This window comes from Oncorhynchus nerka, linkage group LG5, assembly GCF_034236695.1.
Source record: "Oncorhynchus nerka isolate Pitt River linkage group LG5, Oner_Uvic_2.0, whole genome shotgun sequence".
In the NCBI taxonomy this organism is placed as follows: Eukaryota; Metazoa; Chordata; class Actinopteri; order Salmoniformes; family Salmonidae; genus Oncorhynchus; species Oncorhynchus nerka.
The window spans coordinates 39,401,655-39,512,327 of record NC_088400.1 but is presented as its reverse complement, the minus strand read 5'-3'; the positions used below and the strand labels follow the sequence as shown (position 1 = coordinate 39,512,327).

The 110,673-nt window shown below is 43.7% G+C and overlaps 5 protein-coding genes and 1 pseudogene across 13 annotated transcripts; 5 read left to right on the top strand and 1 right to left on the bottom strand.

The window, feature by feature from the left end:
• Positions 1 to 3,054: 3,054 nt before the first annotated feature.
• Positions 3,055 to 24,722, top strand: LOC115129469 (syntaxin-3-like). Of its 5 annotated transcripts, XM_065018633.1 has the most exons (11): positions 4,320 to 4,352; positions 19,632 to 19,706; positions 19,785 to 19,884; positions 19,990 to 20,064; positions 20,157 to 20,227; positions 20,353 to 20,461; positions 20,548 to 20,621; positions 20,689 to 20,823; positions 21,431 to 21,541; positions 22,707 to 22,831; positions 23,515 to 23,603. In XM_065018633.1, exons 1-10 carry the CDS (start codon positions 4,335 to 4,337, stop codon positions 22,797 to 22,799), a joined length of 861 nt encoding a protein of 286 aa, XP_064874705.1. In that variant the 5' UTR covers positions 4,320 to 4,334; the 3' UTR covers positions 22,800 to 22,831; positions 23,515 to 23,603. The 5 variants fall into 5 exon arrangements, with proteins under 5 accessions (XP_029515701.1, XP_064874705.1, XP_064874706.1 ...); XM_065018634.1 differs by lacking the exon at positions 22,707 to 22,831 and having other exon boundaries at positions 23,515 to 24,722; XM_065018635.1 differs by lacking the exons at positions 21,431 to 21,541; positions 22,707 to 22,831 and having other exon boundaries at positions 23,515 to 24,722.
• A 3,875-nt stretch (positions 24,723 to 28,597) lies between these two features.
• LOC115129464 (lysine-specific demethylase 2A-like) lies at positions 28,598 to 43,878 on the top strand. Of its 2 annotated transcripts, XM_029659829.1 has the most exons (23): positions 28,598 to 28,893; positions 29,627 to 29,665; positions 32,113 to 32,251; positions 32,448 to 32,526; positions 32,682 to 32,728; positions 32,853 to 33,031; positions 34,772 to 34,878; positions 35,554 to 35,647; positions 35,830 to 35,983; positions 36,056 to 36,171; positions 36,320 to 36,446; positions 36,533 to 36,846; positions 38,826 to 38,903; positions 39,063 to 39,317; positions 39,392 to 39,532; positions 39,754 to 39,843; positions 40,139 to 40,384; positions 40,490 to 40,522; positions 40,633 to 41,645; positions 41,806 to 41,969; positions 42,062 to 42,208; positions 42,419 to 42,634; positions 42,721 to 43,878. In XM_029659829.1, the coding sequence occupies exons 2-23, from the start codon at positions 29,630 to 29,632 to the stop codon at positions 42,900 to 42,902; spliced, it is 3,957 nt and encodes a 1,318-aa protein (XP_029515689.1). In that variant the 5' UTR covers positions 28,598 to 28,893; positions 29,627 to 29,629; the 3' UTR covers positions 42,903 to 43,878. The 2 variants fall into 2 exon arrangements, with proteins under 2 accessions (XP_029515689.1, XP_029515690.1); XM_029659830.2 differs by lacking the exons at positions 28,598 to 28,893; positions 29,627 to 29,665; positions 32,113 to 32,251; ... (1 more) ...; positions 32,682 to 32,728; positions 32,853 to 33,031 and having other exon boundaries at positions 34,812 to 34,878; positions 35,538 to 35,647.
• A 90-nt stretch (positions 43,879 to 43,968) lies between these two features.
• LOC115129465 (ankyrin repeat domain-containing protein 13D-like) lies at positions 43,969 to 55,097 on the top strand. Its single transcript, XM_029659832.2, has 16 exons — positions 43,969 to 45,044; positions 45,180 to 45,315; positions 47,004 to 47,128; positions 47,551 to 47,596; positions 47,761 to 47,904; positions 48,070 to 48,259; positions 48,397 to 48,463; positions 48,560 to 48,641; positions 48,723 to 48,784; positions 48,900 to 49,030; positions 49,144 to 49,301; positions 51,788 to 51,901; positions 53,556 to 53,728; positions 53,886 to 53,974; positions 54,095 to 54,319; positions 54,509 to 55,097. Exons 1-16 carry the CDS (start codon positions 44,961 to 44,963, stop codon positions 54,570 to 54,572), a joined length of 1,890 nt encoding a protein of 629 aa, XP_029515692.1. The 5' UTR covers positions 43,969 to 44,960; the 3' UTR covers positions 54,573 to 55,097.
• A 63-nt stretch (positions 55,098 to 55,160) lies between these two features.
• On the bottom strand, positions 55,161 to 59,607 carry LOC115129468 (signal-transducing adaptor protein 1-like). Of its 2 annotated transcripts, XM_029659838.2 has the most exons (10): positions 59,270 to 59,605; positions 58,978 to 59,049; positions 58,755 to 58,871; positions 58,553 to 58,609; positions 58,148 to 58,326; positions 57,924 to 58,055; positions 57,627 to 57,696; positions 57,332 to 57,434; positions 55,830 to 56,006; positions 55,161 to 55,725 (listed from the first exon to the last, which is right to left on the bottom strand). In XM_029659838.2, exons 1-10 carry the CDS (start codon positions 59,369 to 59,371, stop codon positions 55,622 to 55,624), a joined length of 1,113 nt encoding a protein of 370 aa, XP_029515698.2. In that variant the 5' UTR covers positions 59,372 to 59,605; the 3' UTR covers positions 55,161 to 55,621. The 2 variants fall into 2 exon arrangements, with proteins under 2 accessions (XP_029515698.2, XP_064874703.1); XM_065018631.1 differs by lacking the exon at positions 55,830 to 56,006 and having other exon boundaries at positions 59,270 to 59,607.
• Positions 57,519 to 71,652, top strand: LOC115129467 (zinc finger, CCHC domain containing 7). Of its 3 annotated transcripts, XM_029659836.2 has the most exons (10): positions 57,519 to 57,717; positions 65,975 to 66,128; positions 68,004 to 68,438; positions 69,649 to 69,710; positions 69,849 to 69,944; positions 70,024 to 70,194; positions 70,334 to 70,369; positions 70,461 to 70,565; positions 70,716 to 70,833; positions 70,919 to 71,652. In XM_029659836.2, the coding sequence occupies exons 3-10, from the start codon at positions 68,036 to 68,038 to the stop codon at positions 71,419 to 71,421; spliced, it is 1,494 nt and encodes a 497-aa protein (XP_029515696.1). In that variant the 5' UTR covers positions 57,519 to 57,717; positions 65,975 to 66,128; positions 68,004 to 68,035; the 3' UTR covers positions 71,422 to 71,652. The 3 variants fall into 3 exon arrangements, with proteins under 3 accessions (XP_029515696.1, XP_029515697.1, XP_029515695.1); XM_029659837.2 differs by lacking the exon at positions 65,975 to 66,128; XM_029659835.2 differs by lacking the exons at positions 57,519 to 57,717; positions 65,975 to 66,128 and adding an exon at positions 66,135 to 66,266.
• A 296-nt stretch (positions 71,653 to 71,948) lies between these two features.
• Positions 71,949 to 94,093, top strand: LOC115129466 (E3 ubiquitin-protein ligase RNF38-like; annotated as a pseudogene).
• Positions 94,094 to 110,673: the final 16,580 nt, after the last annotated feature.

The window sequence follows — 110,673 nt, the reverse complement described above, 5'->3', positions numbered from 1 at the left end:
ACTACTTATTAAATATGGTCACAGATGAGGCTAATGTTATGTACTGAACAAAAATATAAACGCAACATGTACATGTATTTGTTTCATGCGCTGAAATGAAAGGTCGCATTTTCCATGTGCTCAAGAAGCCTATTTCTCTAATTTTGTGAACAAATTTGTTTATGTACCTGTTACTGAGCGTTTCCCATTTGCCAAGATAATCCAGCCACCTGACCGGTGTGGCATGTAAAGAAGCTAATTAAACAGTGTTATTACACAGTTGGACCTTGTGCTGTGGACAAAAGGCCACTAAAATGTGCAGTTATGCTACAACACAATGCCACAGATGTCTCAAGTTTTGAGAGCGTACAATTGAAGTGTTAACTGCAGCAATGTCCACCAGAGCTGTTACCAGATTATTGAATGTTAATTTCTCTACCATGAGCTGCCTCCCAACGTCATTTTAGAGAACTTTGCAAAAGTCCAACCGCGTTTAACCAAGCCCAGCCCAGGACCTCCACATCCGGCTTCTTCACCTGGGGGATCGTCTGAGACCAGCCAGTCGTACTGCTGACGAGACTGAGGAGTATTTATCTGTAATAAAGCCTTTTGTGGGGATGAACTTGCCAAGTGGGTGGGCCTATGCTCTCCCAGGCCCACCTATGGCTGCGTCGCCTCTAAATCATGTGAAATCCATAGATTAGTACCTAAAATATATTAACCCTGGATTTCAGTACTCTACCCTGCACTTGAGAGACTACTGCCCGATGTACATAGTCATTGAACACTGGTCACTTTAATGTTTACCTGCTGTCCTATATAACTAATGCTCCACACTTTTTTTGTTCATATACTGTCTATACACCATTATATTTATATTCTGGACTCAAACATTGCTTTTGTATTTTTATTGTTAGGTATAACTGCAATGTTGGAGCAAAAAAACAAGCATTTTGCTGCACCTGCGATAACATCTGCAAAATATGTGATGACCAATAACATTTTATTTTAATTGCTGATGCTATGGGCTTTGAATCCACCGGTAGGACATATTGGCGCTCACGTATCATATAAAAGTATGTATTACATGCATTTCAAAAGCTTCAAAAATATTTTTTACAACGGTGTAGGAGTACCAAGATGGTGGCTTCAACACAGCGCCCCCAATCAAATCTCTAATGTCTACATAAATAATTTGTTGTGGCCTATTCCCCGCACTACGCTCTATTAGGTTGCAGTTTGTCGGAAAGACCACCGGGTGTCAGCCTTGTTGCGTCTTAGAGAAATCAACATTCCCCGTACTGCAAGGCTCTGATTGTAGCCTCACTGTGGACTCGTAACAGCCAGTGGTCCAATCAGAATGACGCGATACAGGATTTCAACAATTCTCAGCATTCACGAACGTTCCAGTCCTCAAATTCACTTTAACAGGATTTGTGTTGATTATTGATTGGTTATGTCTGTGAATTGTTTAGTGTGTGTATTTTGAGAGAGAGAGAAGGGAGAGAGTATGGTATTGTGCGCGAGGCTAGACTGCTACTTGCCCACTCTCATTCGTGGTGGTGCCATAATAAAACAATACAAAAGCTATCAAACTATCACTCACGGGCCACCCATAATAAACCCTTTCCTTATCCGCGCCACCCGCTCAAAAGCAATCTACCTAACGTAATCACCCGGGGCAAACTACCTGCCCCCTAGGACACCTACAGCACCTGATGTCACAGGAAGACCAAAAATATCATCAAGGACATCAACCAGCTGAGCCACGGCCTGTTCACCCCGCTATCATCCAGCGGCGATGTCAGTACAGGTGAATCAAAGCTGAGACCGAGAGACTGAAAAATAGCTTCTATCTCAAGGCCATTAGGCTGTTAAACAGCCGTCACTAGCCGGCTTCCACCCGCTAACGCACCTTCGTGGTTGCTGCCCTATATACATAGACTTGGAATCACTGGCCACTTTAATAATGTTTACATACTGCTTTACTGATCTCATATGTATATACAGTATAAAATTCTACAATATTTTAGTCAATATCACTCCGACATTGCTCAATCTAGTATTTATATTTTTCTTAATTCCATTATTTTACTTTTCGATTAGTGTGTATTGTTGTGAACTGTTAGATACAACTGCGATTTTAACAGAGATAGATTACATATCTGTGTGACTGTAAATGAGTGAATGTAAGGTCCCACTAGAGGTGGGGCAGAATAGGCTATAAACATCGACCCTGTGTAGGCCTATTTACCAAACAAATGCATGCACATACCCGTGAGTAAATACGCAGAGACGTGGTGCACATTCCGATGCGTGCAGGCTTTTTCTACGAGAATATCCTAATGAACATCATATTGTCAATGTGGGTGTTTTCACTCTTGGTCCCTTTCAGACAATGTTTGTGAACTCAGTGAGGCTCCTTATATTTGTTGGGGTCCAGTGTGAACACAAGCATTTCTAACTCCTCAAAAGAGTCCCCGAAGCAAACCGAACTGAAACCATCTCAAAAGGTGTTAGTTTCGCTTGCATTCCGTGATCTGGATCATTTTTAAGGTCAATGTGTACACAATGCTCCCCGGGTTCACTTGTCATTATTCCCGCACCACACACTAGACTATTGGAACACTATTTTTTTGTTTTGTTTTTACCCCAGAATTCACTATTTTATTTTTTATTTAACTAGGCAAGTCAGTTAAGAACAAATTCTTATTTAAAGTGACGACCTACCAAAAGGCCTCCTGCGGAGACTGGGGCCTGGGATTAAAATAAATAAACACAACATAAATATAGGACAAAACACACATCACAACAAGAGGGTCAACACTAAATAAAGAGAGACCCAAGACAACATAGCAAGGCAGCGACACAACATGGTACAAATATTAGTATTATTACTTTTTAAAGATGACTATATGTGAAAACACACTAAAGTTACATGAATTCCACTGAGAAGATGCTTCCCCTTTATAGGACATTGGTTGGCCAACACGCACAGGTAGGTATCACGCTGGTCTGGGCGTGGCCCCATACACGACAACTGGACAAGCAAGGAGCCTTTCGCGCATGCGTGAGCTCGAATGTGCGTTGTATAACAATTACTTGTGGCGAGCGAGAAATTATGCAGGGTGTACACAATTTGTTTTAATCCCCAGACCGAAGAGGAAGAGATTTAGTTTCTCCCCTAGCGGCCATATTGTATGGACTATTGGTGGAAAAAGCAGTATTTCAGCAGCAAAAGTCATTTTAAGAAGAACCTTGCCAAGACTTTGGTTGGCGGTGGGATTCAGTTCAACAGCTAGCTGTCCAGCTGGTTGAGGGATTTCACAGATTGGGGATTGTGTTTTTAAGATATAGATTACTATATTTATTTTTTAGCTTGTTTATTAACAGTCGTCAAGATGAAGGACCGATTGGAACAACTTAAAGCAGTAAGTGAGGTCTGGGAAGTGTGACAGGGACACCTTTTCACAGAGTGAGACAAATGTTAGAACGTCCTGTGTGGGCCAGCATGCAAATTACAAGTGGTCTATGCAAGGAAGTGAATCATTCGACAAAATGATTTAATTTATTATTAGTGTTATTAGGCAGTTTACAAGCTATTCATCAGCCTATTCGAAACCCTGTTTGGACTGCCGCTATTTGATTACATGGCTACCTAATGAATTACTTTAATTACGATTGAAAAGATGCATGAGAGATGGAAAAGTAAATCGTTTCTGGTATGGTTTTATTTTTCATCAACTTGGATATTTATACTGAACTAAAATATAAACGCAACGTGCAACAATTTCAAAGATTTTTACTGAGTTACAATTAATATAAGGAAATCAGTTGATTTAAAATAAATAAATTAGTCCCTAATCTATGGATTTCACATGACTGGGCAGGGGTGCAGCCATGGGTGGGCCTGGAAGGGCATAGGTCCACCTACTTGGCAGCCAGGACCAGCCAATCAGAATATGTTTTCCCCCACAAAATTGCTTTATTAGACAGAAATACTCTGCAGTTGTGAGGTCGGTTGGACATACTGCCAAATTCTGTTGGAGGCTTATGGTAGAGAAGTGAACATTCAATTATCTGGCAACAGCTCTGGTGGACATTCCTGCTGTCAGCATGCCAATTGCACGTTTCCTCAACTTGAGACATCTGTGGCATTGTGTTGTGTGACACAACTGCACCTTTTAGAGTGACCTTTTATTGTCCCCAGCACAAGGTACGCCTTTGTGATCATGCTGCTTAATCAGCTTCTTGATATGCCACACCTGTCAGTTGAATGGATTATCTTGTCTAAGGGGAAATGGTCACTAACAAGGAAGCGTATGGAACATTTCTGGGACTTTTTATTTCAGCTCATGAAACAAACACAACATGTAAAGTATTGATGTTCTTGTTCAGTGTCATTGCCTGTGTCTCTCTTGGGGAGATGTTGGTGTCTTGTGTGGCAGTCAGCGAGTGGGGGGTTGAGGACAAGCTAACGGGATCACGGGTGTGTCAAGTGTGCACTGTGTCCTGGGGTGCTTCGGGTATTGGAGAATGTGGCATCACGTGGTCAATTGATTTCTAATTTGGGCTGACAGTTGTAGGCTTTCATTCCCACCATTTGTTTATAATCTCCTGTAATTAAACTGCAGTTGTAATTGACACCTATACTAATTAACAATCAGTAGTGTAATACAAGGCCTATAGTGGTGAGATTGGTGATTGTTCAACATCTCAGATCCCTTTCCACACTCTATTAGCCTAGAACTTGTATTGATTATTTAGACATTAACCCACTCAATGTGAAAGTCCGTAGCCTAGTTTCTAACACAAAACAACCAGGATGTAAATTTCCAGTTGAAGAATGTCCGGTTAGCCTTTGGGTGAGGCGCTGCTGATCCACTCCAGCCGTGTCAGATTCTGTTACCATGGCCTTATTGGTGGACAAATATGTGCCATGTTTAGTTTGTCAAATGGTGCCCTGAGTCTTAATCTCCCAGGTACAATGGATTTCTACTGGGAGGGTAAGTAAAGTCAAAATGGTGTGGCAGTTTTAGGGACGGCCATTTACATAAAAACAAGACTGACGGGAGGCCTTGAACATCTGTAGGGTTCTCTCATCTGTTTTCCTTTTAATGTTTAACTTGGTGTGGCTGTATTGTTGTGCTCGAAGCATGAAAACGTCAGCTGACAGGTGCAGTAGACAGAACCGACTACAACAGGAAATGAGGGTGATAATTTCCCTGGACACATATTATATTCAGTCTGGTCTTTGTAGTAACTCTACAGTTAGATCTCCATATAGATTGCCTTCTCTGTACAGCAGTCTGACTGTACTCTAAAGACATGTTCAGACATGCATCCCTCAGGTACACAGTGACACTCAAAGTGGTTGTCTTGTCTCCCGTAGTATGGCCTTTATGCACTAGTCTCACTCCAGTGCAGTGTCGCCCTCGAGATCAGTCACAATATCCAGAGACTTATCTCTCGGGCTTCAGTCACAGTAGCCTTTGACAGCAAGGTTACCTCTCTTACTTCAATCTCTTTCCAGTCTATCCCTCTCTCTCTCCACAACCTGTCATTCTCTCTCTGTGGTGTAGTAAAATTCACATTGGGAATGGTTCAACTCTCGGAGAGGAAATGCTGATCCCAAAACAGTTATTAGGGATAGTGTAATCTAATTGGAGCCCCTGTACAACATAAGCATAATCTGTTTGTCTGTAAAGTCTTTCACGGCATTAATGTACTAGACTAGATCCAGGAAGAACATATGGTTGAGTTTAAGCATCGTAGCGGAAATACAATGTGAGGACCAATGAAACGGCTCCATTATGATGACCCTATAGATCAAGGACCAATCGAACGTATGTCTATAGACGAATGATCAGTGATGCAGTGCCGTTGTAAAGACTGTCTAGTTATTTACCCTGTTACAGGGGAAATATGCAACTAGGCATACCTCGAGCTACATATGCAGAATCTGAAGCCTCTAATCACAAAGGCAGGTGGAGTTGTAAATCACAAGACCGGTTTGCTGTTTATGAGTCTGGTTGTGGAAGTTTCTTATAACCGATGACTAAGGGGAGAAAGAGAGACACTCCCTCTTAACCTTGTGGTCTCAGTGTTAAACTGATGCACACGATACTCATCACAACCCTCTCTCTCTTTCACACATTTTATTCCCTCTCTTCCTTGTTTATGCTGAATGAGAGCGACTAAGTGAGAAGACAGGAAGGAAACGAGTGCTTAGTCTTATCTCACTGCCGCAGCACTACCACTGTGTGAAAGAGCGAGAGAGACTGTTTGTGTGTGTTTTGACAAGGCATGCGGGTGTGCCATGTCTTTACGTGTATAGTGCCAGTGTAAATCACAAGTGTGTCGATATACAGCTCTCTCTTGTTGTAAAAAAATATATAAAAAAAGAAAATAATAAAAAATATCCTGATGAGCACTGTCCTTTCCAGTTTTACGATTTTAAAAATGGACTGTATTTGTTTTGTGTCCAACTTGTATGGGATGTGATTGACAGGGAAATTAACTGACTCGGAGACTTGTGAGAACTTAAGTGGCCCTGTCTTGTCTTGACTTAGACCAGGTCCCGGCTTCCCGATAGCGATTGAACTTACAGGCTGACTACACTGCTCGCGTTTGCGAGCATTGCAAAATACATTTAGAAATCTATGTTATTCAATTATTGCACCCACACTGCTCGCGTGCGCCAATGAGCGTCTGCGTTGCCAAGGGCTAAAATGGAAGTCGGATCTATTTCTGACACAGATCGCACTGCAAGTCCTGCCTTTCCTATCTCCTCATTGGTTTATAGAAGCAGCTACCCACGTGCCATCTCCTCATTGGTTATACCCATGTGGGTGACTGAAAGACGAACGAGGTCAGTGGCAGTAATGCACCTAATTTATGAAAGTTGCCAAATCGCCATATAATGTGAAGAGGAGAAAAAGTCTGGAAGGAGGAGAGATGACTAGAAAAGATTCGGTTGACCGTTTTATGTGTGGATTAATTGGAGGATTAGAGGACCTAGCTAGCTAGCTAAATTGCTGTAAATATTTAATGCTTTTCGACCTGTCCCCAAATTAATTTAATTTGGTTCAGAGTTTGTTTTGGTATTTTAACCTGCGTGTCGTGATCGCGTTTGGTGTGGGGGGACAAAATACATTTATGCACAATGGCGCACGCACGCAGCTGGTTTGGGTTCCGTGTTAGGCTTACGAGTGTTTTTAAGGATGTATCTTTTCTACAACGGCCGGAGACGTAACGTGTGTTTTTTCTCTCAAAACACAGCGCAGAGAGAATGGTTGCTAAGTGCGTTGTTGGAGAATGTGTCTATTGATGGGATTGAAAGGGCGCTGTTCTCGGCTCAGCTTTCTCCAGCTCAGATGGTTATAAACTGATTGCGTCTTAAGTTTCTGGATTTTTCAAGTTCTCTATTGCACCTCGCCTGAACAGGTGTGCGTTTTTCTTTTGCCTCCATCCATATCTTAACATCAGAATTATGTTACAAGACTGACGATGGATCAGTTCCAAGAGCGATATTACCACCTACAGTAGCAAATATTGAGGTGGCTTATTCAAACGCTTAACCAATAAAACTGAACTAAATCACGTATTTGGCGCATTTTATGCTACACATGAAGTATATTGAGACTAATTGCAGACAGTAGCCTACAAGTAGCAAAACTGAACTCAACTACTTTTTATATTTTAATGGAGTTCTCGGTTTTAATTTGAAGCGTTCTAGAGTTTGTATCAATTGCAAAGACATTGCCAACTTTGTATTTGTAGTGAACTTTGTATTTGTGGGCAACTTTGTTCTGAAGATCAATCAAATGTGTAAATATACATCCCTTTCTAGATCAACAGATGTCACAGTACTTATACAGAAACCCAGCCTAAAAACCCAAACAGCAAGCAATGCAGATGTAGAAGCACAGTGGTTAGGAAAAACTCCCTAGAAAGGCAGGAACCTAGGAAGAAACCTAGAGGAACCAGGCTATGAGGGGTCGCCAGTCCTCTTCTGGCTGTGCCGGGTGGAGATTATAACAGTACATGGCCAAGATGTTCAAACGTTCATAGATGACCAGCAGGGTCAAATAATAATAATCACAGTGGTTGTAGAGGGTGCAACAGGTCACCTCAGTAGTAAATAGGCTTTTCATAGCTGAGCATTCAGAGGTCAGACACCGGGTGTGGTAGAGAGAAAGTGGGGGAGAGTCTAAAAAAGAGAAGGTCCGGGTCAAGGTAGCACGTCCGGTGAACTGGTCAGGGCTCCATAGCTGCAGGAAGAACAGTTGGAACTGGAGTAGCACCACAACCAGGTGGACTGGGGACAGCCAGGAGTCATCAGGCCAGGGAGTCCTGAGTCATAGTCCTAGGGAGGGAGCATACTTAAATTCATACAGGACACCAGATAAGGCAGGAGAATTAGACCAGATATAATACTGACCCTAGCTCCCCCGGCATATAGACCAGGGGTTCTTAAACTTTTTAAGCCTGGGACCCAAATTAGAAAGTTTGTTTTCCTGGGACCCACGTTTATGAAAACATGCAACTATATGTAAATATCGGAACATTTCATTGCTCTTATGCAAGCATAAAACAAATGCAATATAGACAAATAACAAATATAATAATATAAATAGCTATTCATGTTTATTTTTGATCACACAAATGTAGAGCAGAAAACACATGCGTGCACACACAAACCTAATGAGAGGTGTGTGTGTGTGTGTGGTTGATGCTTCAACCAGCATGTCTATTCTGGGCCCAGTTTTTGATTGTGCAACCCTGAGATCTTGCTCAGCATGGAGTCTGTGTCTGTATGCCAGAGTTGAGAACCATGACTCGCATAGGTATGTGGTGCCAAACTGTTTGCCTCAAAAAGCATCTCGCTTCAATTCGTTTATTCTAGTTCAGAATAAAAATAGTTACTTGAATTTTAACAGCAAATGTTCCAACTCACACTTTTTTTCACCAATCATTTCTACAGTAAGATGTACAGTAGGCCTAATATTTTTCATCTTCATATGTACTGTTACTTAGGGTTGCACACAACCAAAGCAAGCTAGCAAGCTACTGATAAATGTTAGCTATCTAGCTACAGTGGGGCAAAAAAGTATTTTGTCAGCCACCAATTGTGCAAGTTCTCCCACTTAAAGAGATGAGAGGCCTGTAATTTTCATCATAGGTACACTTCAACTATGACAGACAAAATGAGAAAAAAAATCCAGAAAATCACATTAGGATTTTTAATGAATTTATTTGCAAATTATATGATGGAAAATAAGTAGTTGGTCAATAACAAAAGTTTATCTCAATACTTTGTTATAGACCCTTTGTTGGCAATGAGAAGTCAAACGTTTTCTGTAAGTCTTCACAAGGTTTTCACACACTGTTGCTGGTATTTTGGCCCATTCATCCATGTAGATCTCCTCTAGAGCAGTGATGTTTTGGGGCTGTTGCTGGGCAACACGGACTTTCAACTCCCTCCAAAGATTTTCTATGGGGTTGAGATCTGGAGACTGGCTAGGCCACTCCAGGACCTTGAAATGCTTCTTACGAAGCCACTCCTTCGTTGCCCGGGCGGTGTGTTTGGGATCATTGTCATGCTGAAAGACCCAGCCACGTTTCATCTTCAATGCCCTTGCTTATGGAAGGAGGTTTTCACTCAAAATCTCACAATACATGGCCCCATTCATTCTTACCTTTACACTGATCAGTCGTCCTGGTCCCTTTGCAGAAAAACAGCCCCAAAGCATGATGTTTCCACCCCCATGCTTCACAGTAGGTATGGTGTTCTTTGGATGCAACTCAGCATTCTTTGTCCTCCAAACACGACGAGTTGAGTTTTTACCAAAAAATTATATTTTGGTTTCATCTGACATTCTCCCAATCTTCTTCTGGATCATCCAAATGCTCTCTAGCAAACTTCAGACGGGCCTGGACATGTACTGGCTTAAGCAGGGGGACACGTCTGGCACTGTAGGATTTGAGTCCCTGGCGGCGTAGTGTGTTACTGATGGTAGGCTTTGTTACTTTGGTCCCAGCTCTCTGCAGGTCATTCACTAGGTCCCCCCGTGTGTTTCTGGGATTTTTGCTCACCGTTCTTGTGATCATTTTGACCCCACGGGGTGAGATCTTGCGTGGAGCACCAGATCGAGGGAGATTATCAGTGGTCTTGTATGTCTTCCATTTCCTAATAATTACTCCCACAGTTGATTTCTTCAAACCAAGCTGCTTACATATTGCAGATTCAGTCTTCCCAGCCTGGTGCAGGTCTACAATTTTGTTTCTGGTGTCCTTTGACAGCTCTTTGGTCTTGGCCATAGTGGCATTTGGAGTGTGACTGTTTGAGGTTGTGGACAGGTGTCTTTTATACTGATAACAAGTTCAAACAGGTGCCATTAATACAGGTAACGAGTGGAGGACAGAGGAGCCTCTTAAAGAAGAAGTTACAGGTCTGTGAGAGCCAGAAATCTTGCTTGTTTGTAGGTGACCAAATACTTATTTTCCACCACAATTTGCAAATAAATTCATAAAAAATCCTACAATGTGATTTTCTGGAATTTTTTTTCTTCTAATTTTGTCTGTCATCGTTTAAGTGTACCTATGATGAAAATTACAGGCCTCTCATCTTTTTAAGTGGGAGAACTTGCACAGTTGGTGGCTGACTAAATAAATTTTTGCCCCACTGTATATTAGCTGTGTACAAGGGAATTGTTTGAAAGAGAAGCTCACATCTACTACTATGAGAGAGAGTACTCCCTTATTTCTGCATATCATCTGTTATAAAACGACAACGATGTTAGCTAGCTGACTTTTCCAGTGTTGAAGCACTGTTTCCTGAAGCATTCTTCCCTGTTCTGAAAGAACTCCCTGGGTTTACCGTCATGCTGTGAATGTTTGGTCAGGACGTGTCTTTTTTAAATTTGTTAGTTTTGAGACTCGTTACTTAGCACTTCCCCGCACAAAAGACATTGTGGGCACTCCTTGTTATTTCTCAAAGTTTGTATGAAACCAAGAGACGAGAAGAAACGCAATCGCGTTTCACCGTATTCGCGTTTCATGACAATTGCGCTCAGCCAGAACTTGTGGCTGGCTTGACTTATTTGATGGCGAGTGGGAATGACAAGTCATTGGCAGACAGCGCATCATCTGCCGCTGAACGACAGCGTTGCAGCGTGTGGGGCGCGGAGTGATCTTCAAGAAAACTGATCTGGTGAACCGGCGAAGCACACGGGCGCAATGAGAGCACAGTTGCACTTGGCCAAATCAATTCCAGTAATGAATGAAAGAATGGTCTGCGACCCATACTTTAAGAATGGCTGACATCGACTATTGCAGCATAGATACCGGAAGCTGAGACGGGGGGTTGGGGGACACTGTTCCCGTCTGACGATACCCCCAGGACAGGGCCAATCAGGCAGGATATAAGCACAGTCCCCACACCACTAGAGGGATATCAACAGGCCACCAACTTACTTCCCTGAGACAAGGCTGAGTATAGCCCTCCCACCGCATGAGTCTGAGGGGGTGCAAAACCGGACATGAAAATCACGTCAGTGACTCAACCTACTTAAGTGACGCACCCCGGTGTGGAAGAGCACTAGTAAGCCTGTGACTCCGAGGCAGAGAAATCCCAGTGGAGAGATGGGAGCCAGCCAGGCAGACCGCAAGGACGGTTCGTCGCTCCAGTGCCTTGTCATTCACCTTCGCACCCCTGGGCCAGACTACACTCAATCATAGGACCAACTGAAGAGATGAGTCTTAAAGGTCGAGACCGAGTCTGCATCTCTCACATGGATAAATAAAAATAAAAATTGAGCTCGATAGGAGGAAGCCCTGCCTCCAGCTGTTTGCTTAGAAATTCTAGGGACAATAAGGAGGCCTGCGTCTTGTGACCGTAGCGTACGTGTAGGTATGTACGGCAGGACCAAATTGAAAAGATGGATAGGAGCAGGCCCATGTATTGTTTGTAGGTTAGCAGTAAACCCTTGAAATCAGCCCTAGCCTAAACAGGAAGCCTGTGTAGAGAGGCTAGCACTGGAGTAATATGATCAAATGTTTTTGGTTCTAGTAAAAGATTCTAACATCCGTGTTTAGCGCTAACTGAAGATAACTTTGTTTCTTTGGGACCTAGAACTAGCATCTCTGTTTTGCCTGTGTTTAAAAGTCAAACTTTTTCCACCATCCACTTCCTTATGTCTGGCTTCCAGGAATGTTTGGCTTTTTCAGGAGAGGCTTTATTGCTGCCACTTTTTTTTTTGTGAGTTTGGTACACAGCCAGAGGATAGGGAGCCGTTTTATTATGTTCAGCATAGGAAGGCCAGGAAGTAGCTCTTCCAGTAGTTTAGTTGGAGTTCAGCTGGAATGCTTAAGAGGCCATGACTATTTTCATGAATGTATCAAGAGATATAGGATTTAAAAACTTGTGTCTCCATTGTTCCTGGCAGTTCTGTGCACACTCGAAAATTGAGCTTTGGAGAAATGCGCAGATTCAAAGAGGAGTCTGTAATTTTGCTTTCTAATGATCATAATCTTTTCATCTAAGGATTTCATGAATTCATCACTGAGGAAGTAAAAGCCTTCCTGTCTTGGGGAATGCTGTTTTTTAGTTAGCTTTGCGACGGTATCAAAAATGCATTTGATATTGTTCTTATTCTCATCAATTAGGTTGGAAAAATAGATTGAATGAGCAGCAGTGAGGGCTCTTTCGATATTGCACGCTACTGTCTCCAAGCTAGTCAGAAGACTTCCAGTTTGGTGGAGTGTAATTTCCATTTCAATTCCCTTTAAGCTTGCTTCAGGGCTCAGTTTTTTTTCTGTATACTGGAAGCTAATTTTTTGTGCCAAATGTTTTTTTGTTTGTTTTTAAGTGGTGCGACTGCATCTAGGATGTTACGCAAGGTTAAATGTAGACGCTCAGTCATATCGGCGGTCACAGAGAGACTGCTAAACCGTGTGATTCTATGTTTAGCGGAGATCTTCTGTGTATATAAATTGATGGCAAGAAAGCATAATGACACACTTAGCTATTCTACGAGTGGCCTGAGGCAGGTGTTAGGTTACAAGTGTTTTTCAAGTGCAACATTAATCATGATGGTTTTGGGAAACAGCTCAAAGATTTAACAATGCCCCAAAGATGGTTCTAACGATTAACTTAGACTTAATTTATTTTCTTGTTGTTTAGCAGATGCTCCTATCCAGAGCGACTTCCAGGAGAAATTAGGGTTAAGTCCCTTGCTCAACTCGCGGTCATAAAGTACTACTGTGCGACATAACTGACGTTCACTCTACTAGTACAACAGTTAGTTGTAAAAGCAATAGGAAAGTTGACTCTAAAGGTAAAACTTAAGTCAAAGGATCTGGTCGAAGTAAAAGTTTTAATGAAGTGCTTCCGAGATACAGGGTAGTCATGTCAAAGAGGCTTAAATGGATGTTAGCCTATAATAGAGGCTTAAAAGGATGTTGGCCTATAATAGCCTTAGTGGCTAAAGAGCAAATGGCAACCAAAAAGCCTTGCAGCTAAAAGGCAAAGGCCTGTAGAGCCAATGGCAAGTGATGCTTCCTGAATCACAAGATTATATAGTCAAATTACGTTCTTTATTAGACGTTAGTTGATATGAAACTGATGCAACTTTAAATTGAACACTAAAAACAGACTTCTTGAGTTCTGCTACTTTTATAATGGGGTAAATGCATTTGAATGGAATCACTTTTTGACAGCACCCCTTTTTGAATTGAACGAAACCTTCCATACACATTTGCCCATTGTTGAAGTGCTCAGAAAGTTACGTTTTGACCTGAATGCCAAAATATTCAAGAGATAAAGGTGCTCGAAGTTGACCCATTTTGCAAACCCCAACTGACCATGACTGAGACATCCATGTTTTAATCACTGGAAAAGACAAACGGTTGATGTACACTACCATTCAAAAGTTCAGGGTCACTAAGAAATGTATTTTTTTTTTAAAGAAAATCATTTTTTTTTGTCCATTTAAAATAACATTGAATTGATCAGAATAGTGTCGACGTTGTTAATGTTGTAAATGACTGTTGTAGCTGGAAACGGCACATTTTTAATGGAATATCTACATAGGCATACAGAGGCCCATTATCAGCGACCATCACTCCTGTGTTCCAATGGCACGTTGTTAGCTAATCCAAGTTTATCATTTTAAAAGGCTAATTGATCATTAGAAAACCCTTTTGCAATTGTTAGCACAGCTGAAAACTGTTGTGCTGATTTAAAGAAGCAATGAAACTGGCCACCTTTCAGACTAGTTGAGTATCTGGAAATCAGCATTTGTGGGTTCGATTACAGGCTCAAAATGGCCAGAAACAAAGAACTTTCTTCTGAAACTTGTCAGTATATTCTTGTTCTGAGAAATGAAGGCTATTCCATGCAAGAAATTGCCAAGAAACTGAAGATCACATACAACGCTGTGTACTACTCCCTTCACAGAACAGCACAAACTGGCTCTAATCAGAATAGAAAGAGTGGGAGTCCCCGGTGCACAACTAAGCAAGAGAACAAGTACATTAGAGTGTCTAGTTTGAGAAACAGACGCCTCACAAGTCCTCAACTGGTAGCTTCATTAAATAGTACCCGCAAAACACCAGTCTCAATGTCAACAGTGAGGAGGTGACTCCGGGATTCTGGCCTTCTAGGCAGAGTTCCTCTGTCCACTGTCTGTGTTCTTTTGCCAATCTTAATCTTTTCTTTTTATTGGTCAGTCTGAGATATGGCTTTTTCTTTGCAACTCTACCTAGAAGGCCAGCATCCCAGAGTATAATAATAATAAAATAGTTTTATTGTTTTAAATTATATCTACCTCAATATTTTATATTTTCCAGTGATTTAAGAAATGGATGTCTAATGGTATGGTGGGAGTATGCAAAATGGGTCAACTTTGAGCACTGTTGTGTCCTGAATGTTTTGGCATTTGGGTCAAAAAAAGTAACTTCTTGACCACTTCCATTGGCAAACATGTATGGAATGTTTTTTGTTTAAATCAAAAAGGATGATGTCAAAAAGTGGAGGCTCCTCAGAGGAGGAAGGGGAAGACCATCCTACTCAGTGAATTTCAGGCTTTTTTTTCATTCAGTATTGTTGTAATTGTCATTATTACAAATACATTTTAAAACTCGGCCGATTAATCGGTATCGGATTTTTTTGGGTGTCGGTATCGGTGTTGAAAAATCATAATCAGTCGACCTCTAAACTCTATACTCAATATATTCACATGACACCAAATAACTGATTAAAACACATTGTTTTGCAATGGTCTACAGTAACCTCAACAGCACCCTCTGGTGTATCACTTTGGTATAGCCGGAGGACAGTTACTTTCTGTCCTCTGGGTACATTGACTTAAATACAAAGCTTGGAGGCTCATGGTTCTTACCGCCCTTCCATAGATTTACACAGTAATTATGACGACTTCCGGAGGACATCCTCCAGTCTAATATCTTGTCCATCCAATCAAAGGATTAGAGAAGTAATCTAGTACTGAAAGCATACGTTACAGCCAGTTAGCACAGCAGTGCATAAAGTGTGGTAAGTAGTTGACTCAAAGAGAGACAGAGAAAATAGTTAAGTTTTGAACTAATTTGTTAATTTTTAAAAAATGAAGGAGAAGCAGCAGAGGGGTAGGAAGGGGGGGCTTTTTTAGTTTACCTTTTCGCTTACTTAACTAATGCAGCTAATTTTGTATACTTAAACAACCAGAGAGGAATGCTGGCTATGGCTATCCAACACCGCAAGCACAGATCAATTTTCTTTTTGGCCACATACACATATTTAGCAGATATTATTGCGGGTGTAGTGAAATGCTTGTGTTCCAAGCTCCAACAGTGCAGTAGTATCTAAAAATCCACAACAATACACACATCTAAAAGAATGGAATTATGAAATATCTAAATATTAGGGAAAATAATTCTGGGCAAATGTAAGAAATGACACACAAAAAAACAAAATACTGCAAAGTTGTTTAGGAGCTAGAAGCAGAGCTGCCATGTCTGTCAGCGCCATCTTTACTGATAGAACAATGAGACAGATATTTCACTGCCCATTGGCCGGCAGTGGGAGAAGATGAAAGGAGACTTATTTTAGCTGACATTCTGCTAATTTTCTCATCGATTAAACATTTGATCTCAATACTGTTTTCTGTTCCAAAAGCTACGATCTCTTGCGAACAGAGTGGACCAAGTTTTGTGGACTTTACCCTTTGCCAAAGTTTTTTTAAATATAGTTGTTTAGAAGGAATGCAAAGGCGAATTGAGTTATTGCACACATGCACTTCAGAGTAGGCGTTCCCTAACGGAAATATGCAAATATTTACTAGAATGCGCCAATAGGATCTCGCTAGCTCGTGCGTGGCTTTGCCCGCCACCTTGCCTGTTCTACCCACTAGGACTCATTATTTCCCATTTGAAATGATGTGCTGTGGTCTATCTTTGTTTAGTTATGGAAATCTTTGCGGCAGCTCTTCCAAGTCTAGGGAAGCTTTCAGTTTTATTAATTTATTGCCACCATGGCCTGCCGGTATAACTGCTAAACTGCATACTGTACTACGTGATTGTACAAATGGATTGGTTTGTGGGTTTACTAACGCGTTAGTTCTAATTTGGTGACAACTATGTCGGCTGTGAAGGTTATGGTGTGAAGGTTTGGCTTGGAGAGGTGTTTGCACCTGGTCACAGACAGGTGTTGTGTTGTGCATTCAAGTCCACAAGCAAATACAAAAGGTGAGAGGAGGAGAGCCTGTAGATGCAAGATGGAATTATACAACCAGCAAAGTGATGAGCCTAAACCTATCGACGTTACATTGAACTGGGTGAATGGAATGTGAATGACAGTCATCCAATATGCTGTAATAGAAATAAATCCATGCTCATAAAAAAATATCTTGACCAACACTGCCACTGAATTCAAATGTTTTTTATAGTACAGAGATTGACATTCAGCAGTTAAGAAAGTTCAAGGTTGGATTGTCACGAGTTCCTGAGGCCTATAACTCTGTGTTCGGTCTATACTTCCGAACTTAAGTTGTTGGAGCGCTTACGCATGTTATAATTGTAAGCAGAGAAATGACATCTGGGTTGTCGTCTTTGGCCTTCGGATCGGCCCCCACGGAGAGGAAGGAAGAGGGGGCGAATCTCTGCTCGCGCTCTCCTTTCCTGTAAAAGGATGGGGAAGCATTTGTTCTTATTTTATTCTCCCAAAATCCAGTTATATAATGCCCCAACTATTTTAGAGTGCTTGCTCTCACTTTTTTCCTCCCCATCTCCCACTCGCCATCTATCTATCTCTATTCGTCTATCCACTTACCTACCCACCCACCCTGGGGTCCATAATTATTGGCACCCTTGATAAATATGAGCAAGAAAGACTATAAAATAAATAATAGAAAAACTGAGCTATTATTGTATGCTTCATTTTTTGGGGAAATTATATTATACTAACACAGTTGCTCAGAGAACGACATTGTATACATACAGTTGAAGTCGCAAGTTTACATACAGTTAGGTTGGAGTCATTAAAACTAGTTTTTCAACCACTCCACAAATTATAGTTTTTCAAGTCGGTTAGTACATCTACTTTGTGCGTGACACAAGTAATGTTTCCAACAATTGTTTACATATTATTTCACTTTATAATTCACTGTATCACAATTCCATTGGGTCAGAAGTTTACAGGCACTAAGTTGACTTTAAACAGCTTGAAAAATTCCAGAAAATGATGTCACTGCTTTAGAAGCTTCTGAGGCTAATTGATTTGAGTCAATTGGAGGTGTACCTGTGGATGTATTTCAAGGCCTACCTTCAAACTCAGTACCTCCTTAGGCTTGACATCATGGGAAAATTAAAAGAAATCAGCCAAGACCTCAAACCTCTAAGTCTGGTTCATCCTTGGGAACAATTTCCAACCGCCTGAAGGTACCACGTTCATCTGTACAAACAATAGTACGCAAGTATAAACACCATGGGTCCACGCAGCCGTCATACCACTCAGGAAGGAGACGCGTTCTGTCTCCTAGAGATGAACGTACTTTGGTGCGAGAAGTGCAAATCAATCCCAGAACAACAGCAAAGGACCTTGTGGAGATGCTGGAGGAAACAAGTACAAAAGCGTCTATTAAACAAGTCCTATATTGACAACCTGAAAGGCCACTCACTGTTCCAAAACCGCCATAAAAAAGCCAGACTATGGTTTGCAAATGCACATGGGGACAAAAATTTTACTTTTTGGAGAAATGCCTCTGGTCTGATGAAACAACAATAGAACTGTTTGGCCATAATGACCATCATATTGTTTGGAGGAAAAACAGGGAGGATTGCAAGCCGAAGAACACCATCCCAACCGTGAAGCACGAGGGTGGCAGCATCATATTGTGGGGGTGCTTTGCTGCAGGAGGGACTGGTGCACTCCACAAAATAGATGGCATCATGAGGAAAGAAAATTGTGGATATATTGAAGCAACATCTCAAGACATCAGTCAGGAAGTTAAAGCTTGGTCGCAAATGGGTCTTCCAAATGGACAATGACCCCAAGCATACTTCCAAAGTTGTGGCAAAATGGCTTGAGGACAACAAAGTCAAGGTATTGGAGTGGCCATTACAAAGCCCTGACCTCCATCCTATAGAAAATTTGTGGGCAGAAATGAAAAGGCGTGTGCGAGCAAGGAGGCCTTACAAACCTGACTCAGTTACACCAGCTCTGTCAGGGGAAATGGGCCAAAATTCACTCAATTTATTGTGGGAAGCTTGTGGAAGGCTACCTGAAGCGTTTGACCCAAGTTAAACAATTTAAAGGCAATGCTGCCAAATACTAATTGAGTGTATGTAAACTTCTGACCCACTGGGAATGTGATGAAAGAAATAAAAGCTGAAATTAATTATTCTCTCTACTATTATTCTGACATTTTACATTCTTAAAATAAAGTGGTGATCCTAACTGATCTAAGACAGTGAATTTTTACTTTAATTAAATGTCAGGAATTGTGAAACTGAGTTTAAATGTATTTTTCTAAGGTGTTTGTAAACTTCTGACTTCAACTGTTCCTAAGAGCCAGGTTTTTAATACTTGGCACACTCCCCTTGCGACACTGAGTCGAGGCAACCAGGTTTTTGGCTATAATGTCCTGGTACGTGGTAGTTCATGATGCCGTTGACCTTAAGGCCTCAGGACCAGTGTAAATCAAAATTGGCCATTCCTGGTCTAGACTATCCTATCCGCCAATCAGGGCTGTGTATGTAAATATGTCTACATTTGTATCAATGCACCCACACAATCAGAATGAGCAGTTCAATGGCAAAAGGAAGCTCAAGAAAGAAATGATCAAATATATGGATTTGGAGTTAAATTGATTGCATTTAAAAATAAAAGATGGGGGCTTTAACCCTGTTCTGGGCCCAGCTGATGATATAGCCTTGTAGTAAGTCTGTTTACGTGTTTATTTAAGCAGGAGAGGTCAGCTAAGAACTGGTTCTGTTCACTCCTCAGCCCTGTCCTCGCCCTTCACAGTGTCAATATCTCCAAGCCTTGTGGTCTCTGTACTCATGACGTCAGTGTGTAGTGTGCATATACTGTGGATCCACTGTTTGAATACAGTACATTCAGTACTGATATTGCCTTCTGCTTCTCCTCTTAGACATGTGACAATGACGATGAGGAAGTGGAAATTGCTATTGACAATGCAGCTTTTATGGATGACTTTTTCTCTCAGGTGAGTTCATTTTTCCCAAGTGTGTGACTGTGTGCGTGTGTGTGTGTGTGTGTGTGACTGTTTTTCTCTCCGTTTCAGATTGACGACATCAGGATCAGCATTGATAAGATTGATGAGAATGTGTCTGAAGTCAAGAAGCTCTACTCGGTCATCCTGTCTGCCCCCACGTCAGACCAGAGTAAAACATACTGCCTCGGCTCCCTCCCTTCCCTCTGTCTTTGTTGCCTGTTACTGTCAGTGTGTGTTTTAAAAAATGTGTATTATTTGCGGTTTTTTACTTCAGAAACACAGGATGACTTGGAGGCTGTCACCAACAACATCAAGAAGATGGCTAACAACGCCCGGAACAAACTCAAAAGTGAGTCCCTCACACATGATACGGCACAAACAGACTAAATGCTGATTGGTTAATACGGGTATGGGTGAGTACTGATGTTGATTGGTTCTCAGCCATCGAGAGGGATCTGGCGTCTGAGGAAGAGGAGAGGATTTCAGCCGACATGCGGATACGCAAATCACAGGTCAGCCTCCGAAAGTTCTCATCGAACCCTTTACCTGACCCTGTGCCGAACCATCAATGTGACCATAGAAATGAATATCGAACCATTAGATTGTTACGGCTTGTGACCCTGTCCTGTCCTCCCAGCATGCAGTGCTGTCCAGGAAGTTTGTGGAAGTGATGACCAAGTATAATGAGGCCCAGGTGGACTTCAGGGAGAGGAGTAAAGGACGCATCCGGAGACAGCTAGAGATCAGTGAGTTAGTCTTAGTTTTATATACACACAAATGGACCAAAACCCTATGTGTGTTATAATAGTGAAATGATCCTCGTGTTTCTCAGCTGGAAAAGCCACGACAGATGAGGAGCTGGAAGAGATGTTAGAGGGGGGAAACTCTGCTGTCTTCACTTCAGGGGTAAGAAAGTGTTTTAGTGTGTGAGTGTGAGTACGCACGCACGAACTTAACCACCTCCTCTCTTTAGATCATGGACTCTGGGATCTCGAAGCAAGCTCTCAGTGAGATCGAGGCGCGACACAAAGACATTGTGCGTCTGGAGAGCAGCATCAAAGAGCTGCATGACATGTTCGTAGACATCGCCATGCTGGTGGAGAGCCAGGTACACGTCTCGTCCTCCGATCCGTCTATTCAGTCATTAATTGATTCCTCCATCCACTATTTCACATCTGCATTTTTAAACCCTACTGTCCTACTGTCTTTGTTTCTGTCTCGTTTGCGTCCTCGTTCCCTGTCTGTCATCTGTTTTTCCTTTCTCTTTTCCAGTACCCTCTTCCCTTTCTCCTTCCGCAGTGCTTTTTTTCCTCTCTCCATGCTTTGGGACAGAAGTTCCCTGTGTGTGTGTGTCCATCCATCCATCTGTCTCCCTCCCATCACTCATTCATCTTCAGTAGGAGTCTACATTCTCAGTAAGAGTCACATTTGATTCAACATCTTAGTAGCCTACAGTGGTCTGTGAATCACTAAAGCCACGTTGGAATCCACCCAACCCCATACGGTAGTCACCACACAACTACATATAATCTCTGTAACACCTGTATCTCATTGGTTGTCCTATGCTTTCCGAGGGAAAGCCGTGTGCGAGGTAAGCGCCGTCTTTCTAATATAATCCTCTTTGTGACGTTTTTGTATCTGATGTATTCAGTTAGCGTGCAAGGTTTTTTATTTGTTCTATATCTGTATACTCACTGTGTGTGTGTGTGTTTCAGGGTGACATAGTGAACAATATAGAGGTGCAAGTGTCTAAAGCTGTGGACCACATAGTAGTGGCTAAGACTGAGACCAAGAAAGCCATCCAGTACCAGAGCAAAGCACGCAAGGTACTGCACCCTGTCCATCAGCTAGAACCGCTATCTGCCTGAACCTAACCAACTGTGCTACTGTGCCTGTTTCTAAGAAGCTTCTATGCGGTTAGCCTGAGCTGTGCTCTACCGTTATTCCTTATGGTCCAAGTACCTTACAGGTTATTTGCCGGGGTAGACTGGCTCTGGCAGCCAAAACAGCCAAAAACTCCATCTAAAGAGGTATCGTTTCTTAATTGCGCCACAGTTCTAGAAACATACACCCCTTTACTTTCATATCACACCAAAAATAATTTCACCAATGCAAAATATACACTACTGTTTTAACCTGCTTTAACACAGTTGCAGCCAACGGTATTTTTGCAGTCTTCCTCCGTTACAGGTTTTCAGAGCATGCCAGATAGCTAATTAGGATAGGTAGTCCCTCTGTCTTCTGTCCGTCTCTCTCTCCCTCTTCTCTTTCCATTCCTCTGCACGTCCCTTTCCTGCAATGTCCTGCCCTCTGCCAGGGTGGAATAATTGACAGAATTGAGAGCAACATGGACCAATCGTTGGGCTTCGTAGAGCGGGCGGTAGCTGACCCTAAGAAAGCCGCCAAGCAGGATGCCCGTCGTGTGAGTGGCTATAGAAACGCCCTTGTCCTGGCCCCTGCTCCGTTGACCAGCCTCTATTGGCCTGACATCCTGGTTCCCAACGATCCCTATCCTAAACCTTGAATCATCCTCCTCCAGATCTGGACCAATAGGAAAGAGGATATATATATATATATATATATATACATATATATACACTGTACACTTCTCTGGTCGTTCTCCATCTCGCTCTTTTGTATTTTCCACTTCCTTTCTAGCTGTATATAATCTCCTTCTTTCAACAGTAACTACAGTTTTATGTATTTCGTCCAGTTATTTATGATCACTTTATGCAACATTTAGCTCTGAGTCATACATGTGTTTTTAGGCTGTTTGAAAAGAGATGTTGTCGCTTTGTCCAGGAATACGTGGTGAAAAGTAGGCATGACCCTTTCTCTACATAAAGTGTTGATTGTAGTCAGGGCTTGATAATCATCTTTTCCACCCTAGAGGGGAAAAAATGTGTTAATACTGGTTACTGCTGTTCGATTTTTCTCAACAGAAAACATTTTGTAAAAGTGGTTAAACAGACACTTAATTGTTTCCCACAGAAAAGGGTGATCATATTGGTGATTCTGATTATCGTGCTCGCCATAGTGGCTCTGATTATTGGGTTGTCGGTGGGATTGAGTAAGAAGAATTGATGGAAGGTGTCTGAATAAGAGTTGTGTAAAGGGTGAGTAAAGCAGGGGGGGGACTCTGGGGTGTCACAATGGGGTGCGGTGCGGGTGGATCTGGAACTTTGGCTGTTTCCATTTTCCTTCGACTGTCTCTGGGTGCGTGGTGTGAAGGTATTTAAATGTTTAGGCGTTCATGCTCCTTGGCCTATTTATGAGGTGTGTTGGCGCTATCTCTGGGTGTACTGCATGTCTTATCTGAACTTCCTTCGAAGCATTTCACAAGTGCACTTGTTGCTTTTGGTAAGGGTTATGGTCCATAGAAATAGCATTATGTATCTCTATGGCTGTGTCACTGGTTGGCACTGTGTGTGTCAGTCTCCCAATGGTGTCTTTGGGCTCTGTGAATGTGTGGGGTAGTATATGTGGGTCTATGTTTCTCATTGGGGTCTTTGGGATTTGTAGTGTGGCTTGTTTGACTGTAAGTGATGACTCAATGTGTTATGATGGGCGGGAATGTCACTTGCTGTCAATCGCTGACTCGTATCAGCCAATGGAAGCTCTGCATCAAAGAGCCCCCGGTTGATCAGAATTGCCTGATGATTGACAGTGCATGATATTCCCTTCCATGTTCAGAGCTTCATTTCCCTTGGTAATTCTGTCTGTGTATCACCGCCGCATTTATTACCGTAAGTACTGATGTATTTGTTCTCCCATGTTTGTTTTTTCTCCCCCTCTGTAGAAGACAATCATTATAGCAGTGGTCTGTACTGTGCTTGCTGTCCTCATCCTCGCCATCATCTTATCACAGACAGTAGGGTAATAGAGGGACCACGGCCCCCACCCACCCAACCATCTTCATAATCACTCCATTTTGCCCACCTCCAGCTGTAACGGCAAAGAGGGGGATGTAGACTCAACCGATCACTTCCATTGCCCTGGGATCCTCCCCCTCTCTTACTGTATGTCTGACCAATAGAAAAAGGCCCAGCTGATGGGACTGGCTGGTGTCTTCCCTGAGGTGGCTGAGAGGATGAGCATCAGCTGGGAGAAAAACAAGAGGACCAAAACTGAGACTGTTTATGAGCCTCTGATAATGCCAATAAAAAGGGAATCTTAAGTAATGTATATCCTTACCCTCACACAACTAAATGGACACCATGCAACACTTCAATGACATTCTCTGAACTGCTTTCTATGTATCCAGTAATGTGATTGATCTTGATCCACACTGAAGGGAATCCATGACACGTCTCTCTCATTACAAAAAACCATTGACTTAATGTATCCCTGCCACCACCTGTGCCTTATTGTCTTGCCATGATGACCCTCCAAGCTGAAAGGTAGCCAGCCAGCCACAGCCTCCTCCAGCCCACAGAGGAACGTTGACCTCACCATATCACATGATATGTTCTGAGGATGGAAACCAGTGGATTTCACTTCAATCTATGTTGAGCAATGTGCATGTGTTTGATGCCGCTTGAATAGTGTTTTTAAAACTCCTAAAGCACACCTAACCTCTAAGCATTTGGGTGAGATATGAGTCTAACATCTGATTTGCGCCTAAGCCTCTTTTTTTTTGCTGTCTGTCCAATTTTAATTGGAAATTAAATTTTAATTTAATTTAATTAAATTAAATTTTAAATTAATTTCCATACCTCAGACACGGTGGCCAATGGCAAGGCTTTAAATGAGACAAGATCTCAGTTACGTACTCGTGTCCCCTCTCCTTCTCAAAACCAATTGGAGGAGAAGGTCCGTGGGAAGGGACTTCTGGCTTTCTCCTCCAATGGGTTTTGAGGAGGGAGGGAGGACACGTGGAGTATGTAATTGAGGTCATCCCTGAGGGTCTGGATATTTCAAGACCGTTTTAAATGTAATAGAACTTCACTGTAGTATTATGGTGGATGCCAGAGATTTTTAATGATGGAATAAAATGTTTAAAAAATACATTTTGGTTAAGACTGCTGGTGTTCTGGTTCATGCTGCGTTGTGCAATACTGAGTTGACAGACTTGGCACATCTGAATGATGGGTTACACAGTCAAACTATCCCACATTCAGTGTGAGTGAATCATTGACTGGAGGTGCACATTTTTCTCTGAAAACCTATCACCATGAATAAATGTACCTGCTGTATTGGAATACAGTAGTTAACGAGTGGCAATGACAGCAGCACCTAGTCTGGTTTAAGGTACTGAAGTAAGTCTCACACACCCTCATTCTTTAATTCACTCAAACAGGCCTGTACTGACACGCACACACTCCCCGCTGACCCTGCTCTCTCCTGTTCACTTGCTTCTTCATTCCCTTTAACTGTCTACTACAGGATGGTGGGGAAATAGGTTGTCTGTGCTTCCATTGGAGTTTGGATGAGACGCTTACAGTCCTCCGGTTTGAAGGGAAAATGTCTGATTGAATTTCACGTTTGCAAAATGATCTACGGATAGTAATTCAGACCCCTTGACATTTACGTTACAGCCATATTAAAATAAAATCCCCCATCAACACACAATACCCCAAAATGACAAAGCAAAAGTAGGTTTTTAAAAATTTTAGTAAATGTGACAAATTTAATACATGTGTTGAAGCCCCTTTGGCAGCGATTACAGCCTCGGGTCTTCTTGGGTATGACGCTACAAGCTTGGCACACCTGTATTTGGGGAGTTTCTCCCATTCTTCTATACAGATCTTCAAGCTCTGTCAGGTTGGTTGTGGAGTGTCGCTGCACAGCAATTTTCAGATGTCACCAGAGATGTTTGATCGGGCTCTGGCTGGGCCACTCAAGGACATTCAGAGACTTGTCCCGAAGCCATTCCTGCGTTCTCTTGGCTGTGTGCTTTGGGTTAGTTGTCCTGTTGGAAGGTGAACCTTCGCCCTAGTCTGAGGTCTTGAGTCCTCTGGAGCGGTTTTTCATCAAGGATGGCTGTACTTTGCTCTGTTAATCTTTGCCTCCATCCAAACTAGTCTGCCGCTGAAAAACATTCCTACAGCATGATACTGCCGCCATCATGCTCCACCATAAGGATGGTGCCAGGCTTCTTCCAGACGTGACACTTGGCATTCAGGCCATTGAGTTCAATCTTGGTTTCATCACACCAGAGAATCTTGTTTCTCATGATCTGAGAGTCTTTAGGTTCCTTTTGGCAAACTCCAAGCAGGCTGTTGTGCCTTTTACTGAGGAGTGGCTTCCGTCTGGCCACTCTACCATAAAGGCCTGATTGGTGGAGTGCTGCAGAGATGGTTGTCCTTCTGGAAGTGTTTCCCCATCTCCACAGAGTAGCTCTTGAGCTTTGTCAGAGTGACCATCGGGTTCTTAGTCACCTCCCCGACCAAGGCCCTTCTCCCCCGATTGCTCAGTTTGGCCAGGCAGCCAGCTCTAGGAAGAGCCTGGCTGGTTCCAAACATCTTCCATTTAAGAATGGAGGCCACTGGGTTCTTGGAGAGCTTCAATGCTGCAGAAATGTTTTGGTACCCTTCCCCAGATCTGTGCCTCGACACAATCCTGTCTTGGCACTCTACTCATGACTTGGTTGACTCATGACTCTACTCATGACTTGGTTTTTGCTCTGACATGCACTGTCAACTGTGGGACCTTTTTATATAGACGGGGGTGTGCCTTTCCAAATCATGTCCAATCAATTGAATTTACCACAGGTGGACTACAAGTTGTAGAGACATCTTAAGGATGATCAATGTAAACAGGATGCACCTGAGCTCAATTTCAAGTCTCATAGCAAAGGGTCTGAATACTTATGTAAATAAGGTATTTATGTCTAAACTGGTTTTGATCTGTCATTATGGGGTATTTTATTTGTATTTTATATCACCTTTATTTAACCAGGTAGGCTAGTTGAGAACAAGTTCTCATTTACAACTGTGACCGGGCCAAGAAAAAGCAAAGCAGTGCGACACAAACACAGTTACACATGGAATAACCTAACAGAGTCAATAACACAATAGAAAAGTCTATATACAATATACTACAAATGTAGTAAGATTAGGGAGGTAAGGCAGAAAATAGGCCACAGTGGAGAAATAATTACAATTGAGCAAATAAACACGAGTGAGATTTGCAGAAGAAGAATTTGCAAGTAGAGATACTGGAGTGCAAAGGAGTAAATAAAATGAATAACAGCATGGGGATGAGGTAGTTGGATGGGCTATGTGCAGTGATCTGTGAGCTGCTCTGACAGCTGATGCTTAAAGTTAGTGAGGGAGATATGAGTATCCAGCTTCAGTAATTTTTGCAGTTCGTTCCAGTCATTGGCAGCAGAGAACTGGAAGAAAAGGCGGCCAAAGGAGGAATTGGCTTTGGGGGTGACCAGTGAAATATACCTGCTGGAGCGTGTGGGTGCTGCTATGGTGACCAGTGAGCTGAGAAGGCGGGGTTTTACCTAGCAAAGACATAGATGGCCTGGAGCCAGTGGGTTTGGCGACAAATATGAAGCGAGGGCCAGCCAACGAGAGCATACAGGTTGCAGTGGTGGGTAGTTTATGGGGCTTTGGTGACAAAACGGATGGCACTGTGATAGACTGCATCCAATTTGCTGAGTAGAGTGTTGGAGGCTATTTTGTAAATGACATTGCCGAAGTCAAGGATCGGTAGGAGAGTCAGTTTTACGAGGGTATGTTTGGCAGCATGAGTGAAGGATGCTTTGTGTCCCAGAACTAAGGTATTGTATGTCGATTGCTGAGGATTTTATTTATTCCATTTTAGAATAAGGTTGTAACGTAACAAATGTGGAAAAAGTCTTAATTTTCCTCACTGCTTCTAATTTCTCATTCAGATGACAGTGTGGTAACCTAGAACTAAGGTTTTGAAGATCCCATGCACAATGAGATTGGTGCCCCCTGCCAATGACAGTAGGACATTGTGGTACCATATGTAGGTGAAAACATTGGGTGAATATTTGGATTAATGATTCAATGACTTATGTGCAGAAGAAAATATGTGTGAAATGATATATACTTGAGCACAACATTCAACAAATATAGTTACAGCTGTGACTCATGGTCAAAATCCCTAATTTACCCAGTCATGTATTTTATTGCACATGTATTTTTTTCTTCATGATGTGTGTGTGTGTGTGTGTGTGTGTGTCGTTCATACAATGTTGTTTCTCGGTATGCTGTGTCAGTATGTAATGTGCTGAAATGTTAGTGAAGGTCTTTTCAGTGATGAGTGGTTGTCAGTCATCCAGTGTGGTTGTTCTGTAATAGAATGTTTTATGTGTGCTATTAGTGCGCCTCTTGTTTTTAATTCTCTCTTTTTCCTCATCTGTTTAAGAAACGTTTTATTATTTCGTTGACAGGTGGCATTCAAATACTTTTTTAATTGGGATGGAACAGCTCTGGATAAGAGCGTCTGCTAAATGACTTAAATGTCCCTCTTACTATATGTTCCCTTGTCCTTATGACAATGGTCTTTACTGGGAATTTTCAGTCTCACTATGTTCCGATATGATTGGTTTATGTACATAAATTGTTCCCCATAGTAGTCTTATGATAGGCTCTCTTGTTGACCCCATTTTGACACCCCAGCGAATAATGTTTCGCTCACGTCGGTGGTCTCTACTGCCATAGGCTGTCACACCACGTGGGGCGCAGTTTAAACAGCTCTACAAACCATCTCTCGGAAAGACATAACTTTTACCCAATCACAACCTTCCTGTGTTGATTTATTCATGTACTATTGGATGGCAGTGTTAATCCTGGGGCGGGTCCTTGTGTGTGTGTGTGTGTGTGTGTGTGTGTGTGTGTGTGTGTGTGTGTGTGTGTGTGTGTGTGTGTGTGTGTGTGTGTGTGTGTGTGTGTGTGTGTGTGTGTTTTTGTTTTATGCTCAGCTGAAAATGGCGGATCGAAGCAGATCGCTTTAACTTTATCGCACAATAACCAGGATAACAAACTACAAAGCTAAAAATATATAAGATGGATACAAAGTTCAGCGATAACTTCTAGACGCCGCGCTACGGGATAACATACAGACCACAACAACCCAATGAGTTATTTCAGTGGGAAACTTATCTCAAAAATAATACGATAGCCATTTTCCGATTAGGAAGCTAACGTTAGCGCAATGATGGCTAACTAGCTAACGTTCCGTGAATGAAGACGCTAACGTAAGTTAGATCATTTTATCTACATAAAGATAACCCATAACTGTAACTAACATTATACGATCATACTGTGCTGGGTATGTTGACTAGGTAACGGTAGGTTATTAACTGAAATTGCGTCCGAACAGAGCAGGACCACTAGACACTCAAATGTATTCGGGGAAGTTAGCTAGCTAACAGTCTCTTGTAGCGTTAGTAGTTAGTATATGTAGATAGCATAGATAGCACTCGCTAACAGCCTCTGCTGCAACTTGGTCAGTTCTGTAACATTATCCAAGGATAACGATATGGTTAAATTTTCTTGCAAAAAAAGTCTAATTTGCATGTTCCCGTTTTTGTCAACAATAATAATTAGTTAACGGTGGCTAGTTGACGTTTAGACAACTAACGTTATTTGATTGTTATTTGTTAGCTACAGTAACGTTAGTTAGCTAAATACATTTGTTACCGTGTAGCCAGTTATTTAGTACTTAGCATTAACTTGCTATGTCATAATATTAAGTCAGTTTATATATTATAACGTTAGCCAAAACTTAGCTAACCTTTTATCCTTGTCCCGATACTGAAGCTGGCAAACTGTCAATCCAAGCGCCAGAAGTTGAGTGTTTTATACTCATATGTAAACAATTGGCCTATAGTTTGGCTCTCAAAAGCTGCTGTTAAATTAGTTAACTGCTCAATTAACTTAGGCTGTTCATGGCATTGTGGTTTCTCAACGGTCTCATTCCTGTCTTAGGTCATGGAAGACCAAAACCCCCGTTACAGCAAACGCTTGGTAAGTACAGTCTAATTAATAGCTACGTGTTGGTGTGTTAGCTAAAATTCTATTGCAAGTTGTATTTAGCTAGTTTCCCTAAAGAAAACGACTGTTGCATCGGTAACAAGCTAAATCAACGAGAGTGTTGTGGATCTGTTGGCCTGACGATAGACTGGATGCGTGTCAGTGGGTTCAATGTAGGGTCAGGTTCAAGTTCACTGTTGTCTGACCTGATAATGCTTGCTCATGTCGCTTTACATTAGGTGGGGCTTTTTGTTACCATGCGGTGACTTAGACCCATTTAAGCTTTTCTAAAGGGTGTATAAAATAATAATAATAATAATAAATAAAATTGGCCATTAATTAAAAATAATCCACAGAATTATAGATAATAGTGGAATGTTTGTGTGGATCTTAGAATGTATAGTTAGTCAAGATATAAGAATAGTTGCAGAACAATAGGAAACCGCATGCGGGGTGTTTTGAGTAAAGATAATACCAGGCATAGCCCGGGTTTGGTGGAACAGGATGGGGGTGGGGTGTTGTGCTGGACCCATCTGTCTAGCCAAGATATGAGAGCAGGGGGTGAATGGAAGTAAGTGGGGTGGGGATAAGGCCCTCCTTCTGTGATGCCCACGCAGACCATTGCGTGACTGAATGACTGATCTGCAAAATCTTCCTGTTATGAGTCTTTGTGCCTTTGAACAGGGTTTGGTAGTAGGTGCCAGGTGCACTGGTTTTTGCAGAGCTGCTGGGTTTTTCCACACTCAATAGTTACCTATGTGTATCTAGAATGGTCCAACACCCAAAGGACATCTAGCCAACTTGACACAACTGTGGAGTCAACATGGGCCAGCGTCCCTGTGGAACGCTTTCGACACCTTATAGAGTCCATGCCCAAATTAATTGAGGCTGTTCGTTCAACTCGATTAGGAAGGTGCTCCTAATATTTGGTATACTCAGTGTACATTGGTGTGTTTCCCGATGTGAAATGGCTAGCTTGTTAGCAATGCATGCTAGTAGCGGTCAATCGGCGACGTCCCTCGCTCAAAGACCTTAAAGGCTCTTGCTCTTCAAGGCCCACTGCTTTTGTTGAGCGATAGTTAACGATGCTTCTTGTGTGGCGGCACTTGATATATTCAGAGGGTCCCTGGTTCAAGCCAGTGTTGTGGCAAAGAGGGACAAAGGCAATACTGTTACATGTGCATGGTCTTAGCAGAAATCTCATTCAAAGTGATAAAAGTAGGGCTGTGACGGTCTTGGAATTTGAGGTTACGGTAATTGGCCAGGCGAATGTACACACTTGTTTACATGGAAATGCTAATTAATAAAACCTATTTGAAACAAGCCATTACACTTCATTATTATCATGGCATTTCATTATTATTATTCAGGTTATTACTTATTATCTTTAATCAACAAATCTGTAGCAGTTTTGTATTGACAACATTAAGAGTCAAAATAAAGATGCATACTTTCCTTGTCCTTGTCTGTTGGCTTTTCTACATATATATATATATTTATTTCGATGCAGAATACAATTCAATCGGAGTCCGATGGGTTTTTCCCGAAACATTCGCATAACGTTACAAACCCTATGGCAGTGGCATGTGTTCTTCAAAGAGAGGATGCCGTAATGACAGAAATAATGTAGCCGGAGCTACTGAAAACAGGCCTTTTACCAGATTCAATAAAGACAGGAGCATTTGATTCTTATGAAAGAGATGCAGTCCAGAGGGTAGTTTCCTAAAAGTTGCCCATCGGCCTATAGAGAGAACCGGCAAACTCAAGCACAACCCCATAAAAGCACCTGTCAATCAAAGCCACCAGCATATGTCAACACAAGCAAATATTTCTCCTTTCCTTAAAACGTATTAAAAAACCTAAGCCTGCCTTAGGCTTTCGGGAAGTACGCTATAAGATAATGTATTGACAAGGAAGGTATGAAGTGGACAGCAGAGCTATATTATGAAGATGAAATTGACAATCATTAAAATAGAAACAAATACACGCAAAATGTCCATAGCCTATTTATCACAACGATGATTATCAAGGCAGAAAACATTGGAAAGATTTTTCAAATACTGTGAAGTACTGTTTTGATTTGAATGACTTAATGTGTGAGGTGAAGAAAAGCTGTGCACTTTTCTACATTTGACATTTGCCAGGTACCCCCACGCATCTCGTGAATTTGCTGCCTGAGCATCAAAGGCGAGTTGGAAAGAGGACGAGATAGAGACCGTTTAATAGACAGACTAGGCTAGCAAAACAATTGCTTATAATCATTAGTAAACACTCACTTAGTAAACTATATATATATATATATTATTATGTAGGACTATTTAAACAGGTTTGACAGTTATTTTATTTTCATGGCGGTCTTTGTCCACAACTGTCAGTTACACGGTTATTCAATTACCATCACAGCCCTGGATACGAGTTGAGTTTCTGCTTTGTGTTACTAGCGTACGGGGACGCGGCGGCGCTACCTCGATGACGGGATTTCGGACGATGAGATTGAGGGGAAGAGGACCTTTGACCTGGATGAGAAGCTGCAGAGTGACCGGTTCAACTCCAACCTGGTTAAACACATGGAGGGAAAAGGTCAGGGGTCAAACCAAGCTATGATATCCCTTAAAGGCGCTAACCCAGTTTCTCCTATGTTATGATCTTGACCTGGAAAAGCTTGTTGGTTTTGTAATCTGGCAAAAGAACTTGGCCCTAATTATGGTTCTACTTCTTTGATTACTTTTGGTGTGCCTGCCCTGCATTGTTGAGGGTAACGTGTGTTTCTCTGCAGACTTCACATTCGAGTACATCCAGAGGGAGGGGCTGAGAGACCCTCTGATCTTTGAGAAAAAAGACGGCCTCGGCTTAGAGTAGGTCACTCTTCGTCTTCTAATTATCTAGCCCACCTCCTTCTCTGCAGATCTGTGGGAGATGGAAATATAACTGCTGGCTCACTCTGATTCTCCAGATTTATTTAACAACCCCCTTCTCGCTCTCTCTCCCTTCCTCTGTCTTATTCTGTCAGGATGCCAGACTCTGATTTCAGTGTGAGTGACGTCAAGCTGTTTGTAGGTAAGGCCCAAACTATGAACACTCTTATGAACTCATGGCTGCTGATTTCATCTGCATTTTGAAACAGTGCTGCAGGGCCTGTAAGTAATTCTCCCTGCCCTTTGCCTGACCCCTTCTGTCATAGGCAGTCGGAGGATGGTCGACGTTATGGATGTGACCACTCAGAAGGGCATCGAGATGTCCATGGCCCAATGGCGGCGGTACTACGAGACCCCGCCTTCGGAGCGAGATAAGCTGTATAACGTCATCAGCCTGGAGTTCAGTCACACCAAGCTGGAGAACCTGGTGAAACGACCCGCCTCGGTAAGACACGTGCAGGCGCGCGCACGCACACACATACCAGTAGTGCTGAGTGAGGAACCATCATTATATACACTACCGTTCAAAAGTTTTGGGTCACTTAGAAATGTCATTGTTTTCGAAAGAAAATTACTTTTTTTTTGTCCATTAAAAATAACATCAAATGTTGTAAATGACTATTGTAGCTGGAAATGGCAGATTTTTTATGAAATATCTTCATAGGAGTGCAGAGACCATTATCAGCAACCATCACTCCTGTGTTCCAATGTCACGTTGTGTTGGCTAATCCAAGTTTATAATTTTAAAAGGCTAATTGATCATTAGAAAACCCTTTTGCAATTATGTTAGCACAGCTGAAAACTGTTGTGCTGATTAAATAAGCAATAAAACTGGCCTTCTTTAGACTAGTTGAGTATCTTGGAGCATCAGTATTTGTGGGATCAAACCCATAAATGCTGATGCTCCGTATGTGTAAATTCCATAAAAGATCTGCTGTTTCCAGCTACAATAGTCATTTACAACATTAGCAATGTCTACACTGTGTTTCTGATCAATTTGATGTAATTTTAATGGACAGAAAATTAGCTTTTCTTTCAAAAACAAGGACATTTCTAAGTGACCCGAAATGTTTGAACGGTAGTGTATATTTTTTCAGTTATTAAATATTTAAATTACCAACATCTGTTCAATTACTTTAATTCCATTTTGTTTTTTTTGTAAGCCCAACTCGCTGTTTAATTAACGAAAGAAATCAAGTCCAGAACTATGTGGGATGCTGGACTGAAGGGAGTTGGGGTTTTCATTAAGCAAATATTCCATTTAATTCAGCACAGAACCCTAGAAAATGACTAGTGTCCATAATCCATTTCACCTGTTTTTTCCTGGCTCAAACAGAGAGTAAGAGGCGAACGGTTTCACTCTCGCCAAAACCTGTCCAAAATAATCCCAATGCGTTTTGGACCTAAGCTTGTCGCCTGCCTTGTCGCCTTCGGGACAACGACTCCCATTGTTAGGGCGGAGACATGAGCATTTCTTCATTATATTCAGATCTCTGGACAGATACACGTTTACGCCTGCTACGTTATGTTCGATATACACAGGCCATATGAGAGAGGAATGTACACAACACAATGAAGAGAGACAGAGACGGTTGAGGAAGTTATATCTTATCTACTTTGACGAACTAGTAGGATGACTAAAGACAGTACAGTATGGGGGAGAACATTGTTAGATGGCCTGGCTGACTGACTGCTCCTGGCTGAGCAGAGAAGAGAGGAGGACTTCAAGGAATGAGAAATAATAAAGTCATCAAATAAAAACGAAGTAATAAACACAACTGAAATATTGTATTTCATAGTAATTTCCTATTTTTCTATTGATGTCTATGCAATGTGGATCTGATCAGAGGCAAGGTGAAATTTTAGTTTTGGCAATTGAATGTTCACTATTTTTGGCTTTGGAATTTCCATTAAAAAGCTCAAATCACTGTAGTGTCATTATTTCATAATGCATTTAATGTTTAAAAAAATAATCAAAGTCGAAAAATTGTGATAATCTTTAAATAGTCGAACCGGCCTCGAAGCACTAATCACTCAGTACTACAAACCAGAACCTTGTCAAACACCAAACAATCACATAGCAAGTTCAGGTGTCTGACCATTGTAAACACTGGGCTATCACTTCCACAGAGCCCTGGACAGTCAGTGGTGCATGTCCCTGCTGACCTTCCCTCCCTCTCACCAGGTGGATTTGATCGACTGGGTGGACAACATGTGGCCAAGGCACCTGAAGGAGCGACAGAGAGACTCAACCAACTCCATCATAGACATGCAGTATCCCAAAGTGCAGAAGTGAGTCCCGAACCTGCACCTTTTTATGGCTTTCATTCCACATGTACTCAACCACTTCATTTTAAAATGTTTACCCTTCCATAACAATGCAGTGTTGGCCTCCCGGGTGGCGCAGTGGTTAAGGGCTCTGTACTGCAGCGCCAGCTGTGCCACCAGAGACTCTGGGTTCGCGCCCAGGCTCTGTCGTAACCGACCGGGAGGTCCGTGGGGTGACGCACAATTGGCCTAGCGTCGTCCGGGTTAGGGAGGGTTTGGCCGGTAGGGATATCCTTGTCTCATCGCGCACCAGCGACTCCTGTGGCGGGCCGGGCGCAGTGCACGCTAACCAAGGTTGCCAGGTGCACGGTGTTTCCTCCGACACATTGGTGCGGCTGGCTTCTGGGTTGGATGCGCTGTGTTAAGAAGCAGTGCGGCTTGGTTGGGTTGTGTATCGGAGGACGCATGACTTTCAACCTTCGTCTCTCCCGAGCCCGTACGTACGGGAGTTGTAGCGATGAGACAAGATAGTCTCTAGTAACAATTGGATACCACGAAATTGGGGAGAAAAAGGGGTACAATTCCAAAAAATAAAATAAAAACAATGCGGTGTTTGTGCTTGGAGTGTGAGTTCATTTAACACATGTCTTTGTTTTTAATGATGGTTGATGTACGGTGTAAAGATGTATATTCCTTCAGGTACTGTCTGATGAGTGTCCAGGGCTGCTTCACAGACTTCCACGTTGACTTTGGTGGTACATCGGTCTGGTACCACATCCTGCGGGGGGGCAAGGTGAGAACTTGAGCCTTGGACGTGTCACGTTTTGAATCGCCACAGACTTCAATAGAACACAATTTATCCCTGACCAAGATGGCTGCCATTTGATTCTAGAGTTACGAACGTTTAGGACTTAGGCCATACTAGTATTTTATTGCATCTCTATGGCTATCTCGACCTTTGACCTCCTCCTGTAGGTGTTCTGGCTGATCCCACCCACACCCCAGAACCTGGAGCTGTACGAGGACTGGGTGTTGTCAGGGAAACAAGGGGACATCTTCCTGGGAGACAAGGCTCGGGACTGTCAGAGGATTGAGCTGAAGCAGGGCTATACCTTCATGATCCCCTCTGGTACGTACACACACTGATACACACGGTACATTTTTGTTCCCCCATCTAACCTCCTCCACTGTTGATGTCTAGGTTGGATCCATGCTGTGTACACTCCTGAGGACACGCTGGTGTTTGGGGGAAACTTCCTCCACAGCTTCAACATCCCCATGCAGCTCAACATCTACAACATCGAGGACCGCACACGAGTGAGTACACTACCACATGCACACGTGTCACGCAGAACTCCACCGCACATGCACTAGTACTACTCAATGGGGGGGGCTGACTATTACATGTTGACTACAGGTGAGAGTAGTCACTTCCCTTCAATATCTCATGTGTTCTGCTGTCCAGGTTCCGGCTAAGTTCCGATACCCCTTCTACTATGAGATGTGCTGGTACGTGCTGGAGAGATACCTCTACTGTCTGACTAACACCTCTCACCTCACCCCTGAGTTCCAGAAGCACTCGCTTGGTGTTGGTGAGTGTACACACACAACGATTTATATTTTTCTGTCTCTCATTTGTCTTCTCGTTTTAATCTCTGTTTTTGTCCCTCCCTCTCAGGTCTGACTCGAGACTCCTCGGAGAACAAACTCAACGGCCACGTGAAAAACGGCACGTCGGAGGAGAATAAAGACAGAGACGATGATGAGGAAGGAAAGGAGGAGGAAAGGGAGAGCAAGGTCAAAATGGAAGAGAGCGACGAGGATGTCTCCCCCGCTCTGGGTGCCACTAAACTGGGGGTGAGGGTAAACCTGACCCCCCTGGAGCTGGAGGGGCTGTGGAACCTGCTGGGGAAGCTGGAGGAGCTGCCAGCCCACAAGAAGTGTGTCCCCGCAGGCATCCGCAACGCCCCCGCCCTGCTCCACGACATACGGGTGGGTACAGGGCACCAGTCTGGAATATAATAATGTCATGTATCCCTTTTAGCAGATGCTTTCACCTCAAGTCATTTACAGTAGTGTGCACACACAGGAAACTGCCAAAATAAAGGAAACGTCAACATGGTCTTAGGCCAATTCCCACAAGCGTAAAGGGTTATGTGGAAGGGGCTAAATTTGAAATGTTTCTTAGAGAAGAAATATGAAATGTGTAACCATAACCATTTATTTGACCAAAGTTGAGGACACAACAGTTTATCAGACAGAAGACTGAATCCAAACATTTTGTGCATTTTACATTTACTGTACTTTTTGAAGCAATTGGTTGATAACAAAATCTGAAAATATTCTGGATACATTCAGTAACATAAGAATATTCCTAGAAAATGTGGGGTAGGTGCAAACATAAGACAAAACAATGACAAGGGTCTGAGTGAGGGGACTAACTGGTGTCTCCAAGTGGCCACACCCTCTCCAGAGTGAGTAGTTCCTGAGTCATTTCAATGCCCTTTCATGACTCAAAGAAGAGTCTTCAACTGTAAGGTTATTTTTTTTAGCTTTCCTAGATGTTCTAGTTCCTCAACGGCACAAGTACACTTGTAGTTGTTTTGTTTGGAACACAACCCTGCATCCCCGCCAATTAATATTTACGCAATCCAAAAAGTTGCCTATTTTTATCAATCACAATCTGGATCAGGTGGGAATCATTTGAAAGCTTTTTCTATTGCCAACATGACTAGCCATATTATGAAGTACAACCTTAGTGTTAGGCTTTCACAAGACCGTTCTGAGAAACGGGTCATAGTGTTGGTGCGCATAGAAAGGAGGTATGGGTGCGTTCTGGTGCGTGTTCCGCTGCAAATTTTCTTCACAATAGACAGTCTTATTCTGTTCAGAATAACCCTGGATATGACACCATTTAATTGTCCATCAAACACACTGATCATAAACGTTTACACAAGCTTTCTGATATGGAAATGTGAAGTGCATGTTTGGACTCGCAGGTGTTTGGCTTGCTACTATTATTAATAAAATCCCCAACGTCTCATCTTTCAAATTACATAGAGCCCTTTTAATTTACAGCATTTCCCTCACTCTGACAATTTGCGATACCCAAGTTCAGAACGGCTGTCAGTGAAAACCCATATAGCGCTGTGAAGCACAGAGCCTGAGCTCTGATGTCATTTAGAGCACGTTACTGAAGAGCCTCTGCACTGCACAGCCTCTGCGTGCCAATTTAGGCGTTTATCAGTGCCAAAATCTGCCATTTTCAACCCTTATACGGGTACGAGTGTAAAGGGTTTTAATAGGGTGTTGGGCCACCACGATCCTACAAAGGTGGCTTGAAATATCTGATTACATGTGCTTTTTGGCTGTTCAGACAGCAGGTAAAAGTACAGATTGGAATCGGATATGCAGATAAAAAGGATTTGAGTCACTTCACACTGCCAGAGTGTGAACACTGCTTTAGAGACTGACCCAGAAAGTCTCACAGCTGTAATCGCTGCCAAAGGTGCTTCTACAAAGTATTGACTGGGTTTAATCTAATCCAAAATAAATGTACCTTTTTAAAAAATGTATGTTCAAATTTTTCTTCCACTTCGATATTGGTATTTTCTATAGATCGTTGACAATTTTATCAATTTTATTCCCACTTTGTAACGCAACGAAATGCGGAAAAATTCAAGCACTGGACTTGGTATGGGTGGTCCCAGCAGGAATCAAACCCAAGATCCTGACGCTGCAAAGGGCGCCGTGCTCTGCTAACTGATCTACACAGGACCCGTTTCTGTCTGCAGGTGTCTGAGGACAGCGGGATTCTACGGGTTACGTTTTAATATCCACGCAGCGTGCAACTTTCAGTGCCTGACCAGTACATTGCTTCATTCTCAGTGGATGTTGGAACAGTGTCTCAGTGTCTGTCTGTCTTTCAATCAATAGTCTTGACCTTTTTACATGTCTTGTGTCCTGTTTAGGCTCTTCTGGAAGACCACCGCAACGACGACCCCAAGCTGTCTTACACTGGGAAGCCCATCGTCAAGTGGCCCAAGAGGGTGAGCCAAGAGGGCACGTGCCTCTCGTACACACGAGTTCAAACACTCACCCGACATGCACGCGGCCGTACATGCGTTTAGTCACCACAGTCAAGCCCTCAACAACACGGGGCAGACGTCTCAACTTTCCTCCCTTCTGCTCCCATCTTCCCCGGCCAGCCGTCGTGGTACCGGCCCCCTTCCCCCTCGCCGGTGGACCGCCCGCGCCCCGCCATGCCCCACAAGCCCGCGGTCCCGCGCCCGGCTCGGGCCGCCACCTCACTCTCGGCCCTGAGGCGGCGGCGCGTGCGCTGCAAACGCTGTGCGGCCTGCCAGAGGGAGGAGTGCGGCGAATGCAACTTCTGCAGAGACATGAGGAGGTTCGGAGGACCCGGGCGCATGAAGAAGGGCTGCATGATGCGGCAGTGTCTGGCTGTGAGTATCCAGTGCACCGCCTTCACGCCCTGTGTGTGTATAGCATGTTGACCGTTGTCTCTCCCCGTCTCCAGCCTGGCCTGCCCAACTCGGCGGTGTGTGTTCTCTGTGGAGAGGGCCAGGGGAAGCAGGAGCTGGCGGACGCTAGCCCATCCTCCACAACCCTGATGGAATGCTCCAACTGTGCTCAGATCGCCCATCCCGACTGCATCAAGGTGACCAGGGACCAGCAGATACGTGGATATACCTGTACTACAATGTACACTAAAGTCCCTCTTGTGCAGCATGTACTTCCAATACATATTTTCTTTCGTATCCCACACGAGGGGGTCCCGAACTCAAATGGCCCTTGAGGATGATGGCGGTGTTATAGGTGCTTATAACAGTCCTCTGTGTGTATGTCAGGTGTTTATAGCTGTTCATTCTCCTCTCTCAGGTGCCAGGGGAGGGCAGGATCAACAAGGACCTGCCCAGCTGCTGGGAGTGTCCCAAATGTTACCAGGACAAAGATGGCTCTTCATCAGAGGTATCCCATAATTTCTTTATTGGCATGGGGAACATATGTTCATTAACCAAAGTGAAACGAACAGTCAACTTTCAACTCCTAAAAGTTTCAAAGGAATAGAGACGTTTCAAATGTCATATTACAGAGTGTGAGGCGCGCGTGTCTCTCTCGCTCTGCGCGCGCGTCTCTCTCGCTCTGCGCGCGCGTCTCTCTCGCTCTGTGCGCGTCTGTTCTTCTGTCCCTGTAAGATGATACCCACCAACTCTATTAATACCTGTTTTGTGATGTTGCCTCTCTCTTTTACTCTCTGTCTCAGTCGTCCAGCAGTGATGAGGACAGCATGGCGTCTACAGGTTCTCTCACTACGTCAAAGCATGCCCACCGGGAAGGGATAGGAGTAGAGGAGGCAGGAAGTGGGGTGAGGAAGGGGCGACGTGGCAGACCCCCCCTGACGTCCCCTCTGTCCCAGCGGAGGGCGCCCCCTCCCTCCCAGCGGCTGCTACTGCAGCAACAACAGAACAGGAAGAGAGCCGGCGCACTGGAGCTACGACTCCGGAAGAGTGTGAGAGCGGGAGAATGAGAAGGGGGGCGGCATAAGGTTTTTTTGATTCGTACAATACTTTTTCACCAAGTCATCTAATTTTAAATCTCTGTCTTTGTGTTGCAGATCAAACTGGAGCGCAGCAAAATCTTACAGTCGGTATGCACATGCAGCCTATTTTAAAGCGCCGTATCTCTCTAAACCAGTGTATGATAAAACAAATTTAAAGCATTGTTTTACCTATTCTACTCCTCACCACCTCTCTACAGAAGCAGACGTCATCTCTGGAGCGTTCTCACAAGCTCCTGGGCTCCCAGCGTCTGGCCCACCTCCAGAGAGGGGTGTCCTCTCGCCTTCACTCCCCCGTCGGCAGACTGTCCCGGGGCCGTGGGTCCTTCAGAGGCTCCCCTACAGGGGCACGACTCCAGCCCCCCCAACCCTCCCTCAGCCTGGACCCCGCAGGCAGGGGAGATGGGCGCAGGGGGCAAGGGCGAGGAGTAAGGCTCAGAGGAGGAGCAGCAGGAAGAGGACAGAGACACGGTGGAGCAGAGGAAGAGAGTGATAGCAGTACCAGCAGCAGCAGCAGTAGTAGTGATGAGGAGGAGGACAGGGAGAACGGCGTGCGGAGTGGCAGAGGGGACAAAGAAAACCGGCCGCAGAGACGAGTAACAGCCAAAGAAGATGAGGGGAGTGGGGAGTCCAACCAAAACGAAGAAGAAGAGGCGGCGATGGATGAAGACTGGAGGGAAGGAGGACAGGCACAGGCGGAGCCACCGGTCCTCGTAGTTTCTGACATTAGCGACGACCTCATGAAGGGCTCGTATCTCACTGTGACCCTTCAGCCGTCGAGGGCCAAACATGATCCAGGGGCCATCGTCCCCAAACTGGAGGCTGCAGTCACCCCCCGTCCTGCCCCTCCCGGACAGATTTACACACAACGCAAGAATCTTGCCCGACCACCACTCAGGAACCACGCCCCAGACCCTGCACGCTCAGATAGACACACACACATCCGGGGAAGCAACATACACACTGGCGGCTCCCATGAAGACGAGAGGAGAACGAGGCCGGGCAGACCAGATAGGACAAACAACGGTGCTTCCTCCTCCCGGGTTCCTCCTCTACACCTCCCTCTGTCGGCTTTACACGATGGGGAGAGGGAGGTGGCGAATGGAGGGAGCGAACCGGGCTGTGAGAGGGAGGTGTGGGTATCAGTCTTCCGTTACCTGACTCGTGCTGAGCTCTGTGTCTGCATGGCCGTGTGCAAGAACTGGTACAAATGGTAAGAGAAACATTTTAGAATGCATTTTATACACACACATACACACACGCAGTGATAACTGCCTTTGTTTCCGTAAGCGCTGTGGTAACTATTCGTGTCTGCATGTGCAAGAGTGTATGGGTGCTTGATAAAAAAACTTTTGAAATGTGTTCTTGTGCAGGAGCCTGGATAAGAGGCTGTGGATGAGGATCAATCTGACCGTGTCTAAAGCAATCAGTCCTCAGGCCCTGTCGGGCATCATCAAACGCCAGCCAGTCGCTCTGGACCTCTCCTGGACCTCCATCTCCAAGAAACAACTCACGTGGCTCGTCAACCGCCTGCCAGGTACAGACAGACAGACAGACAGACAGACAGACAGACAGACCCACCTGAACTATTACTCACATTGGAGAGGTTATTCTCTCTCTCTGGCTCAGGGCTGAAGGATCTCATGTTGTCTGGGTGCTCCTGGTCTTCTATTTCGGCTCTGAGCTCGACCAGTTGCCCCCTCCTGCGCACGCTGGACCTGCGCTGGGCCGACGGGGTGAAAGATGGACAGATCCGAGACCTGCTCAACCCCCCAGGTGAGAGCCACCCCCCCAACACAGTTTTCTGTTTTGAATTAAGTACTGTTTGGATAAATCCCTTGTCATACCACGTTAATTAGCTATGTCCCTCTGGAGCAGCGGACACAGATATTCTCAGTCCTCCTTTCCTTCTTTCTTCTCTCCCGCTGTCGCCCTCCTGTCACCTCTTTCTGCCCTAATCCCGTCCCCCTCTCTGTCTCTCTCTAGGGTGTGATAACCGCAGTCAGCTGAGGAACATGCAGTCTTTCCGTCTGGCAGGGCTGGAGATCAGTGACTCCACTCTGAGGCTGGTGATCAGACACATGCCCCTGTTGACCCGTCTGGACCTGTCCCACTGCGGAGGCCTCACGGACCAGTCCATCAACCTGCTCACTGCCGTGGGCTCCTCCACACGCAACACACTCACTGAGCTCAACCTGGGGGGTAAGCCTTGGACTCGCACAGCACACACACAGGATTGCTATTGAGTTGTCTTTCATATTGAGCACCGCTGTGTCTCTATCTCCCAGGCTGCAGTAAGCTGACAGATGCGTGTCTGCGGTACCTCCGCCGGCTCTCCTGCCTCTCCCTGCTGGACCTGCGGGAATGCAAGGGTGTCTCCCGCAAAGCCTGCGAGGCCTTCATCTCGGAGCTGTCCGTCAACACCCTCTACTGCCTATCAGAGGACAAGCTGATCCAGAGGATATCCTAGAGGCCCACCGCCTCTGTCTGGGACAGGGGGGTTACAGGGAGAGGTCGGGTACAGAGAAAAGACTGTAGAAGAAGGACAAGGGAGGCCTAAAAATCCCCAAAACTCTCAGAAGGGAGTAGGAGAGTGATTAGTTACTACACACTTAGTGGGAGAAGGGTTTCTTTCCATGTTGTATACATTTTTTTGACTAAACCAGACACGAGACTCAGGTGTTTGCGTTCAGGCGCCGACGCTACGTGATTAAAGTGGGGAGGTCGGGGGTTCCCGTGAAGGTGGCTGGGGGTGCTAGGTGTCATGCCCGACAGGGTTCCCTCCTTACCCTAGTGGTTCTAAGTGCTTTATGACAGGCCGTCTCTAACCCAAAAGGTGTTGGTTGTGGGCTAACTCTTCCAGGAGTACTTTGGTCAGGTCGCCCCATCCTGAGACAGAGGGGGGCGCCTATGAGGGATTCAGGGACGGCGCGAGAGGGCAATCGACGTGATGACGAGACCAAAACCAGGGCGGGGTATGAATGAAAGGGAGAGGGGGGGTAAATGGTGCGCTCTCAAACAACAGTTAGAATTCAGGTGCTATCACTCCCAAAACTCTCCCTGTTTTGTACAAATATGAATCTAGGACAACTGTCTCTATTTTAGGAAATGCCCCTCACCCCACTTTGATGCATTTTCTGTTTCCCATGGATAAAATGTGAGTTCCTTTCCGTTTCACCTGATAAGATTCAGTGTATAAATGTATGATTTGCGGTCATTATTCTGCCCTGTTACCATTCAGCCTAGTGCTTCTAATGGATACTTATTTCTTACCCACCTCACTGCCAAATCTAAAAAGAATATAAATATATACTTTTGTCTAAATGTTTCCCTATTTTAGAAGATGAAGAGAAAATCCAGTAGCACTGTAATTATTTTCAGAAATCTTTTTCACTTATGTTATTATTATTATTTTTTAGAAAATTAAAAATGAAAGATCAACTGTGCCAGATGTAAGTGATTATTTTGGGGGGCTGATATTACAGAACAGGTCCACATATGTGTAGACTCTCATTTAACATTGGGTTAGTTGATGAGCACATGAGTGATATGGTCCTGGGGGATCTACAGGGTTTGCCAACTTTTATTCCAATGTCAGGTGATTTGGTGAATTCGGTGTGCTGGGCTGGAACAAGAGCCTGGGTCCCCCAGGACCAGAATTGAAGCCTGCATACATGTAATCCCTACTTTTAATAGGTTAAGAGATTCTCACCATGGCCCCACCACCACACTAAGCAGCTGGTGTAAAAGTGGGGTAGTGCAGTTGTGTACCCCTTCGATTGTATGGCAATATGCATCCCGCCCTTCCCTCCAACTGCTAGCCATAACCTGAAGCTGAAGCGACGCGAAAAATAAATTAATAATACAAACTGGGGTGCATTTTGTCGCAGATGCTGCGGTCTGTTTTTGTTAATACTAGACTGTTTGTAATAGGGTTTTGTTGTTCCCTGGAATATTGTGATTGGAATGAACACCGAAAAGACGCATTGATATCATCGGATGTATCATCGACTCAAGTGACCTGGATGTGAAATCCAAATAGGCCGTATATTGGTCTTATTTTGACAGCACAGGATTTTTAAAAAAAACATCGAGAGAGGGTGATGATAGGAGTTGCTAGTTAGCTAGCTAACACATCGTCAGAACTTGAGTCCATCGTTTGTTACAACCGGCATTGCGAGACTAATGGTTGACATGGTCAGGCGTGCGATGTCAGCCAGCTAGCTGGAATGGAAAATAAGAACTGTCATGATTTTAGCCAGTTAGCTAGCTTACCTGACTAACGGGTAGAAGAGAGCTAGCTAGCCATGTATTTCAAACGGTACTAATCATAGCTTCTTGCTAATTGCGTTAGCTACGTTGCTAGTTACCCGTTTTATCCCGTAGAATATCGCTAGCTTGCGGTTTTCTTTAGTGCACGTGTACTTCCACGTTTCTTCCCGCTGTAAATCACAAGTTTTCTGTAACGGGAAACACACAGTTGCTAGGTAACATCATTAGCTTGCTAGCAGCTAGCTATAGAAAAACAATGGCTCAAGAGGCGTTTCCTTTACATTTTCTGGTTTGGAACAACCAATACATTGAGCTTGAACGGGAACTACAGCAAAACGAGGTAGGTCAACGGGGCGGGAGGTAGCAACATCAGTTTATTTTCTTTTTCAGCCATTAATGTTTTGATTTTAACAGCTGCCGCACCGCTGAGAGGCGTGCCCGGCTTTCATGACCCACCAGGGCTGTTTTTCCACAGGAGAATGTGGAGCGTTTAGATCCGCGGGGGCGCACCCCGCTAGAGCTGGCGGTGTGTCTGGGCCACCTTGAATCAACCCGTGTGCTGCTCCGACACTGCGCAGACCCGACGCACTGCAACGCGCAGAGTTGGACTAGTGAGTGTATAAACTGGGACTCACTGGGGAGAATAGTGTTCTCCGTAAACAAAGCAGAGTCATTTATATTGCAGTCTGTTTGAAGGATAGCTATTTGGGTTAATATCGTGTGTCTGTGGGGTCGTTCCATTTGAGTTCAATTACGTTTTGACCGCACACCTTTTGGTTTGAAAAAAACTTTCCATACATATTTATATTTGCCCATGGTAGAAGTGGTCAGAAAGTGACTTTTTGGACCTGAATGCCAAGACATTCAGGAGATCAAGGTTCTCAAAGGGCGTTTAGCTGCCCTACTCTCCTTGAAGTCTATGGTACCACAAAGATCGTTGGACATCAGATAATGTTGACTTGAATTAGAATATCAGTTGTTTTAAATAATAGTCGGTCTTCCATAGGAAACCTATTGAAATAGATAATAGAACAGACATTCCCATTTAAGATGACATAGGTGGACCAGCAGACATCTTTGTGTAAGTAATTGGCACTTAAAACGTCGATTCAATTAACATTTGAATGGTGTACCAGCTACATTGCAGTGGTCTGAAGGGATACTGTAAGTCCATTCTATGAAATATACTTCTATGAGTTAAAATGGGCTGTTTTAACCGAGGGCGGGCACAACACAAACACCACAGATTATGTAGATAAGATTCTTAATAGCCTCATCGAAAACCAAGCTTCCCTAAATGTAAAGCCTGGGGAATCCATGGTAGAAAATGAGCTAAATAGGGGTTGGAGCCCGCTGTAAATCAGTGACACCTCGCAACACGTCAAACCAATCAAATGCCTTGCTTGGATGGAGCTGGTGTAATGAGCTAAAGGAGGACGGACTCATTAATGGCTGGAATGGAATGAATGGAACAGAGCCAAACATGGTTTCCATGTGTTTGATACTGTTCCATTCCATGCCATTACGATGAGCCTGTCCTCCTATAGCTCCTCCACTGGGGACAGTGCACGAGAGTGGCTGGGAAATCGCTTATTTTAAAACCTATTCAAAATATGTCGATGTATGCCGATTTTGTGCATAGAGCACACTTCTGGCAAAACAGAATTCATTTTTTCCTCCAGGTTCTCTTATGTTTTCTGGTTGCAAACTAGCATACGGAACAACTCTGCAAAATGTGTCCTTCCGGGTCTGAAAAAAGGGATGAACACGTAGCACCAACAAGCATGTGGGGGAGGGTTGTTGAAATGTAACATCCAATAAATCAGCGGTCCATTCAAACCATTTTGGCCAATACAAAATTCTCCACAACTCCAAGGGAGGCGTGACAACGAACTGATTTTGAAGGTATGGCTACTTGAATCTAGGGTCTAAGCTACAACATATATGAAAAAAATCTGAGTTCACCCATTAAAGGTTACATTTTTATATTTTTTAAATGCTTTAAAATAAATTATAAAATAGTTTGATAACCTTGTTTGTAACCTTTTTTAAAAAATGATTTCAAACTCAACCGTTAATATTTTCCAGTGATGAAGACTTGGATGTCTCATGGTGTTGTGGGGTATGCAAAATGGGTCAACTTTGAACTCCTCTTGCTCCTGAATGTTTTGGCATTTAGGTACAAACAGTTACTTTCCGACCACTTCTACCATGCCTAAGTGTACATGGAAAATTTTAAAGTCAATAGGGGGTGCGGTGAAAAAGTGATTGAAATCAAATGGAATGACCCTATGTCCAGTTTTGCAGGAGGCAGTGAGCACAGGGGACCCCGAGCTTTGTCAGCTGGTGCTGCAGTACAGGGACTTCAAGCGAGCCACAGAGAGACTGGCTGGCATCCCAGAACTGCTCAACAAGCTAAGACTGGTAAGACCGGTAGCGCAGCGGTTAAGCGCGTTGGGGCCAGTAACTGAAAGGTTGCTGGTTTGAATACCCGAGCCGACTAAGGGAAAAATCTGTCGGTGCCCTTATTGCTCCTGTAAGTCACTCTGGATAAAAGTGTCTGCTAAATGACTAAAATGTAAATGTAACACACCGAAAGGTTGCTAGATCGAATCCCCAAGCTGACAAGATAAAAATATGTCGTTCTGACCCTGAACAAGGCAGTTAACCCACTGTTCCTAGGCCGTCATTGTAAATAAGAATTTTCATAACTGACTTGCCTTGGTAAATAAAGGTTGAAATAACTAAAGAAAAACAATTTGCAGTCTTCAGTTCATCCACAAAAAACACACAAAGGTAACACACCTGTCAATCAGATATACCTGAAACACACTCCCGTCTTTCAGGCCCGGGATTTTTACGTGGAGATGAAATGGGAGTTCACCAGTTGGGGTGAGTTTCCGATGTTCTCCCAGTGGTCGGTTTCAGCACCCCACAGAGGATTAGCTCCCAATTCTACTGTCACTGTGATGCACTGAAATGTTTGCAGTGGTATTAATGCCACAAATTCTCTGTCCCCCTCTCCCCATCCATCTCCCCCTCTTTTCCTCGCTCAGTACCCCTGGTCTCCAAGGTGTGTCCCAGTGATGTGTACCGTGTGTGGAAGAGTGGCTCGTGTCTGCGGGTTGACACCACTCTGCTGGGCTTCGAGCACATGACCTGGCTCAAGGGCCGTCGCAGCTACATCTTTAAGGGCGAAGGTATGACACACAGGTGATATGGCTAGTTATTCCACACTGCGTTTCATCTGTTGCATTTCTGTTTTGGAATGCGTAGTAGCCTCATGGTGGTTTGTGTTGTTTCCATAGCTACCGGTTGAATGGTGATGTGTGTTTTGTCTCCATGGGAATGTGTTGTTTCCATAGAGAATGGTGCCATGGTGATGGAGGTGGACCATGACAAGCAGGTAGTGTATACCGAGCCTCTGTCTCTCTCCCCGCGGGATGCCCCATCTCTCCTGGCTGCCATGCTGCCCACCCAGGAGAACACTGCCCAGAGACTCACCTCTCCCATCGTCTCCACACACCTCAACACACGCAACATCGCCTTCGAGAGGTAACACACACACACACACATACACACACACATCGCCTTCAAGAGGTAGCTACTTCACACACAAACACACACACAGCCAAGATACTCACCTACCTGGTCTCTCTCCTTATGCTTCTCTCCTGCTCTTTACTGCACAGGAACAAGTCTGGCATTTGGGGCTGGCGGTCTGAGAAGAGTGAGGCAGTCAGCGGCTACGAAGCAAAGGTGAGCCCAGAGACTCTATTGGACTTTAAAAATGCTTCTCATAAAAAAATAGAGTTTGTTGGCATTTAAAATACTTTTTTCTTTGGTTTGTTTCAGGTATACAGCGCCACTAATGTGGAGTTGGTGACTCGGTCAAGAACAGAGCACCTGTCAGACCAGGACAAGTCCAAGAGCAAAGGTACACAGAACACTCTTATGTTTAATTTGTTCATAGTATACATACACCCACAGTGTGGTTCTAACCCTCCTGTCCTCCCAGGCACCAAGACTCCTCTTCAGTCCTTCCTGGGGATAGCTGAGCAGCATACCGCTCATAATGGGGTGAGTTTCTCAAAGACACACCATCACCTCAAGTTGTATGTGGTGGATAGGTGCTTTGATGGATTGACAGATGGACATGCTCATTGGTGTGTCTGTCTCTCCCCATGTCTCTCAGAGTAATGTGTGTCAGTATGCCAGCCCCCATAACCCCACAGCCATCACAGCTGAGGAATACTTTGACCCAGAGTTCCAACTCAACGAACGAGACATCGGACGCCCTGTGGAGCTCACCAGCAAGGTCCAGAGGTACCACTGTTGCTGTGGCAACAGAGAACTGGGATAACCATAGCAAACGCACAGTCAAGCACAATATCACCACCATGTTTAATGCAAGTGTCTCTCTCGCGCTCTGTCTCTAGGTTTAAGGCCCATCTGTGGTTGAGTGAGGCTCACCCTCTGTCATTGGCTGAGCAGGTCACGCCCATCATTGACCTAATGGCCATCTCTAACGCCCACTTTGCCAAACTACGTGATTTCATCACCCTGAGCCTGCCCCCCGGCTTCCCTGTCAAAATAGGTGAGGTTTAATACCTAAACTGCCCCCTAGGCCATACCTCCTAGGCTGGGGTCAGGATCTGAAACAGACAGTCCCAGAGAGAGGACATTGAGAGGAGGAGGTGCTATCAGAAGAAAAAGGAAGCGCTTTACAATTTAGGCTGAAACAAAGTGACGAGAGTTTGAAGATTTCCGTTCTCTTCACCCTTGCCACCTCACATCTCTCTACAATTCAATTCAATGGGCTTTATTGGCATGGGAAACATGTGTTAACATTGCCAAAGCAAGTGAGGTAGATAATAAACAATACAAATTAACATTAAACATTCAACATTCCACATTCAGAAGTTTCAAAACAATAAAGACATTACAAATGTCATATTACGTATATATATATACAGTGTTTTAACGATGTACAAATGGTTAAGGGTCACAAGGGTTAATAAATAAGCATAAATATGGGTTGTATTTACAATGGTGTTTGTTCTTCACTGGTTGCCCTTTTCTTGTGGTAACAGGTCACAAATCTTGCTGCTGTGATGGCACACTGGAATTTCACACAGTAGATAGGAAATATGTCTCTAATATGGTCATACATTGGACAGGAGGTTAGGAAGTGCAGCTCAGTTTCCACCTCATTTTGTGGGCAGTGTGCACATAGCCTGTCCTCTCTTGAGAGCCATGTCTGCCTACGACGGCCTTTCTCAATAGCAAGGCTATGCTCACTGAGTCTGTACATAGCCAAAGCTTTCCTTAAGTTTGGGTCAGTCACAGTGGTCAGATAATCTGACACTGTGTACTCTCTGGCATTCTAGTGTGCTCTGTTTCTTTGTTAATTACTTGAAACATTGGAAAGAATTATCTTTTTGTTTTCTCATGATTTTGATTGGGTCTAATTGTGCTGCTGTCCTGGGGCTCTGTGGGGTGTTTTTGTGTTTGAACAGAGCCCCAGGACCAGCTTGCGTGGGGGACTCTTCTCCAGGTTAATCTCTCTGTAGGTGATGGCTTTGTTATGGAAGGTTTGGGAATCGCTTCCTTTTAGGTGGTTGTAGAATTTAATGACTTTTTTCTGGATTTTGATAATTGGTGGGTATCGGCCTAATTCTGCTCTGCATGCATTATTTGGTGTTCTACGTTGTACACAGAGGATATTTTTGCAGAATTCTGCGTGCAGAGTCTCAATTTGGTGTTTGTCCCATTTTGTGAATTCTTGGTTGGTGAGCGGACCCCAGACCTCACAACCATAAAGGGCAATGGGCTCTATGACTGATTCAAGTATTTTTAGCCAGATCCTAATTGGTATGTTGAATTTTATGTTCCTTTTGATGGCATAGAATGCCCTTCTTGCCTTGTCTCTCAGATCGTTCACAGCTTTGTGGAAGTTACCTGTGGCGCTGATGTTTAGGCCAAGGTATGTATCGTTTTTTTGTGTGCTCTAGGGCAATGGTGTCTCGATGGAATTTGTATTTGTGGTCCTGGCGACTGGACCTTTTTTGGATAACCATTATTTTGGTCTTACTGAGATTTACTGTCAGGGCCCAGGTCTGGCAGAATCTGTGCAGAATATCTAGGTGCAACTGTAGGCCCTCCTTGGTTGGTGACGGAAGCACCAGATCATCAGCAAACAGTAGACATTTTACTTCAGATTCTAGTAGGGTGAGGCCGGATGCTGCTGACTTTTCTAGTGCCCGCGCCAATTCGTTGATATATATGTTGAAGAGGGTGGGGCTTAAGATGCATCCCTGTCTCACCCACGGCCCTGTGGGAAGAAATGTGTGCCTATTTTAACCCCATACTTGTTTGTGTACATGGATTTTATAATGTTCTATGTTTTACCCGCCCAACACCACTTTCCATCGATTTGTATAGCAGACCCTCAAGCCAAATTGAGTCTAAGGCTTTTTTGAAATCAACAAAGCATGAGAAGACTTTGTCTTTGTTTTGGTTTGTTTGGTTGTCAATTAGGGTGTGCAGGGTGAATACATGGTCTGTTTTACAGTAATTTGCTAAAAAGGCAATTGGACATTTGCTCAGTACATTGTTTTCATTGAGGAAATGTACGAGTCTGCTGTTAATGATAATGCAGAGGATTTTCCCAAGGTTACTGTTGATGCATATCCCACGGTAGTTATTGGGGTCAAATTTGTCTCCACTTTTGTAGATTGGGGTGATCAGTCCTTGGTTCCAAATATTGGGGAAGATGCCAGAGCTAAGGCTGATATTAAAGAGTTTTAGTATAGCCAATAGGAATTTGTTGTCTGTATATTTGACCATTTCATTAAGGATACCATCAACACCACATGCCTTTTTTGGGTTGGAGGGTTTTTATTTTGTCCTGTAGCTCATTCAAGGTAATTGGAGAATCCAGTGGGTTCTGGTAGTCTTTAATAGTTGATTCTAAGATTTGTATTTGATCCTGTATATGTTTTTGCTCTTTATTATTTGTTATAGAGCCAAAAAGATTAGAGAAGTGGTTTACCCATACATCTCTCTTTCTTTCTCTCTCAGAGATCCCTCTGTTCCATGTGTTGAATGCTAGAGTGACCTTCAGTAACCTGTGTGGCTGTGATGAGCCTGTCAGCTCTGTCACTGTACACACACCAGAGGAGGCCCCCGAGGCTGGTAAGCACGCACGCACATACACATATATATATATATACACACATACATACATACATACATACATACATACAGTTGAAGTCGGAAGTTTACATACACCTTAGCCAACTACTTTTGAACTCAGTTTTTCACAATTCTTGACATTTAATCCTATTAAAAATTCCCTGTCTTAGGTCAGTTAAGATCACCACTTTATTTTAAGAGTGTGAAATGTCAGAATAATAGTATAGAGTAGGATTTATTTCAGATTTTATTAATTTCATCACATTCCCAGTGGGTCAGAAGTTTACATACACTCAATTAGTATTTGGTAGCATTGCCTTTAAATTGTTTAACTAGGGTCAAACGTTTTGGGTAGTCTTCCACAAGCTCTCCACATTTAAATTGGGTGAATTTTGGCCCATTCCTCCTGACAGAGCTGGTGTAACTGAGTCCGGTTTGTAGGCCTCCTTGTTCACACATGCTTACTCAGTTCTGCCCACAAGGGCTTTGTGATGGCCACTCCAATACCTTGACTTTGTTGTCCTTAAGCCATTTTGCCACAACTTTGGAAGTATGCTTGTGGTCATTGTCCATTTGGAAGACCCATTTGTGACCAACTTTTAACCTCCTGACTGATGCCTTGAGATGTTCCTTCAATATATCCACAATTTTCCTGCCTCGTGATGCCATCTATTTTGTGAAGTACACCAGTCCCTCTTGCAGCAAAGCACCCCCACAACATGATGCTGCCACCCCCGGTCTTCACGGTTGGGATGGTGTTCTTCGGCTTGCAAGCCTACCCCTTTCTCCTGCAAACATAACGATGGTCATTATGGCAAACAGTTCTATTTTTGTTTCATCAGACCATTGGACATTTCTCCAAAAAGTACCATCTTTTCCCCATGTGCAGTTGCAAACTGTAATCTGGCTTTTTTTTATGGCGGTTTTGGAGGGGTGGCTTCCTTGTTGAGCGGCCTTTCAGGTTATGTTGATATTGGACTCTTTTTATAGATACTTTTGTACCCGTTTCCTCCAGCATCTTCACAAGGTCCTTTGCTGTTGTTCTGGGATTTGTACTTTGATTGATTTGTACTTTTCACACCAAAGTACGTTCATCTCTAGGAGACAGAACGCGTCTCCTTCCTGAGTGGTATGACTGCTGCTTGGTCCCATGGTGTTTATACTTGCATACTATTGTTTGTACAGATGAACGTGGTACCTTCAGGCATTTGGAAGTTGCTCCCAAAGATGAACCAGACTTGTGGAGGTCTACAATTCTTTGCTGATTTCTTTTTATTTTCCCATGATGTCAAGCACCGAGTTTGAAGGTAGGCCTTGAAATACATCCACAGGTACACCTCGTATTTTCTCAAATGATTTTCTGGAGCTGTTTAAAGGCACAGTCAACTTAGTGTATGTAAACTTCTGACTCACTGGAATTGTGATACAGTGAAATAATCTGTCTCTAAAGAATTGTTACAAAAAAAATATTTTGTCATGCACAAAGTAGATGTCCTAACCGACTTGCCAAAACTATAGTTTGTTAACAAGACATTTTTGCAGTGGTTGAAAAACGAGTTTTAATGACGCCAACCTAAGTGTATGTAAACTTCCGACTTCAACTATATATATATACACACACACACACGCTAACTCCGCGTCCATCTGCTCGCAGGGCAGGCCCCCCCTCCCTTTCACTGCGAGGTGGACCCCTCTGTTTTTCAACCACCCCCGGACTACACCACTCTTGGTCCGGGCCGCAGCGAGCCAATGAGAGATGAGGATGATAACTTGCTGCAGTTTGCCATCCAGCAGAGCCTATTGGATGCAGGGACAGAAAGCGACCAGGTGAGACAGGAAATAAGTGTGTTTTTAGAGCTGGCAAATCCATTGTTTAATATAAGTCATTGATCCATATCTTAGATATTTATCAGCTTCAGATTTTCATGATTGCCATGGAAGTTCAGTAAGTACAAGACATGCATAATAATGCCTCTCTCTGTAGGTGACTATATGGGAAGCTCTGACTAACAGTCGTCCTGTTTCTGGGCACATACAGTCACCACTGTATGAGGACGACTCTCAGCTGGAGAGGTGAGAAATCCTACCTCCATTTCCCCTTCCCCTTGTCCATGTTAGATCATGTATTACAAGGCTTGTATTATGTATTACAAGGCCTTTTTAAACTGTCCTCCCGCTACCTCTCTCTGATAGGGTGATCCAGGAGTCCATGTCGATCTCATTGGCTGGTGGTGAGGAAGGAGATCCCGCATCTCCCCTGTCAGTCTCTCCGTCGGACCCCGGAGCCAACTCCCCTCCCTCCTACAGCTCAGTGGCTGAGCCCCGGATGCCGGGAGCGTTTTCTGTGGTGAACAGCTTTGACGAGCAGCTACGCATCGCCATGGAACTCTCGTGCAGGGAGCAGGAAAAAATGGACAGGTGAGAGAGAGAGAGGGGTTTTCTTGCTTTGTTCAGCCATTGTTCTCTGACAAGAGGATGAGGAGAGGAACCCATCCTAGAAATTTTGAACATAGTCATGGAGAGGGGCATTAATAGGATGGAAGGAAAAGGATTTTAGGTGATTGACTTCCAGTTTCTATGCCAATTGACTTATGTTTCCTGTTACAGGGTGAGGCAGCAGGAAGCGGAGGAGCTGGAGAGGATCCTTCAGCTTTCGCTCTTAGAGAAGTAGCCACGGCGACGGCAGAGGATTGAGGAACAAACGTGTTAATTTATTGCTTTTTTTTTTATCCTGCAATGTGAAATTATTTTATTGTTTATTTGATGTCTTACTGGGGCACTGAAGTAGTACGGGTACAGTATTCAGGGTTGGAGGGAGTTAGACATGGTACTGGCCGCAAGGTGGGTAAAAGCAATAGGGTGGAAACTGCTTTGTGGGCAATTGCCATATTTGCTGTCGCCTGTCCAGTGGGAATGAGAGGGGGAGAGGTTGTCAAACTAGCACTGAGGCTCTGAGAGCAGATACTTTTGGATGGATGAAGAGGGAAACGTTAACATCACTTTGCATTTTGCTTTTTCACAACCCTGCTGTCATTATTTTGACTGATAAAAATCCTTTAACCTTTGACCTATGATACAAAAAATTGCTTATATTAGATAAGTATTGAAAAAAATGATGTTATAGTGTTTGAAACAGAATTATGTTGGTTGACTCTTGCGTGTGACTTGGAAAATACATTTACTCAATGTCCCTGAAGCATTGGTGTGGTAGTCCATTGCTGAATGTGTGTGTAAAGATGAACCATTCACAGACATCTAGGCCAGTGTTAATTTTTATGCAAAATGATATTACACAGAATCTACCGGTATATAACGTTGTTATTTTCAACTCGAGAGAAGCATGAGCTGTAAAAAATAAAATTTTAAAAAGCCAGCATGATTCAAACAATACAAACAAGACGATATTTACATATCACTACAGTTTAAACGTGATTCGTTTCTCTATTTGTGGGGCTTATTTGTAAAAGTAGTTTGAATTAGATGTCATTCACTGAAGCCCGTTCTTCACCCGTTGGCACACGGAGGATTATCAGAATGTTGCCTTGCCATTGGGACTTGATGGTACAAAGTCCCCTGCTTGTATAGTGCCTCACCTATTTATGTCAGACATAAAACCATGCTAGATACAGTAGATGACGTAGCTACGTGGGGATTTAGACAAGATTACACTGGAGGCCGTTTTCCTCTGTGACAGTTTGACGGTACTGCTGTTGGGGCGTGTTATTTTTGTATAGGGCGTAAAAATGGTGACCCAGTGTAGATCTGTTCCTTCCTCCTCTGTACTGCTATGCGAAGCTCCTGATGCAGATCTTTAGGTTCGGGGCCTGGAGAGTAGAGACAGACAGAAGAGAAGTTTAAAGTACAAGTCTGGGACTTCACCCACATCGATTGTAAACACACTGATGCTCTGAAGCTTACTGAGACACACCTGATATGTCATCTGCGTCCTGATATTCATTCCCTGCCTCTGTGGCTTTGGTTGGAATTAGGGGTATGGGATAGGAGGGAGGGATGTCCCCCGCCGGGGACTGTGTGTGGATCATCGGTGCCACTCTTGCCCTCGGGACTGTTTTGGATGGCAAAGTGGGCTTTTCGGGTGGCAGCTCTGATGGGCACAAGTTACACTGTATGATACAGGAGAAATGATATGATCATTACGGGGATAGGTTTAGCCTTAAGTGGTGAACAATGTTCCCTTTAAGCTGTGTGTGTGTCCCGGGGGAGCTGCACAGAAGAAATATCAGTCTGCGCAGAGAAGCACGAGATTGAACTTTACTCAACTTTCTAGATTTCCCCCCTTATTTAATTAACATTGGCCTGTACTATGATCGAATCAATGCAGTAATGGCCACTTTCAATGCAACATACCAAAACAAAATGAATGATGCTAAACTTACTATACAAAACTACGGTATGCAAGAGACTTTGTTGTAGGCAGAACGCACCGGAGTTGGATTCTATTGCAATGACAGGCACAACTCAGCTGGTACTCTACACAGACGGGTGCGCTGTAACCAATCAGAGATGCAGTAGGCCTGTATTCAAATAGGCCATTGCCATATATGGATCTGTGCCATTCACTTTGAACTGGACTGTGTTTACAACATGAGCGGTTCTGAGTAGATTTGCTTGTTTTGAGATCAAAGTGAGAGCTGCATGTAACCACATGTGCACATTTGTTCATATCCCTTGCTAGTTAGTGAGTTCTTAGCCCAGTTATAGATCATTTGTAAGTCAGCAATGGTGGAGTGATTTGCTTCTTACAAGAGCACAAAATATGTACATTTCTAGACATCTTTGAAAAGCAAGTCAGGTAAAGAGCTTTTTTGTCTTAAAGAGGCAGTGTTGTATTTTGAGACAGGCTTGAATAAGATAAATATCCAATAGGCAGAGGGCAGCATAATTTATCAGATTTTCTGTAATAATGGTATTGGAATAATAATGCATTGTATTTTGTAAAGTGGTTTGTTTGCATCAAACACAACATTTGCAGTCACCTTGTCTGAAGTAAAAGTGGATTAACAGGTTAATGTTAAACCCTACATATTTTTTTCAAAAGTCTCATGGAATGTAGGCCTACATTGAACACCACACATTGGCTGCTACTGTAGGCTGAATGATAGAACAGCTATTTCCATGGCCAAATGTTATGGGATCCATTTTCTCCATTGTTTTTGATGGTAGGCCACTCTGGTAGGCCTACCTTTTGATCAAATAGCCACAGTAGCCTAGTTGACCACTGTCTAAAACTGTAAATTAAAGCGGGTACAGCCTCGGTGTTTACAGTGAACGCACCCTGGAAGTTGCACAGAATTTTCACAACATTCAAGTTTGCGCTCAGCAGACCTGAAATTTGCTCAGTGCTGAAATGTTTTTGAGGGAGCATTGGAGGTGTATCAAGTTATTTGTGGAGTTATGATGCTCTCTCACCAATGCAGGTGTCGTAGGTCTGCGGAACCAGGTATGGTTGCAGACGGAACTCTGTCTCCATCAGGAAGTGGTCTAGCACCGCCTCCAGGGAAGGGACAGTCACCTGATGAAACAGATGCATTAGGAAGTTACCTCATATTGGAGGCAGGCATACGACAAACATGTCATTTCACAAAAAACTACTTGACAGACTGTCAAGACACTGAGCTTATATGGAGTGTCGTCTTTCATATCAGTGCTATGTTTTGAGCCCATCCTGATAGGATGAGAGTCCGGCTGGAGGAGCAGGACTCACCGGGGAATTGAGTTCTATGACGAAGCCTGTGTCTATGGAAAGCACTTTGTAGCTCTTCATCACCGGGCCACTGAAAGATAGAAAGAGTCCGGTAAGTCTTAAGAGTACTCAGAATGTCTCCTCTCTACTCCCTCAACCACAGACACTGTTTTCTTAGAGGGTAAGGCTGCTGTTGTCAATACAGGTTTGTTTAGTGGATGGTGAAATACTTGAGGTCTGTAAGTAACAGGAGTTACAGGGCGTTGGTGTCTGCGGTTAAAGGTCAGGCTTCGGGGGTAAGGTGTTAAAGCTCAAGACCTGGGATTGTCCTGTCTCAAGGTGATGGCGTAGTTAGTGTTGTCGGTCGAGGGACGGAGGATGATGTTGCCGTACTCTGTGTTCTCTTTCAACATCTTCTCTGCCTTCTGACGAGACACGGGGAAGAAACAGCTGGAGGGAGGAAGTGAAAAGAGGCTGAGAGGAGACAGAGAGAAGAATACATTTTAATATATAAAAAGGAACCGAAACACGACAATACTCACAGGGGGATTCCATTGAGGGTGTTGTCATATGTGTTGCCTAGGGAGGAGGAGGGATGGATAGGGTAGGTGGTGGTAAACAGAGGAGAACAGGCCACCTGTCTCTTCTGCTCCTCAGACAGAACCTCTTCCAGCCTCAGTATCTGACCTGGGAGCAGCTGCAGCTTACTGGGGATCTCCCTCTGCAGGGCACATCATCATCATCAGTATCATCATCCACAAAAGATGCATAATACTAAGGTTTATATTTGTTCTCTCTGCCTGTAATCACGCACCAGTGAAACAAATTGCAAGCTTGCTTTGCTCTTTAGTTTAATCTGGAAATGCTCTCTTGATACTTACCTCCAAGGAATGTGGGTCAAAATAAGTATTTAACGGTGACTGTGTGTGTGTGTGTGTTATACTTACAGTGGCCACAGTCATGATGAAACCTCTCCACTCCTCTCCTGTGTTGGGGTTATCCACCTACATCAGATATCAACAGTTATTACTCCTGCCCCAGATGCCTGTTATGGCTGCACTATTGCACAACACATTTTATATGACTATTTGCCAGTAAGACATTATGTATAGTAGTGTCAGCAATATGACCGAATGTAACATAAATGACCTTAAGCTGCACTTCTTCATTGGACAGGGTGAGAGTGTAGATGGTCGACCTGTTCTTTTGATAGGGAGCATCCATCACCATCGACTTCAACATCTGAAGGTCCAGTTTCTCTGAGTACTGACAGGAAATTGCATATCCGATTAGTCAAGCCATAGATCGATTCCAATACTTGATTCAAGTACAATAAAACTGAGAGAGTAGATGAATGCAGCTATTCTCTTACTGTGTCGTGCATCTGGTCTGTGTACAGAAAGATTGTAGATCCACGGAGCTCTCCATAACATTTCTTGAAGTCCTGGAAATTGTCAAACCAGAATCAAAAGGAAGTCCACTACTCTATACGAGCAGAGACATGCCCAACAGCTTTACTTGATACAGTAAACATACCTAATTCTAAATCTAACTTTGATAAATTCACTATCATTTTCATTCTCTCCTCTCTCCCTCGTGCTTACAGTCTGTCATTCTCTCTCTACGATTCCTTATTCCCACTCCACCATTCTCTACCTCCTTACTTTCTCTCCAGTGTATTTCTTCAGCAGGTGTCCTGAATAGTACAGAGGTAGAGCTGTGATGGTGTCCCTCCTCTTGTACACCCCTACAGGAGATTCTGCCATGATCCTACTTATTCCCGGGTTCAAGTCAGGTCGGTTCGTTCTAGTTCAGTTCACTATAACCCAGACCAATTGGGTCCCTGAGATAGCCCTCTGTGACCTAGTCCACCACTGGAACGATTCACGATTTACTCCTGCAGAATAATTTTGTGTGATTCATTGATTTAGCTTATCGTCTCCTCTCTCCCTCAGTCCTCGGTCAGTATAGGGACTGAGGAAGCAGTGTAGTGGCTTACTGAGGGAAATGTACCACCACTAGGTAGGGCGCCCTTTAGCACTTTGACCCGGGACTGACACGCGCAAGCGCCTGCACGCGCACACACATACACACGCACCCGCATAATCACTTTCCTTTTGCTTTATTTTTTTAGAAGTGTGCTTTATGTTGGACTGTTTCCCAAAATTGACTTTGTTTTTCCGGATGTGTCGCCTAACGACCACTGCCCTCCAATGAGTATACAAACCAGTTCTTCCCATTAACAATGAAGAATTGTATTTAAACCGTTGGGGGGAAATACACAACTGGATAGATCGAGATCATGTCATTAGATGAGCACATGACTGACTGTGTTCCTCAAACTGCACTCTTCCCAGAAGTCATGTCCACCTTTGGGAGATTGCAGACAAAGAACATCCTGAATCTCTGACACATCTGGAAATGTATCACCCATCAGACCAACCAAACCAGCTTTGCTCCCCTCTCCAACTCCTCCCAAACTGCGGCCAGATCCATTTTATAAACCAATATTAAAAGTGTTATCGAACTAGATTTAAAAGTGTTATGTTCTATAATCCTGACCTTATTTCCCATATCTCTTTAATATTGCCCAGCACGATGGTCTCTCTCTGCCTGGACTTATCTGGACACTAGTATCTATACAATCTGGTAAGACGAAGGGTGGGGGTGTGTGTCTTTTTGTCAACAACAGCTGGTGCGTGATGTCTAATATTAAAAAAGTATTGAGGTATTGCTTGCCTGAGGTAGAGTACCTTACGATAAGCTGTAGACCACACTGTCTACCAAGAGAGTTCTCATCTATATTATTATACTAAGACCTCACTCAACCAACTCTATAAGGCCATTAGCAAACAAGGAAATGTTCATCCAGAAGCGACGCTCCTAGTGTCCGGGGACTTTAATGGAGGCAAACTTAAATCAGTTTTACAACATTTTCACCAGCATGTCACGTGTGCAACCAGAGGTAAAAAAAATATAGACAACCTTTACTCCACACACAGAGATGCATACAAAGCTCTCCCTCGCCCTCCATTTGACAAATCTGACCATAATTCGATCCTCCTGATTCCTGCTTACAAGCAAAAACTAAAACAGGAAGTACCAGTGACTCGGTCAATAAAAAAGTGGTCAGATGAGGCAGATGCTACGCTACAGGGCTGTTTTGTTAGCACAGACTGGAATATATTCCGGGATTCATCCAATGGTATTGAGGAGTATACCACCTTAGTCATCGGCTTCATCAATAAGACCGTAGGTACATATCCCAACCAGAAGCCATAGATTACAGGCAACATCCGCATCGAGCTAAAGGCTAGAGCTGCCGCTTTCAAGGAGCGGGAAACTAATCTGGACACTTAGAAGAAATCCCGCTATGCCCTCAGACACACCATCAAACAAGCAAAGCATCAATACAGGATTAAGATTGAATCCTACTACGCCGGCTCCGACGCTTGTCGGATGTGTCAGGGCTTGAAAACTATTACAGGCTACAAAGGGAAACCCAGACGCGAGCTTCCCAGTGACGTGAGCCTACCAGACGAGCTAAATGCCTTTTATGCTCGCTTCGAAGCAAGCAACATTGAAGCATGCACGAGAGCACCAGCTGTTCTGAATGACTGTGTGATAATGCTCTCAGTAGCTGATGGGAGCCACGGGGCCAGATGGATTACCAGGACGTGTACTTAATTTAAAGCATGCGCCAACCATCTGGCAAGTGTCTTCACTGACATTTTCAACCTCTCCCCGACTGAGTCTGTAATACCTACATGTTTCAAGCCACTAGAGTCCCTGTGCCCAAGGAAGTGAAGGTAACCTGCCTAAATTATTACCGCCCCGTAGCACTCACGTCGGTAGCCATGAAGTGCTTTGAAAGGCTGGTCATGGCTCACATCAACAGCATCCTCCAGGATACCCTAGACCCACTCCAATTCTCATACCGCTCCAACAGGTCAACAGATGAAGCAATCTCTTTCGCACTCCACACTGCCCTTTCCCACCTGGACAAAAGGAACACCTATGTGAGAATGCTGTTCATTGACTACAGCTCAGCGTTCAACACCATAGTGCCCATGAAGCTCATCTCTAAGCTAAGGACCCTGGGACTAAACACCTCCCTCTGCAACTGGATCCTGGACTTCATGACGGGCTGCCCCCAGGTGGTAACAACAACACGTCTTCCACGCTGATCCTCAACACTGGGGCCCCTCAGGGTTGTGTACTTAGTCCCCTCCGGTACTCCCTGTTCACCCACGAATGTGTGGCCAAACATGACTCCAACACCATTAAGTTTGCTGACGACACAACAGTGGTAGGCCTGATCACCGACAACGATGAGACAGCCTATAGGGAGGAGATCAGAGAACTGGCAGTGTGGTGCCAGGACAACAAGCTCTCTCTCAATCTGAGCAAGACAAAGGAGCTGATCGTGGATTACAGGACAAGGCGGGACGATCAGGCCCCCATTAACATCAATGGGGCTGTAGTGGAGCGGGTCGAGACTTTCAAGTTCCTTGGTGTCCACATCACCAACAAACTATCATGGTCCAAACACACCAAGACAGTCGTGAAGAGGGCACGACAAAACCTTTTCCCCCTCAAGAGACCGAAAAATGTGGCATGGTTCCCCAGATCCTCAAAAAGTTATACAGCTGCACCATTGGTTGCATCACAGCCTGGTATGGCAACGGCTCGGTTATCTGACCGTAAGGTGCTACAGAGGGTAGTGCGTACGGCTCAGTACATCACTGGGGAACAGCTTCCTGCCATCCAGGACCTATATACTAGGTGGTGTCAGAGGAAAGCCCATAAAATTGTCAGAGAGAACCAGTCACCCAAGTCATAGACTGTTTTCTCTGCTACAGTGTACAGGAGCGCCAAGTCTAGGACCAAAAGGCTCCTTAACAGCTTCTACACCCAAGCCATAAGACTGGCCACCAGACTATTACATTGACCCCCCTCAATTTGTTTTGTACACTGCTGCTACTCATGGTTTATTGTCTATGCATAGTCACTTCACCCCTACCTACATGTACAAATGACCTCAACTAACCTGTACCCCCGCACACTGACTCTGTACCCCCTGTATATAGCCTCGTTATTGTTATGTCATTGTGTTATATTTTTGTTGTTGTATTTATTTATGAAAAACGTAGTAGTTCAAAAAAGAACTAATCATTTTATTTGTATTTTTTATTTTACTTTGGTAAATATTATCTTAACCAATAACGCAGTTTAAGGAGAGTTAAGGGCTTGTAAGTAAACATTTCACGGTGAAGTCTACACTTGTTTTATTCAGTGGATGTGACAAATAAAGTTAGATTTGATTTGAATCCCTGCTCCTCCAGATCCTTTGGCTCCTCCTGTGAGTGTTGTGGTGGCTCACCTACACCCTATTGTCCCTGGTCTATTTGAGCGTGGGGTTTAACACGTCGTGTCACTTCCAGGTTATTGGTCTGTTGTGCAGTGTTACATACATTACATTCAACACCATTGTGTGTGCTTGTGGTTTTTCCTTGAATTCTGTATAAGATTGCAGACATCAGGCATGATATGGTGGCCGTGTGAAGTAGCCTTAGTACAGAATGTTGCCCTGGTTGTTTCTGTACCATTAAGGGCCGGCCCTGGATGCTAGGGGGCATGCTAAGTTTTTGTTCCTTCTTTTTTTGGAACTCAGTCTCTCAACTTACTATTGAGAGAAAGAATAGTAGAATACACCAGGTGTAATTAAGAAAAATGTGGTTGTGCATCAGCAGTTTCTCTTATGTCATTCAATTAGCCATCGATGTCAGCTAACAATTTTTAGATCGGTAACTAGTCTAGCCAGCTATGTAAACTTGTAGTAATCATGCCCGAATACAGACCGGGCACGTGCCCTGGGGCCCTGACCTCTAGGGGGACCCCCTTGATTTTGTTAGTCATTGTCACTCAGATATATTAACATGTCTTAAGTCATGGCAAAATGGGTAGAGCTGCAGGAAACTGCAGATTTTCTATTCTTTCTGCCCCATGGCAAAATGTGTATAATTGCAGGAAATGTACTAAAATGTTTCTCTGCCATCAAGAGGGGGGCCACCGAAATGTTTTTTTTGCGAGGTGTGGGGCCCCCCAACCAAATCTATCTTACCATGGTCTGGTACCATGGACTTGTTTCTTTTAGACACTCAATCATCTTATTTGAGGTCCAGTGAAGGCCCTTAACTTTTTCCACATTCTTACATTACAGCCTTAATCTAAAATACATTAAATTGCCCCTCCCCCCTAATCAATCTACACAGAATACCCCATAATGACAAAGCAAAAACAGGTTTAGAAATGTGTGCAAATTTATTACAAATAAAAAACTGAAAGATTTAATTTATATCAGCATTCAGACCCTTTACTCAGTACATTGTTAAAGTGCCTGGGCGATTACACCCTCAGGTCTTCTTGGGTATGACACGATAAGCTTGGCACACCTGTATTTGGGGAGTTTCTCCCATTCATCTCTCACATCCTCTCAAGCTCTGTCAGGTTTGATGGGGAGCGTCCCTGCACAGCTATTTTCAGGTCTCTCCAGAGACGTTCAATCGGGTTGAAGTCTGGGCTCTGGCTGTGCCATTCAAGGAAATTCAGTGACTTGTCCCAAAGCCACACCTGCGTTGTCAGGGTTGTTGTCCTGTTGGAAGGTGAACCAGGATCTCTCTGTAGAAAAAAAATGAGGAAGGGAAGCGCTGCTAAGGTAAACAATAGTAGATTTTGGTAAAAGGGGTAAATTGGTCATCAAAAATAAATATTTAACATGCCATACAAATTAAGGCCTTTCAATTATATGAAGAGTGCCTTGGTCCTCTCCTTTCTTTTTAAAGATCTCTGTACTTTGCTCCGGTCATCTTTCCCTCGATCCTGACTAGTCAACCAGTCCCTGCTGCAGAAAAACATTCCCACAGCATGATGCTGCCACCACCATGCTTCACCATAGGGATGGTGCCAGGTTTGCTCCAGACATGACACTTGGCATTCAGGCCATGGAGTTCAATCTTGGTTTCATCAGACCTTCGGGTGCCTCTTGGCAAGCTCCAAGCGAGCTGTCATGCCTTTTACTGAGAAGTGACTTCCATCTGGCCACTCTACCATAAAGGCCTGATTGGTGGAGTGCTGCAGAAATGGTTGTCCTTCTGGAAGGTTCTCCCATCTCCACAGAGGTACTCTGGAGCTCTGTCAGAGTGACCATCACATTCTTGGTCACCTCCCTGACCAAGGCCCTTCTCCCCCGATTGCTCAGTTTTGCCAGGCAGCCAGCTCCAGGAAGTGTCTTGGTGGTTCCAAACATCTTCCATTTAGGAATGATGGAGGCCACTGTGTTCTTGGGGATCTTCAATGCTATAGAAATGTTTTGGTCCCCTTCCCCAGATCTGTGCCTCGACACAATCCTGTCTTGGAGCTCTACTAACAATTCCTTTGACCTCATGGCTTGGTTTTTGCTCTGACATGCACTGCCAACTGTGGGACCTTATTTAGACAGATGTGTGCCTTTCCAAATCATGTCCAATCAATTTAATTTACCACAGGTGGACTCCAATCAAGTTGTAGAACTATCTTAAGGATGATCAATGAAAACAGGATGCACCTGAGCTCAATTTCGAGTCTCTTAGAAAAATCTCTTGAATACTTATGTAAACAAGTTTCTGTTTTTTATTTTTAATACATTTGCAAAAATGTCTAAAAAAGTATTTTCACTTTGTCATTATGGGTTATTGTGTGTAGATTGACGAGGAAAAAAATGTATTTAATCAACTTTTGAATAAGGTTGTAATGTAACAAAATGTGGAAAAAGTCAAGTGGTCGGAATACTTTCCGAATGCACTGTACTTCCACACTATGAGGTTGCAATAATACTGTGAAATTGTGAAAATGATGATAAGGCCCTTTTAGTGTAAAAGCTGTTTGAAAAGACTGTCTGAAATATTCACCTTTTTTGGTAGGATGGAGTTTTGGCCTGCCTGGTGACATCACCAGGCGGTAAATTGGTTAATAGACCAACAAGAAAGAGAGTTCCAAACCTCTCTGGCAATAATAGCTAATTTTCAGTTTCCCCCTCACCACTCTGACCACTCCCAGACAGTCCTTACAAAATTCTTGCTTGAGAAGCAGTTTTAATTTAAAATAATCACAGTAAGGTACTTAATTGTTACCCATAAATTATTTGAAACTTAGATAAAAACAGCTGCATTGGACCTTTAAGAATGATTTTGTGTGATGTATGAATACATTGAATATAAACACAAAGTTAGGCCTATATGAGTTTTTTATCATGGGCCCAGAAATATAATTTAGAATTTATTAAAGGCATCACATTGTTTTGAAAAACTAAACTTTTTTGTGAAGGACAGGTCGCCTGCGGTTCAGGTGCAACTTCTCCTACCGGGACAAGTGACGGCTTCAAACCCCTCGACAGCATGTGGATGTTTTTGTTGTCCAGCCAAATGTAAGGGGTGGGGAAACCCCGGGAACATTATTACCCGAAGTCTGTCCAACACTGAAACGGTTGGTAAATCAACTTCCCATTTAGCTAAAAGTGATAGCAAACTGGATTACCAAATTAGATAGATAACATATTTTAAATACACTATTTCATAACTCTCCCATTTTACATTTTTATTGGACTTTTAACAAGCCATCGCGGTAAGTTAGCAGTACGCTACACGAGGACACTGTCAGCACAAATTAAATAGTAACGTTAAGTTACAGTTGTAAATAACACTGAATAACCTATAAGCTAACAACAAAAATCATAGACAAATAATAATAAAATAAGATAATGATGTCAAATCAATTGATGTCAAAATCATGGAATGCAGTAACGTCAGCTGGGTGTCTCGTTAGTTGGAATAATGTCAGCAGCTAAATTCGCGAATGCTAATGTCAGCTATAATTTACAAAAGAAGATGAGAAATGAAATAGTAACTTAGTTAGCTGACGTCTGTTGGAAAAATGTCAGAAGCTAAATTCACTAATTGGTATGTGTCGCTATAATTTACTAATGAAGTTTTTATTTAAAAAGTCAGTTAAGAACAAATTCTGATTTTCAATAATGGCCTAGGAACAGTGGGTTAACTGCCTCGTTCAGGGGCAGAACGACAGATTTGTACCTCGTCAGCTCGGGGATTCGATCTTGCAACCTTTTGGTTACTAGTCAAACGCTCTAACCACTAGGCTACCTGTCACCTGGTCAGGTTTAAATTTTAGTCGTGAGATTCAAATTTTAGTTAGCATTGGGTGCGTTCGAGCGCAGTGGTCTAAGGCACTGCATCTCAGTGCTAGAGGCGTCACTACAGACCCAGGTTCAATCCCGGGCTGTATCACAACTGGCCGTGATTGGGAGTCCCATAGGGCAGCATATAATTGGCCCAGCGTCGTCCAGGTTAGGGGAGGGTTTGGCAGTGGTAGGCCGTCATTGTAAAATAAGAATTTGTTCTTAATTGACTTGCCTAGTTAAATAAAGGTTAAATGTACAAAATAAAAAATTAATTATCCTAGGCCATCGCCTTGCATAGAGCTCGCCAGCTTGTAGTCCTAAAACTCGGAAATGAGTTACCTCAGGTTTGATAAACGCCTAAAATAATGTCTGATGTTAACACAGGCTTAGGAGATCTTATACATTTTGTTCTGTGAGATAATATCAGTCAGTTAACATTAAGTTGATTAATTATGAAGCCTTTATGTGCTTTTTAAAATTATATTAATGCTTAAATTCACAAAAAGTGATGTTAGCTGATGAATATTATCTCATAGAACAAAACATATCAAATCTCCTAAGCCTGTGTTTACCACAGACCTCATTTTTGGCATTTATTCAAAAACGCCATTAATTTCCCAATAGGCTTTGTCCAACGAACCATGGCGGAGTGCCTACAAAAAGACGCCATTACTATTTATCTTTTTTGTGGGAGGATCTATTGTCAACCAATCATTAGGGTTTTTGTTTGACCCACGCGAACGTGACCAGACATGACTGAAACAGGAACTCTTAATTTACACCCGTTACAGCCAGTATGTACTTCCAAAAAAGGTCTACATCAAATGAAGATAGTTGCTCAGCGAAACTACGTATTTTGTGCTTAACAAATGTATTTTGGCATTATAACGCTTGCAGAGCTGTCTAATGGGAGGTTGAATTGGAGCTTTCTGGGTGTTGGAGAGGAGGCAGGATGAAATGACACAGACAATGTGTTTTTCAGCCAGCAGGACAAGTTGTGGCACGTCTGCCGGTGATGGAAGTCAACGGACTGGCGAAACACAAAGCTATAATATTTACACAGCTGTAGTTTAGTTAGCTACGTTGATAGTACTGAGGTTGGTATAAAGGACCATACAAATTTGCCACATTTTGTTGACTGTGTGGTGTTGTGTTTTAAACAGGGAGATCTGTCACACCTTCCCATCAGAGTGTGATGATGATGGGCCACCAGAATGATGAGGAAGAGGGTGGTAATAAAGACAACAGATTCTACATCGAGGCCTCCAGTAGCTCAGAAGGTGAGCTGGGGTTTAGTCAGTACAAACAGTCCAGCTCACCGAGAGCTCCCCAGGCCACTGGAGGAAACTCTCCCCTAGTTCTGGCCTTCCCTCTCTCGTCTGGCCGGGCTCTACGGGACGTGTCGCCACTGGACAGCAGCCCAAGCCCGAACTCCAGGCTAAACCTCCACTCAGAGCAGGTCCTGGACCTGGAGTATGATGATGATGTCCTAGAGGAGTGGATGATCCTGGGAGGAGAGGAGCAGGAGGGAGATGGGGACATTCAGCTCAACCTGGGGTACTGGAGCAGCAGCTCAGAGTCGCATTCTGGAACAGAGGGTGAGGACCATACAGTTTAACACTTGACAGAGTTCTGCAGATGAGAGTTCCTCAGACAGAAAAGTTCAGGAGATGGATAATTCCACAGACTTAAGGAGTTACTCAGATTGAGGTCTATGGATGTTATATTGATTTATTCCATTGTTGAATACTAGTTTCTGATTGGCTTGAAGGTTGGCTAGAGAGTGCATTATTTCCCTGTAACGCCACGGTATATCAGCACAGTAGAATTCAATGACTAGTTGATAAAAAATAAAAATAAAGGTTTACGTTTTATTTATATATATTTTTTTACCCCTTTATAATTTCATGGTATCCAATTGGTAGTTACAGTCTTGTCCCATCGCTGCAACTCTCATATGACTTGGGAGAGGCACATAACCCAGCCAAGCCTCACTGCTTCTTGACACAATGCCCGCTTAACCCGGAAGCCAGCCGCACCAATGTGTCGGAGGAAACACCGTACACCTGGCGACCATGTCAGCGTGCACTGCGCCCAGTCCTCCACAGGAGTCGCTAGTGCGCGATAGGACAAGAACATCCCTGCCGGCTAAACCCTCCCCTAACCCAGACGACCCTGGGCTAATTGTGCGCCACCCCTTGGTTCTCCAGGTCGCGGCCGACAGAGCCTGGACTCGAACCAGGATCTCTAGTGGCATAGCCTTAGACCACTGAGCCACTCGGGAGGCCAGCTAGTTCTTTCTTAGATGTTCTATATTTGATAATGTTGATTTTAAAACATTATAGGCATTGTTGTATTGGATTTTCATAATAGCAAGCTAGAACTTATGGTTTGGTTAGCTAAACTAGCAAGTCTGTTTGGTTACCAAGACAACTACTTTAGATATCTAGGAAACCTGCTAGCTACTTCAGTGAATGTTGAACACATTTCTACCTGCAAATTAATACATTTATAGCAGCAAATGTGTTAAATTATTGCCATAGTTTAAAAGGGATAATCAACTCGGGACTCTGCGTTCTCTGTAAAATAATCCAACTCTGTGGAAGGTCAGTTCCACTCCGCTAGCGCGCCATTGTTTTCCATAGAACACATAGCCTCTCGTTGATTATCCTCTACGTATTTGAATGTATCCCTCGTAGAGATACATATTTGTGACACAGAGCAGCAGTATATGGATATCAATGACTTGTTTGGACACAATGGTTTGCATGTGTTATAAAGGCGCTATGCTTGTTGTCTCTCTCACAGATGAAGAACTGAATGCAAAATATGCTCTCAAACACAACTGGGCCATAATAGAGAAGGACAAGGTACTACTATCATTAGTTATCACTACTCTGGAGTTTAGGTCAGTTTAGTCTTCATGAAGCCCTCAGGTCTCAGAGGATTGGCTTGTTCAAACGATTCTTTATCCTGTTTCTGTCCTGTTCCGGTCCTGTGAAAACCAGCCACGCCCATACCGCTATTTCACCTCTGACCGGAGTCTCACCTGTCACAACTGCAACAAGACTGGACACCTGGCCAAGGGCTGTACCACCCCGAGGGTAAGACACACACACACACACACACACACACAGACACACGTGCTCCAACACGGCTCACGTTGTGTTTCTCTGTAAACAGAGGCGACCCACCTGTGTGTTGTGTGGGCTCCAGGGCCATGTCCAGAGGGCCTGTCCAGGCCGGCACTGCCACAGCTGTGGGCTCCCCTCACACGGGTACCAGCCCTGCCCTGAACCCCCTTTCTGGAACCAGCACTGCCACCGCTGTGGGATGGCTGGCCACCTATCAGATGTGAGTGTGTGTTTACCACAAGCCTTTATGTGCGTTTATGTGTGTTTGTGTGTGTATTTGCATGTAGCCATGAGCATGTACAGTATGTGTTCATGTGTGTGTCTTTGTGTTGAGTTAATGTGTTCTGTGTCCTTCCAAGGCTTGTCCGGATACATGGAGACAATTCCACTTCACAGTGAGTGACCATGGAAAGGAGGGGAGGGAGGAAGGGTGAATTATTAAAATATTGGAACATGTCCCCTGACTGTTTTGTCTTATTGCTTTAGACTCAGCAGGAGGTTCCCCTCAGGCCACACGTTGACCACACCCACAAACACTGCAGACACACCGCTCACTGCTACAACTGCTCCAGGAGAGGACACCTCGGCCATGTGAGACCATCTACATCCGGTGTCTGTCTTTCTCTGTTTCTCTTTCTTTCTCTTATTCCTTTCTCTGTTTGTCCTTTAAAAAATAACTTATTGTCCCTCTATCTCCCTTTCCCTCTGTATTTTTTGCTCACCCTTCCCCCCTTCTTTCAGGAGTGTACTCAGAGGAGGATGATCAGTGGGACGTTTGCCTCGCTCCCCTACGTCTGTCACTACGACAACAAGCAGGACATCGTCAAACTGAACACCAGGATACACAGAAAAGCCAGAGGTGATGCACCACACACACAAACACACAAATGTGTCGCAGCATGTATTGTATTTGTTGTTGAATGTGTTTTGCATGCTGTCTCCAGAGCTAAGGGTGGAGGGCTTCATGCCTCTGTTAGAGCACCAGAGGACCTACGAGACACCAGGGGGCAGTAGTGAAGAGGAGCGGCCCTCCCCAGCTCCAGGGAGGAGGAGAAGCCTGGAGGGCAGGAGGAAGACGTGGCCGGAGAGACGCAGGGAGAGACGGGAGGTGAAGAAGCTGAGGAGAGAGGCCCAAGCCAGGAGGGCGGTTGGGACGACCAAATGGGGCTCAGACGAGGTTGTTTACACCAGGGACCACTTTAAGAACCCCCACAGAGAACCCATACCTACCCCTCATAAGAAGAGACGCCGTGAGGAAAGGAGGGAGAGCAAGAGTGAGGAGAGGAGTAGGAAGGGCAGAAGTAAAGAGAGCAGTAGGAAGAATAGAGAAGCAGAGTGGTGGAAGAAGAGAGGAGGGCTGAAGCGTGGGTACCTGTACCCCGGTGATGACTTGGGACCCATGAATGATTACCTCCTCTCCCCCAAAAATAGGGTGCGAATTTTATAAGAAAACAGATGTTGTGTTTATATTGTATTCCATTATGTTTGAATAGCTGATGAGTGTCTTGAGAATTTTAGTCAATTTTTATGAACAAATGTGGGTTTTATTCTTTTTGGTAGAAATGGCTGGGTTGTGACATTGCAGGACACTGTTGGAGTATAGGAAAGGTTAAACAAATATATATTTTTAACGTATTCACCCTACTTGAATGATTGACAAATAAAGCATTAGGCTAGGGCGATGTCTTTATTTTCTTTATACCGATTCGTTCACAATACCAAATACTGAAACAAGACTACTACATTATTTATTTGGTTGGTTCCTCCCCCTCGCTTACCAGACATAGTTAATCAACGCAGTGATCGATTGTTGTCGGGATAATCAATAATATGGCCTGAAAAGACACCACTCGTTTTATATCGAACAAATACTCAAATAAATTTACTCGAGGACTCTGATGATTTTTGCACATTGCAAGAAATGCGTCTTCAGATATTTCTGTGCTCGATTAGAGTGGTCTGACCAGAGATGCTAACATCCCCATTGATTGATATCCACTTACGCTCCACACTGACATCTATAGAGAAAACATCAGCTTCAACAGTGAATGTACAATGCGTGGTGGGGATTTAAATCTGACGAAGACCAACATTCTCTGAAGATCAGACAAGGCATTCGGCCGCTTCTATCTGGGATCAACCAACACCGCCTGAAAAGGTTAGCAGCATGTTTGCCAACAATGAGCTGAAATTCTAGCAACGCATCTCGGCCGCTAGCTAGTTAAATTGTTTTTCTAGCTCGTTAGCTTTCCTGTTAGCAATACGCTCGCTAACGTAGACAACGACGGGTTGAGCTAACAATTTAGTAGCAAAAAAACGTAGCTAGTTTGCCATATAGAATTTGTGGAGGGTTACCAATTGTAATATGGGGAATATTACAAATGTATCTAACGTTAGCAGACTGCATTTCTGAGCTGTGGTTTATTAGCTAACGTTAACTAGCCCGCTAATATGCTAACGTTAAATAGCAACAACCTAAGTTCGTTGGCTGGCTAGGTAGCTACAGTTGTAGTAATATTATTTACTTTAATATCAGTTGTGCGTTAACATTATCCAACCATCAAATAGTGTAACTGAATGTGGAACTCTGGCGAGCGTGTGTCATTTCTCACTGACAAGTAGCTAGAAAGCCAGTAGTAGGCAGGCAAGCTTCATATGAGACAATAGAAAAACCGAAACGGGTACAGCCCAGATACATATACACTAAATATTTGTGTTATGTACCTATCTGGATTGTTTTGGATGTTTTCATTATGTGCATTGCTCTGACCGAACAAACTAATATACCAAATTGACCTCCTATAGGGATAAAATAATAAATCCATATTTGGAACGTTTTTGACTGACGGCGACGCGCAACACAGACCAAGAGACTGCACGAACGACCGTAGAGAGGACGGCTCGAATACCCGCTGCTTCCAGTTGTACCTACGCCCCAAACCGAGCGTTTCGTGCGAAGGAAGATAGCAAGGCGAGGGAAGTAGGCTACGGCAAACCTCCATCTCGCCCAGATACCTCCATTACGTCCACCTACCACCGCCCCCTTCAGCCATGGACCCCCCGAGGACTCGGTCGCGGTCACGGTCAGGTTTTTTTCACTATGGCATGAACGGTAGTGGCAACGGCAATAACGCAATCAACAACGGGAACATGAATGCCAGCGGAGGGATCGGGGTGAACTACCCGCAACAGACCAACACCGGCTGGGCTCCGCACACAGCGCGCAGCTATACAGAGAACCAGCACACCCAGGGGAACTACCTGTCTAGCGGGGCGCAACGCCACGCTTCGCATGGAACACACAGACACCCCGGCACTGGTAAGCTTCAACGGCTCCCTCCCTTTTCCCTACTAATCTGGATACATCACACCTCGTGCATGGATGAGTGTACCATGTAATTTAGCAGGTGTCAGGCTTGACATGTAAACAGTGGTGTTCCTCTTAGCTGTATAACATGTATCTTCAGTGCAGGGTTCTAGCTGTTTGTCTGAAAATATTTTCTCATCCATCCAGTGTTGTCTGTAGTCAGGTGACTGAGGGGTATGGACAGAAACTGTTAGTAGCATCCTCACTGCTTTTGTGAAAGGCCTGAACTGCCTGTTTGATCAATAAATTGCCTACATTTCCAAACAACATTCATATATTTCAATTATTGAAAGATGGCTCATACTGTCTCCAAAGAGCATTTTTATGGGAGCTTTGGACAAATGGGAGCTGAATGAGACAGTTTTGGACATGGTAAATTAGCACGTGGGGTTATGTTTTTGAATTGATAGCCCAAATTGATTTCAAGAATAGATGCTCACTATTTGCGCTTCGCAATTTTGTTGTTTTATATACAGGGAATTCTATCTGTGTTACCCAGTAGTGTTTTGTGGGTTCCACTTGCGTTCGAGATGTCAACGTATTCTTTTTAAAACCCAGGAAGTTCCTATTCAAACTCCCATTAGACAGCTCTGCAATTATGTAAAAAGTAATTTTGTTACTCACAAAATATGCAGTTTTGCTGTGCAACTCTTTATTTACACCCATGTTACAGGCAGTATGGACTGTTGACAATTTTCCAAGCAACTGGAGAATTAAAAAAAAATATTCCACACCTCCAATGCATGAATCACTAATTACTGTCACACACAGGTCAGATGTCAACAACCGCTCAAATACAATTATATTGATCACATACACATATTTAGCATATGTTCTTGTGGGTGTAGTGAAATGCTTGTTCCTAGCCCCAAAAGTGCAGTAATATCTAACAATACACACATCTGTCGACGTACAGCCAGAAGAGGACTGGCCACCCCTCATAGCCTGGTTTCTTCCTAGGTTTTGGCGTTTCTAGGGAGTTTTTCCAAGCCACCGTGCTTCTACATCTGCATTGATTGCTGTTTGGAGTTTTAGGCTGGGTTTCTGTACAGCACTTTGAGATATCAACTGATGTAAGAAGGGCTGTATAAATACATTTGATTTGATTGACATCTAAAAGTAAAATAATTTAAGTAATATTCAAATATTAGGAGGAGCAATGTCGGAGTGGCATTGACTAAAATACAGTAGAATAGATTACTGCATATACAGTACCAGCTCAATAAATTGAAGAGGCAATTTTTGGGTTTCTTGTAAAATAGATATTTAGACATTTTTGGGATGTATATATTGGCTGTGACGGGACTAAATGAAGATGGTTTCTTTGAAACTCCTTATTTTGTGAGCAACGAAAGTATTTTGACATTACGCTTGCAAAGCTGTGTAATGGGTGTTTTGAACCGGAGCTTCCTGGGCATTAGAGAGGACGCACGTCATTACATTTTTATTTTTAGAACAAGCTCTTTTTGGTTGGCTCTGGTACGTTCTAATTTACATTTGAGTCATTTAGCAGACTCTTATCCAGAGACTTAGTAGTGAGTGCATACATTATATTGTACTTCAAACAAGAAACACACAAACTAAATTGCACAACTAATTGCGTTAGTACTAGAGGTCGACCGATTATGATTTTTCTACGCCGATACCAATTATTGGAGGACCAAAAAAAGCCAATACCGATTAATCTGCCATTTTATTTTTTTACATTTGTAATAATGACAATTACAACGATACTTATTTGAACTTTTAATATAATACATCAATAAAAATCAATTTAGCCTCAAATAAATAATGAAACATGTTCAATTTGGTTTAAATAATGCAAAAATAAAGTGTTGGAGAAGTAAAAGTGCAATATGTGCCATGTAAAAAAAGCTAACGTTTGAGTTCCTTGCTCAGAACTTCAATATTCCAAGGTAGGAGGTTTTAGGTTGTAGTTAATATAGTATTTATAGGAGTATTTCTCTCTGTACCATTTGTATTTCATATACCTTTGACTATTGGATGTTCTTATAGGCACTATAGTATTGCCAGTGTAACAGAATAGCTTCTGTCCCCCTCCTCGCCCCTACCTGGGCTCGAACCAGGAACACATTGACAACAGCCACACTCGAAGCAGCGTTACCCATCGCTCCACAAAAGCCGTGGCCCTTGCAGAGCAAGGGGAATAACTACTCCAAGTCTCAGAGCGAGTGACGTTTGAAACGCTATTAGCGCGCACCCCGCTAACTAGCTAGCCATTTCACATCGGTTACACCAGCCATTAGGCTGATAGGCTTGAAGTCATAAACAGCGCTGTGCTTGCGAAGAGCTGCTGGCAAAACGCACAAAAGTGCTGTTTGAATGAATGCTTACGAGCCTGCTGCTGCCTCCCATCGCTCAGTCAGACTGCTCTATCAAATCATAGACTTAATTATAACATAATAACACACAGAAATACGAGCCTCTGGTCATTAATATGGTCGAATCCGGAAACTATCATTTTGAAAACAAAACATTTATTATTTCAGTGAAATACGGAACCATTCGGTATTTTATCTAACGGATGGCATCCCTAAGTCTAAATATATTTTTTTACATTGCACAACCTTCAATGTTATGTCATAATTACATAAAATTCTGGCAAATTTGTTCGCAGTGAGCCAGGCTGCCCAAACTGTTGCATATACCCTGACTCTGCGTGCAATGAAAGCAAGAAAAGTGACACAATTTCACCTGCTTAATATTGCCTGCTAACCTGGATTTCTTTTAGCTAAATATGCAGGTTAAAAAATATATACTTCTGTGTATTGATTTTAAGAAAGGCATTGGTGTTTATGGTTAGGTACAGCCGTCCAACATGTGTGCTATTTTTCGCAAATGCGCTTTTGTTAAATCATCCCCCAGCGTTGCATCGATTATATGCAACACAGGACACACTAGATAAACTAGTAATATCATCAACCATGTGTAGTTATAACTAGTGATAATGATTGTTTTTTATAAGATACGTTTAATGCTAGCTAGCAACCTACCTTGGCTTCTACTGCATTTGCTTAACAGGCAGTCTCCTTGTGGAGTGCAACGAGAGGCAGGTGGTTAGAGCGTTGAACTAGTTAACTGTAAGGTTGCAAGATTGCATCCCCCGAGCTGACAAGGTGAAAATCTGTTGTTCTGCCAATGAACATAGCAGTTAACCCACCGTTCCTTGGCCGTCATTGAAAATAAGAATGTGTTCTAAACTGACTTGCCTAGTTAAATAAAGGTATAACATTTTGTTTTCTTTAATCTGCAAAATCGGCGCCCCAAAAATACAGATTTCTGATTGTTATGAAAACTTGAAATCGGCCATCGGTTAATTGAACCACAGTCCATTACGGTGACATCATTAACATGACGATATCGCCACCACCACTGGATTTAGGATTAGTAATGGGATATAGGAGATTGACTTTATTCAGTCAGTTCTACACTTTTTTTTTTTAAACTCTTGAAATGTAAACTGTTTGCTCAAATAACCGTGAACAGCCTATGCGCCCCGACTTTGTGGCTGGCCGTAGGCCTATGAAACATGCAAAGAAATTAAATGAATGCCTCAAAAAGATGAGTGGATTTCAACTCCATTATTATCACTGATGTGGGATGTGTAAATTCACTCTCACAGGAGATGAAGCATCATGCGCTCCCTCCATGAAAAATAATAAATTTGACTGCAGCCAACTCCAGCGCACAAAAATAACACGGGTGCCGAGAGTCGGGACAGACAGCAGACTGACAAAAACAGCAGTGGTTCCCTGTCATCGCTCGACTTTGTGATTGACAGGCGCCGTCCTATCGTTCATCCATAGAAGTTGCGTGTCGTTCATTCTAGCGGGAGAAGGCTATACAGACTTCTCTGACTAGCGAATTGAAACTTTTTAAATGGAAAGAAGCCCAGTTAATTTATGAAGTGGAAAAAGTAGCTGGCTGACAATGAGTCTGTTATCGGCTGTTCAGCCGACAGCCGGAGATTATGAAAACTTTGCTCTGAGGAAACATACCATTAGAACAGACTGGATTACCTCGAGGCAGAAAGGCATATGAATGAATGCAAGCTTTTAATGAAGAGCTTTTGTAATAGCTCTGCCCGCCATCCGGACCTAATAAATAACCCACACAGAGGAATATGTGCACGCACAGACACACCTGGCTCCACACTTGTGCGGCTCACAAACCTACACACATTAGGCTACACAAACCTACACACATTAGGCTACACAAACCTACACACATTAGGCTCACTTGCCAACACACACTGACGCACTACAAAGAGGGATTTATGGGTATGACTGAAATTCTGTATCTCCCAGCTGTTTGATCCTCCTCCCTGCTGTAAGCAGATGTCTCTTGAGTACTGTGTGTGTGTGTGTGTGTGTGTGTGTGTGTGTGTGGGTTACAGCGTATTTGGTTTAGTGTGCTGTGAGCAGAGCTCTTGGCATGTCACGCCTCTTAACATTACTTTCAGGGGAATGTGTCTACTGGATTTGGAGGTGCTGAATATGGGACTTCATTTCACCACTGTTTCTCTCCCTTGGTCTGAGCTCGAACAGACTGACTGCATGTTTTGGCCTTGTGGCTCAATCCCGGAGCCAGGGTTGTACGAATCATGCTGCCACTGGCTCAAATAAGTGCCCTTTCTGTACCGAGGCCCAGATACTAGGACGAAGGCCTATATAACCTGGCAAACGTCACCCAACCCGGCCCAATCCTTCCCCTATGGCACATCACACGGCTCAGTGTCTGGATCTCTGTGTCCCTCCCTGTCGGAGCTGAGCGCCAGTCGCCTGGCTGCTCTTTTCTGTTCTGCTGTCACTGGCTGCGCGTCTTTGAGCTGTCAGTCTCCCTCGACTTCATAGAGCTGTGGCGTCGCAGGGAGAGGAGCGCTGGGAGAGGAGCGCGCTCCGATCTGATTTTTTTTCTGAAGAGACTGAGGGGGGCTAGTTGGGGGTGGGAGAGGGGAGGGGGTGTTTTTGGTTTTCAGGAAACTCCGTCAGCGCAGTTCAAGGGCATCTGCCTGTGAAAGATTGGAGTGTGTGTCTGTGTAATATTGTAGTGTGTCTGTGAGGCAGCAGAGGGGGTAGTTTTAAATGCGAGATCGGAGAGATTGTTACGTTGTCGAGAGCATGGTTCTCCCTCTTGTCAGTGGAAGACAGAACATTGTCTGATTTTTAAACCAGGCCATTCAAAGCCACTAAGACACATTCAGACCTAGACTGAGCAGACTTTATCCAGCTATACCAAGTGTGTATATGTTCCCTCAAAGTTTAAATATAATTTGGGCTGCTACTTTCTCTACGGATGGTAATTGCAGAGAGGGTTAAAAGGAGCATGACTGCTGCTGTATATGTTAACCAGGCCCGTCCAGGTCTCTTGAGTCTTTGTATAGCCTACTGCCTGGTTTGACCCTCCGGTTATTATCTCTCTGGCCTATAGGTGTCCTTCACTTCCACCCTGATAACGTCTGCAGTGATGAGCGGGACAAGGTGAGTATATTTCCCTTTCCCTATTACACCTAGTACCAGGACAGCTGGAATGCTGTAGCATGGTGTTAAAGTGGAACTGACAGTGTTTTAGCAGCATGAAATCTTATAAAAATATGATGCTTTTTAATTTTTTTGAACATGTTCTGTCTAGCGGGCACATAGATATGGTCATTTTCACTGTGTCAAACTTTCATAGAATGTTTGGGAATGATGTAGAGTAAACATTTTTATAGCAATATAGAGTGGGAAAGTGGCTGTGCATTTGGACAATTAAGACAGTGCAGTAAATAAAACCAAATAAAAATGGCAGTCTTATCCAGGCTACACAGATTGTAGCACCATAGCCAATCAGAGCTACAGTAGGCCTATATGCAAATAAGCCATTTGCCACAAGGGACTGCCATCACTCACTTTGAACTAGACTGTTTACAGGCAGTAGCAACAGCACGACTTTAGATCATTAGAAAGCATTTGCCAAAAGCCACAAAATACACCTGACTGGATTTTTGCACATATAGTACCAGTCGAAAGTTTGGTCGCGCCTACTCATTCAAGTTGAAGAATAATAGTGAAGACATCAAAACTATGAAATAACACTGGAATCATGTAGTAAGCAAAAAAGGGTTAAACGAATCAAAATATATTTCAGATTCTTCAGTCTCCACCCTTTGCCTTGATAGCTTTGCACACTCTTGGTGTTCTGTCAACCAGCTTAATGAGGTAGTCACCTGGAATGCATTTCAATTAACAGGTGTGCCTTGTTAATTTCAGGAATTTCTTTCCTTAATGCGTTTGAGCCAAGTTGTTGTGTTACAAGGTAGGGGTGGTATAAAGAAGATAGCCCTAATTTGATAAAATACAAAGTCCATATTATGGCAAGAACAGCTCAAATAAGCAAATAGAAATGACAGTCCATCATTACTTTAACACATGAAGGTCAGTCAATACGGAACATTTCAAGAACTTTGAAAGTTTCTTCCACTGCAGTTGCAAAAACCATCAAGCGCTATGATGAAATTGGCTCTCATGAGGACCGCCACAGGAAAGGAAGACCCAGAGTTACCTCTGCTGCAGAGGATAAGTTCTTTAGTTACCAGCTTCAGAAATTGCATCCCAAAATAAATGCTTCATAATTCAAGTAACACACATCTCAACATCAACTGTTCAGGGGTGACTGTGTGAATCAGGCCTTCATGGTTAAATGCTGCAAAGAAACAACTACTAAAGGACAACAATAAGAAGAGACTTGCTTGGACCAAGAAACACGAGCGATGGACATTAGACTGTTGGGCATCTGTCCTTTGTCTTATGAGTCAAAATTTGAGGTTTTTGGTTACAACCGCTGTGTCTTTGTGAGACGCAGAGGTGAACGAATGTATGATCTCCGCATGTGTGGTTCCCACTTTGAAGCATGGAGGAGGTGGTGGGGGTGCTTTGCTGGTAACACTGTCATGATTTATTTAGAATTCAAGGCATACTTAACCCATATGGCTACCACAGCATTCTGCAGCGATACGCCATCCCATCTGGTTTGCACTTAGTGGGACTTCGTTCTTTTTAACAGGACAATGACTCAAAACACACCTCCAGACTGTGTAAGGGCTATTTGACCAAGGAGAGTGATTGAGTGCTCAATCAGATGACCTGGCCTCCACAATCACCCAACCTCAACCCAATTGAGGTGAGTTGGACCGCAGAGTGAAGGAAAAGCAGCCAACAAGTGCTCAGCATATGTTCTCAAAGCATTCCAGGTGAAGCTGGTTGAGGGAATGCAAAGCTGTCAAAGGCAAAGGGTGGCTACTTTGATAAACCACAAACATAAAATATATTTTGTTTTAACACTTTTTTTTGCTTACTACATGATTCCATTTAGTTTTGATGTCTTCACTATTATTCTACAATGTAGAAAATAGTACAAAATAAAGAAACCCTTGAATGAGTAGGTGTCCGCTTTTGACTGGTACTGTATGTAAATACCACAGAGTCGTCTTCCATTTGGGAAATGTACAGTCCTATTGATCAAACCATGAACAGGAAGGGATCTCCTCCCTTTGACTATTAGATCAACAACTGTTAGCTAGAACAAGATGAGGTTAAATCTAACGCTAACAGTGGACAAACCTACTCAAACTTTCTCAGCTTGTATTTGGCTGTCAAAATTGCACTGATAAATGATGGGGAATGATGGTAGCCTGCCTGCCAATGCATGCCTGTCCCAACCCAGGTTTTGACAACTCAATGGGAACTTTCCAGCCCGTTTGATCGATGACAAATACATTTTACAACCGAGAGATATGCGAACTATGGATACGTCGTTTTTAAGTTCAGCCTGGCTAACCAGCCAAATGATTCACATTTCTTGCTAGCTAACCAAATGACACCAATATCTTTAGCTGCAGCCATTGAAAAATGTATATGGGGGAAGTTGGCCACTCACCCACTCATTGGTGACTTGACATCCTTCCAACAGTTAGCTTGCTTGCCTCTGTGCTTTTAGCTTACTAAATAAATGGCTACATGAATAGATAAGCTAGCCTATTAGCCACGTTATGATAGACTTGTGATGCCCTCGCTTGTTTGATTGTATTGGCCTTCATTTTGTCTTGTTTTTTTTGTTGTCAAATATTGATTTACCTGAAACCGTGTATCTGTATGAATGGCTGTAAGCAGCAAACAATGTACCAGCTGTGATTTATGACCAGAGAGCAATTTTTGTTGGACTACCAAGAAATGTTAATGGTGAATTTATATTAAACTGCATCCATCTATTCTGCCAACAGTACCCTACTCTGCGTCAGGTCCTATTTTGCTAAAAATGCTATTTTTTTTAAACCTTATGAATTTGCGTTTTGTTCATAAAATTGTGAATTTGGTGTTTTTGATGTATAATTCTGTTTTAATATCGTCAAAGTAGTTCTCTGTCGGTTCTACTTTAAAAAAAAGTATCCTCTCTCTCGCTCTCTCTCTCTCTGTAGATGGAGGACAGTCCTAGCCCTAAGCGACAGCGTCTTTCCCAGCAGTCTATGATAGATCTAAGCTCTGCCCCTCCCCCCACCCCATCTTCTCCCATTCGCCCCTGGGAGCTACCCCACACCCCCACTACCTGGGCCCCACCCCCACCCAGTCGCAGACCACACCCACACTACATGCCAGAGCGATGCCACACTCCTGTCCGCAACCGCCGCAGGTAAGTGTGTGTGTTAAATGTTAAAATTGGTTCAGCATCATTGTAGAGTAATTTTTCCTCTGGACATTATCTGTTGTGATGAGGATGTTTGGTAGAAAGAGACTGACTTCTGAATCCCCCCCCCCAGTCCTCCAATGAGACGCCAGCGAGGCCGCCGTGACCGTCTCCCCACCACCATCCCCCCACCCTCACCCTCATCACCACCACTACCACCACCATTACCACAACCCGCACCATCACCCCCACCACAGCCTCTCTGCAGGACTTCAGGATGAGAACTACCGCCACCCCGTCCCCCTCAGAGTTACCCCTATAACCAGCCTGAGGAACGCCCCTACCACCCCCAACCTGTCCCCTCGCCCCCTCCACCACCCTGCTAACCTGTCCCCCAGGCTGATGCACCCACACCCCCAGCCTCACCCCCTCAGCAGCAGAGCAGTATGGTGCTGGACCTCCATGACCAGGTCAGTGAGGAAACAGGAAGCTGCTTTTTACAGTTGTCAATAGAGCATTATTGAATTTGATTAGGGTAATCCTTAATCCTTCTACGTGGGAGTTCAGGTAGTGTGGTTGTTTGAACTCTGACCTTTGACTTCTGCTCAGGTGTCGTACCCAGTCTCTCCCCCTGGCGGCCCCCCCGGCCTGCCCTCCCACTCGGCCCCCCAGCAGCTCCCAGCATGCTCGGTGGTCTTTAGTGGGCAGCACTACCCTGTCTGCAGTGTCCCTCCATCTGTGAGTTCAACTAGCCTGACTGTCTGACTTGTATCTCTTTGATACTCTTGACACTGATCGTATGCCTACTTCATGTACAGTGCCTTCAGAAAGTATTTATACCCCTTGATTTATTCCACATTTTGTTGTTACAGCCCGATTGCAAAATTGATTAACACAAAATAATTCGCCCATCTACACACACTACCCCATAATAACAAAGTGAAAACAACATGTTTTTTAGAAATATTATTATATTGAAAATGCATAAATATCTAATTTGCATAAGTATTCACACCCGAGCCAATACTTTGTAGAAGCACCTTTGGCAGAAATCACTGCTTTGAGTTTTTCTGGGTGAGTCTAAGAGCTTTCCATACCTGGATTGTGCAATATTTGCCCATTATTCTTTAAGCTCTGTCAAAATGGTTGTTGATCATTACTAGACAATTTTCAGATCTTGACAGGGGTTTTCAAGGAGATTTATGTCAAAATGAACTCTACCACTCAAACATTGTCTTCTTGGTAAGCAACTCCAGTGTAGATTTGGCCTTGACCTTTTAACAGAACAATACAATTAATATCCCAGTGTCTGGTGGAAAGCAGACTGAAGCAGGTTTTCCTCTAGGATTTTGCCTGTGCTTAACTCTTTCTGTGTTTTTTTTTTAGTCCTGGAAAACTCACTAGTCCTGGAAAACTCACACCAAACTCACTTAATGATTACAAGCATACCCATAACATGATGCAGCCACTACTTTGCTTGAAAATATGGAGAGTGGTACTCTGTAATGTCTTGAATTGGATTTGCCCCAAACATAACACTTTGTATTCAGGACAAAAAGTGATTAGCTTTGCCACATTTTTTTGCTGTTACTTTAGTGCAACTATTCCCAAACTAAGGTAATGCCATCGGGGGTACGCCAAATAAAAATATGATTCACATTTTTTTAATTTTTTTTTACATACATTTATGTTTTCCAATGGGGCAATGCATTTGGGTGAGGTTTTTTCTTTCGCCTGAGTAGCCTCGTTTCACTGCCAAATATTTTTTTTAACCATCTAGTGTTAAGCAAAATAATGCCATGTCAAATAATTAACATCCAATCGCATTAACCGTTACTATCTCATGGGAAACCTTCACTCTTGCACAGACATTTAGAAACAAAACATAACAATTAAAATTTAAAAAAATAAGCCACATGAGTTTGGGTGAGAATAAAGACTACTTTTGTGTAGTAAGACATGTAATAAAAGCAACAGATACCATTAATGTGAAGGGGCTACAAACGTCTTATATGGTGAGCTACCAATTGGCTATGACAGGCAAGCCAAATACTGTTATGGAGGACTTAATTCTTGCTGCTGGGACAATGCTGGGGGTAAAGGCCAAAACTATACAGACAATGTCTTCATCAAACAACACTGTTTCATGACCCATCAGTGACATGGCAGGAGATGTTTTTGAAACAATTACTGCTTCGCATACAAGCCAGTGAATTGTATACTTTACAGCTGGATTAGTCAACAGACGTGATGGGCCTGGCACAGCTCCTGGTATGTCCGTTACGTTTATGGCGGGTCAATTAAGGAAGACATCCTCTTCTGCAAACCACTGGAAACCTGGATAACATGATATATATGATATTTCTACTGGACAGCTTTGTGACATTAAATGCACTTTGTTGGTCAAGATGTGTTGGTATCTGTACTGATGACGCAAAAGCCATGACAGGAAGACCTAGTGGAGTGGTAACGTGCGTGCAAGCAGTTGCTCCCGAGGCCACTTGGGTACATTGCAGCATCCACCGAAGAAGGCCCCTGAACTCTCGTGAATCTTCTGCACCATGCAATGATATGGGCAGCGACCATGGAACGCTTTTACAGCGTACAGAAGTGCGCTGCTTTTATTTTATATCTTTTTTTATTTAACTTCTTGCGTCGAGCCATCCCGGATCCGGTATCGTGACTACAGCCTCAAGCTCATTACCATAACGCAACGTTAACTATTCATGAAAATCGCAAATGAAATGAAATTAATCTATTTGCTCTCAAGCTTAGCCTTTTGTTAACAACACTGTCATCTCAGATTTTCAAAATATGCTTCTCAACCATTGCAAAACAAGCATTTGTGTAACAGTATTGATGGCTAACGTAGCATTTAGCGTTAGCATTCAGCATGCAACATTTTCCACAAAAACCAGAAAAGCATTCAAATAAAATCATTTACCTTTGAAGAACTTCAGATGTTTTCAATGAGGAGACTCTGTTAGATAGCAAATGTTCCGTTTTTACAAAAAATATTATTTGTGTCGACTAATCGCTCCGTTTTGTTCATCACATTTAGGGAGGGAAAAAAAAAATATATATATTAAGTCATTAAAACGCGAACTTTTTTCCAAATTAACTCCATAATATCGACAGAAACATGGCAAACCGATGTTTAGAATCAATCCTCAAGGTGTTTTTCACATATCTATCGACGATAAAATCCATCGTGGCATTTTACTTTCTCTTCTGAAGAAATGGAACGCGCATGGACCTGCGGGACACCAGGTAAATGTAGTCTCTTATGGTCAATCTTCCAATTGTATGCCTACAAACACGTAACAATGCTGCAGACACCTCTGGGAATAGACAGAAACCGCAGGCTCATTCCTGGCGCATTCACAGCCATATAAGGAGACATTGGAACACAGCGCCTTCAGAATCTGGGGCATTTCCTGTATGAAACTTCATCTTGATTTCGCCTGTTGCATTAGTTCTGGGGCACTCACAGATAATATCTTTGCAGTTTTGGAGACGTCAGAGTTTTGTCTTTCCAAGGCTGTCAATTCCATGCATAGTCGAGCATCTTTTCGTGACAAAATATTGCACTTAAAACGGGCACGTCTTTTTATCCAATAATGACATAGCGCCCCCATAGGTTGAACAGGTTAACCTTTTATTTAACCAGGTAAGCAAGTTGAGAACAAGTTCTCATTTACAACTGCGACCGGGCCAAGATAAAGCAAAGCAGTGCGACGACAAGAACACAGTTACACACAAACAAACATAACACAATAGAAAAATCTATGTACAGTGTGTGCAAATGTAATAAGGTTAGGGAGGTAAGGCAATAAATAGGCCATAGAGGTGAAATAATTACAATTTAGCATTAATACTGGAGTGATAGATGTGCAAGTAGAGATACTGGAGTGCAAGAAGGTAAGTAATAATATGGGGAGGAGGTAGTTGGGTGTGCTATTTATAGATTGGCTGTGTACAGGTACAGTGATCGGTAAGCTCCTCTGACAGCTGATGCTTTAAAGTTAGAGGGGGAGATATAAGACTCAAGCTTCAGATTTTTTCTTTTTTTTCTGCAATTCGTTCCAGTCATTGGCAGCAGAGAACTGGAAGGAAAAGCAACCAAAGGATGTGTTGGCTTTGGGGATGACCAGTGAAAAAAACCTGCTGGAGCACGTGCCAAGGGTGGGTGTTGCTATGGTGAGATGAGAAGGCGGGGCTTTACCTAGCAAAGACTTATAGATGACCTGGAGCCAGTGGGTTTGGCGACAAATATGTATTGAGGGCCAGCCAACGAGAGCATACAGGTCACAGTGGCGGGTAGTATATGGGGCTTTGGTGACAAAACGGGTGGCACTGTGATAGACTGCATCCAATTTGCTGAGTAGAGTGTTGGAGGCTATTTTGTAAATGATAATGCCGAAGTCAAAGATCGGTAGGATAGTCAGTTCTACGAGGGTATGTTTGGCAGCATGAGTGAAGGATGCTTTGTTGCGAAATAGGAAGCCGATTCTAGATGTAATTTTGGATTGAAGATGTTTAATGTGAGTCTGGAAGGAGAGTTTAGTCTAACCAGACACCTAGGTATTTGTAGTTATCCAAATATTCTAAGTCAAGTCAAAACCTTCCATATAGTGAAGCCGGGCGGGCGGGTGCGGGCAGCAATCGGTTGAAGAGAATGCATTTAGTTTTACTTGCATTTAAGAGCAGTTGGAGGCCACGGAAGGAGTGTTGTATGGTGTTGAAGCTCGTTTGGAGGTTTGTTAACACAGTGTCCAAAGAATAGCCAGATGTATACAGAATGGTGTCGTCTGCATAGGTGGATCAGAGAATCACCAGCAGCAAGAACGACATCATTGATGTTTACAGAGAAAAGAGTCGGCCTGAGAATTGAACCCTGTGGCACCCCCATAGACTGCCAGAGGTCCGGACAACAAGCCTTCCGATTTGACACACTGATCTCTATCTGATAAGTAGTTGGTGAACCTGGCGAGGCAGTCATTAGAGAAACCAAGACTATTGAGTCTGCTAAGAGTCGAAAGCCTTGGCCAATTCAATGAATACGGCTGCACAGTATTGTCTTTTATCTATAGCGGTTATGATATCGTTTAGGACCTTGAATGTGGCTGAGGTGCCCTCATGACACGCTCGGAAACCAGATTGCATAGCGGAGAAGGTACGGTGGGATTCTAAATGTTCGGTGATCTGTTTGTTAATTTGGCTTTCGAGGACTTTAGAAAGGCAGGGCAGGATGGATATCGGTCTATAACAGTTTGGGTCTAGAGTGTCTCTCCCTTTTGAAGAGGGAGATGACTGCGGCAGCTTTCCAATCTTTGGGGATCTCAGACGATACGAAAGAGGTTAAATAGGCTTGTAATAGGGGTTGCAACAATTTCGGCAAATCATTTTAAGAGAGGGTCCAGATTGTCTAGCCCAGTTGATTTGTAGGGATCCAGATTTTGCAGCTCTTTCAGAACATCAGCTGTCTGGATTTGGGTGAAGGAGAAGCAGGGGTGGGGCTTGGGCAAGTTGCTGCTGGGGGTGCTGAGATGTTGGTTATCAAGGGGGAAAGTATTGACACTTTTTAAAATTGAGAGACGAGGTTAAAGTCCTCCTATACTGACCACAAGTTTTACTTGTCTGACCACTTGCATGGTGACGATTTTTTTCACACGACTGGCTTATCAGGGCGATAATTTTGCTCGCCTGAATGATCTGAATCTAGGATTGACAGGGACTCTCCACAACTATATTCAACCTGCGGGACAAAATTGAGGCAATTGTTAAGAAGTTGGAGCTCTTTTCTGTCTGCATTAAGAAGGACAACACACAGGTCTTTCCATGATGTATGATTTTTTTTGTGTGCAAATGAACTCAAGCTTACGGACAATGTCAAATGTGATATAGCGAAGCACCTGAGTGAGCTGGGTGCGTAATTACGCAGGTACTTTCTCGAAACGGACCACACAAACTGGATTCGTTATCTCTTTCATGCCCTGCCTCCAGTCCACTTATCGATATCTGAACAAGAGAGCCTCATCGAAATTGCAACAAGCGCTTCTGTGAATTATTAAATTCAATTGAAGCCACTGCCAGATTTCTGGATAGGGCTGCGCTATCCTGCCTTGGCAAACCGCGCTTTTAAGACACTGATGCCCTTTGCAACCACGTACCTATGTGAGAGTGGATTCTCGGCCCTCGCTAGCATGAACACTAAATACAGGTACGGACTCTGTGGGAAATGATTTGTGACTGAGACTCTCCAATACAACCCAACATTGCAGAATTATGTGCATCCTTTCAAGCACACACTTCTCCTTAACCAGTGTGGAGTTATTCACAATTTGATGAACAAATAAGGTTTTATGTAAGAAGGTTAAATAAAGAGCTAAATGATTGATTATTATATTATTTGTGTCCTGGTCCTATAAGAGCCCTTTGTTACCGGGTTGTGACAAACTCACTCATTCTTATGTTTAATAAATGTATTGTGTGTGTGTGTGTGTGTGTGTGTGGCAGGCTTACAATGATGGCAAAAAAAACATTTGAGTGTGCTGACCCTGGTGCTAGAGGGGTACGCAGCTGGAGGTTGAATGTTTGAAGGGGTACGGGACTATAAAATGTTTGGGAACCACTGCTTTATTGTCTTGTTGCAAACAATGCATGTTTTGGAATATGTGTATTCTGTACAGGCTTCCTTTTCACTCATTTAGGTTAGTATTGTGGAGTAACTACAATGTTGTTGTTCCATCCTCCGTTTTCTCCTATCACAGCCATTAAACTCTTAACTGTTTTAAAATCACTATTGGCCTCATGGTGAAATGGCTGAATGGTTTCCTACCTCTCCGGGAGCTGAGTTAGGAAGGACGCCTGTATCTTTGTCGTGACTGGGTGTGTTGCAGCACCATCCAAAGTGTAATTAAAAACTTCACCGTGATCAAAGGGATATTCAATGGCTACTTTTTATTATTTTTTCACCAATCGGTGCCCTTTGTGAGGCATTGGAAAACCTCCCTGGTCTTTGTGGTTGAGTCTCTGTTTGAAATTCACTGCTCAACTGAGGGACCTCACAATTATCTGTGTATGTGGGTTACAGAGATGAGGTAGTAATACAAAAATAATGTTCAACACTATTGCACACAGTGAGTTCATGCAACTTATGTGAATTCTTAACACACAATTTGACTCATCACCTTTTATGTAAGCTTGCCAAAACAAAAGGGTTGAATGGTTATTGACTCAAGACAGTTTGTTGTATTTTCATTTTTTATGAATTCAAAAAATAATGTGAAAAATTCCACTTTGATATGATGGGGTTTTGTGTGTAGGCCAGTGATGTGGGAAAGGTCAAGGGGTGTGAACTTCCTGAAGGCACTGTACCTCCTTCTCACCCTGTTTTCCATCAGTATGTGTGTTCATATCCATGTGTATGTAATGCAGCTTAGTCGTGGGTGTCAATAATTGGAGCCTTTTGTGTATCTACTCAGGACTGTTTCCTTTACTGTTTCTCCACAGCTCACTGTAGTACATCTACTGCTGTATATCATTCCTAGTATATATTTTTGGTGCATGTACTCATAGATTGCATTTGGGTCATAGATTGCATTTGGGTTACTGGTCATGTTTGGATTGGTTAGGAGCTGTTCGGAGCTAGTAACACACCCACCAGCATTTTACTGCCCTGTTAGGAGCTAGTAACACACCCACCAGCATTTTGCTGCCCTGTTAGGAGCTAGTAACACACCCACCAGCATTTTGCTGCCCTGTTAGGAGCTAGTAACACACCCACCAGCATTTTGCTGCCCTGTTAGGAGCTAGTAACACACCCACCAGCATTTTGCTGCCCTGTTAGGAGCTAGTAACACACCCACCAGCATTTTACTGCCCTGTTAGGAGCTAGTAACACACCCACCAGCATTTTACTGCCCTGTTAGGAGCTAGTAACACACACCAGCATTTCACCGCACCTGCTATAACATCTGCAACCAATACACTTTGTATAAAGGAGAGATGAAATCATAATGTAATATGGTATTTTTCGCTCTCTCGCTCTCTCTCTCGCTCTCTCTCAGGTTCTGCAGACGTGCTCTGTGCAACATCTGCCCATGCCCTACCCGTTCCCCTCTCTGCTTTCCAGTGACCCCACCTTTCTCCTGCCCCCTCCCCACCTGTCCCACCATCCCCCTCACATCCCCCAGCCCGGACAGTTTGGATCCTACCCCACACAGCAGGCCAGATCGGTGAGTGGCGCTAGGGTTTTACAAAATGGGGGAGGGCGCGGCGCGTGTGTGTTCAGTCTAGCATTACACGCCATTTGAAGCTCATTAATGACATCTCTCTCGCTCTTTTTACCCTAGCCGTTACAGAGGATAGAGAATGACGTGGAGCTGTTGGGGGAGCACTTGTCGTTAGGGGCGGGTCTACACTACCCCCCTGCGGCCCACCCCGGCCTGCCTCCCCACTCCACTCAGCTCCATTTCCTCTCCCATGAGCCTCTGCCACAGGAGTTCTTTGGAGTGGTGAGTGTCTCTTGCCTCTGCTCATTACCTTGTAACCCTTTCATGCAACACCAGAGGGATTGTTGCATCATTATCTTGTAACCCTTTCATGCAACACCAGAGGGATTGTTGCATCATTATCTTGTAACTAATTTAAAAGTCCTGTGTTGGATGTTTTTTCAGTTGGTCATATGAAATCCAGTAATTATTTCTCCCTTTCAGTCGTATCCTAACTTCATGCCACGGCGTATCCCTGGACGACGCTACCGCTCCCAGCAGCCACTGCCACCCTCGCCTTACCACCCCAGTTTCCTGCCTTACTTCCTGTAAGTCCTCATTCATCTCTAGCTCTACATCATGGGTGTTGTAGCTTAGACTTAGACAATCGGGAGACTCTGCCCTATTGGTTGGAAGTAGCCGACTCTTGTGGCATAGCGTATTTGTGCGAATACAGTCAAGCTCTTTTGTACTCTGTCACATGAGCTGTGTATGCGCAGTGTCTGTAGGTAAGTGAGTTTCTCTCCCTGTCTGTCAGCTCTATGCTGCCAGTCCAGCCTACAGGCCCTGCCATCAGCCTGGAGCTGGACGTAGATGACGGCGAGGTGGAGAACTACGAGGCTCTTCTCAACCTGGCCGAGCGTCTGGGAGAGGCCAAACTCCGAGGACTGACTAAGGGAGACATCGAGCAGCTGCCTTCCTATAGGTTCAACCCCAACAACCACCAATCAGAACAGACGCTGTGAGTACTTCCCCTGGACCTACCAGAACCGAGGATGCTATCCTCCTCGACGAGTATACAGCTGGTGGTTTTGTTGAAATGTTGTAATGAAGTTGTGTTGCAGGTGTGTGGTGTGTATGAGTGACTTTGAGTCTCGTCAGCTGCTGCGAGTTCTGCCCTGCAGTCATGAGTTTCACGGGAAGTGTGTCGACAAGTGGCTCCGGGTGAGTCTCTCACTCTAGTATTTCACGAAGCACAATCAACTACACTGAACAAAAATATAAAACGCAACATGTAAAGTGCTGGTCCCATGTTTCATGAGCTGAAATAAATTATCCCAGAAATGTTCCACACGCACAAGAAGCGTATTTCTCTCCAATTTTAGAGCAGATGTTTTGTTTACCTCCCTGTTAGTGACCATTTCTTCTTTGCTAAGATAATCCATCCACCTGTCACGTGTGGCATATCAAGAAGCTGATTAAACAGCATGACCATTACACAGGTGCATCTTGTGCTGGGGATGATAAAAGTCAGCTTTAAAGTGTGCTGTTTTGTCACACAACACAATGCCACAGCTGTCTCTAAGTTTTGATGGAGCGTGCAATTGGTGTGTTGACGGCAAGGAATGTCCACTAGAGCTGTTGCCAGATAATTTAATGTTAATTTCTCTACCATAAGCTGCCTCCAACATCGTTTTTGAGAATTTGGCAATACGTCCACCCGGCCTCGCAACCGCAGACCACATCTACACCATCCCAGGACCTCCACATCCGGCTTCTTCACCTGCGTGGTCGTCTGAGACCAGCCACCTGACAAAACTGGGTTTGCACAAACTGAAGAATTTCTGCACAAACTCAGAAACCTGTGTTTGTGGTCTTCACCAGGTTCTTGACCCGACTTTAGTGGTCAAATGCTAACTTTCGATTGCCACTGGCACGCTGGAGAAGTGTGCTCGTCATGGCTGAATCCCGGTTTCAACTGTACCGGGCAGATGGCAGACTGCGTTTTATTCATGTGGGAGAGCGGTTTGCTGATGTCAATGTTGTGAACATGAGTGCCCAATAATGGCAGTGGGGTTATGGGCAGGCATAAGCTACGGAGAATAAACACAATTGGATTTTATCGACGGCAACTTGAAAGCACAGAGATACCGTGCTGAGATCCTGAGGCCCGTTGTCGTTGACATTCATCTGCCGCCATCACCTCATGTTTCAGCACGGTAACGCAAGGCCCCGTGTCGCAAGGATCTGTACACCGTTCCTGGAAGCTGAAAAAGGTGTCAGCTCTTCCATGCTCTGGATCAACGCGTATGACCGTGTTCCAGTTCCCGCCAATATCCAGCAACCTTTCACAACATTTGAAGAGTTGGACAACATTCCACAGGCCACAATCAACTCGATGCGAAGGAGATGTATCGCGCTGCCTGAGATGAACGATGGTCGCACCAGTTACTGACTGGACTTCTGATCCACGGACCTTTTTTAATATATTTTTTAAGCTATCTGTATACCAAGTCATGTGAAATACTTTGATTAGGGCCTAATGAATTTCTTCCAATTTGCTTATGAACTGTAACTCAGTTAACTCTTTAAATTGTTGTATGTTGCGTTTATATTTTTGTTCAGTTTACTTCTGAGTTGGTAACAAACTGCCAGCTGGAGTGTTATCTGAACAGGTATAAAGCCAAGGTTGGCGAAATGTATATATATTTTTCATGTTGCTTTTAACGTTTCTTTCTGTGTAGTTTGCAAACACACGTTTCTAGATACTGTGAAACATCTTATGTCTTCATACCTAGTTCTTGATCCAACTGAAGCGCCCTCTTGAAAAAAGAAATATATATATATATTATCTGAAGTTCTCCTGTAATGAACAAGTCATCCCTGCATGTTAACGGACTATGTCTCCCTCTCTGGTTGTCTCTTGCTCCAGGCTAACAGGACGTGTCCCATCTGTCGGGCTGATGCCTCTGAGGTCCAGCGAGACTCAGAGTGACCACCAGGGGGAGACAACCACTGACTGTCAAACAGTTTTAGCACTGGCCCCCCCCTCCCCTCCCCTGCATCTCTTTTCCTCCTCCTGTAACTACTGCCCTCACTCCACTTTCAATCTCTTTTTGAAGTGTTTCAGCCTCCTCTAACTCTGCCCTCCATCTCTCCTTTAGCCCTCTTTCCCTTCTGTCCTCTTCATCCTCACACTCCATTCCCTCTGGTCCAGCCCCCTTGTGTCTCTCTAGCTCTGGATGTCCCTCAGCGGAACCCGCTGGAGGGTGGGTGGGTGTGTGCGCACAAGCCAATGTCCACACATATGATTCCTGTCCGCTGGTATGTGCCAGCGTTGGGTTTGTGTGTATGAGAGACTGTATTTTTAGTTAGTCTCCGATCATGTATTTGTGTGTTTAGACTTGGGTATCCACATGTAGCTGACACTTAAGGGCCCATGCCACTCCGCTGCCTCTCTGTAGCCTGAACTAGTTGCTTTTTGTTTAGTTTCTCTGCCTGGCAGTTTACCTCATCATTCCTGTTGGTCATTGTTACCACGACGACACGCTTCACTGTATTCCTCTGAAGTTTCTCATTATTTTTATCTTTATTTTTGTTCCTTAAAAGATGATTAGTTTGTCTGACTTTGCAGTGGCACATGTGTTATATACTGTATAAATATATTAATATCTGTATACCAAATAAAAGGCTTGATATTAACTTTTTTTTTTTTTTATCACATTTTTGGACCGTTTTTTAAAAATGAATTATGAGCTGTGATGCAGTTGGGTTTGATTGTGCTGGATTGATTAGTCTGTTCTGGATGTTAGACTTTACGTGGTGGTTAATTAATAAAATACATGATACACTGATCTGTCTGGTTCATATGTAGAGCGGAAACGCCAGAGCAAACGATGGCAGAGTGAACTTCCAAAGTAGAAGCTGGGCGTCCTATCGCCTCTCACCACGGAACGCGGTCCGTCAATTTCCCGACGATTTTCCATGCTTGTCAACACCGGGAAGGTGATTTCCTTACCCCACGGACCACCTGCTGCTTTTAGCCGTTAGTAGTTCTGCTGTGTTTCTTCTCTCCAATAGATGGTGACTTGCTTTCTGTATTTAGGCTTCAACCGTAACGACTGCATACTGCCAACAGGGGGCGTCACTGTTCTTTGAAAGGCACGATTTATTTTACAGAGGGGATGGGTCTCAATTGAAGGGTCGAGCAACCGGACGGTTTCTGGTATCAAATCCCGGGTCCGACGGGGGACAAAAATCTAACGCCAAGTGAGCTGGCAACAGGAGGGTTGCTGGTATGAAATCCTACATGCAGTTGTACCCTTAAACAAGGCCCTTAAACCGCCAACGACCGCGCCCAGTGTGGCATTCCCCCGCACCTCTCAACAAGTGTCTTTCAGAAGGGTTGGGTTAAAAGCTGAAATCACATTTCGGTTGGACCTTGTGTACAATTGACCAATGGTGGTGATAATGTTAAAATCCTCAGATCAGTAACCCTTCCAGTTAGAAGTTTAGGGGTTTGTTAAGGATTTGGCACTAGATCAAGTCCTCGAAGGCAGGATAGGATATGCGTTTGACACTTTAAGGAATAGTACATTTCCAGTCTGGCCAATGAGACGTGCAATGATCATCACAATAACTAGTGTGAACCAATGATTGATATGCACACTGGATGACTGATAGGGGGCGCTATGTCGATGCTACTGTGCCTCCATTGTAAAAATATTTGGAAGTTATACTTATGTCTACATAACATTTTTGCCACATTTATTTTATTACAGATACCTTAATGCATACTTTAAATTGTGAGCTAAAAAAATAACATTTTCCTTCAAGTATAAAATTTAAAAAAAAAAGATTTTAAGAGGTACAACATACTTAAATACATGTTATTTTGTACTGTCATTGAAATACTGTAGAATTCCATTCATTCCTATGAAGGATTGCCTCTAATGGGGAGTGCTGATAGAACCGGCCAGTGGCTTCAAAGCCTCAATGGCCAATGCATAGCATCAGCAATCCAGGGTTGATATACAGTACATCATTGTGGTGTTAGTTACCTAGCACACGCCTGTTAGCTACATCACATGGAGGGGGTTGTCGTCTGATTGTCCATTGAGTGTCTCTCGGCAGACTGTCTCCAGGCAATGTGCCCTCTGACCTGCATAACGTGACCATACAGGATTACTTTCACTTCTTTTAGTCTCGTTCATTGCAGACATTTACTCTCTCTTCCTTGTCTATCTTCTAGTTCTCTTCCACTCTCGTTATTCTCCCTCTCCATTTTTCTTGATTTCACCCTGCTGCCTCATTGTTTTCTCTCGCTCTGCCTGCCTCACCTTTTAATTTTTTTTACTCTCCTTCATATTTTGTCTGATTCATGATGACGCAGCAGCTACAGCAGCGTTTCCCAAACTCTGTGCTCGGGACCCCAAAGGATGCACGCTAACACTACACAGCTGATTCAAATAATCAACTAATCATCACAATTTGAGTTAGCTGTATAGTGTTAGGGTAAAAAAAAAAACTATGTGGATTCTGAGGAGAGAGTCAGAGAGAGAGAGAGACGGTTATTATTCCACACTTCATGCCCCGAGTCGAAGTAACCTGATGTATGGAGAGTTAACGAGATCCGTTCTGCACATTGTCCCTTCACGCCACACTGGTGCGTTGGGCCTGTTTTGGAACCGGAGCTCACAACTCTTGTCTGTTACAGAGATACTGTCGGGATTCATCTGACCCGCCGCACATTCCACTGGGCTCGCAGATGCAGACGGACCTAAACACACAGGCGACACTTGCCTTGTGTCGTGGGATGTGCAGAGGGAGGGTAGAGAGAGGGGGAGTGAGTGGTATGTGGATGGAGAGAGAGTAACTGATAACAGCAGGTTTATTTCTATATACAGAGAGATGCATCTCAGCCCTGACCAGAACCGGGTGTAAATATGAGGATTCTATCAGCAGATTAACATTCTATCAACTGTACCACTTTCACTAATTATGCCGCGGCATTACATTGACAGTTGATTCCCGAACAGCGAAGCGGGAGTGCGAGAGAGAGAGAGAGTGTGTGTGTGTGACAGAAGCGTGAGAAACCAAGAGAGATGAAAGAGAGCGAATCCGAGAGTTTATTTTGGGAGTTCAAGTTTAATTGAATCAGATGCCCTTTGGTCTAAATGATGACTCAGAACATTAAGCAGAGGAGAGGCAACCCTTCCCACGTCCTTCACCCTAAATACCTCTCTTTTCCGCTTTCCTCCACTGTGACCACCGCCCATCCCCTCCTCCAAACCATCCTCCACCCCTCGCAGAGTAATGAAATGGAAGAGATATGGGATTTCTGCCTTTCTGCCTCTCTCCAGTTAAAGCTGATTGAATTCACTGAGCACTATGTTTCACATCCTCTCCCACTCAGTCTCTCGCTTTCTCTCTCTCGCTTTCTCTCTCTCTCTCGCTCTCTCTCTCTCTTTCTCTCTCTCTCTCTCTCTCTCTCTCTCTCTCTTATTCAGATTCAGCCACACACATAGACAGATACAGGCACGCATAATGTTGTCCTTCAAACTGATGCGCCATCGCAGCATTACCACACATTATCTCTGTGTCACACATGGAGAAATTAACATTAGTTTAACTTGCAGCTTCCAATTACCGGTCCAACTCATAAGATTTTGGCTTTGAATCTCTGGTTGGTTGGCTCTCCTAAAGCTGTTCACTGATTTGCTGTAAATCCTCTAGCTGTTTCTTGATTGGTGGCATGTCCTCAGGGCTGCGCTTGGATTTGTTGTAGGGGAGAGGAGCGGCGGAGTTGTGCTTATTTGAAGACACATGAACGGAACGACCTCGGATTCCTCGGTTGGTCCCTCACACAAACACTTTTCCTGTCTCTGTCTATTTCCTATGTCATAGATTGGTCTCTTTATGCCATACTATGCTATACATTTGGTTGAGCCCGTAAATATTGGAGTGTGTGTGTGCATCTACCCAAAGAAGGAAACGTTAATTCTAAGTACAGTAACTGATGTCAACTGTTGCTGTCATGCTGGATTTCAAGATGTGATGTAAGTGGTGTGACGTCACAGTACTCCATAGGGCAGACCCTCGAGCACTGTTAGGGGGGTACTAACAATGCCATGAGGGTGCCAAGCCACTGAGGGGGTCTTGGACTCCTGATTCATATCACGCTAGACAAACTCTTACGACTGTTCTATTATACCCAAACGAGCTGAATCCTTGTCTCTCTCTCTCTGTCCCTCTTCTATCCATCTTTTATTTTATTTCACCTTTATTTAACCAGGTAGACTAGTTGAAAACAAGTTCTTACCTGGCCAAGATAAAGCAAAGCAGTTTGACACACAACAACAGACAGAGTTTCACATGGAATAAACAAACATACAATCAATAATACAGTAGAAAAATCTATATACAGCATGTGCAAATGAGGTAGGATAAGAGAGGTAAAGGCAATAAATAGGCCATGGTGGTGAAGTAATTACAATATAGCAATTCAACACTGGAGTGGTAGGGTGTGCAGAAGATGAATGTGCAAGTAGAGATACTGGGGTGCATAGGAGCAAGATAAATAAATAAATACGGTATGGGGATGAGGTAGATTGGATGGGCTATTTACAGATGAGCTATGTACAGGTGCAGTGATCTGTGAGCTGCTCTGACAGCTGGTGCTTAAAGCTAGTGAGGGAGATATGAGTCTCCAGCTTCAGAGATTTTTGCAGTTCGTTCCAGTCATTGGCAGCAGAGAACTGGAAGGAGAGGCGGCCAAAGGAAGAATTGGCTTTGGGGGTGACCAGTGAGTGATACCTGCTTGAGCGTGTGCTACGGGTGGGTGCTGCTATGGTGACCAGTGAGCTGAGATAAGGCGGGGCTTTACCTTGCAGAGACTTGTTGTAGATGACCTGGAGCCAGTGGGTTTGGCGACGAGTATGAAGCAAGGGCCAGCCAACGAGTGCATACAGGTCACAGTGGCGGGTAGAATATGGGGATTTGGTGACAAAGTGGATGGCACTGTGATAGACTGCATCCAATTCGCTGAGTAGAGTGTTGGAGGCTATTTTGTAAATGACATCGCCAAAGTCGAGGATCGGTAGGATGGTCAATTTTACGAGGGTATGTTTGGCAGCATGAGTGAAGGATGCTTTGTTGCGAAATAGGAAGCCGATTCTAGATTTCATTTTGGATTGGAGATGTTTAATGTGAGTCTGGAAGGAGAGTTTACAGTCTAACCAGACATCTTACCTCTCTCCATTCAATTCCCTCTTAGTCCCTCTATAAGGTGTTTCTCACTCTTCCCCCCCCTCCTTATTCCCTCTCCCATCTATTTTTCTCTCTTTGAGAATCCTGCTGCCTGTATGTGTGTATTTCTGTGCAAAGTATTTCTATGCAAAGTGTCCCAGATTGACAGGGTACATGGAATATCCATCCTGCCACTTTAGAAGGTAGCCGAGGCGCCAAGCTCTGCCCGATTCACTTACACGCGGCTTGGTACATTGTCACACACGCACACACACACACAGTCTTGTATAACTAACCTTGTGGGGACAGACAATTCGGTCCCATTCAAAATCCTATTTTACTTAACCCCTACCCATAACCCAAAAACCTAACCCTAAAACTAACCCTAGCTAAACCTAATTCTAACCTTAACCCTAAACCTCCTATAAATAGCGTTTGACCTTTTGGGGATTTCTGGTCTTCTGTTTGTTATATGTATTTCATGGGGATTTCCCACACTGCATGTGCTGTGACTGCTGGCCATGTCATCATGTTCTGAGCTGTCACAGGCTATCACTGTCCCCCCCAGCACACAAGGTGTGTGTGTGTGTGTGTGTGTGTGTGCTCATGCCTGCTCTGCTCCCAGTCTCTTGCTGAAGAGAGCAAGCAAGGAGAAGCACAGGGGCTTGCGGTGGAGGGAAAGTTGGGGAACACCATTTGACGCGTTTTGCTGCAGTGCAAGGCAAGGCAAACGTAGCACATCAAATGGAGCACCAACTGTACACAGTGTGGCTGTGTGTTCTGTGTTGCATCCGCATAAACGTGTTCAGGAATCTTTTTCCACAGGAGAAACGCGTCTTAAGGCGTCTCCATTCCCAGGCACGGGACGCATCCTGAACAAACCCAAAATGGCAGGGTGAGACGTTTGTGCTGATTCCACCTCGCCAGTCTGAGAGAGAATAGAGAGGTATTCCATCAGCTTCCCCCTGGGGTCCACAATGGGCCCGGCTAGACTTTTGTTTCTGCCTGTTTTGTTTCACCGCTTTGTCTCACCCTCATTTCATCACTTTTGTCTGTTCCTTCTGTTCAAAACAGCAGTAAAATCCCTCTGCTGACTGGATGAATGTGTGTTTCTGGATGATGGTAATAGTCCTTGGGTGGTTTTGTTTGCTCTCTCTCCCTCTCTCTGACATTCTCTCTCACTCTCTCTCACTCTCTCTTCTCTCTCTCTCTCTGACACTCTCTCTCTCACACTCTCTCTTTCTCTCTCTCTCTCCCTCATAATCCTATTTTCCTTTTGTATCGTGTGCATTTCATATTTGTGTGTGGTTTGCGATGTGTGTTTGTAGTTATCCACCATGTGTGTTTCAGTGAGGATTCTGTTGTGTGTGTGTGTGGCATCTGATCTGTACTCATGGTGTACTGTGTATCAGTATCAAACATATGGAAACCACATGTTTGACTTTATTCCATTACAGCCATTACAATGAGCCCATCCTCCTACAGCTCCTCCCACCAACCTCCACTGATTTCAAGTGACACATATGGTGAAAATCTGAACTGTGTTTGTGTGACTGTGTGATACACACTATGTCATTGATATTAATTCAATCATGTGTGATAGGGTTATTGCCAGTGTCGTGTCTTTGGCTATGCCGAATTAAGTGCTATGACATGCTATTCTATAAAATAATTTCTCCGTAATTAATATTACCCGATTGAGCTAATCATGTAAATGTAATTAACTAGAGAGTCGGGCACCACAAAATAATATTTATAGAGCTGTTATCTTCCGAATAAACTCTTAAAGACCTAGTAATATTTTACATCAATAGCAGTCAATATTAATCGTCATCTTAATTCAGTCTCATCTGAAAGTTGTAAATTCTTGGTTATCTGCACGCAAGCAATACAACAAGCAATACAAAATTGGGTTTAATTATTTATTTACTAAATACCTAACTAATCACACAGAATTACACATACACATAATTAAACCATAACTTGATTACAAATTACGTCATAAAGGAAAACGGCGCTAGTCGGCGGAACAGATATGACAGCTTGTTACACAAAAGAAAAGGGGCTGGGTTTGAGTGAAAGAGCGGGAAGACTGAGGAACAAAGGGAAGAATCTGTGCTATCGTAAATACAGTATTTTATGCGTGCTAAATTACCGCCCATTTGGAAAAGGAAAATGCAATAAATATTTACTCTGAGCTGCAAGTTGGTGGTAGATGGAAGGCCGTGTTGCCCAACCGAGTCCTTTGAAGAATGTCTCTGGTTGTCAATTGAATACGTTGTAGTAACGTCGTTGTGTGATAGACGGGATACTCTGTCTGTTCCTTCCTAACCCTCATTTGCATCTGCTGTTGCTAACTCAACGGCTAGGAGGTATCACTTCTGTAGTGAATAAGAGTTCAAAGTTCATACCATTCGCAACCAAAGCTCACGCTGATGTTGGCTTCGTTCCGTAGTTATTATCTGAACCATTCTAACATAGGACCATCATCCTCACGTCCTCGGAACAGGAGGTTATATTGTCGTCATAAAGGAAGGGGGAGGAGGGCGTGTTTGAAAAGTTGTATAGCCCATGTCCCTTCACAGGGGCGGACCACTGATTGAGTAGAGCCCTGTCTTCTGAAAAACCAAATTTCACATTTTAGAAGTTAAAATCACATTTCATCCCATCACGAATCATTTCATATTCAAACATTTAAATTGAACAACAATTCCATGTGAATCTGATAACTCTGATGTGTAGACTTTCCACTGTAGAGTTTATGTCATCTTATCATTGATGAGAATGTCTCAGATGACAACCGAACTGACATCCTATTCATTAAGTACCACCGCATATGTTCAATTGGTCGCATTGCCAGAATATAGTTAATTTCCCCCCACCTTCTGATGTTCCCAGAATCTCTATGTTAACCAAGGGTTTTGCAAATGTAACCTCAATAGGGTAGAGAGAGGAAAAAGGGGGAAGAGGTATTTATGACTGTCATAAACCTATCCCCCAGGCCAAAGTCATGACACTAGCGTCAATCAAAATATGTTATTCTTTGCTTCGGTAGCTGTAGGCTTGCTTTAAAGATTTTTTTGGACCAACAAAAACAAATGTAACATTTTGGTTTTATTCATGTTATTTTTGGAGGCTCCAGACTATCTGTCATGCAAAATGTGTTGGAAATGTCTTTGGGTCCAGCTAAGGAGGCGGTTTGGCTTTCTGTAACACAATTGTGTTTGCAATATTATGGTCAACAAAAGTCGTTAGAGAGCGATGAGCCAAGTAAATAATATCAAACAAGGACAGACACGCACACACATACACGCACACACACACACACGCACTCAGGAGAGCAGGTGCAGCAAAAGGCCAGAAGCCTAAAGCATGAGGCACATCGTCACGTGTCACACCTTATCTTGGCACAGTCATATGGAGCGTGTGTGTGTGTAGTTAGTCATGTTGAATCTCTGCTCAGCCAGAGGGTTTTCGTGGTTCAAGCAGTGAAACTCTGAACTGATTACCGTGACAGAAGGCCAAACACAGTGACAGAAGGTACGCACTGTGTGTGTGTCTGTGTGTGTTATGACCTATCTGTGTTGAAATGATTCACTATCTGTTTTTCCCATGTTCCTTCAGTCGACCCCTGACCATAAGTCTGAGGGCTCAGGAGGAATTAAACAACCTCTTATTCCTCTTTCTCCCCCCTCTCCTCTCTCTCTTCCCCCGTCTTTCTCTGCTAATGAAGTGTCTATGCCTTAATGCTCATGTTCACTAATTTGAGTGAAGAACCAATTGGCTTTATCTTCATATCCAACCTTAATACTCCTTTCGTACCCTTCTTTCTCATCTCTCTCCCTCGCTCCCTCTTTCTGGGTATTTGGAAGGTCCTGCCAGTGATTCGTGAGGAGCAGAAGGGCATAACTGAAACGGGATAGAGCAAAGTGTGTGTGTGTGTGTTGGGTTGAACTAATGCTGATTCATATGTGTAATCACGTGCAGAAGAGGAGGAGAAGGATGAAGAGGAGAGCCGATCCTTATAACGGGGCTGATCAGCACTAAGCAGATACACGTTTCTTAATGACAACATTCAAATACAGGGGCTGAATATAACTTATATAAGTGAAATAACTTTCCGCAATGTTGATTTCCCCTCACACGGTTGGTTTCCCTCACACGGTTGGTTTCCCTCACACTGTTGGTTTCCCTCACACTGTTGGTTTCCCTCACATGGTTGGTTTCCCTCACACGGTTGGTTTCCCTCACACTGTTGGTTTCCCCTCACACTGTTAGTTTCCCTCACACGGTTGGTTTCCCTCACACTGTTGGTTTCCCTCGCAATGTTGGTTTCCCTCGCACTGTTGGTTTCCCTCACACTGTTGGTTTCCCTCGCACTGTTGGTTTCCCTCGCAATGTTGGTTTCCCTCGCACTGTTGGTTTCCCTCGCAATGTTGGTTTCCCTCGCAATGTTGGTTTCCCTCACACTGTTGGTTTCCCTCACACTGTTGGTTTCCCTCACACTGTTGGTTTCCCTCACACTGTTGGTTTCCCTCACACGGTTGGTTTCCCTCACACTGTTGGTTTCCCTCACACTGTTGGTTTCCCTCACATGGTTGGTTTCCCTCACACGGTTGGTTTCCCTCACACTGTTGGTTTCCCCTCACACTGTTAGTTTCCCTCACACGGTTGGTTTCCCTCACACTGTTGGTTTCCCTCGCAATGTTGGTTTCCCCTCACACTGTTGGTTTCCCTCACACTATTGGTTTCCCTCACACTGTTGGTTTCCCTCAAACTGTTGGTTTCCCCTCACCCTGTTGGTTTCCCTCACACTGTTAGTTTCCCTCACACTGTTAGTTTCCCTCACACTGTTGGTTTCCCTCACACTGTTGGTGTCCCTCACACTGTTGGTTTCCCTCAGTATTCGTTTCCCCACAGTGTTGGATTCCCTCACAGTATTGGGTTCCATCACAGTATTGGTGTCCCTCAGTATTGGATTCCCTCACAGTGTTGTTTTCCCTCACAGTGTTGGTTTCCCTCACACAGTTGGTTTCCCTCACACTGTTAGTTTCCCCTCATACTGTTGGTTTCCCTCACACTGTTGGTTTCCCCTCACACTGTTGGTTTCCCCTCACACTGTTGGTTTCCCCTCACACTGTTGGTTTCCCCTCACACTGTTGGTTTCCCCTCACACTGTTGGTTTCCCCTCACACTGTTAGTTTCCCTCACACTGTTGGTTTCCCCTCACACTGTTGGTTTCCCCTCACACTGTTGGTTTCCCCTCACACTGTTAGTTTCCCTCACACTGTTGGTTTCCCCTCACACTGTTGGTTTCCCCTCACACTGTTGGTTTCCCTCACACTGTTGGTTTCCCTCACACTGTTGGTTTCCCCTCACAGTGTTGGTTTCTCTCAGTGTTGGATTCCCTCACAGTGATGGATTCCCTCACAGTGTTGGGTTCGATCACAGTATTGGTGTCCCTCAGTATTGGATTCCCTCACAGTGTTGTTTTCCCTCACAGTGTTGGTTTCCCCTCACAATGTTGGTTTCCCCTCACAATGTTGGTTTCCCCTCACAATGTTGGTTTCCCCTCACAGTGCTGGTTTCCCCTCACAGTGCTGGTTTCCCCTCACAGTGTTGGTTTCCCCTCACAATGTTGGTTTCCCCTCACAATGTTGGTTTCCCCTCACAATGTTGGTTTCCCCTCACAGTGCTGGATTCCCCTCACAATGTTGGTTTCCCCTCACAATGTTGGTTTCCCCTCACAATGTTGGTTTCCCCTCACAATGTTGGTTTCCCTCGCACTGTTGGTTTCCCTCGCAATGTTGGTTTCCCTCGCAATGTTGGTTTCTCTCACACTGTTGGTTTCCCTCACACTGTTGGTTTCCCTCACACTGTTGGTTTCCCTCACACTGTTGGTTTCCCTCACACTGTTGGTTTCCCTCACACGGTTGGTTTCCCTCACATGGTTGGTTTCCCTCACACTGTTGGTTTCCCCTCACACTGTTAGTTTCCCTCACACGGTTGGTTTCCCTCACACTGTTGGTTTCCCTCGCAATGTTGGTTTCCCCTCACACTGTTGGTTTCCCTCACACTATTGGTTTCCCTCACACTGTTGGTTTCCCTCAAACTGTTGGTTTCCCCTCACCCTGTTGGTTTCCCTCACACTGTTAGTTTCCCTCACACTGTTGGTTTCCCTCACACGGTTGGTTTCCCTCACACTGTTGGTGTCCCTCACACTGTTGGTTTCCCTCAGTATTGGTTTCCCCACAGTGTTGGTTTCCCCTCACAGTGTTGGATTCCCTCACAGTGTTGGGTTCCATCACAGTATTGGTGTCCCTCAGTATTGGATTCCCTCACAGTGTTGTTTTCCCTCACAGTGTTGTTTTCCCTCACAGTGTTGGTTTCCCTCACACTGTTAGTTTCCCCTCACACTGTTGGTTTCCCTCACACTGTTGGTTTCCCCTCACACTGTTGGTTTCTCTCACACTGTTGGTTTCCCTCACACTGTTGGTTTCCCCTCACACTGTTAGTTTCCCTCACACTGTTGGTTTCCCCTCACACTGTTGGTTTCCCCTCACACTGTTGGTTTCCCTCACACTGTTGGTTTCCCTCACACTGTTGGTTTCCCCTCACAGTGTTGGTTTCTCTCAGTGTTGGATTCCCCCACAGTGATGGATTCCCTCACAGTGTTGGGTTCCATCACAGTATTGGTGTCCCTCAGTATTGGATTCCCTCACAGTGTTGTTTTCCCTCACAGTGTTGGTTTCCCCTCACAATGTTGGTTTCCCCTCACAGTGCTGGTTTCCCCTCACAGTGTTGGTTTCCCCTCACAATGTTGGTTTCCCCTCACAATGTTGGTTTCCCCTCACAATGTTGGTTTCCCCTCACAGTGTTGGTTTCCCCTCACAGTGCTGGTTTCCCCTCACAATGTTGGTTTCCCCTCACAATGTTGGTTTCCCCTCACAATGTTGGTTTCCCCTCACAATGTTGGTTACCCCTCACAGTGCTGGTTTCCCCTCACAATGTTGGTTTCCCCTCACAGTGCTGGTTTCCCCTCACAGTGTTGGTTTCCCTCATAATATTGACCCTTTTTATTGATCCCCAAGAATATATATATTTTTTAATTGACCTTGTAGACTGTCTGGAGCTCATCAACTTGACCTGGGGAATGTAGGGGGATTCTGAAATAATACCGTCCAGAATCTAGAATTGTATATGTTAAGTTAAACGATAGATACAGTCTATGCACTAGCCAGTAGGATGGCTGCTGTAAGTGGGTTTATAGGATATTTAATGGAGGTAATTCTTGAGGAACAGAGGAATTAATAAATAATATTGGGAGAGAGCTGGACTGCATCCCTAACAGTGAGGATACAGCATGTGATATATATATCTCTCTCCCCATCTCCCCCCATTCTCCCTCTGAACCTGTATCTGTAGAACTTTCCCACCCTCTCTCCTCCCCTGAGAATCCTCTTATCATTGTCTTTGTCTCCTCTGCGTTCTCTCGGTCTCATTGCTAATGTTATCGGAGTAGGCTTTGCTTCAAGTGTTCATGTGTTTATATGATGTGCTCTGCCTGCACTCCTCTCTCTATGATCTATGGTTGTTTTCAACATATTGAGGTGCATCTGTTTTCCTTGTTGGGCCTGTGCTGGGGAACGGGCATTGATCCAGTCAGTGGGACCAGTAATAATCCGAGGTTTAAAACCTTGAGCTTTACTTCTCAACTCAAGCCCTGCAGGGCGATCTCAGACTCCACTGAGCCAGAGAGCCATCATTTGAACTTCAAGGATAAATACTTCTATGACCTTATCAACCTTCTTTGACATGTTTAAATGAAACTGGTTTAGCCGCCCTCCCAAGTGTTCCCGTGTTTAAAGGAGCAACTTTATTTTATTAGTCATTTAGAAGTTATGACTGCATGTTATAAACAAGTTATGGAATGGCCTAAAGTAGTTAGTTAATGATCTTCATTTGAATTATAAGCTTCCAGGGTCTCCCAGTAGAGGGGTAGAGGAAAGGACACCATGAAATAACAGGATAGTTCATCAGAACACACGCCTGGTGGCACACAGACAAAAACCAGACAGATTATTTAGACTTGGAGAGGGTCCTGTGTGTGTGTGCGTGCGTGCGCGTGTGTGTGAGAGAAGGAGGCGGTTTTTGAGAGCAGAGAGGGAGATGTTCTTGGTAGATGCAGTAGGGTGTATTATTTACCAGGAAAATACCTTTGAGCTAAGAAACCTCCTTTACGAGGGGGACCTGGCCAAGAGGTCAACAGGAAGTAGTCAGCGTGTTTATACAAAGGCCACAATACAATACTTTAAAAACAATCACAAGCATTGTCCTCTACCAGAGCTTTAAACTCAACAAACGATACCCTCTCCTCCGGTTCTAAACTGTTTTGCATCTCGTTCTAAGACAACGTAGAATTATAGGGGAATGACCTTTTTCCCGGTTCCGTCCTGTCCTTCGGAACCGTGAAAGATCGTAGCAGTCGAGCGCAGACTGTAGGTCTGTGATGACCTTGTAAGTGAGGATCACAGATACGAGGGCAATAGTACAAGAAATGCTTTGCCCACAAAGATGTAGCAATGCTTCAGCCTTCTGGTAGGACGAAAAGGCCACTTCACCATGTCGTCTAGATCACAGGGACGGGGGAGTGGTCTTGCATTGGTTCTAAATCTTAGCGCCTGTGATACAGTGTCCAGCATCTTAAGGATGCTGGCTGAGCAACAAGCTCTCACAGACTCAAGTCAGAATAGACGTTCATCCATGTTTCTCAAACTTCAAATTTCGAAGTTGTTCCAAACATGTTTAAGGTTAAGTTTAGGAATTAACTCTCAATTTTTAAGGTTAGGGTTAAGTTGAGGCATTAACTCTCAATGTTTAAGGTAAGGGTTTGGTTTGGGATAGGCTTAAAACAAAAATATGCAACCTTTTGAGCCAGAGACAGATGCCTACACCCATCGCCATCCACAACACCCTATCAAAACCGAAACCTACTTGAAGGTAACAGCGCTCACTGTTGACCCAAGTGGCCGGTTTCCACACCATCTCCCAACGTACTCAGACATGGATGGACGTGAAATACCGACCTGGCTGGGCTGAGTCATAGGATGCAGCGTTGCGTGTCTTTTTGTCCTGTCGGCATCGATTCGCTATTAGCGGTCAGTTTGACCCTGGCCACTGTAAACAGGCATCTGTGGACGCCAGTGGCCTGTACTGGTCATAGTCTGTTAGAGAGATGAAAACAGAAACAGCAAGAAACGACGATGGAAAAATAGAAAAGGTGAATGTGAGGAAAGAGAAAGCAGAAGTCTCAGAGGAGAACAAAAAAGTCATGACCATCTGTGTGCACGTTTGAGAGGGTCTGTAAGGACAGTGCACAGTGTGTGTGTGTGTGTGTGTATCTGCGAGATGTTGATGCATTAGGACGTGTGTTCGAGAAAATGTGTGTGTGTGTTTGCTTGAGATGGTGTTAGGGACAAGGTGCTTAGGGACAAGGTTTGTGTGTGTGTGCGAGTGCGTGCGTGGACACAGTGTTGTCGCTGGGTCATGGCGCAGTCTGAGTCAGGTGTGTAACTGTCTGGCTAGGGTTGAACACAGTACGAATCCTGGTGACATAACCGTGTCCAGGACACACCTCCTCCCTACAGGAATCAACAACAGACAACACAATCATCCCTATAAGACTCATGCCCAGTGTTCCCTGTAGGAATATAATAACGAAGCACACAGTACACACTAACCCAACATAAAGGACACGTAGCAGTTAGAAGTTGCCTGTAGCCAATCAACTCAACTTAACCGTTGTGATACTCATCACCGCATCCCGTATAAAAAGGTTGGCTGGACTTCGCTAAAGACCCATACATCTCCACATGACTTCCTTTTGGTTTACAAGGCCCTACTTCATAAACTTCCGTCTTGTCTAACTTTGCTGTTGAAGTATCGACACCTGAGTTGCCTAACCCATTCACAGGATTGGTTAACTCTCTCCACTGAGCTAGGTAAATCTGCTTTTAGTTTTAATGCACCGTATTGCTGGAACAAAATCTAAAATACATTTCATCTTGATGTTCTAGTGCAGTACAGGCAATTTAAAGTATTGATTGGGGACTTATTTGTGGAGGAATGTAACTTTTTAACTAGGTGATTTGTGATGTTCTATTTCTGCTTCTCATGACTGTGTTTTTGTATTTGAATGTGTGTGTAATATATATATTTTTATAGCACCAGTCAAAAGTTTGGAAACACCTCATTCAAGAGTTTTTCTTTATGTTTTTACTATTTTCTACATTGTAGAATAATAGTGAAGACATCAAAACTGTGAAATAGCACATGGAACGGTATTACATTGAAACATGACACTTTATGTGTCTATTGTCTATTTTTAATAAGCCCTGTTTAATTGTCTTTTAAAACGTTTGCCATTCTATTGCTTATGAGTTTGTTATTATTTTATTGTCGCAATTGATAAAATGTCTGGGTCTGGAGTCAGCAGTGGACTCTCCAGATTCTCCTGGTATTTATATAACTGAGATACGTTTCATACATGGAACTGAGAAGCACCGAATTGAGTGAAATGTGTTGTCATCTGGGTAAATATGGGTACTACTAGTCCCAAAATGTTAAATAGAATTCTGAGTTAGAGCTATCCATTCCTGGTGCTTTTCTCCGTGACAACTAGTATTTCTTTTGGGGGTAAATCTACAGTACCAGTCAAAAGTTTGGACACACCTACTTATTATTCAAGGGTTTTTCTTTATTTTTACTATAAGCCTCCAACTTCAGTGATTTTTGCATAGCTTTCCAGTCATTGGGAGCAGAGAACTGCAAGGAAAGGCGGCCAAAGGGGGTGTTGGCTTTGGGGATGACCAGTGAAATATACCTACTGGAGCGCGTGCTACGGGTGGGTGTTGCTATGGTGACCAGTGATATGAGATAAGGCAGAGCTTTACCTAGCAAAGACTTGTAGATTACCTGGAGCCAGTGGGTTTGGCGACAAATATGTAGCGAGGACCAGCCAATGAGAGCATACAGGTCGCAGTGGTGGGTAGTATATGGGGCTTTGGTGACCAAAGGGATGGCACTGTGAGAAACTGCATCAAATTGGCTGAGTAGAGTGTTGGAGGCTATTTTGTAAATGACATCGCCGAAGTCAAGGATTGGTAGGATAGTCAGTTTTAAGAAAACTATAGTTTGTTAACACAAAATTGTGGTGTGGTTGAAAAACAAGTTTTAATGACTCCAACCTAAGAGTATGTAAACTTCCGACTTCAAATGTATGTGTAAGTTGACTATGCAAAACATTTTCAACACAATGTTTCTATACAGTCTTGGACAACACATGAATGTTTCTATACAGTCTTGGAGAACACATTAATGTTTCTATACAAGCCTGGACAACACATTAATGTTTCAATACAAGCCTGGACAACACATTAATGTTTCAATACAAGCCTGGACAACACATTAATGTTTCAATACAAGCCTGGACAACACATTAATGTTTCTATACAAGCCTGGACAACACATGAATGTTTCTATACAAGCCTGGACAACACATTAATGTTTCAATACAAGCCTGGACAACACATTAATGTTTCTATACAAGCCTGGACAACACATGAATGTTTCAATACAAGCCTGGACAACACATTAATGTTTCAATACAAGCCTGGACAACACATTAATGTTTCTATACAAGCCTGGACAACACATTAATGTTTCTATACAAGCCTGGACAACACATTAATGTTTCTATACAAGCCTGGACAACACATTAATGTTTCAATACAAGCCTGGACAACACATTAATGTTTCTATACAAGCCTGGACAACACATTAATGTTTCAATACAAGCCTGGACAACACATTAATGTTTCTATACAAGCCTGGACAACACATTAATGTTTCTATACAAGCCTGGACAACACATTAATGTTTCAATACAACACAACACATTAATGTTTCTATACTATACAGTCTTGGACAACACATTAATGTTTCTATACTAACACATTAATGTTTCAATACAAGCCTGGACAACACATTAATGTTTCAATACAACACATTAATGTTTCAATACAAGCCTGGACAACACATTAATGTTTCAATACAAGCCTGGACAACACATTAATGTTTCAATACAAGCCTGGACAACACATTAATGTTTCAATACAAGCCTGGACAA

Bases quoted from the DNA above. Each gene is read 5' to 3' on its own strand.
- LOC115129469 (XM_029659841.2), top strand. From the start codon at position 3,381: ATGAAGGACCGATTGGAACAACTTAAAGCA. The intron at 3,411-19,631 runs GTAAGTGAGGTC...TTCTCCTCTTAG, and splicing joins GATTGGAACAACTTAAAGCA to ACATGTGACAATGACGATGA. The intron at 20,622-20,688 runs GTAAGAAAGTGT...TCCTCTCTTTAG, and splicing joins CTGCTGTCTTCACTTCAGGG to ATCATGGACTCTGGGATCTC.
- LOC115129464 (XM_029659829.1), top strand. From the start codon at position 29,630: ATGGAAGACCAAAACCCCCGTTACAGCAAACGCTTG. The intron at 38,904-39,062 runs GTGAGCCAAGAG...TTCCCCGGCCAG, and splicing joins TCGTCAAGTGGCCCAAGAGG to CCGTCGTGGTACCGGCCCCC. The intron at 40,523-40,632 runs GTATGCACATGC...ACCTCTCTACAG, and splicing joins GCAGCAAAATCTTACAGTCG to AAGCAGACGTCATCTCTGGA.
- LOC115129465 (XM_029659832.2), top strand. From the start codon at position 44,961: ATGGCTCAAGAGGCGTTTCCTTTACATTTTCTGGTTTGGAACAACCAA. The intron at 47,129-47,550 runs GTAAGACCGGTA...CCCGTCTTTCAG, and splicing joins TGCTCAACAAGCTAAGACTG to GCCCGGGATTTTTACGTGGA. The intron at 49,031-49,143 runs GTACCACTGTTG...CTCTGTCTCTAG, and splicing joins CTCACCAGCAAGGTCCAGAG to GTTTAAGGCCCATCTGTGGT.
- LOC115129468 (XM_029659838.2), bottom strand. From the start codon at position 59,371: ATGGCAGAATCTCCTGTAGGGGTGTACAAGAGGAGGGACACCATCACA. The intron at 58,056-58,147 runs GTGAGTATTGTC...TCCTCCCTCCAG, and splicing joins ACCCTCAATGGAATCCCCCT to CTGTTTCTTCCCCGTGTCTC. The intron at 57,435-57,626 runs GTGAGTCCTGCT...CTGTTTCATCAG, and splicing joins TCATAGAACTCAATTCCCCG to GTGACTGTCCCTTCCCTGGA.
- LOC115129467 (XM_029659837.2), top strand. From the start codon at position 68,036: ATGATGATGGGCCACCAGAATGATGAGGAAGAGGGTGGTAATAAAGAC. The intron at 70,195-70,333 runs GTGAGTGTGTGT...TGTCCTTCCAAG, and splicing joins TGGCTGGCCACCTATCAGAT to GCTTGTCCGGATACATGGAG. The intron at 70,566-70,715 runs GTGAGACCATCT...CCCTTCTTTCAG, and splicing joins GGAGAGGACACCTCGGCCAT to GAGTGTACTCAGAGGAGGAT.